The 111,140-nt window shown below is 40.9% G+C and overlaps 16 protein-coding genes and 1 pseudogene across 26 annotated transcripts; 9 read left to right on the top strand and 8 right to left on the bottom strand.

Moving 5' to 3' along the window:
• Positions 1–10,246: 10,246 nt before the first annotated feature.
• Positions 10,247–14,927, top strand: LOC115754739 (protein GRAVITROPIC IN THE LIGHT 1-like). Of its 4 annotated transcripts, XM_030693884.2 has the most exons (4): positions 10,247–10,614; positions 11,285–11,404; positions 12,973–14,383; positions 14,616–14,927. In XM_030693884.2, exon 3 carries the CDS (start codon positions 12,973–12,975, stop codon positions 14,335–14,337), a length of 1,365 nt encoding a protein of 454 aa, XP_030549744.1. In that variant the 5' UTR covers positions 10,247–10,614; positions 11,285–11,404; the 3' UTR covers positions 14,338–14,383; positions 14,616–14,927. The 4 variants fall into 4 exon arrangements, with proteins under 4 accessions (XP_030549744.1, XP_048130035.1, XP_030549745.1 ...); XM_048274078.1 differs by having other exon boundaries at positions 11,285–11,401; positions 12,973–14,927; XM_030693885.2 differs by lacking the exon at positions 10,247–10,614 and adding an exon at positions 10,740–10,917 and having other exon boundaries at positions 12,973–14,927.
• Positions 14,928–27,275: 12,348 nt separating this feature from the next.
• LOC115754795 (putative pentatricopeptide repeat-containing protein At1g53330) lies at positions 27,276–28,994 on the bottom strand. Of its 2 annotated transcripts, XM_048274077.1 has the most exons (2): positions 28,129–28,994; positions 27,276–27,984 (listed from the first exon to the last, which is right to left on the bottom strand). In XM_048274077.1, the coding sequence occupies exons 1-2, from the start codon at positions 28,693–28,695 to the stop codon at positions 27,307–27,309; spliced, it is 1,245 nt and encodes a 414-aa protein (XP_048130034.1). In that variant the 5' UTR covers positions 28,696–28,994; the 3' UTR covers positions 27,276–27,306. The 2 variants fall into 2 exon arrangements, with proteins under 2 accessions (XP_048130034.1, XP_030549830.2); XM_030693970.2 differs by having other exon boundaries at positions 27,276–28,993.
• An 869-nt stretch (positions 28,995–29,863) lies between these two features.
• On the top strand, positions 29,864–32,833 carry LOC115728513 (ras-related protein RABA1b). The gene is made up of 3 exons (XM_048274080.1): positions 29,864–30,275; positions 31,911–32,351; positions 32,657–32,833. Exons 1-2 carry the CDS (start codon positions 30,055–30,057, stop codon positions 32,341–32,343), a joined length of 654 nt encoding a protein of 217 aa, XP_048130037.1. The 5' UTR covers positions 29,864–30,054; the 3' UTR covers positions 32,344–32,351; positions 32,657–32,833.
• Positions 32,800–34,772, bottom strand: LOC115728521 (annotated as a pseudogene).
• A 4,641-nt stretch (positions 34,773–39,413) lies between these two features.
• LOC115728512 (protein DOG1-like 1) lies at positions 39,414–40,660 on the top strand. The gene is made up of 2 exons (XM_030658830.2): positions 39,414–39,948; positions 40,103–40,660. The coding sequence occupies exons 1-2, from the start codon at positions 39,653–39,655 to the stop codon at positions 40,593–40,595; spliced, it is 789 nt and encodes a 262-aa protein (XP_030514690.2). The 5' UTR covers positions 39,414–39,652; the 3' UTR covers positions 40,596–40,660.
• A 3,065-nt stretch (positions 40,661–43,725) lies between these two features.
• On the top strand, positions 43,726–45,466 carry LOC115728510 (protein DOG1-like 4). Its single transcript, XM_030658825.2, has 2 exons — positions 43,726–44,211; positions 44,953–45,466. The coding sequence occupies exons 1-2, from the start codon at positions 43,826–43,828 to the stop codon at positions 45,245–45,247; spliced, it is 681 nt and encodes a 226-aa protein (XP_030514685.2). The 5' UTR covers positions 43,726–43,825; the 3' UTR covers positions 45,248–45,466.
• Positions 45,467–47,017: 1,551 nt separating this feature from the next.
• On the bottom strand, positions 47,018–51,063 carry LOC115737347. Of its 2 annotated transcripts, none has more exons than XM_048274643.1 (7): positions 50,025–51,063; positions 49,557–49,670; positions 49,384–49,479; positions 48,341–48,958; positions 48,197–48,247; positions 47,420–48,040; positions 47,018–47,331 (listed from the first exon to the last, which is right to left on the bottom strand). In XM_048274643.1, exons 1-7 carry the CDS (start codon positions 50,838–50,840, stop codon positions 47,260–47,262), a joined length of 2,388 nt encoding a protein of 795 aa, XP_048130600.1. In that variant the 5' UTR covers positions 50,841–51,063; the 3' UTR covers positions 47,018–47,259. The 2 variants fall into 2 exon arrangements, with proteins under 2 accessions (XP_048130600.1, XP_030525285.2); XM_030669425.2 differs by having other exon boundaries at positions 49,557–49,667; positions 50,025–51,062.
• A 705-nt stretch (positions 51,064–51,768) lies between these two features.
• Positions 51,769–53,865, top strand: LOC115737348 (peptide-N4-(N-acetyl-beta-glucosaminyl)asparagine amidase A). The gene is given in 2 exon segments (XM_030669430.2): positions 51,769–51,841; positions 51,844–53,865. Coding segments are annotated over 2 exon segments (1,833 nt in total). The 5' UTR covers positions 51,769–51,783; the 3' UTR covers positions 53,619–53,865.
• A 3,730-nt stretch (positions 53,866–57,595) lies between these two features.
• LOC115728511 (protein LIGHT-DEPENDENT SHORT HYPOCOTYLS 7-like) lies at positions 57,596–59,349 on the bottom strand. Its single transcript, XM_030658828.2, has 2 exons — positions 58,632–59,349; positions 57,596–57,861 (listed from the first exon to the last, which is right to left on the bottom strand). Exon 1 carries the CDS (start codon positions 59,202–59,204, stop codon positions 58,656–58,658), a length of 549 nt encoding a protein of 182 aa, XP_030514688.1. The 5' UTR covers positions 59,205–59,349; the 3' UTR covers positions 57,596–57,861; positions 58,632–58,655.
• A 4,813-nt stretch (positions 59,350–64,162) lies between these two features.
• On the top strand, positions 64,163–64,971 carry LOC115737454 (olee1-like protein). The gene is made up of 2 exons (XM_030669569.2): positions 64,163–64,390; positions 64,484–64,971. Exons 1-2 carry the CDS (start codon positions 64,228–64,230, stop codon positions 64,822–64,824), a joined length of 504 nt encoding a protein of 167 aa, XP_030525429.1. The 5' UTR covers positions 64,163–64,227; the 3' UTR covers positions 64,825–64,971.
• A 3,122-nt stretch (positions 64,972–68,093) lies between these two features.
• Positions 68,094–91,210, bottom strand: LOC115728520 (ubiquitin-conjugating enzyme E2 35-like). Of its 2 annotated transcripts, XM_030658841.2 has the most exons (9): positions 91,167–91,210; positions 71,699–71,779; positions 71,152–71,179; positions 70,762–70,848; positions 70,121–70,179; positions 69,207–69,248; positions 69,051–69,124; positions 68,631–68,728; positions 68,094–68,386 (listed from the first exon to the last, which is right to left on the bottom strand). In XM_030658841.2, the coding sequence occupies exons 2-9, from the start codon at positions 71,732–71,734 to the stop codon at positions 68,349–68,351; spliced, it is 462 nt and encodes a 153-aa protein (XP_030514701.1). In that variant the 5' UTR covers positions 71,735–71,779; positions 91,167–91,210; the 3' UTR covers positions 68,094–68,348. The 2 variants fall into 2 exon arrangements, with proteins under 2 accessions (XP_030514701.1, XP_030514700.1); XM_030658840.2 differs by lacking the exon at positions 91,167–91,210 and having other exon boundaries at positions 71,699–71,868.
• On the bottom strand, positions 72,894–76,560 carry LOC115737363 (probable beta-1,3-galactosyltransferase 14). The gene is made up of 7 exons (XM_030669446.2): positions 75,983–76,560; positions 75,536–75,688; positions 75,374–75,456; positions 75,179–75,278; positions 74,508–74,621; positions 73,355–73,497; positions 72,894–73,123 (listed from the first exon to the last, which is right to left on the bottom strand). The coding sequence occupies exons 1-7, from the start codon at positions 76,327–76,329 to the stop codon at positions 73,035–73,037; spliced, it is 1,029 nt and encodes a 342-aa protein (XP_030525306.1). The 5' UTR covers positions 76,330–76,560; the 3' UTR covers positions 72,894–73,034.
• LOC115728518 (cold-responsive protein kinase 1-like) lies at positions 79,163–82,257 on the top strand. The gene is made up of 7 exons (XM_030658837.2): positions 79,163–79,308; positions 79,862–80,046; positions 80,317–80,432; positions 80,562–80,772; positions 80,843–81,080; positions 81,496–81,646; positions 81,758–82,257. Exons 2-7 carry the CDS (start codon positions 79,974–79,976, stop codon positions 82,151–82,153), a joined length of 1,185 nt encoding a protein of 394 aa, XP_030514697.1. The 5' UTR covers positions 79,163–79,308; positions 79,862–79,973; the 3' UTR covers positions 82,154–82,257.
• Positions 82,380–85,107, bottom strand: LOC115737357 (ABC transporter G family member 10). The gene has a single exon (XM_030669440.2). The coding sequence runs from the start codon at positions 84,680–84,682 to the stop codon at positions 82,862–82,864; it is 1,821 nt and encodes a 606-aa protein (XP_030525300.2). The 5' UTR covers positions 84,683–85,107; the 3' UTR covers positions 82,380–82,861.
• Positions 87,002–91,342, bottom strand: LOC115728517 (inner centromere protein). 4 transcript variants are annotated; one of them, XR_007197342.1, is made up of 8 exons: positions 91,205–91,342; positions 90,225–90,628; positions 90,096–90,148; positions 89,746–89,783; positions 88,368–88,803; positions 87,906–88,125; positions 87,253–87,396; positions 87,002–87,189 (listed from the first exon to the last, which is right to left on the bottom strand). XR_007197342.1 is itself a non-coding variant. In XM_048273827.1 (7 exons), the coding sequence occupies exons 1-7, from the start codon at positions 91,333–91,335 to the stop codon at positions 87,338–87,340; spliced, it is 1,341 nt and encodes a 446-aa protein (XP_048129784.1). In that variant the 5' UTR covers positions 91,336–91,342; the 3' UTR covers positions 87,002–87,337. The 4 variants fall into 4 exon arrangements, 1 of the variants encoding a protein (XP_048129784.1); XR_004013855.2 differs by having other exon boundaries at positions 87,002–87,396; positions 87,668–88,125; XR_004013856.2 differs by having other exon boundaries at positions 87,002–87,396; positions 87,826–88,125.
• Positions 91,343–97,844: 6,502 nt separating this feature from the next.
• Positions 97,845–103,101, top strand: LOC115737356 (TMV resistance protein N-like). The gene is made up of 5 exons (XM_030669439.2): positions 97,845–98,431; positions 99,256–100,336; positions 100,504–100,779; positions 100,872–101,786; positions 101,885–103,101. The coding sequence occupies exons 1-5, from the start codon at positions 97,932–97,934 to the stop codon at positions 102,317–102,319; spliced, it is 3,207 nt and encodes a 1,068-aa protein (XP_030525299.2). The 5' UTR covers positions 97,845–97,931; the 3' UTR covers positions 102,320–103,101.
• A 1,043-nt stretch (positions 103,102–104,144) lies between these two features.
• On the top strand, positions 104,145–108,547 carry LOC115737358 (UBP1-associated protein 2C). 2 transcript variants are annotated; one of them, XM_030669441.2, is made up of 2 exons: positions 104,145–105,572; positions 105,750–105,916. In XM_030669441.2, the coding sequence occupies exons 1-2, from the start codon at positions 104,270–104,272 to the stop codon at positions 105,848–105,850; spliced, it is 1,404 nt and encodes a 467-aa protein (XP_030525301.1). In that variant the 5' UTR covers positions 104,145–104,269; the 3' UTR covers positions 105,851–105,916. The 2 variants fall into 2 exon arrangements, with proteins under 2 accessions (XP_030525301.1, XP_030525302.1); XM_030669442.2 differs by lacking the exon at positions 105,750–105,916 and adding an exon at positions 108,168–108,547 and having other exon boundaries at positions 104,147–105,551.
• The last annotated feature ends 2,593 nt before the right edge of the window (positions 108,548–111,140 follow it).

Here is a 111,140-nt window from a genome sequence, read left to right as displayed (position 1 = left end):
CGTGACATTTTTTATTATTTTATCTCTCCTATTTGGCGCCGACGTGGCTAAAACCAGAAAAATAAGTCCAAAACGACATCTTTTTATCCAAAATTGATTTTTAATATAAATGTTAATTCAATTAAATAATTTTGTGAAAAAGAGAAGCAAAACCGTAGTCTTACGGGTCCGTATGGTAACATTCCATAAAAAGTGCTTTTATTCCCAAAGTGTTTTGGGAACATTTTGGGAATAAAAACGTGTATGGTAAAAAATTGTTCCAAAAGTGTTTCGAAAACACTTTTGAGAAACAAAAACACTTTTGGAACAAAAATGAAAAAAAAAAAATTTGTTTTTGGGTTTTGGAACACTTTTAAGAACAACTCGAGGGCGAGCTTGTGCAAGCCACCACCGCCCACCATCGTCGGCAAGGAGTTGGAGCGGCCGCCATCGCAGGTCATCGCCCGCCACCTCTACCCCAGCTGCTGGCCGCCACCTGCAGATCTTTCCTTTTGGTGAAAAAAGTATTTTTTTTTTGTACTTACCAAACCCGTTCGTGTTCTTGAAAATCGTAGCCGGGAACAAAAGCACAAAAAAATTTTTGTTCCAAATATGTTCTTAGGAACAAAAACATTACCATATATAGCCTTAGTTTATTGAAAACCAGCCATCCCTCACCCCCACCATCGCCTCCCTTGTTGCATTTGCCTTTTTTTCAAAATTTAGCTTATTTTTTAATTAATTTAATTAATATTTATATTTAAAAAAATAAAATTTTAATATAAACGACATCGTTTTGGACTTATCTTTATTGTTTCATATCGGCGCTACGTATGGGAGAGAAAGTAATAAAAAATGTTACGTTAGTCGAATTGGACAGAGTTAGCAAAAGGACTCGATTACACCAGTTGATAAATTTTATAATTAATTGCACTTTTTGAAAGTTTTAGGACTCAAATAATAAATTTTAAGATTTCTAGTGTATATTTTAGTTTTTTTCTACGCACAATAATATCTTATTGCATAGTCTAGGTTCACGGTTCTTCATGGGGTCTTGGTCTAAAAACTTATATTATATAGGGTGGGCCCCGTTTTTCCCATCATCAACCCGCTAATCGGAGACCGGTCCCACAACGCCTTTTTTGAGGGGTACTTATAAAACTGTTTTTTAATAATGAGGAAAAAAGTAGGAGGAAATCATTAAATTCTTTTGATCAAGAATAGACATAATAGTAATCTGCTTTTAGAAAGAACGGATATATTACTATTTCTTTCTTTTGAAATTTTTGGGAGGGGGGGCTCGTACGGTCAATTATCATTTTTTTTTCTTTCTCCAAAGAGACTTTTGTGCCAACCTATATTCTCAATCTCCCATCTATTATGCCCTTGTTTTTCTTCTACTTTGATCGTTCGTTTGGCATTTAGCATGCTGCTTTACTTCCGCCATATAATATGTCTCGATTACACCCCGTCAAATGGGTGGATCGGAACGAAAATAGTCCGATCAGAATGACATATTAAACCCCGTTTCTACCCGTTTCCGGACATTAAAAATCTAATGGTCGATATCCGACTCGACACATACCAAAAAAATATTTATATGTTTAACTCGATTTGGGACGACTCAGCAAGGAGTGAGCAAGGCCAAGATCGAGCATAGGCGAGAGAGTGGAGAAAAACTCATAGAAGTGGTTTTTTTTTTTTTTGACATGAAATCGGTCGATTCTAAGTAATTTGTAAACCCATTCAACATCCATATTAAATTATGACTCATAGAATTAAGTTTACATTCATTTATTGAATATAACTAACTCATGTAACAATCTAACTCATTAAATATGTGTGGAGAAGTAGATCTTTGACCGATAGATCTAAGTCTCAATCAATGACTTTTCTTTCTTTTCTTTTTTTTTTTTTTTGTTAAAAAGACTATCTCGATCTTAAGAATTTATTCCACCAACCCCGAGGAAGGGTTTAAATCGCTGAGATCTTGAAAAGTTGAATGATTGAAGGATGATTTGACTAAAGTATAATGGGGAATATGATGAAGCCTCTTTCACGTTTGTCCATGCAATTAATCTTCTTCTCCTTCTTTTTTTTTTCTTTCTTTTCTATGATAAAATTGTTTGGAAAGGTCTCTTCCCGCGTCAATTCTTATTATGTTTGAAAGATACACCGATGACCCGATACAAGCGTTTGGATTAAGCTCGACTTGGTGGATTGGATAACTCTTGACCTATTCAGAGTTCGAGAACGTAACGTGGTTCACAAAATCGAAGTGTGGGCCTGAAATTGAATATCGCGAAATAAGCTCCATTCTCGTTATTTCTTTTTTTTTTTCCGAATAATAGTGGAGCTCTAGTTTAATTTTTCTTATTTTGTATATGATTGTTTATCGATTAATTTCAGCTATTGGTTAGTGAAATTTTTTTTTTTTTTTGTCGGGGGTTGAGATTTGTAGAAGCGTAATGAAGGGGTGGTATTATTGGAATAGAATATTTATTCATGATGGGAAAAAGCTCACTTGAAGTGCTTAAATTTATACATCTCGAGCTTTTTCTTCTTTTTCGGTGAAATATTTCTTTTTTTTTTTTTTGGGCCAAGTTTAGTGAAATATTAAATCAGCAAAATTTGTCCAAAAAGCTGTATAGCCGTAAATCTTTTAATTTGGCCAATTTAATTATAAATTCTTTTGAAGAAATGCCAAATTAGTCGTCCCGACTAATTTTGACAGAAATTGCTAAAATGGACGCCGGTTGGCCGACATTCATGTCCACAATTTTGGGTCAAAATTTATTGAAATCCTATATTGACTAATCGTAAAAAAGTTTCCGGACTATACTGACATAAACAAAAGGTTTAAGATTAAATTGGCTGTCGGACAGTGGCCCGAACGAAAGAAATCCTAATTATTAACGTTAAATGGAAAAATGATAATCAAATTTGGAACATAACATACATATATATATATATATATATATATATATATATATATATATATGGCCACAAACGTTGACGCTTTCTGGATTCCATTTACATGCATACGCATACGCCAGGAAAAACACATGGGGGAACAGAGACGTTGCGACTTTACAGAGAAAAAACAAAGAGAGGAGAGAATGGAAAATAGTGAAAGCGACTGCAGACTGCTGATTTGGAAATTTAAAGCCGAAAGGATAGAAAGAAAAAAACACAGTATAACCCGTCAAGTTCTTGGCCCACAAAAAAAACAGAGAGAGGGGAGGGGGAGGGGGAGAGAGACGATCAAGTTCGACTTTTTCTCGTGTTTTATACTAAGACAAGGCATTTTTCTTAGGAGCGCGCAAGACAAACTTGGCTCGATTCCTTGATTGGCTCTCCTGTCGTTTTTCTTTGCCTAGATTTTTCCCATGATGGACGAGGTCCGAAGCAGAGAGATGGAGACCGTAGTTACTTTTGCGAAGACCAAGGCCACAATTTATTTTCATTTTTCTTCTTTTTGGAGTATATAAATGGATTCACGTCGGTATCGAACGCGTCACGTAGCGATTTTCACTCAATATTGATCGGATTGATTGAAGTGACATAAATATAAAAAGTTTAATACTAAAAAAATTCTAAATAAAGATCCAAAGTGCTCTTATTTTTTCAAATAAATGTCCGAAATGAACTTTGTTTTAAATAAGAGCTTGAAGTGGTATAACAAGTTCAAATAAGGGCTTGAAGTGGCCATGGAGTTTCAAAAAAGGGTCCGGCCTAAAGTGTATTTACGTCATTTTTCCTTTTTGATTTTTTTGTTTCTTTTTTGTTTTTTCAAAATTCAAAAAAAGACTAGCATGTTCATCATCTTCCTCGCAGGCCCAGAATAATCAAGGACTAACTCACAATCGGACCAAGGTTCATCATCTTCTTCAACATACGCGCATCTTCACTCAACTTCCCGCCACAAGCCACACTAGACCAGAAACATCGCAGGAACAAATATAGACCGAACGAGCTTGGTCCAAACAACGACGGCGACTAGGGTACTTCGGCTTATCTGGTTCAGAGAGCTCACCCACTGCCAGGTGGATGAAGCTGGACCATTAACCAGTTGAACAAGGTCGAGAGGGTTGGGCTTGCTAGCCCTCACCACTCGTCAGCGGGGTCGGCGGTGCAACTGGCCTTCACCGATGCCCCCACAGGCTATGGGGTGCGGCCAATCCTCCTGCCTGTCTATGTTTTTTTTTTTTTTTACTTTACAATTCTTACAAATAGAAAAAGAAATACAAATAAAAAAGGCAGAAAAAATAAAGGAAATGTCAAAAATACCCTTGAGATCAGGCCATTTTTTAAGATTTTATGGTTACTTCGGACCCTTATTTGAAAAAATAATGACACTTCAGACTATTATTTAAAACAAAGTTTATTTCAAGCCCTTATTTAAAAAAATGAAGGCACTTTAGGCCCTTATTTGAAAATTTTCCTTTATATGGCAACAAATTTATAACTTTTTTGATAATTTTTCCCGAGATGAATGTGGTTGGTTGCATGGGAGATATGAACTCGGGATATGTTTAGTCATTTGAATTTTTAGTCATGATGGATTTGGATATGATTGGACAAAAAATCTAATGATTTAATTATATCATATATATTGTTTAGTGAATTACGAATTTAAAATCGAATAAAAGGAGGCAAGGCGTGGCTGAAATCAACTTTATTTCTCCGAAACATTAGAATGGTTTAGAAATTATTCAATGACGAGTTTTGATGAGTGAGTTATTATTCAGCAAAATTTTTGCCATCTGAATTTGAGCACAACTTCGACGAAGCGGACCTCGTAGAATCTCGTTGTCTTGTCGAGTGAGTAAACAAGTGCTAAACAATCTAATTATTCTACGTCCTTTTCACAAGTTGAGAATAGACTCATGCAAGTTGTTCAAGAGAGCTACTTCGGAAGTTGCCGATCAACCTTGAATTCTTCATAACATGTCAATACCTCTTTCAAATGTTGAAAATGTTCAAGGAGTTAAAGAATGAATGACGCAATCTCATATCACGTAACAATCAATTAAAAAATAAGATCGTAAAAATACCCGGCTTTGTGACAGGAGACCCCAGCCTGATGTCATTGAAGAGGCAACCACACTTAACGGTCGCCACCGTCGAAGAGGCGACCCCCCACCAAAGAGATAGCTTAGCGCGGCAAAGAGGCGGCCCAACTCGGAGGAGAGGCGGTGGTTGTGGGAAAAAACAAGTTATTTTCATGTCTACTCTCTCTTGATCAATTCTATCTTGGTCTATCACAATCCCTTTCTTAGGATTTTTTTATCTTGGCTAAATCCCCTTATATCCCGTCATGAATATCTAGCTGACACGGTATAAGATAAAAGTATATCATATCTTGACTTATATTCTGATGATAATTTTGGCCAGAAACCAGCTAATCTTGAAAGCACTGTCTATTTTTTTTTTTTTTGGGTCAAAAGCACTGTCTATTCACGAGGCCAATAAAATGCTGGCATTGCAAGGGCACACCAACATACCTCGGACGTCCCGACATTTAGTTCACCTAATTATCGACTTCCGACAAAAAAAAAAAACTACATAATTAAGCATAGTATGTCCTGCCATATTAATTATTAAATTAATGATTCGACCGGGTAGTTGTCTTCCAAAATGTTCTGATGGTCGCTAGGAGCGGCACCGTGGCGGAAGCTTGCCAAACATCTACCGAAGTACCTGACAAAAATCATCCCATTAAGTACAAGCCAACCACCCTTGATTTCGACGGTGATCGGAGGTTGAGGCTCCTTAAATAATGTTCCAACAACGCATTCTTTGTCTTTATCACCTTCGTAACGATGTCCCTCCTGCCGGCCCGGAGCATGATCTTGTTCGATAACTCTTGAGGACGAAGGACAAGAGGCTATGATCTTTCTTTATCCTAAACATCCACAATTTGCACTTGGAGATGATAGTTGGCTTTTGATTATTATGATTCAACTTCTCCATGTCTGAAATTGGGTGAGCTGGGTCGACTCGGATTCGATTTTTCCTAAAGGATCGAAGGATGACCACGTTTGTTTCGTGAAAAAAAAAAAACGAGTGATTCGAAAAATATTTTTTTAATTGATCGTTTATATCGTTTGAAATAATCAATCCGTGAAAAAAAAATCATTTTCATGGTCGGTGAAAATGTTTTTAGTTCAATCCATTAAGTAATATAAGTGATCGTTTTTTAAAAAAACATTTTTCAAACCATTCAATTTCTCACGAAACCAATGAAGCCAAATTTCGAGACCTTTTTTCTTGGTAAGATACTCGGAATTCAAATCATTCTCCATTTTCGTGTTGTTCTCTCTTTTTCTCACGTTGTGCTTTCGGACTTTCAGACAATTCAATTCCAGACTAATCCCGTCGAGTCACACTCATCCTTCTAGATTGAACATAATAGTAGTATCATGTTAGAGGACCTAACAAATGACTCTAGCGAAGTTTCCTTTGTTCTAAGTCGATCTCTGGTCAAGCTTCTTGACCAACGGTTCGTTTTGCCATCAACGAGAAATTCCGTCACCTTAGTAAGCTTAAGTCTTAACAAACTCCCGGTCCCTCCGGACTAATTCGATTCACTTATCTTATGCCGCCGCTTGTTTATGAATTTTTTCATAGGTTTTGTATTCGCGTAATTTCGCCTCGCTTGTCAATTTATGTTTTTTAATTGAAATTTCAACAACATTAAATAGGTACGACCATAATAGTGTTACTAGCATTCCTTCTAGTTTTTCTAGTATCCCTTCTAGATTGATTTTGATAGTTTCGTACATTAAATTCCGTCGAAAAGAATGTTCAAACTTCAAAGTCAAAATAGGTGAACTCCGTATTCGATGCTCAAAAGTCCCGTCTTCCCATTTTTCCTCCACGAAAATTTTGCCGAACTATTTGACAATTTCTTTTTCTTTTTCTTTTTTTGCCGAACTATGTTTCTGTTTGTATTTTGGAGTCAAAACCTGAAAAGTCATCGATAGATAAGTGTCGTATTCTCTTTTTCCAAGAGTTCGAGTGTATTTGGCGAGACTTCTATTTATGTCGTGGCATTTAGATTTGGCTTTTGTATATATTTAAAACATTTCGAGCCATGCAGATATTCACATGCAAAATTATTTGAACATTTTTATATTTTGTTAATTTTTTTTTATCTTGATAAATGTCTGGGTAAAAATCGTAAATTACATTTCTAATCGAAAATAGATAATCACTGTGTATTTGGTTTAAAAAAGCCAACTCAAAATCCTCACTTCATCGAGGGAGAGATAACTTATTGAAACTTCTGTGCCGCTGCTCGCCCTGAAGTTGCCTCCAATGTCTATAAAAAAAAAAGTAGGAAAAATTTCACAAAAGGATTTAAATGACCTCATTTTTTCAAATAAGGATTCGAATTTTACATTGTTTAAAATAGCGGCGTGGTCATATCAATCTTAAATAAGGACATGAAAATGGCCACGACAGTTTCAAATAAGGGATTGATATCGACCGGCTAAATATTCTCGCTGAGCACTTTCGTCCAAAGACAATTTTAATTTTAATTTATTAATTTTTTTTTTACTTTTTACTATCTTTTATCTCATTTCTTTTCTTTTTCCTTTGTTGCGGTCGGCGAGGGCCTAATGATCCTTGCCCGGATGAGGGTGGGTTTCGTCGGATTAGCCGAGGGTAACCCCGGCTCATCCCTCTCCGGGCATTGCCAATGGTCGGCGGGGTGGGTTTCGCTAGATCAGCATAGGGCAACCTTGGCTTAGCCCTCTCCGGGCATTGCCTGTGGTCGGCCGACCGCCTTCGAAAAGAAATGAAAAGAAAAATACATAAAAAGGAAAAAAAGAAAGAAAAAAGAAAAAAAGAAAAAGAAAAAGGAAAAATGTATAGGACGAAAATGCAAACCAGCTTGAAGATCAAGTCCTTCTTCGAGACTGATATAGCCACTTCAGGCATTTATTTAAAAAAAAAGAGCACTTCAAGCACTTGTTTTATTGACAAAAAAAAAAGCCCTCATTTTACAATTTCCCCCAAAAAAAAAAACCATTACTTCTACCTTAGAATAGTCAAATCAAAAAATTACTTTTGAGTTTAGAATTCTGAAATATTCGATTTGTTTTGCTAATAACCCAAAATGTCTCGTTACAAAGTTAAGCTCAAAGGCAACAAAATGAACATATTTTGTTCATTTTTATAATTAAAAAAAAAAACCGAAACTATAAAGCTGAAATTCGAATAGATTATGGGACTAATAAATGGTCAGGATCGCACAAAACGGGCCCAAAGGTCCAGATCTGGCAAGCATTTGGCTTTTAATTGGAGTCTAGATCGGGTAATTGAGGGATGGTGTTTCATTCATGCAAATGCGCGTTGTCGTGATGACGAGCAAGAACCCATGCCTCAACTACAATAAACAACAAAAGGGATTTACACCGACCATCGGAATCGAGGAGCGTTGGGCTCCATGGACTTTCTCCTTTTAGGATTGATTGTTTATCGTTTATGTGATTTAATCCTAAATCTTTGCGCGGAATTTCCATATAGTCTTGCCGATCAACTTTTATTGCAAATTGCTAATATGAGTGGGGTGCCGCGTAGGGCGATCGATGATGATGGGACCGTCAAGTTAGCAATTTCCGACAAAACTTAGCTGAAACGGCTATATTGAAATTTTGCGAAAAGATTTATGGCTATATTGGATAATTTCTCCATAATTGTTGAATTTGATTGCTTTACTTCCATCAAGTTCAAAAAATCTATATTTAATAAAAAATCAGTGTCGTGCTTTGTATTAACGATGATAATTAATTGCACATACCCATCAACCGTTTATTCTATTACCAAGTGAAGGTCATTTGCCATATCAAATCTGATATTATTAATTGCTATTCATTGCGTCTATTCATTACATTACCCTATTGGAAAGCAAACTCAAAGCTATTTCACCTTCAAAATTTAACCCACAAACTTCCAATCACGTCCATGATTGTCATGAGACGAGTGGTAACCACGTACTGAAAATGAATGTAAGTTATCTAGATTGAAAATGTAATCACGAAAACGCGCTGGTAAATGAAAGCCACCTCAACCGGATTGGAGTAACCAATAATGTCGAATTAGGCCGCCCCTTTATTGTTTAAGTGCATTTTTCGGTGACCATTACTTTCGAAGCAAATGGTCAATCCCATATTTATAAACGGAACCACAAAAATTATGCAAATTGATAACAGGGTTTTTAACTTTGAGAAATCATTACAATATAATTTACTAAAATAACACAATAATACGCATTACACTTTCAATTAACAGTTTCCTAAGAACTTATAGTCAAAATGCTCACCCTCTCTCTCAGCGGTTAAAAGACTAATTTGTCCAAAATAGTTACCCGACTCCAAATGACGAGTTACGATGTCGGTTTAGGGAATTCTATTGAATTAGCTTTTTTCCTTAAATTTACATCTATACTTAATACAAATTTAAAAAATTAAAGTTCGTACAACTAGTTAAGTGATCAAATCGTCCGTCAGGAAAAAAAGTCAAATAATATCCATGCATCGTCTGTATCTAATAGGTCGCGATTTTTTTAATTATAAGGCGCATACGACTTATTTTATTTAAAAATAATCGATTGCATCGCTTGTATAATTGTTTATGAAAATATTATGATAGAAATATGTTTTTATCATTACAAATAACGTAACTCATCATTTTTCGAAAAAATATTTTTTAAAATCATGTATTATTTATTTTCGACGAGATACGATTCATGAGTCGAATCATAGAAATTTCCGGGTAAGTAGAGACTGAAGAAACGTGTTGGGGCACGCTATCTCACCTCATGCCAGCTGGACCCATATTAACCGTCCGATGATCATCATCAAGGGTCTCAGTTACTACACACAATGCCCTCCCTCACGCGTCACGCCCATCGTGGACCGTTCATTTCCCCGCCATTTCCCAGTCCGTACCTGCGAAACACGATGAAAGATCTGCCAAATAAACACATCAGATCTTCCCCCCGTTTCCAATATTACCCCCACCGGCTACTCGTATTTACCAAAATCTCCAAATCCCAACGGCTAAATAAAGCAGTCCGCCCTCGGGGGGTAATATCGGAATATCGAAGTCTCAGACAGCGACCCCACCTTGGGCTTTTAATTCCCAATGACTGTGATGTCGGACAATGTCCTCAGTCTGTCCTTTATGGTCTTTTCACTCTCACTCTCTCTCTCTCTCTCTCTCTAGTCTTCGAGCTTGTTTTTCCCCTTCCTCGAGCGTTGAATTGAGCTCTCGCTCTCTCTGTCCGTCTCTGTCTCTGTCTCTGTCTCTCATTTTAAGGCTCTGGCTTTTATCGCTTCCAGAAAATGGAAAACCTCATTTAATATTTGTCTCCACTTCCGAAAGGCCAGTTTCCAATGGGGCTGAAGAACGGTCAAGTGGGGTTGTATATCGGCAAAGATCAGCTCATTAAAGTCTCCGATGCTCCTAGAAAGAGAGAGATTTGAAACGCCGGTCAAAGAGAGATCTTTACTTCTCTCCCTTCTTCCCTCAGATAGCTACTGTAGCTAATCGATTTCCTGGTTTCCCAACAGCATAGAGCTTTCCAAGCTCGGACCCGGTCAAGTAAACTTTGTTTGAAAGGTATGTTCACGCCTGGAGACTCGCTATTGCACCCACCCCCCCTCAAGTCTCTCCCTTTTTTTCTTGGGGAATTTTCAATTATTGGGTTTTTTTTTTCTCAAATGGTCATCGTCAGAAAATGGGAGGCTCACGGTCTGACACGAGCATGCTATTTTATTCGCGGCGGCTATTATGAAAACGTGTGGGGGTGTTCATCATTTTCGTGCTGTTGTTCTTCTTCTTCTGTTTACATTCTCTTCTTTAAAAGAGACTGCCCGGTACGGGTTTTTAGGGGGGTTTTGGCGATTTTTGAGCTCTAGCGAGGTGATGTTCGTTGCCTTTTGATTTTTCTTTTCCTGGGTTGCTTCTGCCTGCGGTTCTTGGTTTTTCTGGTGAACGAAGGAGCCCTGTGGTTTCGTTTCCACTTTAACTTTTTTGGTTGTTCCCCGTCTTCCCCTTTTCCCATTTTCTCCTTCTTAATTTCATTTTCTTTGAGCTCCGCCAACTATTTCTCTCTTTCCCATTTCTTCCTCATGCTTTCTGGTGTCTTTTTCTATTTTTAACTTTGGGCTTTCGGCTACCTGCCTCCTTAGCACTTGCTTTTACTCTGTTTCGCGGTTCTTCATGATTTTTCCTCTGGATTAAATTTCTTTTCTGTTTTTGGTTTTGATGCTTCTGGGTTCGGTTGCAGGGCTTGAGGCTTCTATTGGTGGATGTTACGATGTTACATCAATTTAGTTATTGAAGTTGACGTTACAATGAAGTCGGGTTGAGATACAAAGAGAGCTCCAAATTTCTGCAGCTACTTGAGGTAGGGTAACATGTCTTCATTGGAGGCCTGAACATTCTTATTCGGAACTAATTTTTTAAGTACCTACCGAAGACAGCATTGAATCTATGAGGTTTTGAGTTAGTTGAGACTGTTGCGTCTGCCTAGCGTGGTGAGGCACTTGCCGTCGCGGTCTGAAATCCTGAATTTGGTCTTCATAACTGCAATCCATTGACGAAACCACTTAGTTTTAGACGAGAAAAAATTCACTTTCCATAGGTGATGTTAGAATATTGTCTATGTGTGGCTCCAGTCTATTCACCGATTATCAAATGAAATTCTTCGCAATTATTGATGCGCATTAAACAGTATTTGGCTAACACTGGCCATAGAAAAACAACTTTCCACTAGCTGGGGACGGATTAAAAAAAAACTGCTTTTCATTGTAGTTTTGACTTCATTTGGTCATGGATAGTCATTTTGAAAGTTTTGGGAGAGTTGATGATGGTCCCTTTTTTGTTTTCTATTGCTTCGCTTTCTAAGAGAAATTGCGTTGAGGTATGGAATGTAGAGCTGTAACCGGAAATTTGGTTGAAAAGTTGCTCCGTGATATTTTGCTTTGTGGTGTGGTCACTTAGCATGACCTGACTAATTGTGGGCCTTTGTGATCGTGGTCTGGATAAGTTGCCTGCCTTTTCATACATGTGATGAGAACTGCTGGATTCTCAAATGAGACAGAGCAATGAGTCCTCTACCACACAAAATTGCCTCCTTTAGAAATTCATTCGGGAACCACTCATGCGGTTTTATGAACTGTAGAACGTTGAATGTTCCTTTAAGATGAACGAGATTTCACTACGGTGGGTCCTGGTTATTTTAGTGCCAAATAGGCACTAGTTGAACTGAATGGTTGTATACAGTGAGGCTAAACTGAGGTGTAATAGCACTTCTGCCCATGTATAATTGTTTCAATGCAAAGAAAATAGGCTTTTGTTTATTTTGACTATCGAATGGGTTAATTTAGGAGCTAGATGTAAATAGTAGGAAGCCAGTGCATTTGTGAGACATACTAGTTTTGTCATGGGAGCTTTAGAAATCAACAATTTTATCAATATTTGTCCCATCAAGGTGCTCGCAAGCAACTGAGGTTTTTATGAGAGAATTATACTTAGCCTTCAGAAGATTTTCTTTGTTAATAATTGGTATGTGAGGAATATACGTTGTGCTTTTCATGGTCACTAGTTGAAAAGTTTTATCTCTAGTGCAAGTTTGGAGCCTGTCTTAGATCTACAGCGCTCAGGCTTTCCACCAACTCCTAAGTATCCTTTCTTCCTTCTTTTTTTCCCCCTTTTCCAAATCTACTCGTTTCTCTTTCAAGAGGAGATTTGACACCATCAAAGGAAGGGTATCATGTAGTGAAACACAAAGAAATCTTGTCCTCCATTAATGGCCTCAATATAAGTGTAAAATCCTCTACTTTTTTCTCTTTCTTCGGCAAATTCATCATCACCTCTCTTTTGCTTTTTGCTCTTATATGCTTAGAGAGACTGATGTATTTTGTTCACAATCACAATCATCATCCTTATTTGCTGCGCTTTTCCCTCTTTCAGATGGATTCCGTTAAGAGATCTTCGAGCGCTCCGTCAAAAAGTAGGTTGGCACGTACATTATCGAAAGTTCTTCATATTCGTGTTGCTACTGGGATTGCCCCGGATGATGAAATTAAGAAGCCTAAGCCTCAGAAGGTGGTCAAGGATAATCAGTTGAAGGATGATCCCAGCAATGGATCTATGTTTGAGGATGAGGAAGATGAAACTCAGGACAGAGAGGCTTTAGAGGCTCTTCTTGCTAAGATATTTGCCAGTATTTCATCTGTCAAAGCGGCGTATGCCAAATTACAGTTTGCTCAGTCCCCTTACGATGCTGAGGGGATTCAGTCTGCCGACCAAATGATTGTTTCCGAGTTGAAGAACTTGTCTGAGTTGAAGCAATGTTATGTGAAGAGACAGTTTGATATTTCGCCAGAAACCACAATGCTTCTGGCTGAAATCCAGGAGCAGAAGTTTCTTTTGAAAACATACGAAATAATGTGCAAGAAGATGGAATTTCAGCAAAAAGTCAAGGACTCTGAACTTGCATCTCTTAAACAGAAGCTGGAGGAGTTAAACAACAGAAACAGAATGACGGAGAAGAGGTTAAATCAGAGTGGCCCCTTGTCTGTTCTGGATAATCTTCACCTCTCTGGCCTGAGTCCAAATCATTTCGTTACTGTACTTCGCCATACTGTGAAGTCCATTCGGAGCTTCGTAAGGTTGCTCATCGACGAGATGAAATCTGCCGACTGGGATGTCGAAGCAGCGGCTAGCGCAATAGAACCAGGAGTTGTTTACTGGAGACCGGATCACAAGTGTTTTGCATTCGAATCCTTTGTTTGCCGGGAAATGTTCGATGGTTTCCAATTCCCCTACTTTTCCATCACCGAGTCCTTACCCGAGAGGAGAAGGTGGCAGCAGGTCTTTTTCGAGAGGTTTGTGGAGTTGAAGTCCTCGAAGGCGAAGGATTACTTGTCCCAGAAGCCGAGATCGACCTTTGCGAAATTCTGCCGGGTCAAGTACCTGCGAATCATCCACCCCAGAATGGAATCGGCTTTCTTTGGCAACACAAGTCACAGGAACCTCGTGAGCGCGGGCGAGTTCCCGGAGACCACATTCTTTGCGATGTTTGCGGAGATGGCGAAGCGGGTGTGGCTCCTTCACTGCCTGGCCTTCTCGTTCCAGCCGGAGGGCACCATCTTTCAGGTGAGCAAAGGGTCGAGGTTCTCCGAAGTGTACATGGAGACGATTGCCGAGGAAGAAGCGCTCAACACCGCGGAATACGATCCGAGGGTGGCGTTCACAGTAGTCCCCGGGTTCAAGATCGGTAAAACAGTGATACAGTGCCAGGTTTATCTATTGAACTCCAACGAGTCAAGGTGAAATCTTGATCATGGACCCATCTGGATCATGTAGCCCTATGTATTATGATAATGTTCCATAATTGTCAGATCTTCGCGGCCCCCCCCAAAAAAGACAAAAGAAAAACATCAGAGATTGAGCTGGAAGCCATAAGACTCTTTTGATTTTTTCCTTTACTTACTCCCATTTAGGAGTACGAGAAAGAAAAAATCAAACGGGTCTCTGGCTCTCTTCGTCCTCCTCTCTGGTTTGTGGTTGCTGGTGGCAGGGCATTTTGTCCCTTTGCCTTTTGGCCCTTTTTCTGGGAGAAAGGAAAAGCGCGTGGACCGTCGTCTCGGATGCTGTAGCAAAGAATCTTTTTCTTTTGAATCCTTGCAATGTTTAGATTTTGACCGGACGTTCGTGTTCCATGTTCATGTCCCCCTCCACCAAAATTTTGTTAATATTAATTTAAGCATCAATCAGATATGGATGGTCCCGGGATGTTTTTAAGGGGGTACAGCTTTGATTTCTCCCATGTTTGTCCATCATGTTGCCTGTATAAAAAGAAGTATATAGCGGTTGGACTGTTCTCTTACTGTTCATTGGAAAATTATTGCGTGTGCTTTTGCGATTTATGTGCTGGTGCAGGTTGTCTCCAAGCTTCTCCCTCATGTCATTTCAGGGCACATGATATTTGTCGCGCAGGCTTTGTCGGTAGGGACGATGATTATACTAAATCGGGATTTCCTGGGTAGTTAGATTGAACGATCACGTACGTGCGGAAGCTGGAAGAAATAAGAGATTAGCCACAGCCCACATGGATGAACACATGGGCGAAGTAGGGTCACATAGAAGGTGACCAGAGAGGCGAACATACGATTCCTTTCGTTTCCGGGTCCACCAGATTGGAAGGTTATACGTGGACTGTTTAGAATGAAACCATAACGATCACACGACATCATTTTAATGATAGATAAGTGCCTCGAAGTCTTAAAATTTGTTACAAAATATAATTGAGTCTTAAGACTTTTAAATAATGCCATTAAGTTCTAAAATTTATCGAAAAGTGCGATTCAGCTTTAAAACTTATCGAATTGATAAAATCAACTCATTTTGTTTATTGTATGTTTTGAAAATTTTAAAATTTAATTGCACATTTTGAAAGTTTTAAAATTGGCACTTTTCTAACTAGTTTTATGAGTTAATTCCATTTTTTAAAAGTTTTAAAATTCAATTATGCATTTATGATAAATTTTAAGACTTTTAATGTTTTTATTCCTTTTAATTGATTGGTTAGTCCTCCTCTTGGCCATCTACAAGTCAAAGGGTCAAAAGACTCAACACCCTCTTCAGGGAAGTCTGATCGATGATGGACCGTGATTCGTGATGAAGGCTCGATTCTTTGGTGGGTTTGATGCCGAGCCCATCGTCCTCCCTCTCTACACCGCGAACAATGTTTGACTCTTCCTTAAGGGTGTAAAAAAAAAAAAACAAAGATTTGAAGGGATAGATCAATATGCCTGGTGCTACTAGGGGTGAGCACCGGTCCGGCTTCAATTCGAGAATCAGACCAAATCAAACCGATCAGTTACCGCTGATAATCGATGGCCCCTATTGAAGTTGTTGTTGCCACATCGATTGTGCATGGGTCCCATATGCTCTTTTTATTCATGTGATCTTCCTCCATTCATCAATTTAAGCTTTTAAAATAGTCGGCAGTAGTCGCATGAAATTCAACATGATATCGCCGCTAATAATCCGACTTGCACCCGAGAGGTCTTATTACAAAAAAGAGCAAAAAATATTTTCATCTTTCACAAAAATATTTGAACATAAATTATTATGTTAAAAACACCTTTGATTATTAATTATTTCAAGATATACAAAATTACCGATACAAAATCACCACTTGCAAAAGTATGTTCCGGCAATAATAATTATCACTAGTATTAGTTTTCAACAATTATTTCATACCGGGTCCTTTCCAATTAAACACCACGACCAATTTTTTGCGAAACTTTTTTGCTTTGACAAAAATTAGATAGTTTATCACCACGGCCCAGACTACTTTATATTGGTCTATTTTTCCATGTGCCATGATCTCTACATAAAATACTTTCTAAATGTAGTACTCGTACGACCAAAATAAAAACAAAACCTGTAGACTCAATTTCACAAGATCTTATGTACATGATCGACACTTTCTACTGAGTCGATGGTGCGAACTAACGTTATGAATGATATTTTTGCATGGGGTATAGCGATGGACATCTCTATTTGTGATATGAGCGACGTATGTAAGAATTAAAAAAAGGAAGTTGCTAGACCGACAGTCTGATAGAATAGCTAGTTGTTTTTTACCACATAACCTCTTTATTAATGAATGCTTTATGCAAAATACGCGATGATAGTGTGTGAATCTATGATTGAGATTATATCGTTTATGACAGTATGAACCATCCACGCCATTGAGAGTATGAAAGAAGAACCAACAATATAAGTGCTTGGACTATACATAAATAGTGTCCAACATTTACTTTCTTCAACTGTATGGCAAATTTTCAATACATGGTGTTCCCAACCTGGCTTTTGGTCTCTTAGGATCACCTAAATAATTGCCAGAAACAATTTTATTCGGTACACAGTTCGTGCAAAAGTTCGATTTTTCGATGGACTATGTATTCGCGTGGCTGCACCGTATGCGCTTAGTTGCCGACTCCTGGACTCGGAACCGACTGGATCAGAGCCCGCTTGGATTTCAAGGACAGGCATTCACGGTTCTCGACGAAACTAGACGGCGGCGGCGTGGAGGCTTTCGCTTCCAGGCCATGTGGCCGATCCATTGACTTGTCCGTGCCGACCAAAAGCTTTCTCGCTTCGGAAGAAGCCAATGCATGGCTGGTGGTAATGAGCACCGCCATGATAAGGATGAAGGCAAATGCAACTTTCGAACTCGCAGCCATGTCTGAGATTCCTGCTAAAGAAGGAAAGGTACCTCGTTGTTTTCCGAATGTAACTCAAGTGGTAGCAAGGAAAGCCTTAGCCTGAGCTATTTATATACATGGGCAAGCACAAAAAATGGATGGAGAGAGAGAGAGAGAGAGAGAGAGAGAGAGAGAGTCGTGAGGGTCAAGTTAGGATGGTTTCAACTTTCAAGTATCAAACCATGTTTGAAGAATCTGTGAGTTTCTGCAACTGTGCAGGAAACGTGCTTTCCTAGGTCTTCTGCACTATGCATTAAGTTAGGTACACACAAGATAGACTCAAAAAGGCTTGACACTTGCTGCAGATACTGCTCTCTGGAAGCATATATCTGCCGGGAGGAGGAGAATCTGTCCAGCATCTTTGCTGTAAAAATCACGCGAAGTAGGCCACAGTGACTGAATGGGAAACTCGCTGCTCAAAGTTGGTGAGATTGCATGCAGAAGCACCCCCTCGTGGGCGTTCGTCTTGGCGCCGATCGAGAATCTACTCTTTGAAGAGAGCCCCACAAGAACGAATGAAAGAAAGAAAAAAACTTGATGGAACAGGTTGCATCCAATGTACTGTTTTTGACTATCCTTGACATACAAACTGTTGCGCGGAACCAGCGATCGAACAATAAATAGATAGAATAAGAAAATAAATTGAACACCGGATATACGTGGTTCGGTCGTAGAGACCTACGTCCATGAGAGAGCAGCAACGAATTCCACTATAGATCAAACGATACACGGAGATTACAAACCACACTCAAGTCACTTAAACACTCTCAGTATTTTCTAGCCCCAATTACATCCAACAACGCATATAGTATTTGGCCCTCAATTCTTAGTGAAATAATTTCTTAATCTTGCAAAGGAATTTAACACAAATTCTTACTACAAGAATTTCTCAACTAGAACACACAAGTTATTGATGTAATTCTACAAATAAAAGACTCACGGAGAAAATCACTGACAAGCACTCTATAATCGGCGCTTCAAGGCCTCCTGAAAACCCACGATCTCAATGAATATATATGGATGCGAAGTCCACCGACTGAAAGTCTACTTCTCACATTGAATAGACCAACGTCACTTTGGATTTCAACAGGAAAGAAATCCAAAACAAATCTTAGGCATCTTATCCACTTCCAAAGAGATCCAAAATATCTCTTATTCAAAAGTCCATGTTGAACTTTTCAAAATTAAGAATCCACGTTATGTATCTTGGATATCCACTAAAATTAGGTCACTCCAGTCAACAGAGTCCATGGTCAACTTTTTTTTTTTTTTTTCCTTTTTACATCTAACAATTGCCAAAGAAAGATTACATGCTCGTGCCATCTTTCTTTGCTCAATACTTGAAGGTTCACGTAAATAACAATTCATCTTATGTCAATTTCGTTTGTCGGTTCAAACTCGAGACATATTATAACACAAACAGTTTTGTTAGAATATTTACATATTAAATCACGCATTCATTTAACAGTTTGAACTTTTAGAACCGTCAGTAGCAATTCCATGTAGTCTCTCGTGGTGTTAGAGTACAAGGTCTTGAGTTCAGCGTTCCCACAAAATCTCATGAATTTAACGCACAAAGAAAATAATTACTGATAATCGATACAGTGATGTTGGATTAGTTTGCAAATGGCAAGAAATACTTGTAGTTTCTTCACGCGATTAGCAAGTTTCCTGGAGGGCAAGTAGCTTTCTGATTATTCGTGACTAACTGCTCCTCATCTTGTGAACTTCCATCGTGTGATTAGTAGCTTTTCATATGGAAAAGTAAGTTGAATGATTCATGTAAACACACTAAATAACTTTTCACCATGAGATCTGGACCAGGGTTGCGTTGCTTGCTGTCGGCGGGGCCGCGATGACCTTGGACGAGGCGGCCCTTGCCCGGATCTTGCGAGGGCCACGACCCTCATCCGGGCTAGTGAGGGCCAGCCAACCCTCGCCAATGGCCGTTGAGGGCTAGTGAGGGTGTCCGGCAACCCTTGCTGGCCAAAGCTAAGTTTAAGAAAAAAAAAAAGGAAAACATATTATTTAAAAAATAAATTATTGAAAAATATTGACGTTAGCATTGACAGTTGTACGTGGCATCACCGGAGTCCACGTCGGCGATTTCCTGTCATAATTGGGCGGATGGAGTGAATTGGTACCAATGTAAAAAAAGTTTAGGACTAAATTGGTTCAATTGAAAGGTTTATGACTGAATTGGTATCGATATAATAAATTTATGGTTTTTTGATACTTTTCCTATATCTTGCTAGTAACAAATGAATTTTAAGTCTGGTTAATGACTTTTTATGCCTAAAGTAAGTAACTACACATCGACGTACATTTATTCTTAGTTGTGTACCCAGGTGATCTGGAAAATTTCATACCTAGCCAAGCAAGTATAAAATACATCAATAATTAGTCTCAACTTTTTCAGCAAAATTATGAACCTTCCATGTCGAAGAAAGTGTGTGCATATTGAAAAACTAGTAAGTGTTTTTCATGTATTCAGTAACTTTCCAATTTTTTACCATGATTACAATAAATTTCAAATGGTGCAAAGGCGGTACTCTTTTCGGTCTCTCGGTTTTCGGTTTGCGTGGGGCGCTCAAATGTACTAAAGCTTTTATAATTTTCCACTCTCGATAGGTTTGGCACACATGCGTAACTTGCTCGAACGATCTTTCTGTGATGCACGCGCCTAGTGTTAGAGAAAATCACCTGAAGGTGACGAGATCGTCTCAACGAAACAGGAGATCCATCATTCTTAATTATACATTGCATAATCAAATTACATTGTTAATGTAAGGTTCAATATGGAATGTTTGGAATAAGACCTGCGGAATCGCAGCTCTCTCGTTCACAAGGACAAGGTGTGATAATCAGCATGCACTGTGCTTATTATTATTGCATTCTAAGATAGCTTTTACACACAGCCGGTATTTGCTTGTAACCGGCAAGACCATCAACGACTTCGAAAGTATGAAGCACCGATTTTCGGTGTCCATATAGTAAGGATCACACACTATACTTATTTAGACTCGCGCAATTCGATGACCATACGACTATAAATTTTCAATCCACTTATTAGAATGACACAACGCGTCGTTCAGAGATGACCGACTCCCGGGCTTGGTACGGATTCTTCCAGAACACGGTCGCGCTTGTCGAGACAAACCACATGACCTCGACCATTGGCAGGAAGTTTTGGTAGGGCACCCGAAACCAAACTCTCCTCAAAATAGGGGACTTGATCGTCTCTGGCCTCCATGCCTGACGACAGTAGCTTTCTCGCTTCAAAGCACGGGGAGTGGCTTATCAGGACACCAAAGGTGACGACCATTATCAGCAAGCTAAAGTGGACGCGAGCCATGATCGATGCGTGAAACAAGATGTGAAGAGAAGATAACCAATGGGTATAGAAAGAGATAAGGTATGTGTGTGTGTGTGTGTGTGTGTGTTCTTGCATGGAGGAACTTCTCTTTATATAGAGTGCAGTTCATGAAGCTTGAAAACATGGGGCAGACGTCAACAGATTTTTCTTTTTCCTTGCTAAATCGAAAAGCTGGTTTGAATAGAGTCGGCTCATTGGGCGTGCGTAAGCGGTGTGACTGCGACTTTTATCTTGAAAAGATAAGAGTTGTAGCTTGAGCCGCCACTTCCTTAAACTTGACTCCCTACTCTCTTCATCTGATATTTCAAGATTCGGTGCAAACACAACAAATAATTCTTGATGTCTGAATTTGCTTCCCATGCGTGAATTGGATGGGTCCATCAATTCTCATATCGTGACGGATTGGTCCGCATGATGTATATCGTATACAATATTCATATGATGATAGGTTGGGCACATTTAAAGATTGAAACTTGAGCCTAGACCTATCAAATGAGTGAGTCATGTCATAAATAGTCCACAAATTGGCTCGTATATCCTTTTGTGACTCATTTATTGCAATGTAAATTTCTTGACCCATACCGTATACGACCCATGTTGTTAAAACACTTTCATATTTAATATAATTTAGGAGAACTTGTTTCTTATAATTTTTTTTTAAAATTATATTGTTAAAACAATGTGGACAATTTTTATAAAGTAAAAAAAAACCTAAAATATTTTGTTTTTATTTTTTTTACTTTTATTTTTTTTCTTTTATGTCTAGCAAGGGCTGCGACCCTTGCCCGGGTTAGCAAGTGTCGGTTAGCCCTCACTTGTGATCTTCGAGAGGGTCGGCCGACAACCCTTGCTGGATTTCGTAGAAAAAAGAAAATAAAATAAAGGATTAAAAAAATCTAAAAATGACATGCTTATTATGACTCATTTAAGATAGTTAGGTAATCCATTTATGACTCATTAATTTATTAAGTAAACTATAATGATCCACTTAGGATCTGTTTGGTAACGATTCTGATTATTTGATTCTATTCCTTGAAATAAGAAAGGATTAGAAATATGTTTGGTAATATAAATAATTTTGATTCTGATTCTGTTTTTGGGAACAATTTTGGAGCAAAAAAAAAAAAAATAAAAAAGTTGATTATGAAAAAAAAAGCACTTTTAATAATCACATAAAATGACAAAGTCTCAGTTCTTTTAAAAAGATTAAGTCCACATAGGTCTCCATGTGAACTTTTGAACTTAAAAAATTTACTAACAACTAATTTTTTTAAAATATATTATTAAATTAAATTTAAAAATAAGCTTAAAATTTAATGAACAAATTTTTTTTAAAAAAACTGGGGCAAATTAAAAAATATAAAAAATTCAAAAAATTTTAAAAAGCTGGGAAAATAATTTTTTAAAAAAAGTTAAAATTTTTTAAAAAATAAAAAATTTTAAAAATTTTTTAAAATTTTTTTAAAAAAAGATGAAAATTTTTAAAAAAAGAATTTCGCCACATGGTTATTCCCGAAAACAGAAATTTTTCGTAGTTACTAAACGCGTTTTAATTCTTTAAAAATTATCTAGGGAACATAATAAGAAAATATGATTTTAATTAGAGTCACTTTTTTGGATCAGACTTATTGCAAAATAGGCCCTTAAGTTTGCTTTTAAAACTTAAGGCAAGTCATTGATGATCGTCACCATTAAATATGGGTTAAAATATGGGTTCTAAACCCATTTTGTCACATTTTGTTGAGCCCATAAACCACTTACTCAGAAGTTGAACCAAATACGCATTCTTGCAAGTGACATTTTTGCATTTTTAGGATGCACAGAACTTTTACATAGAAACATATAATTGGTATATATGTTTATATGACGAGCTTGACTATGTGACAAAGAGGCACACGTTCACATGCCCACATCATGTGCTTCACTTATCTGTCATTTCCCTTTTCATCTTGACGTGTTTGCCGACAGTTAAGATTACTTGGTGGAATTGGTTCGAACTTAGGCAAGTTCACTTTTGTCATGCAATATTATCACGGAACTTTGAGCAAATCTTGTCGACTGTTTGAGGAATCTCCATTTTACTGTGCAACGCCTACTTCAAGACTTCATAAGTCGCCTTGTTTTCTCCTCTAAGTCAGCCATTAAGTTGTGCGAAAAGCACTTTCGTAGTCAAACGCAAGCATTGTTTTTCTTCTGTTTTTCCTTTCTTCAAGATACAAAACTTGTCGAATCACTGTTAATCGACTGTGTCGAAAACGTGCATGGCTTGAAATAGTTTGCCTTCCACGCGACTAGAGACGTGAAAGTTTGATGCGTCGTTCAGCTCCATAACCGCCGTTTAAGACACGTATAGTACCGTATGTAAACAAGATCACCATATCCATCGGTGCCGGAGCCTGGATCAGAATCTAAAATTCCACGAAATTCAGCAGAATGATCACTTGGGGGATGGAGGGTTCTCTTCCATTCTTGCTTCCTTTTTTTTCTTTTATGTTAAGCTCTTCTTGATGATGATGATGATGGTGCTGACGACCACCATGGCCTGGTAGTGATGGAGCTGTGGGTCTATTTGGAGTTAGGGTTTGGAACACCGATTCGACACTTGGTGAAATGCTCAAAATGAAGATGGTTGTTGGATTTTAAGATTTTACTCGAGATTTGTTTTCCAACACGCAAGTAATGATATATAAAAGTGGGCATGATTTCTTGCTTTAACTTCGTTTTCCTTCTTTCTGTATAAGTGAACCTAATGCATGTACTAAAATGAATATAGACTCTCAAGTCCGGTGGGACCCATACGTGACTCACTATTGCTTCAATTTAATTGTTCTTCAGAATCCGAGCGAGAATAATGGCAATGTGTTGATGGAGATTTAGTAAGATTGCTTTATATATAAGAGTGTTTAATTACAGCCATGCTGCTGACAAAATCATAATAAAAAAAATGAACCCATAATACATATTAATTGGGGAAAAAAACCAAAAAAGTCTTCAATTTATTGCGTTAGTGCCAATTTAGTCCTAAACCCACCTTCCACAGTATCCGCAATTTTAGCTGAAAATTGCTGACATGGACGCGAGCCATCCTATGTGGCATTGCCGGCGCTGATGTGGATAATTTTTTATTTTTTTTAATTTTTCTGAATTCTCTAATATTTTTTTTTTTCCTCTTTCCTTCCTTTTTTTTCCCCAACTGTGGATCATCGAACCTGCCTTCTGTCTTTACTATGAACTTCGAGGAATAATCTTGAATAACATTTGTTCTGTGTCATCTATTTTTGTCTACGAGTCTTCTCAAATTTTTTGGCGATTCAAAAGTTTTCAACCAATGTGTTACGACCTTTTGTTAAACATGGCATTCTGTCTTAAAGTACTCAGAAAAACGTAGAAAAAAAAAAAAACTGTCTTAACAGTAAACTCGATCCCATACACTCATGCTTGAGCTTAATGAGTTTAGTGGTAATACCAACTTCCATTTTGATCGTTTTCGCATCTTTTAAGCGGTCCAGTTGCGATCACCTTTGCGAGCTAAAGTTTTAATTTTTGTTGCTCGCAGAAATTCAAAACCTCCTGAAAGCCACATTATTTCTTTTCCGAAATGATCGTGATCATCTCCATTTGGCCATAACATGATATATTAGTTCAACAGTATGAACGACATACACTATGCTTATTTCATCTTAAGACAGCTTTAAAGAACAATGGATTATGCCCGCAACACACTAGTTCGCTTGATGTCTAAGAAATGAAGTATCTATACTCCAACCTCCATTGCAAACCTTGGATTACACTTGGAAACAGAAATGGTACATATAAGTTCCATTCCATTTATTCTATTTATACATTTATTTATTGGAGCGGCTCGATACAGACGTATCCCTTAGTGACCCACTCCTGGACTGGGAACCGATTCCTTGAGCAGACGGACCCTTCCGACACTAGCATCATAACCTCGACGACCATCGGTAAAACCCTTTGAAAGGGCACTCGAAACCGGACTCTCCACTGAAGAAGGGAGTTGTCCATCGTCCTCTATGCCCATCTGCGGTAGCTTTCTAGCTTCAAAACATGGAGAGTTGCAGATGACACCGAACACGACAGTTATCATCAGGAAAACAAAGAGGTATCGAGCCATGTGCGTGAAGAGATAAGCTCTTGGGACAGATAGGTGCGAGTGTTGGGGCTGGATCTAGTGAGTCAGGCAGTGTTGTTTCTTTCATGGAGGCAAGACTGAGGCTGTTTATATAGAGTCGATGGAATGCAGATCAAATGGTGGCGTGAGGGTCAAGTCATTTCTCTCACTCAAGAAGTCAACTGTTTCGAATTTGTTGAACGGAAGTGGTTTTCATTTGGATTCACCATGCGTGCAAGTGTTCGGCACGAAATCGCCTCGTGGTAGTCGAGTTAGGTAAGAGATGTAATCCGGGAGCCGTCGTATTGTTTTTCTTCAAGCGAATCTAATGGACGGCGCACCTCTTCTTCATTTCAACAGTTCAATTGGGTGAACATCCACAGATGATTCTTTTGCTGGATTTGCTTTTCATTTCCCATTCTTAAGGCCAAGTTTGGCAACGCGAGCCTTTAACTAAGTGGGATATCGAAGTGATCAAATGAAATAAGTGATTAGATCCCACGTCAGTTTCTATCTTTTCGACCCTCGTGGTTGGTGCTTGTAACTGAGCATGATACTGAAGCGATTAAAGAAACAAGTGAACCGAGTCCGTTGTCATTCTCTATTCTTTCAACCCTAGGGTTGGCGTAGTTGGTTATAACATCACAAGATTTTCAACTCAGAAAGTGAAAGTTACCTATTCAAATCTCTCCATCTACGTGCAATGCAAACTACTCTGAATCGAAGCAACCAGCATGCATGAATAACGAACTTGGATTTAGTCGGTTCAAGAAATCATTGGATAAACTAAAATATGCAGCTCACGTACTCGACAGAGCTAAAAGACTATGATGTCGATATGAAGATCTATTAGTCTAAAGAGAACGAGAGACGAAAAATCTTCCCCACCCTCGTGGATTCAGTGCATTGGCCGAGGAAGTAAACATGCGAGATTCTTCCTCGTCCGGAGTTCAATGCCTCACGGTACAATGATAATTACAGCTCTTCACGACTTCTACCTTGAGCAGTCCTCGCACGGATGCAACTTTTCTGAATTTTAGAACGAGGGTGGAACCCACCGCAAGATAAAACACAAATGCCCTCCTTTTATCTGCAAAGTGATTGATTCGTATTCGATGCAATACTATTCGTGTATCGCTACAAAGTTATATTCGAGATTAAGGTTCTGATAATCCATTGATATTCGTGGCTTTCTATTGTGATAGCTTCCTTGGTAAAGCACGGTCAGATTGAGCACATAGTCTTAAAGGTTTACCAGGTGAAGAAATGACTCAGATGAATACCAGGCTATTAACAAGGTAGAGCTTGACAAGCTATTAGATATAAAGGCTGTGTACTACTGCTTAAAATGATGATCACTAAGATCAAATCAGACTTACAGTATCTCCAATAAAAAACAGTCACATTTCCTTCTTCAACTGAGATGATCTCAATGTTTTTCTGCATTGAGTCTTCATAAGCCATTAGATAACCAGTAAAGCACCTTCATTGGAACCAGCTGAGTGTCATACTTCATCATCAGGTTAGACCAGCAATAGATCTAGTTAGTCTGCTTGCGCTTCTGCAATTGTGGCCTTCTGAGAGCTCCCAAGGTAGGACTCATCAATCTACTGCATCTCATTTGATGTAGATTTCATGTATGCTGGTGATCTGGCGAGCAAAGCACTCGAATACGAAACATTTGGGATCCGGTCTCCGGTAAACAACTCCTGGTTCTATTGCACTTGCCGCGGCATCGACATTGTAGTCAGCATATTTCATCTCGTCACTCAACAACCCTAGGAAGCTCTGGATGGACTTCACAGTAAGGCAAAGTACAGCAACGAAATGGTGAGAACTCAGGCCAGAGAGGTGAAGAGACTATCCAGGACATATAATGGGCCGCTCGGATTTAACCTCTTTTCTGTCAATCTGTTTTAGTTGTTTAACTTGTCCAGGTTCTGTATAAGAGATGCAATTTCAGAGTCATTGAGTTTCTGCTGAAATTCCATCTTTTTGCCCATTTCTTCGTACGCCTTCAAAAGAGACTTCTGCTTCTGGATTTCAGCCAGACGCGCTGTGGTTTTCGGCGAATATCAAATTGTCTCTTCGCAAAAATTGCTTCAAATCAGACAACTTCATCAACTCGAAGCAATCATTTGATCGGCAGACTGAATCCCATCAGCATAATAAGGGGACTGAGCAAACTGTAACTAGTTGGTGAATATCAAATTTTGCGTAGTAGAGGACTCATTGCTCTGTATCATTTGAGAACCTATCGGCACTATCACTTGTATGAAAAGCAACTCTTCCAGAACCACGATTGTCCGAGGCCCACCATTAGTCAGGTAATGCTAAGTGACCAAACCACAAAGCAAAATATCAGGGAGCAACTTATGGAAGGGCAGGCCATAAACCTTAAGCAGTTCCTAATTAGAAGCATCTGGTGATGCAAGGTGAATACCGCTGACTTAATCGGGTGAGTTAAGAGGTTTTGCGCATAATGTGATAGAAGAATTAATTGCAATATTTCCAGATTATGGAGTTATTAGATGATCTACAAGCTTGACACTGGAAAACTCATTATTCTTACAAGCAAGCGAAATCATTCTTGTCCAATAATCAGCCTTAACAGCCTTTCCTTTCCTAAGACTATTCGAAACTGTTAGCAACAATTCATGATTCCCTTCCTGGCATAAAAGATCCACCAATTTATAAATACTTGCATCATGAGGGGTGTATCCTTTAAATACCATTTCATCCAACAAAAATGCTGCTTCCTTAAGTTGCATCTTCTCGCACAGACCACTGAAGAGTATCCGATGGGACACGACATCCGGAGTGCACCCACGTCTCGGCATGTCCTCAAATAGATCAGCTGCTTCATCCAGTTTCCCCTCCTTGCGTAATTCGCCCATGATCACATTATAGCTCGTTACATCAGGTTTGCACCCATTCTCTGCCATCGCATGCAGAAGTCTGTAAGCTTTATCAAAGTCCTTCTTCTTACAGGACCCACTGATTAGCACATTATACGTCACGGTGTCCGGCTTACACCCATTTTCTCGCATCTCCTCCAAAAGTTTAGAAACTTCACCCGTCATCCCAACTTCAAAAAGAGCATGAATCAAGGTCGAATATATTGCAGCATCTACCTTGATTCTCTCTCTCAGCATCTCCTCTTTAAGCCCAAACGCCATGTTCACATCACCAACCTTGCAAGTCCCCTTGATCAAGGACGCATAGAGACGTGCATCAGGCCGAATCCCATGGACTCTAACCATATCATCTTTCAACTTAAAAGCCTCCTCTAACATAGAATTCAAACACAACCCGTTAATCAACGTGAGGAAAGTCACCTCGTCGGGTCGGATCCCCCTCTGGGGCATTTCGTCAAGCACCTCCCGCGCATCCTCCAACCTCCCACTCCCGCAGAGAGCTTTGATCAAAATATTACAAGTGCACGCATCTGGGCTCGCGGAATCCCTAAACTCGTTCAAAACCTCATCCATCCTGTCATATTCCCGGCACTTCAAGAGCGCGTGCAACACGGAATTCAAAGACTTCACACTCCTGCGGCACCGAAAAGTGGGGATGGAGCGGTAAGTCCGCAGAGCGCGATCGAAGAGTCGCACGCGCGCATAAAAGGAGATGACTTGGCAGAAGAGGGCCTCGGGGACGGAGAAGCGGGTCTCTCGCCCGAGCTGGGCGAGGACCTGCTCCATTTCGTCGAACATCTTGGCGCGTCCGAGTTTCGTGACGATGAGGTCGTAGGAGAGGAGCGAGTAGCGAAAGGGCTTGGTTTCGGGGCTCGGGTTGAGGGATTTGAAGAGCTGGAGAGCGAGGGAAGGGTCCTTCTCGCTGCGCAACAGGGAAGAGAGCCTGAAGGGAGATACGCGCTTCGCGCTCCGACCAAGCATTGCCATGCGAACTTTGAGAGCGAGTTCGTGTTCACCTGCTCTTCGCGAAAAGCATCAGAGCAGGAAATGGGTTAGCGTGGTGTCTGACCGGTGGAGCGACAACCATGCCCAAGCACAGGTCAATGGCCCATCGCGCCGGCGAGAGGAGGAGCTCAGTCGCAAGATTCTCACTCTCCGCCCGTTCAGCGTAGGGATCATCTATGGACCGGCCGGTTCATTTTTATTCGGTGCTAATTTTATGAACATGTATTATTATAAATTAGACATTCCGATTATTTCTTTAATCCTTGCCCCTGGGTCTGGTTTTGTTCCAAAGTCGAGGTCTGACATAAAATTCTTAGTTTCAAGAATATCTTAAAATTTTTTTAAAAATGGTTTTGCAGTGTTGTAATTGTCCATTTACTCGAGTTAAATACTTTCAAATTCAATTATTGAAAATGATAGATTTGGATTGAAATGGCCTACCAAATGAACTTAACGTGGGTTAAGCTCATTTGCACTTAGAAGTGCAATCAATGCATGGAGATATTTCTGAACGGCCAGATGAGATGAGATGCATTTGTTTTTTTCACTCATATGTTTGTCGAATTTTGCATTATCTATTGAAATTCATTTCTCATCATACCCTTTTATATTTATGCATCTTGCAATCACGATAATTCGTCCAAAGCCGTTCCTCCAATGAAAAATCGAATTATGCGTAGGGTGGGCAAAATATATCGATACCGACAAATCATCCATTCAATTTACCGGCATAATTAAACAAATGAAATTATGTCGATAAGACTTAAACGAATAAGGTTAAATTCTTGGACAAAACATCACGGTATAAATCGTAAAGATTGACGGGGATTTTGGTGTCATAAACTTACGACTTTTATAGTGTCAAAATCATAACGACACATTATTTATACAGAACATCTACCTTTTTTTTTTTTTCAAAATGTAGAAGTCCTAACGTATAAAGCCGTATATAAGCTTTATTGTTATTATTATTTTGATTATGAGAATATTGAAGGAGAAGTGAGATTTAAGAGTGTGTTTCGCTTTTGTCAATGAAGTCGAACCAAGCAAATCATGATCATTCGTGGGTCCACCACCTTAATAAAAATGTACGGATGAGATTGAAGCAGATGAGAAGGCGCACAAACTAATCTCTCTCTCTCTCCTCATGCGTTTTCTCTGAAACTATCATTTTGTGGCGCTTTCTTAATTCGAAAATGCGCCTCATTCCCACTTGCCTTCTTCACCCAGCGAAAAAGTTCACTCCTTTCGCTTGCAGATCTCGCACTCCTCACTCACTCACTAACTCTCTCTCTCTCTCTCTAGAGAAAGAAATTAAAGAAACAAGCCGAGCAGAGAGCAATGGCGGGTTACAGAGCCGAAGACGACTACGACTACCTGTACAAGGTGGTGTTGATTGGAGACTCTGGGGTGGGCAAGTCCAACCTGCTCTCCCGCTTCACCAAGAACGAGTTCAACCTCGAGTCCAAGTCCACCATTGGCGTCGAGTTCGCCACGCGTACTCTCAACGTCGACGGCAAGGTCATCAAAGCTCAGATTTGGGACACTGCTGGTCAAGAAAGGTCACCCTTTTTTCAAATTTCATTCCTCTTTTCCTTTTTTTTTTTTTGTTTGTGTGGGGGGGGGGGGGGGGGGAATTCTTGGCCTCTTTAGCTCTGTTCTGTCTCGGATTTGGATTTCTGTAAATTTTCTTGCGAGTGCTATGTTACGGTTAGATTTCCACGCTGCGCCTGTTTTTAAAGAGTATTGTCGATGCGTCTTGGCAAAACCCTGTTGAGGTTACGTTTTTGCGGGGGACATAAGTTTTAGGCTTTGTTCTTCTTCTTCTTCTTCTTCTTCTTCTTCAGGGTTTCGCGAAACTCTAGATGATGACTACTGGCTTCATTTGCTTGCTCCTTTCTATCCTTACTTTTTCTTCTTCTTTTTGGGAATTACATGGAAGCCTTTCAGGGTCGTCAAGGCTCCATTCTGTGGGTTCTCTATACTGATTCTTGCGTTTTACTTCTGCTTTGCATATGCTTGTGAAGTGGGAATGCATCGTTCTTGATTCTCTGTATGGGTTTTTTTGTTTTGAAAAAATTACTCTATGACCGTGTACTGAGGACATATATGTGAAAGTTCATTCGGTTCAAGGACATACCAGGTAAAGGTAAATTCAGATAACTTATCCTAAAATGGCTAGTTGGGACCGCAGATTCTAAATGCACTTGTAAGCCTCTTAAATATTTTGGAGAAAGAGTTCACTTTCTCCTAAACTTTGCTGGCTGCTGATCATTTACATCGTTATTAGTGCTATAATTTTCTTTCCTCAACAGTTCATTCATTGCATTGCGATGAATGGGTAATGTTTGCTCAAGCTCATTTTTTCTCTGCCCTGCTGTGAAGTTCATAGCTGCCTGGAAGCAATTGTTTCTCAACTCATTGTGATTTAGTTCAAATATCTGATGTATGCTAGATGACGTCGTGGGAAGCATGTTGAGAAATGCTGTAGATAGCATGTTTGGTACTATTGCTGGCTCATATGAGCATCTGCAGCTTTTTCAGATAAACGTGCATTATCTAGTGGCCATGCTTGCTCCTACTAGAAGAAATCAAAGTTTCGCAGAGCTTAAGACATCAATGTACTTCATGAACTAACTATATTGTTATTATTATCAGCTACTACTGTAACCTAAAGTTACCAAACTGAGTCACCTCAAGTGAGGTGATGATACAATAATGTGCTTTTTTGGATGTTGGTACAGTCCCCCTATTCTGTGAGGTTCTAGGAGTTCTATGATACTCTATTTAAAGTTTATTTCTTAATGCGGCCGGCAAATTGTTTCATTATGGCAAAGACCAGAAGAATGTATAGTTGTCTTCACTGTCATCCTTTGTGAGACCTCTTCACGTGGATCTCATTAGTAGGTACCTCAAGCTAAAGAAGGGAAAAGATGACGATGATTTCTCATGTAAACGTTGCTGCTCCATTGGAATGAATCTTAAGATGGCTGGTGTACTAATAAATATGTTTCAAGATCTTCTGATCTCGTCTATCTTTATATTAGACAATTGTTAGTCATCACTTACATGAGATATAACATTACACCATATGTTTGGGCAAAAAGTTTGCTTTGTTGCAATTTCTTTTATGTGCTCCCCTTTTTCTGGAAGTTCTGGTGATGTTTTTATACACATTAGGAAATTTGACATTGCAGGTACCGTGCCATCACTAGTGCTTACTATCGTGGAGCTGTAGGTGCACTCCTTGTGTATGATGTCACTCGCCATGCAACATTTGAAAATGTAGATAGATGGCTGAAGGAGTTAAGGAACCACACAGATCCAAGCATTGTGGTGATGCTTGTTGGGAACAAATCCGACCTTCGCCATCTTATAGCAGTAACAACAGAAGATGGGAAATCCTATGCTGAGAGGGAATCGCTGTACTTCATGGAAACCTCTGCATTAGAGGCAACAAATGTAGAGAATGCCTTTGCAGAAGTTCTAACGCAGATCTATCGTACCACTAGTAAGAAGACAGTGGAAGGAGATGATGGATCTGGTGCTGCATTCCCTTCTGAAGGAGAAAAGATAAATATCAAGGATGATGTCTCTGCCTTGAAGAAAGTTGGCTGTTGCTCGGCTTAAGGTTGGAGGTGATTGTTGCTTGCATAGATGATACTTTGATTTCGGTTGTATAACATTTTTCATGCCCAAAAGCTGCAGAAAAGTTAGCTAGAAGAAACTTATGAGACGCTGAAGTTGCGCAGCAAAAGCTTAGGACATCATGTCTTTGGCATGGTGGTAGGGTAGCTGCATAAGTTAGTAATTTCTCTGTTCTGATTCATGCAAAGCCATTATTTGGGGAGTTTCCATCTTTCTGAGAAAGATTTGTTGCTTGATATATGTACTCTTTCATACTATTATTACAGTAATGGTAGCCATGAGACTGCATCTCCAGGTTTCCAATGAAACTTTTGGATTTCTTTCACCATACTGACACACAGCTCACTGCAACGATGCCCAGACAGTGATGAGCTTATTTTCTGGTTCAGCCATTGTATTAGGTATACTACACAAAGATAGGACTGCTGAGGCAGGAGCTTATTTTCTTGTTGAGAAGGGACATCCATTTTTAGCGGCTTTTAATGTCTCCGCGGGTTCCTCTTCTCTTTCATGGGCATCAGGGTTAGAGATTGGCTTGCCCTTCAGGAGGCCCCCAAAGAGTTCTGCTGGATCATAGTAAATTTGAACAACTTCGGCCCTCATAGATTCATCAACCTGCGAATAATTTCACTTGTTACTGGAAACGAAATCGTGAGATTAAATAGTTTTTTTAGTTTTCTCCGTTGCTCTGTTTCTAGAATGCTAAACAGGAATGGACAGTGGACTCATAATTCCGATGGCATAGAACTCGACCATCTCTCCAGTGGGAGCATGCTCTTTGAAAGGACCCTCAAAATAACCCCAGTGCCTGAACTTGTAGGCAATCACCTTAGGAGGTCCGGAGTAAACGGTAATCACTTCCCATGCAAATCCCCTTGGGAACGCTAGTCTGAACGCCTCATGGGACGATTCGAAACTCTCTTTATCTGCTTTGTAATATTGAAATTCCTCCGGTCGTGATTTCTACAGAAGGGCATTGTAGCTACCTAGCCTGAGTGTCTCTTCTCCCGACAATCCCTCTCTGCCTGCTCTATTGCGAGAATCGAATCTGAATCGTCCGACAAATGTTACCAAATATCCTGCTGCAATAGAAGAGAAAAAAAAAAAAATGAAGTCATGGATTTTGGCTTGACGTTTCTTTGCCCCTCTTACCATTCATGAAGAGCTTGAACTTTTCTGGGTTGATGGTCTTGAAGTCTTGCAGCCTGGTCTTGTGAGACATCTCCATTTCCCATGACTTCACTGCATTTTGAACAGCTTCTTCTATTGATCCCTGCGGCCATTCCTGCAAATAATATCACGAACTGTTTACCATCACACGAGAGAGAGAGAGAGAGAGAGAGAGAGAGAGAGAGAGAGAGAGTGTGTGTGTGTTATTCTTAAACAAAACCTTGGTCCGTCCTTCCTCGAAGAGCTTGTTAACAGCATAAAAAACGGGAGGTCCCCTGTGTCTCCACCGAGTATTTCCTGTCTCTTGATTCAAAATCGGTCGAACACTTGCCGGCCGTGACTTTTACATCCTCCACCTGCTTAGCTAAACTCTCGACCTCTTCACTAGCCATAGCTCTTGAAATTGATGCCGGTATACAGACTCGACTTTGAGTAGAAGACGGAGCATGAGCAATGGAATGCTTTCTCTGCAATGCCCGATGCCATGAGTAGCTAAGAAGAGGGGAAAAGAAAACCCAAGATGAAGAGCGATGGCCGAGTCTGTCCAGCGCCGTTCATGCCAAAAGTTCTGCGAGTGATGATTTCAGACGGGGCTCGTCTTCTTCATCCAAGAAGTCGCCACACGAGCAAATACGATGCATGCAAAGACGAGCCGGGGAGGGAGATAAGTCAAGTGGCGTTCACGGGTCTTGCTTTGCTGGAGTTAAGAACAAAGTCGACCCTATCAAACTTTACCATCATTGAATTGTAAAATATACCAGAGAAGAAGATAATTTTCAATTTAGAAACCAGGCGATATGAATTTCTAACATAGAAGTTGGTCTCATCCCTCTAATGCCTTTATTTACTTCGTTTAATATGATCTATGTTCTTGTGATACATGTTCAATTAGTCATGAGCTGTATAATGTTCGATATTGTTGGGAAAATTATCAAAAAAGTTATAGACCTATTACAATTATACCAATTCAGCCATAAACTTTTTTCTTTTGCTTATTCAATCCTAAATTTTTTTTTTATTTTTTTCCTTTTTTTTTCTTCCCTATCCATATTCTTCCCTTGGCTAACCACCGGCCAGAGGTGACGGTCGGCGAGGTCCACGTCGCTCTCGCCAAGGCGGTCGAGACCTTGCCTAGTGACGGTGAGGTCAAGCCTCACCATGGCTAGGCAAGGCTCGATCTCACCCGGCCACGACGAGGTCGAGTCTCGCTCGGCCCTTGGCGAGGTGGACTTCGTGTCCATTGCCGGGACATCGGTAATTTTGGAAGCCGCTCGTGGTGGGCATTGTCAAGAGAAAATTAGCATTGCAGAGTTTAGAAAGCCGCTCGTTGGCCAGAGGTAGAAGATGAAGAGCAAAAAAAAAAAAAAAACAAAATAAAAAAAAAAAATAAAAACTTAAAAAATATTAAAAATATTAGGTCTCCCAACGGCCGGCATCCACGTCATTGCCAGCTGGTCAAATTTAATCGGATAGAATGAATTGACACAATTGCAAAAGGTTTAACATTGAATCGACAAAAGAAAAAAGTTTATAGTTGAATTGACACAATTGCAATATGTTTATGACTTTTTTGATAATTTTTCTCAAAATTTTCCTTCCATTCATACAATCCGGTGACTAAGTTGAACACATATCAAATGTTCAATAACTACATAGAACAAATTAAAAGTTTAGGGACAACATTTGATATTGGACTAAAGTTCGTGGATCACATTAAATAAATTTGAAGTTCAGAGGTCATATTGGATATTGGGCCAAAGTAAATGACTATTTATGTCATTTACCCTTTATTTAACTTAACATCTAGAACAAAAAAAAAAAAAAAAAATTTAACATTTAGGAAAAGGAAAACTAAATCAAAGACTTTACCCAAAAAAAAAAAAAAAAGAAGCTAAATCAAAGAAGTTCAGAAGAAATAAATTTACCATCTCACTGCATTTTAACAGCTATTTTACACTACATTCACAGCACAACTAATATAAATGCAAAGAAGCCACGCTCTGTTCTTTCAAGTCCAAGGGCTCGCCAAAGTCGCCATCTTCCGGAAGCGTTTGCTCTTCTGAGGGGAGACATAGATGACCGGAGAAGAGATTTCGGGGCCCGCCGGGCCGAAGGCCCTTCGTCTCCTGTACTTCGTCGGCGCCGGATGTGAGTCAATCCCTTGCGCTCCCTCCCCATTATGACTGTTTTGAGTTCGATTTCTGCGTTTACGGGATAATTGCTGCTCATTGGGATCCTCTGACTTTGATTACTGGTATGATTCAGTCATTTGCACTGCCGCGATCAACAAATGGCGTGAGCTGGAGAGGAAGTCCCTTCAACAGCAGCAAAATGGGTCGAAGGATCAATCGCCCCATGACCCTGCCAATGCTGTGCCCAAACCCATTGATTGACTGATTCTTCGGGTTCTTTTCTGGGATCACAAGTGTTTGCTTTGTCTCCCCATGTGATTATGCTAATTTGGTTTGGCTGTAATTCTTGTTCTTTTTGGGTTCGTGTTCTGGAGTTTGGACTTGGGTTTTTTCATTAGATTCAGCTGGAAGAACAGCATAGAATTGAGCTTGTGGAGGAGACTCTGATTTTCGCTGGCCTATGCGATAACTATTGTTGTTTGATATTGTTACTTGAGAGTTGAGACGGAAATGTGAAACCATACAATAATACCCCCTACTTCCATCTAGTGTTTATTGAGGATCGACACGAAGATAGCTTAATATGCTGCACCTATGGTGCTTGTTTGGCAGTTGTTTCCACTCACCAGAGCTCCTTGGACTCGGTGCTTGATTTGTTGATTGGTCTTCTTTGGCCTGGGAAACAGCCAACAGGATCTGTGGCATTAGATAAGCAAGTCTTGACCTTATAATCTCACTACCGATCATCTATTCGGTGACTGTGCATGCTCAATGTCGATGATCTAAGTCCTTTCATTTGCCGTTTCACCCAGCCAGTTGATACTCTGGGGCAAGTGCCCATAACTAGTATACCTCCTTCTTCAACTTTGTTTAACTTTAGCACACACACCTCTTTGCTAGCTTTTGAAGCTAGTTCCTCCTGTTAAATTGCCCATAACAATGGCCATCGTTCTCTTTAGCAAGCAACTTCACTTTAGACTTGGCATTTTTTGTCCCATTAAAATGAAATACTCCCCATTAGACTTATAGAAAGATGATTTAAAGAATCATGAGCATGTGAGTAGTGGGTGCTTCAGAATTGCAAACCAAATAATCGACTCTTGACTTTTGTCTTGAAAGAGAAGTTGTTTGTCACTTACGATACAAAGAGCGTAAGCTGAGCCTGAAAATGCCATGTATGAGGAAAAAGTTGAAAGAGAAGCTGTGTTTTACAAGCAGCGATTGCTCTAGTTCTCCTACAACAGAAATGTTAGACATCTATTCTCTTTGTATGTTCTGACTTCTTATAGTCCAAGAAACATGTCAGGCATAACTATTACTGTTCTTTAATCGTTTATCAACATTTGCTTCCGTGTCCCAGGAGGCTGTTTTTTGTGCTAATTTTTTTAAGTAAACATCAAAGTTATTGCTCATATGATCGAGAAAAATGTACTGTGGTTGTTCGGGGTACAGGATGTGACTATAGCTTGCAGCAAGTCCGTTTAATTATTCATCTTGTTCAGTCTGATTGCTGCTTGACCTGAACCTTAGTCTTCTCATCGTCTTACTAGTTGGGATGACCGGCATTAATAAAGAGCAACTTAGCATGCTGCTTTTTGTCGACGAATGAAAACTTGAAGGTAGAGATTCTCGTGTAATTAGTGAGCGCTTTTAGCACGGAAAAATATCGAGTATAAGCTGAAAGCATGTGAACTAGTTGAGGAGCTCAATCTTCATAATAGTTGCACGTTTTTGTCACAAGTGCCCTGTTTGCTGTTATTACCAATTCAGTATCTTTGTTCATAACCAAATTTTCACGCGTATTTCGTGGAAAGTCTGCATAAACATGTTTCCGAGGAGATATATAGCCATATAGAAATCAAGCATGCTGATCATACCCTGCAACTGATCTTTTAGTCTAAGCCCTCTTGCCTTTCTGTGGATTGTGCCAGGAATAGGCTGACCGCTGAAAGGAAGTGCACCGGCAATTCTAAGCCTTGAGATTGGGAGCCAAACTCTAGAGTGCGAGTGAACAATTGCCAGATGAAAAGTAGTGATGGGTAAGCTGCTGGAGTAAGTTGTCATGTAAACTTTGGCAACAGAATTCAACAATTGATCTTTCGGCAATATGCGGTATCTTTGATTTGTCTTCTGAACATAATTGGTTCATGCGGTAGCAGGGCTGCGCAAATAGGCTACATTTTTTATTTTAATTTTGCAAAAAAGAACAGTATCTTAGCTTCTCCACTGTCGATATGCGGCTCGTTGGGGGACAATGCTTTGGTTCCAAAATCAATACCTCCTAGTAAAAGGGAACGGATCAACAAAACCCCCCTTCGATCGATTTGCTATTGATATCCATTCCCTTCTTTGACATTTTCGCGGGACATAATCATGTTATAGCAAGCATTCTTCGAGGAATTACCTCTGATACAACCGAAGTGCATGCCTCCTTCTGAGTACACCGAGGTAATCTTTGTATTTACGGCGGGCAAGAATCGTGACCCCACCAGGGAGTGTGCATTTACTTACTCCGTGTGACTTTCAGCTGAGCAGACGCTACAATTATGAAACCATGAGCTCTGGGCTTTTCTTGTGGCTCAATGTATAGAGACCGCTGTGACTTTCAGCGCCACATTTGATCAAACTTTCTATCACTGATTCTCATGGGATCTCTCAACAAGCTCTGCAGAGTTGTTCACTATTCAGTATTCATAGGTAGGACTCAGAATAAAAGAGCGCAAATCTTTGAACTTTAATAGGCCTTTAGACAAGATTCAATCACAACAATCCGTTCGTGTAGGCTTTCTTTTAGTAGGCACGATTGACTTAAATCAAGGAAAATTTTAAAAAAAAATTATAAATTTATTATAATTGTATCAATTCAGTTTGTGTTAATTCAGTCCATCCGGCCAATTTTGGCAGGCTTGAGTTGATATGAGCGATTTTTAAAAATATTTAATATTTTTTTCAAATTAATTATGCATTTATTTTTTCTTTATTTTTTTCCTCATTCTTCCTCCCCCCCCCCCCCCCAAAAAAAAAAAGAAGAAAAAAAAAAAAAAAAAAAATTTGAAGGAATATTATATTTTTATTAAAAATTGTCATGTCGATTGGATTGATTGAATTGATATAAATGCAAAATGTGTATGACTCAATTAGCAAAAAAAAAAAAAAAAAGATTTAGGATTGAATTGTTACAATTATAATTAATTTAGGACTTTGTTGATAATTTTTCCCTTAAATTAGGTATTCCGGATTTTGGCAAGTATTCACAATAATCGTGAATTTTCTTTTCGCATGAATTGGATCTTATAATACTTGCCTGCTTCAGCGCTGTGTCCCTACTTGCAATCAAGTAATTAAATAATCTGGGAGCTATCAAAGTTGGAAATGCCGAACTCACTGCCAAAAGTATTGACAGCTCGCTTGTGATTATCATCAGACTCATTTACCTAAACCGAACCTTCAATCTTTTGCATGTTCACAAAAAAAAAAAAAAAAAAATTGATATTCAAATTCTGAAAGAAATTTTGCAATTCAAGACGAGACGAGAAATGAAATGGGGAATGGGGGAAGATGTTTAAAAAAAAAAACGGATGTTAAAAGGGGGAAGATGTTTCAATATAAATCATGTATTGTGATTGATTACTTTTTACATGGATGTTCAAGACGAGAGGAGAAACTTGTGAATTTAAATAAATGAAATGTTGGGTTTGGCGTTACCGATTCATTTGATTTTGGGTTAAGAGGAGATATCTCAACGACCGTAGGATGTATCCAATTCCGAGGTGGACCAGCACACCATCGTCCTCACCGGACAGCACGTGCGAAAGCATGACCTAAAAATATCGAATGCCGTCCTTTGTCGTTTTGCTGAATTCAGTCCGCGTTTTCGGCCTTTTGTCTGCGTTGGAACTGCAAACCCAAGTGGCACGCACTTCAACAAATTCCCATTCATTCCGCAACCTCTCATCCCCATTCCCTCTGTCCTCCCTTCCCCCCCTCTAATGGACTCTCAGTCCACCGCCACCGCCACGGCCACCGCCATGCAGGACCGCTTCGGGTGCTGCTTCCGCAACTGGATGGCGCAACAACACCGCGACCTCGACGAGCTCCTGCGGGCGGTCTCCACTGACTCGGGCGACGCCGAGAAGCTCAAGTGCCTCGCCGGAAAGAACATCCAGCACTTCCGGGACTACCTCGAGGCCCGATCGCAGCTCGCCCAGCACGACGCGCCTTCCTTCTTCTGCCCGTCCTGGCGCACCTCCTTCGAGAACTCCTTCCTCTGGATCGGCGGTTGCAGGTGGGATTCCCTCGTTTTCCCTAAATGCACGATGATCGCGGTTATCTGTTCCGTTCCCATCGGTTTTGGTCCCCGTTCTTGCAACGAAGACTTGCTTGACATGTCGAGCGATTTCGATCGAGAAAGGCGAAATTAAGCAGTCATGGTCTCGCAGGCCGACTATGGCTATCAGGCTGGTGTACTCCATCTCCGGATCGGACCTCGAAGCTCGGCTCGCTGGCGGAGGGACAGGAGGCGATGACAACAGCAACAGCAGCAGCATCAATCTCGGCGAGGTATCGGCGTCCCAGCTGAGATCGATCAACGAATTGCACATCAAGACGGTGAGGATGGAGGAGAAGCTTTCGAGCCGGATGGCCAGCATGCAGGAGGAGATCGCCGACGATCCGCTGGCACTGATAGCGAAGTGGAGCGGGAGAGCCGGGGAGGAGAGCGAGTCGGTGGAGAGGGTGATGAAGGGCCACGAGCTGTCGCTGGCGCGGGTGCTGACGGAGGCGGACGAGCTGAGGTTGGAGACGCTGAGGGAGCTGGTGGAGGGGATCCTGACGCCGCTGCAGGCGGTGGAGTTGCTGGTGGAAATGACGAAGCTTCACCTCTCAATCCACGAGTGGGGGAAACGGAGGGACTCCGTTCTCGGGAAGGTCTGAGGCGAATCAATCCGTTGTGGGTTTTTTCATCCCGCTGTTCCTCAAGCCGCATGCACGGGCACGTAGGATTGTACATGATGTAATAACATAAGTCATGCATGCATCGGCTTGGCCTCTCCTTTCTGTATTTTACGCAGTTAAGAAAGTTTGGTTTACATTTTCGATCGTCGGATTTGAGAGAGGACTCGCGGCCAATCTACATGGAACACTTCGTTGTCGACGATCCAAATTAGTTTAGTGCACGCACCACGCTTATGTGACATATTTACGTTTTTATTATATATGTACATATAGACTTAATTTATTAGCGGGCCTTGACTTTTCTAATTTGGCGGTGTTTATAAATTATAGGTAATCTATGGTGCGGGGTTTTTTTTTTTTGTCCTAAATCATTAGGGCCCGATCGAGTATAGCTATGAATTCATTTGTTTCACGAAAATTTTTTTCTTAAAAATGACTTTTTTGCGTCATTTGAAATATTTAACTAATAATTTTGTTCTCGTTATTGATAATAATTTATTTTCAAGGCTCCGTTTGTTTCGTGGAAAATGAGTGATTTGAAAAATATATTCCTAGAAACGATCGCATGTTTCATTTAGAATATTTAGTCAATGAAAAATATTTTCATTGCCGACAACAAATTGTGTCAAAACATTTCTGTGGATGATGAAAATATGTTTCGCTTATTAATTTTAGTAAGAGATATCCATGATCATTTTTTGGAAAATAGTTTTCAAATCACATATTTTTCGCGAAATAAACGGATCCTAAATATTTTGGTTGATGATGGACAATTTTTTTTTATTTCATTCACTCTTTTCTTTTTGTTGGAAAAACAATGAAAGTGGCGAAACTCAAATGTTACACCAGAACTCGCTTGACGAAACTTGATTCGACCTAATCTCTTATCAATAAAGGAATTAAACCTCTCGGTGGCTTATTCAAAATCGAGGTGTCATTAACATTACGTGAGTGAATAACCTAATTTGCTAACTAGTCAGCACATGAGTGCTTTTTTTTTTTCTGAAAATATTATAAGCGGTTATTTTTAGGTAAAAACGTTCCGAATCATTCATTTTTTCGTGAAACAAACAAAGCTTAATTATATATCAGCATGCATCTCGACACGGTTTTTTCTACTCGCAAAGTATTGCGTCCTCAAGGTGCGCGTATGCTCACAGAGCCCAATGAAATCCATCCGATCCAACGGTGCGCTCGAATTGGGAGTTTGCATTCACTTAGAACATGCGATGAATGCTCTTGGACATTACACTAGTACTCTATTTTAAACTAGAATATTACCCGCTCGTTGCCGCAGTCGACAAAAATGTATATCGACCAAATGTTATCATAATTGTCAATTAAAGATAAACATATAGTTAAAAACTATGTGTTTATATTGATCTTGAAGTTCGTTAGAGTTAGAGCCTTAGGGGGATAAACTCGTGTGTGGTTTATGCTCACGACACAAGTGTACAAATGGAATAATGGACGGACTTATGCCTCACCCCACTCTTTCGGAGTTGCGATGAAATATCTAATTTTTGGATGTCTTTAAGTAATTACATTATTTTGACTTTCAAATTGAAATCATGGATCATATTTGCTCAAGTAAAGAAAAGTTCTAGATCCGTCCCCGGTGACTCATCTGGGTGCACCTTATTAAGTCCAAGAAATGAGCAAGGCGTTTCACAGATTTTGTGCAACCGAACCTAACATGGATTTTTTGTCCTAAAATAAAATCTAGGGGAAATTCTGAGTAAGTGCCCGAAGTACCTCAATTTTCTCAAATAAGAACATGAAATGAATCTTGTTTCAAATAAGGGCATAAAATGTGCTCTTTGTTTCAAAGAAAGGTATGACCAAGGGCATTTTTGTTATTTATTTTTTTCTTTTCTTTTTCCATTGCTTTTTCCCCTTCATTTTTGCCAATGGCAAGACACCGAAATAGAGAAGTAGAATGGTTATTATGCGCGTCCTGGAACCGCCCGGGTGAGGGACAGCCTCAACCCTACCCGGGCGAGGCCGGATGGTTGACCACCGACAAATATGAAGGAAACAAACAAGAAAAAAAGAAACAAAAAAGAAAAGTAAAAAAAATTAATGACAAAAATACCCTTGGTCAGACTCTTCTTTGAAACAAAGAGGGTACTTCAAACTCTTATTTGAAATTGATTTCAATCTTAGATCCAAGAACTAGCAAGGGCATTGCCTTTAATACTCGATGATGTAGACGTTGAGCGTCCTATGTGGCATTTTGCCAATTGAGTCCATTCAACCAATTTTAGTTGATGTGGACGTTGGGAGTCTTATGTGGCAAAATCAACGTTGACGTGAATAATTTGTTTATAATTTTTTGTAATTCTTTAGTTTTATGTTATTATTTTTTTCTTTTTTGTCCTATCAAATCCAATGAGAGCTAGCTGACCTCGCCGGTCCTCACGTGTGGTAGGATAGCCCTCGCCGGACTTGACAGAAATTAAAAAAGGAAAAGGAAGAAAGAAATTGAGAATAAATACAAAATTAAAATTACAAAAAAATCAATTTATTTAAAAATATTTAAAATAAATTGTCCACGCTAGTGCCAACCACACACCACCGGGGTTCAAATCGACGACTTGGGGTTAAAATTAGTCGAACGGACTCGATTGACAAAGGTCAAAAGGTTAAAGATTCAATTGTCAAAATTGAAAGACTTAAATTTTTTGTTTGGGTTAGAGAAAGGCTTAAAATTGAATTGGTCAAAATGCACTAGATTTAATATATATTTTTTTTTTTGCACAATTTTCCCCACCCAAAGCTGTGGAACGGAGTCGACAGATCTTGTATATTTCGGAATGGTTCGAGGGCCTTTCAAAACAACTTACTCGCGACCGCTCGTGCTCCTCCCTTCACCGTTCAACCCGCTTGAAAAGCGCAAAAGCCTGCCCCCGAGCCAATACACAAAACGACAAAAATCAAGATCAGACCCCGGACCCCGCATTGAATCCCGGCGACATCTTTTTCTTTTTCGAGTCTAAATCCCCATCGACATTTATAACGAACCCCACCTCATATTTTTCCACGTACACCAGACTCGCATGCCAAGTGTTAACCCTACACGGTGCAGCAGGTGACCCTCCCCCTGCGCACAAACATGCATTGCCCTCGCACAACCAGACACATAAACCCTCCTCTCTCCTCTGCCCCCCACCCTCTCTCTTCATGAAAGTGTTCCGACAGAGAGAAGGATGAGCAGCGGCTTCGACCGGTTCTACGGCGTCTGGCTGGAGCAGCTCCGCCAGCAGGTGGACCAGCTCGCCGCCGCGCCCAAGCCCCCGACCACTGCCGACCACCACCAGCAGCTCCACCACCTGGTGACCAAGTTCATGAACCACTACGCTGACTACTACCGGACGAAAGCCCTCGCGGCGGACCGCGACGTCCTCGCCGTCCTCGCCGCCCCTTGGATCACCGCCCTCGAGCGGTCGCTCCACTGGATCGGCGGGTGGCGGCCCACCACGGTGTTCCACCTGGTCTACACCGAGTCGAGCATTCTGTTCGAGGCCCGCATCATCGACATCCTCCGCGGGTTCAGGACGGGCGACTTGGGGGATCTGTCTCCGAGCCAGTTCAGGCGAGCTTAGTTATTTAATTTCTCTCTGCCCCTCTACGGCTAGGATTTGAATTTCTCCGGTCCTAACTTAGGACATCATGCGGGCTTTTTGTCAAAATTATTATGCGAAATTTAGGTAGAATTACTTCCTTCGGACCTATTGAGTCACCTTAGGAACTAACTACATTCAAAGTGATTTACTAAAAGGCAATGTGCTTTGATTCAACGTCTTTCCTAATTCTGCAGGCCTTATAGTTTCTTACTGGTGCTAGCCTAGGCTTGGAATATATTTGCTAATTGCAAGCTATAAGTTACCTGCATGTGCATTTACAAATGGTTTGTGATTTTTGACAATATTCTTAGGAAGTATCTAGGGTTGTATAGGAATGAATACGTTTCTATTACCATAAAATGCAATCGGGTTGGATCTAAGAAAGTCTAATTGAATCTACACTCCTTTAAAGGTATGCGATCTAATGGATATACATGCTCTAAAGTTCCCGACACCATCTACTAGTAATTGTCAAATCCGCCAGTTTCTATCTACGCATGTTATCAAATTCGTCAGGTAGGATCTGACCAAACGGAACGGACGACCGTATTATGACATTCTTAATTGATAGAAGTCCTAGATTTCTGTGTAACGGAACGAATCTTATGTACGACATTCTGAACCGGTCGACACATAGATACAGTATTCTTAAATGATGGATGCACTAGATTGATGATCAGGATGGCTAAACATGTGAAATGTCTTGATAGGGGAGTGAGTGAGCTGCAATGCGACACGGTGAGGGAAGAGAACGTGATAACGGAGGAGATGTCGGAGTGGCAAGACGGCGTGAGCGACCTGATGGCGGCAAGCTTGGACCTGGAGGGGAAGATAGGGAAGCTGGGGGAGATCGTGAAGAAGGCGGACGAACTGCGGCTGAAGACAGTGAGGCGAGTGGTGGAGCTGCTGACGCCGCAGCAGGCCGTGGAGTTCTTGATCTCCGCATCCGAGCTCCAGTTCGGGATCCGCGGCTGGGGCTTGAGTCTCAGTAACTGTCCTCGCTAAAACTTAAACAGGAAAAACGAATGAACCGGGGAGTTTATGGACCACTAGTAGTAGCATCGAATTTGGATGGTCATCTCTTTTGCATGGTTGATTGAATCGAGTGGATGTTTCTTGCTGGTGCTCTGTTGTCTAAATGAGCAGAGGCTGTGGATCCAGCCAAATAACTTTCGAACTGTATTATTGTCCTCCATATGAACATGACTTCGGGGGTTGCCTCATTCATTCGAGTCAGCTTTCCATGGGAGTTAGTTTCGTTTCGTCTCTCAAACCGGAATGCTGTCCGACTTGGCGTCATCTGAATTGCTACGGTCGAAGCAAAGGGATGGCTTTGCCGAAGGAAAACGGCAAAAACAGAGCCGAAAACAGGGGAATAGAACAGAAAAAGGTGGTGGCTTCTGCTTAGGTTACGATTGGGGTTGACGTGTTGGGATGGTTACGACGAAGCGACATGCATGGTGACACTTGTGCGTGTTTCGCAGCTGCAGCCGACAGAACAGAATGCAATGCATGACGACACTTTTTGCTGGTTTTTTTTTTTCTCCCACAGGTCTTGAGATGCACAACCCCACCAGTCTCCCTTCAAAGCAGTTCGTCCCCTGTTTAATGTGTCCTCTAAAAACCTAACCCTCCCCTCCAGGTTTTGCGCCCTGATAGAATCGCGCCCCTGGAATTTAACGGAATATTTCATGAGAAGAAAGCAGAGTAGTTGTTTGTCGTGATACTCTGTTTTCTCTGACCCGGCCCGCGTAGTTGCTAGCTCAAGCCCATCACTTTCAAGAAGAGGATTCATAATTATTATCGTGTTCTGAATCTCGGACCCAGTCCGCCTCGACCACTCATACATTGAGCTGCAATTCGACGGATCTCAACCCAAAAGTAGGAGTCCGCCTTTCGAGAGACATCAACAGTTTTTAGGCCCATCTTTATCTGGTGCTCATGCCCGGGGTCCTCTTGTGCACCATTTTCTCTTCCTCTTTCCACTTTGGTTTTTATTTCTTCCCCACTCAGATTCGACTCTCCCATTTCTCTTTATTTTTTACGAGTTCACGATCTGTCTCTTATGACGTTCTCATGGCGATGGTAAATCTTTAAAGGCACTACCGGAATGAAGGGAAAAATGAAGGAGAGAAAAGGAGTGCAAAATGGAAAACACCACCACTCGCCTTTTGTTCTCGTTTTCAATTTGTCCATATGTTTGCACAGTGGGTTCGTTTCAGAATTAGGAGAAGCAAAGAAACTGGAAACAGCTTCAGATTCAGAAGTTGAAGATGAACAGGAATCAATCACTTGGCCTTGTCTAATCCTGTGCACAGTGCATCACGCCCGAATTGGGTCTGATCGATTTGGCGAAACCTGGACATGGACATGGTGGTGTGAGTTACATGTTGGAGGCTAGTGAACTAATGACAAGGAAAAGTGATTCCAGTGGTAATGACCGAGTTTTTTTTATCTCAAGCACAGGAAGAGCTGCCATTACAAGGTTGCAGGGATAAGACTTCCAAGTTTAGCATCCAAATTGCACGGTGTGCCATGCAAGTTGGATGATAAACCATCGAGATCTTAACAGTCACTGTCAGGGTCTTTGAGTTCTCAGGGAAGTCTCCGACTCTTGAGCAAAGTGTAACGGGGAAAATCATTCGTGCAGGTCTACTTTCCACTTCCCAAATTGTAACTTAGTCATCTAAATTTGGCCGGACCACAGATGTAAGTTGGTATTTTCATAGCTTAATCATGCAAATGTCAGAGAAGATGATATCCACAAAGCCAAGATTGACATCCAAAGATGAATGAAATTAAGGGCCTCCACGTTTCAGTGATCCTTCTTTAAGAGCATCCCTATCACATATCTGGTGCAAATCTTTCTTTTTTCAGCCAATCCTGATACAGAAGACCTTGAGATAACAAAAGAGAAACAAACAAATCGATAATATGTTGTTCAAGCCATTAACTACTGACTATTCACAGTAACACCTAACTAATTGCCTTTCAAGTTTGTGCTGGTTGCTAACCTCTCAAAGCATCTGGGCACCAACATCTTGACAGGCGGTAGCATTGTCTTTTGGAGGTGTGTTGGCACCATTGCCCTGCGATAATAAATCAAATCACTGGACTTTCAAGTATCCTAAAGAAGCAAGACAAGGAAAGCCAAAAACAGAGTTACGAAAAATTTACCAGCATATCAGCTGGTTGAACTGAAGAGTGATTGAGAGCTTCCAGATTATTCACAATGGATGGGAATTTGTTAATATCCCAACAAAGAAGGTTGCATATCGCTCTTCCATAAGCCCTGTGAGCCCTCCTCTTCGTCTTGGCTATTGTGGTGGCATGCTGAAGTAGCCCAGTGCACCCCTTGAACCTCTTCCAAGGCTTTTTTCCAACCCCAGCACAAACTAAACAACTGAAATCGCCGTCTGTATATTTACTATTGTAATAACTCCTCAGTTCAGCATTCTCTGTGAACAGCATAGAAAAGAATTTAACAATTTCACATTCCCCGTCGTCATCCCCATGCAACACATCTTCATCATCATCGCCTTCATCTTCTTCTTCATCATCAGCCTCCTCATCACCGTCAATATCTGAACCAGACGTGCAACTGAAAAAAGCTTGGCAAACATCAAGGACCTTTTGATGCCAAGTTTCGGGTTCTCCTTTTTCCTCAGCCAAAACCGAGTGATTCGCAGAATTTGATGGAGACTTAAAAGGAGGCCACTCAGATGCTGCCATGCCGGCACAGTCTACAGGGCTTTCACAGGGCCATTTGATGCTGGACATTGGTGACGATACAGAATCCTGCACAACACAGTATTTAATACTTAAGATCATGATGAAGATCTTGACTGTAATAGGAATTTCTCAGAGGAAGAACAGACAGGAGAATATCCGTTCATATAATAGAAAAAAGGGATATAGATATGGGCATCTCATGATACTAACATTTGTTTGTACATCAGCATCTGGACAATTTATGGACATCAAAATTTTCTCCGTACTGCCACCCTGTAATGTTAAAATTAAGCAGATTAGAGAACTGCATCAAGCATCTCAAAGAAATAAGACAGGCAAAGCACCCAGACTGAGACAAATGCGTACCTGCATATCACCTGACTGAACTAAACAGTGACCAAGAGCTTCTGAAGTAGTCTTAATTGGTGGAAAACAGTTGATATCCCAATTGAGAACCTTGCATATAGCCCTTGCATAGGCCTTGTGAGCCAGATTCTTTATCTTCCATATAGTGGTGCAGTGCTGAAGAAGCCCATTACACCCCTTGAACCTCTTCCACGGCTTCTTTCCAACACCAGCGCAAACCAAACAACAGAAATCACCATCTCCATATTTACTCTCATAATAACTCTTTAATTCAGCATTCTCCATAAACAGCTTCATAAAGAACTTAATGACTTCACATTCCCCATCAACGTCTCCATCCAAGGGATCATCATCATCATCATCATTTTCTTCTTCATCATCTTCATCATCAGCCTCCTCATCACTATCACTTTCTGAACCAGACCTGCATTGGAAAAAAGCATGGCAAGCTTGGAAAACTTTCTGATGCCACATCTCGGATCCCCCTTTCGCCTCAGTCAAAACTGAGCAACTTGATAAAGATTTAAAGGTACGCCATCCCGATGCTGCTGTGGAAGAACTGTCAACAAGGTTTCCACAGGGCCATTCAACACTGGAGGTTGGCAACGGTACAGAATCCTACACAAGATGGTTATCATATATTTCAAGGATATGGCCATAAACTTGTTCTGATAGGAGTTCACCCTAAAAAAGAGGAAGTAGAAAATTACCTAACAGAAGTATAGTAGCCTTATCATATTTTGCTCAAAGTACTTGTAGATAATATAAAAGCATCTCGAGGAGAAAAGTAGCTAATTGTCGCATCATTAGTTTGCTCTTCCAGAGCTTGAGTTGTAAATTTTTGTAGCAACCTAAAGCAGAAATTGCCACATATTTTCATCTCACCATTGTGGTTCTTTTTGTTGCTCAATGAAAAATGCAAGTCACATTTCGATTGTTATATACATTTTTAATAAGTAATGCAGGTAAATAGATTTCAGTATACAGCAATGTCATTGCCCCAAATAATATCTAAATTCTTAGTCTTGTCACAGTCATCTTACAGAGCACTGTAGCAGTTTCTCTTCATCAGCTCTGGCATCTATGTTTCCCCTGTTTAGATTTTTTATGCCCATGGTATCATCTTCTTTGGCAGCAGTCTGCAAATTCAACAAAATTCTTCAATACACCTCACTTAAAGTGAGCAAGTCATGTGAGAGGACTTCCATAGACAAACCTTCTCCCGTACCAGGCCATCTGCCTTCCCTTCTCCATTGGTCCCTGGTACTGAAATTTCCTTTTCACAATTTTCAATAGACTTTGTAGCAGCATCTTCTTCACAAACTGTCTGCTATCCATAACAAAGGACACATCAGCAAATATACCATCAGAGTAATATCAACAATAAGCAGCCTCAAGGAACATTAGGTTCATTAACATTCTCAAAGTGAGTAACCATTATGTGTAACCTTCGACCAAAAAAAAAAAATCATCAACTCATTGACATTCTGAATTAGATCATTGCTTGTTTTCTGCCCAAATTGACCATTTTCGGTCCCTCCCACGAGCTTCATTGACCGCATCTTCCTTATTTACACCAGCATATTCCTTAATCTCATTCTCACCCTACGTATATCACAGATACTCTAACAACATAGCTCCCAAACAACCAAAAGACAAAAAAACACAAGAATTAGCCCGATACCTGCAATAAACTTGGACCAGCCAAAGAGCGACTCAGCGGCTCGCCCTTGGCGACAATAAGAGGCAATCTCTCAACGTCCCAACCCATGACTCTACAAATGACCAAGCCAAAAGCCCTATGAGCCCGCCTCTTCTTCGTATTGGATATGCTAATCGAATGCTGCAAAACCCCAACACAGTTCTTAAACTTCCTCCTACTCATCTTACCCCCTTGCGCGCCACACACAACGCACCAAAAGTCCCCACTCTCGTGATTCCTCTCGTAGTACTCCCTGAGCTCTCTATCTTTCACAAACACGTCCAATATACACTTGTACTCCTCACTCTCCTCTAACCTGCCATTGTCGCCCTCCTCACGATCATCCTCCTTTTCATCTCCATCGTCGTCGTCGTCCTTCTCCTCCTCCTCGTCGCCATCGGAATCGCCGACTTTCGCAAACAATCCGCGGCATCTCTCGAGAGCCCTCTGCTGCATTGCCTGCCCAGCGATCTTGGCTTGCTCCTCCGCGGAGGCGGGCCGGGACGTTTGGCCGGAACCGGGCTCCTTCTGCTTCATGGCGGGCCACGCGGGAGAGGGCTGAGTGATGGGTTCTTCCTTGCATGGCCATTCTTTCTCTGGGTCCTTCGGTTCTTCGCTGTTCTTGTGCTTCTTGTGCCCCTTCCTCTTGGCGGCGGCCGGGTTCTGTTTCTTGAAAGGCGCGGGGTTTGAAACGGGGATGGCTCGTGAAGAAGAGTGGTGGGAGGCAGGAGGGCCTTGGTGCCACAGAGAGTGGAGGTATACAACCTCGTCTCTCAGTCTCTGCTCGAAGGGATCCATCGTCGGAGGAGACGAAAGATGTGATTTTTATTTTCCCCTGAGGTTGGTGAAAGGTTTTTCCAAGGCAAACCCCTTACCCCTCGTCTGGTTGGGAATCGGGTGCATCGCAACTGGAAAATGGGCAAAATCCGTAAAAGCATCGACAATGATAATTGAATGACTGAACGGTAGATGATCAACTCTGGAAATTAAGCTAAAGATGCAAGTAGCAGTATTGTTGGGCGTGAGCATCCCTTCTTCAGTTCTTTGTACAAGTTACTGTATCCCTACTGAAAATTAGGAACCCCTCTTCCTTCTTTCTTTCTGAATGATGTTTTTTTCCATAGATTGATAAGCGAGGGTGTGCGCTTGCCGTGGTTCATGAACATAGTTTCCGTTTCCTCGATAAGGAATTAAGTGCGTTTATTTCGTGAAAAAAATGAGATAGTTACATATATCATTTAAAAAATTAATTTTTATTTTTATCATTAATAATAATTTATATCTCGTTATTTGAAATTTTCATAAGGTATAAATAATTATTTTTTTTTTTAAAAATTTTGAAAAAAATTTTTTTTTAATTTTTTTTTTTTTAGAAAAAAGCGCGCCGTGCATTTGGTGTTATTCGCGTGACTTCACGTGAGTTCACAAGAGGGAAATGAAATTTTTGGGACAAATTTGCCCTTGCCCAACATTGGCTTGATTAGGGAGAGGTAATTTAATAGAAAGTAAAAATTCTGCCGTTTTTAGAATCTTTGCGGATCCCCATTCGCCAGATTTATTTCCTTTCCTCTATTGGTAAACTTTCTTCGATTTCATCACCTTCCACTCCCCTCCATGCGCTTTGATTTATTTCTTTTAAATTCCATTACTTCTACAACGCGTCGATATCTACTCCAACCAGACGAAGACTCCAAGACAACTATCAACATTTGAAGCAAAAGCAAACCCTCAACCACCATACATGGCTTCCTCTCCGCTCTTTCTCCTCCTCCTCCTCCTCCTCCTCCTCCTCTCTTCTCTCTCTCCACCGCGAACGTCCACCAGATCAAGCTCCTCCGATCATCCCTCATCTCTGAACCCGAACTTGACACCAACTCCACCGAGTCACCCACTCGCTACTTTGAAGTCACCAAGCCCATCAAGCTCCCCAACACCAAACCTTGCTCGTACCTCATTTTGCAGCACGACTTCGCGTACACATATGGCAAGCCCCCAGTTCTCGCCGACTACACCCCTCCATCGACTTGTTATTCGCAGAGATTCTCAAAGATCGTGCTCGAATGGAGTGCCACTTGCAAAGGCAGGCAATATGACCGAATTTTCGGGGTTTGGCTTGGTGGGGTTGAGCTTCTCAGGAGCTGCACTGCCGAGCCGAGAGCTACGGGAATTTTTTGGAGTGTCAAGAAGGACATCACTAGGTACTATTCGTTGCTCATGAAGAACGGTACTCTTGCCGTTTTTCTTGGCAATGTTGTGAGTAGGACCTATACAGGGGTTTACCATGTCAAGATAAAGTTTCATTTTTACCCTGCTGATGATGACCATTTGGTAGGGGATGTGGGAAATTCGGGGAATTCGGTACCTGGGTATGGCTCGAATGCGGATTTGATCTTGCCCATTTCGAGAAACTTGCCTTTGAATGATGGGTTGTGGTTTGAAATCGAGAATGCTACTGATATTGAGACGAAGGAGTTTAGTGTTCCCCTGAATGTTTACAGGGCAGTGCTGGAGGTTTATGTGTCTTTTCATGAGGATGATGAGTTTTGGTATGGGAATCTCCCCAATGAGTATATCGAGGCCAATAATCTTACTGGGGCGGATGGGAATGGTCCTTTTAGGGAGGTTCTCGTGAGTCTCGACGGTGCGGTAGTCGGTGCGGTTTGGCCTTTCACGGTGGTGTACACGGGAGGGATCAATCCTCTTTTATGGAGACCCATCACTGGCATTGGGTCGTTTGATCTCCCTACATATGACATTGAGATTACACCCTTTCTAGCCAAGATATTAGATGGAAAGCTCCATGAATTTGGCTTCAGTGTCACGAACGCTTTGAATGTGTGGTACATTGACGCGAATCTGCATCTTTGGCTGGATGATAAGAGCACGAAAACTGCAGGGAAGCTCTTGACTTACAATTGCATGCCTCTAGTTGTTTCTTCGGTATTGGATTTTAAGGGCTTTGATGGGAAGTTTTTGACTGGGGTCAGCCGGTCCATATCGTCCAGTGGATGGGTGAAGTCATCTTATGGGAAAATCATGACCACTTGGAAGCAAGAATTTAATTACAGTAACGTGATGGTCATGGGGAATGACGGGAACCTGCAAATTATTGATCAGCTGATCCATTTCAATGACAGCGTTGATGCCAAGAGCCCGTCCTCCACCCTTGCATCCGTCCGAGTGGACAGAAATTTCCCGTTCTATTTATATTCCAACTCTGTTGATGAAGGACATGACACTTCCTTATCTGTTGCGAATCTTACGTTTGCTTTTAATGAGAAAAGGCTTAAGAATTCTGGCTTCAAGCTCTCAAGTGGTTCACTGAGCAATGTGCAGAGTGGGCAGGGTTACATGACTGTGAAGAATAACCTGGTAGTCAGCGGGTTAGGCAGTACTCAGCAAGTATACAAGTATGATGGCACCGATCTCTGTTACTTCAGAAATGTGAGTAGCTCAAATTACACAATTCTTCATGATGACATTTTCAAAAAATGTAAGAAAGGAGCAGAGTCTCTTTATGCATCCAGAATCAACAAATGGTGGCCTTCTCACACTCGAAAGATTTATCTGATCTAACCACACGGGGATGCTTTAAAACCTCTTGTCATCTCGGCTTTCAGCTTCTTTATATGCCCAAAATAAAGACCATTGAAAAATCAGTATATATATTGTCAAGCACTTTTGTGGGTATTCTTTGGAGCTCTCGTCAACATTCCAAGCTTTTGTTTTCTTTTCCTTAATAGAATAACTGTATGGAGTAGTTTCATTTCTGTGGCCCCGGCATTGCCGTATAGTATTCAGCCCGAAACCGATTTCAAACGTCGAAGTTGATCAGTAATCATGCTCTTCCCATGTCGTGAAATTCGCAACTGAGCAGGTATGATGATCTTTTTAGCTCAAATATGCAATTTCCTCGCCAATCTGCCTAGATGGAATTATATTTGGTTTTATCCGGTGTACGTCGATGCCTCATTTTTCTTTTGTCGAAACGATGCCTCCTTTATTCATCTAAATGCTTGTTAAAGAATCGAAGCAAGCGAGAAGCAGAAAAATAAGTATGCTTATGAAAAACAAGATGATGAAATCATACGATGGTGCTTGAAATTTGTGTTATGTCTATCTGATTTGAGGCAAAAACTGGTATCATGACTATATATTCTTCATTTTGTTTGTTCTCTGAATGTTCTTCATCAAGCAAATAACACGTCAACTGAAAGTAATTCTTTGAGAGCTATATTATGAACATGTAGGTTCTGCGCATTTTAAGTCTCTGCACGGTGGCATGTGCTGAAAATAGAAAGTTTTTAGATTCCAAAGGGAAATTCTGAACAATTCTGTGCAGAACGTGTTATTTTCTCCTTGTTAATGTCATTTTGATTGCGCAGCATCGAAGCTATGGTACAAACGTGTAGTTGAATCCTGCACTTTCTGTTCCGCACACTGAAAGTTTGTAGTTCATTGCCTTCGGATATAGGACTTCTTGGTACTCAGCAACCATATCTCCAAAATCAGTGCGTCTTTTACTTGCCGCAATTATAAAAGAAACATGTGAAACAATTTTCTGCTTTCCAATTGTCTTAATTGAATGACCAATCGGTGTTTGAATACCTTCTGGTTAGGAAATCTGAATCGCGCAGGAGCATCGATGCTTCGGTGTTGCATAAAGTATGTATGCCATTCATCGGTCATCTATTTCTCTTTATTTTGTTCAGTAAATAATCTTCTGGGTTGAGGATCTCAGATTCGTCTGTTCTCACCGAAGAAGAGAGAACTATGGCCAGTCATTGGGCTGATATAGAAAATGGACTGAGATGTATAACAACTCTTAGAATTTTCGGAGATGTCGACGGTGTGGCTTTGGTGGCAAAAGAGTGCACTGGTGCAGGTGCGGACTGAGCGGGACTGGCGAGGAGGCCGGTGGGTTTTTATGGATTCTCCTAAACATCGAAGTTTTCGCACTTGCCACGATTCTAATGTTCTCTCAGCTTAGTTGTGTTCGCAAGTAATATATCTGTCTGAGTCGCCTTCTCAATTCACAGCTTACTGGGAATCGAAGCGGATCTTTACAAATTAGATGCTTCCTCGTTCTTGCTGTATTTCAACCATTAGATGCACGAGACGGTTGACGCACTATGGTTGAGCACTTTTAAGTTCTAAATTTAATGGCTGTAATGCATTATTAGGCTTGCTTAGGATTCTTAGTTAAGAAAAAAGCACGTGCTTTTGAAACTCTCGAGTCCCTCCAATCATAGCATTACATTCCAGGATGGGATATGGAAATAAGATTCGTCCTAAATATTGAGATTACATTAATTAGATGTGTCAAAACCGAATTGGAAAACTGAATTGAACTGAAAATTTTGTGCATTTCATTTCGATTCGGTTTTTGGTTCAGTAACCATTCTTTTTTTTTTTTTTAGTTCGATTATCTCGGCTCGGCTAATCAAATCACACTGAAAATCTTCTGGGGTTGAGGGCCGGCAGGCCTCTAAAAAGAAAAGCAAAAATGAAGATAAAAATCGGAAAAGAAAAAGTGAAAATGAAATCGAAATGGATTTTTGATTCAGTTCATATTCAGTTATGGGAAGATTCGGTTTAGTTCAAAATTATATCCTAACGATTAGTTCGGTTTGATTTCTTCGAAAAACAAAACCGAATTGGTCCAGTGACACCCCTAAATTATTAATCCCATCCAAGTGAAGACAATCTTAGTGGAAAGAACTGACATAAATCTTATCTTAGGGTGATGTTTTCCTTATTCGGCGAAAAATAAACTAGAAAAGGGAATAAAGATTTACAGTTCCTTTTCTTTGGACCCACAGGAATCAAGCGTTTTCTCCCAAGATTGCCATCCACGTTGACTTCGTTTCCAAATGAGGCCTAGACTAAGCCTACTGCAGTCTAGTAGATAGTCTTACCGATCGTTGCCCAAACTTTCAGTGATGTTCACAAATTACATATTTAGCACTAAATAAATAATATTACTAACAAATTCCGGTAACTTCTTAATTTTATTTTCACTAATTACACTTGTCAACACTTTCAATCTGGGCTTAAGTATTCACGACTTATTTTTCAATTTTATCAAACAAGTTCGATGTTCATCCAAACACTAAAGAAAGAAAATTTAATGCATGCACATGCATATGCATGGAAAATGATCCAAAAGTCCTAAACATAATGTATGGCGGTCTATTCAGTCATAAACCTTTTGATTGTGTCAATTTAATCTTAAATTTTTTGACGATTTGCTAATTTTGTCGTAAACTTTTCAATTGTGCCAATTTAATCATAAACATTTTGATGATTTGCCATTTTTTTTATTTGCCAATTTAGTCTTAAATATTTCGACAATTTTTCAATCCTTCGGCCAATTATCCAAATAATAGGTTTATGACTGAATTGACAGATTTTCAAAAAGGTTTAGGACTAAATTAACACAATTAAGAGGTTTAGGACTAAATTGGCAAATCGTCCAAATGTTTAGGACTGAATTGACACAATTGAAATATTTAGGACTGATTGACAGATGTACAATAGGTTTAGAACTATTTGAACAACTATCCCCACATATGTATTTCATATTTCCGGAATGCGAACATAGTCAGAGTTGTCTTCTGCTGCTCTCAAAACTTAAGATTTTCCTCTTTGGTTTGAACATCAATAACCATTCCTCATTCAACGTAGATTGCATTAGTATTATCACCCTTTAATGTGCTATATCATTACTCGAAACCGTTCAAAGGACAGGACTGTGAGTCTTCTTTTAGTCAAAGACAGTCGATCGAAGCCAACAAATTCAAACGGAAGCAATGGACTGAGAGATGTGTATAATGTAGGTGTGAGATTTTAAAGGTTTTTAGTTTGGGTGCCGCTTGGGAAAATACTTATCCGTAAACAATTGTTGTTGGTCTAATGGCTCCAGTTCTCTCAAGGGTCATTTGTATGTTGAATCGAAGAGAAGTTAAAAATCTCATGAATCTGAGATAATTAAGGGTCGAAGCTCATTCTTTTCGTCAGATGTAATCAAGAACTAAACACGCTCAATCTCCAATGCCACCTCACCTCATGAGGGGTTTATCAGATGGACATTTCGGAACCAAAGACATTAGTGGAAGATTAGCTGTGAAAAGGTTCTCCCTAAGCCCTAAGGAACATTTGTGGGAGGACTACATATATAGCTTTATTTGATGCAAAACAGATTGCAATCCATTTAAAAGCTCTCATTAGGTCAAAATGGACATGTTGTCTGAAAAGACTCAAAGAATCCAAGATCCGATTGCATGATGAAATTGTGGGGTACAACGTAATTAAGTGGGGAACATCTGGGATAGTCCAAACCATGTCTATTTTGGTTAGTTGTCTTATCATCTTCTGGGAAATTAAGGTAATTTTCTGGGACGAAGAATCTGATCAAAAGATTCTGAATGATCAACCATTAATGCAATGAATTGTACATCAATTATACGTATGCATATGTATACACACACACACACATATATATATAGGGGATTTTGTTTTGTCAAATAACAAACATACTAGAGAGATGGAGACATAAAAAACTTTTGCTAGGAAATGTCAAAACAGGCAGATTAACCATGAAAAGAGACGGAGAAATGTAAATTCATTCCAATTGTTGCCCTTGGCACTCGCATTCAAACATAGGCGATAAACTAAGAAGTACATATCATGGAACATGTTCTCGATTAAGAAGAAATGTCAACATACTAAAAATAGCAAACGGATAGAATTTGATGCGAGAGACCCTTCCTTTCATAAAGGGAAATATGCACGGCAAGCTACTTCGATTCGCCTTCCCCTGCAATAGAGAAATCAAAGTACCAAAGTTTATCGGAAAAGATGTGTAGAATGGAGCTACATGTGATTAGTATACCCCAATCCTGATTGATACAACTCAAAATAATACGGTGATATAGTTTAAACAGGTCAATGGGTAGCCTCCTCTAAAATGCCTAGATTATGCTTATCCGCCTTATGCAAACCAAAGAGAATGATAGCAATGATGACAAGAAGAACCATAACAACAGCAAATTAAAATGAGATTTCATTTATGGACTAGAGATCTAAAGTTGCTGCTAGATGATGCTGTGCTCATCCTGGGCAACTGGCAAGCAAAAGATAGTCTGGAATCTCTAACCATCAGCTGGGACTCGATGGCGAGCTAATAGAAGCGCAAACCAGACTTTGCAGACCTCGTGCGCAGAGATAGAGAGACTAGGTGATGTGGTATCTCATGTCTTTACTCCTAGAAGCAATTAAATAAACAGAATAGTGCTTAGAAGTGTCGTAATGTCCTTCTTCTCAAGCCTAATACTAGGCAGATTAGGGTTTTAAAGAACCTAGCTACTTGCTAGGGTTTCTTCAAATGGAGATCAGTGCTCTCAAGCTTAAGTTGTCAGTAACTTCTCAAGCCAAAAATTTGGCTTCTCAAAAATCAGTGACATCACACTCCTACTCGTCGCTGCAGCGTTATACCTAAATCATTTCGATGGGAAACAAGTTCATGCTACAGCAAGTTTCGCTTTCAATGGTTACACGTTTGATCAATTAGGGAAATAGAGACTTTACCACACTCAAGCAGAAGCAAGATCTTCAAGATTCACCGATAGGGATGTTATTGTAGGCATCATTTTTGGCCTTCGTTGCACTTCTTCTCCTGCTCTTCTTCTTATAAGGGATTCCTCGTGCCTTAGCTTGAGAGTCCTTAACTTCGCGAAGGTAAATCCGGATCGAGCCGCCAGCGAACGGGTTTGCTTCCGGTAAACCGCCGTTCTCTTCATAAGCAGCTCTCAGCCTTCCGATGAGTGCATCAAGGCTTCCCCAAGCTTGTCTCAGGGGACACGCGCAAGGGCCCGGCGGCTCGGGCTGCCCGAAATAGATGCAGCCGTGCAAGTGAACTTTAGTCTTCCCAAACTGGTCAAGGTAGCGAAGGAACTCAAGAACATGGTTTGAATTGAATTGTGAGATCGGGATGGGGGGTCTTTGATTGCTTAAGTACTGTCCAAAGGTATTCCAATCTCTCCTTTTCTGCAACTCATAACGACTCGGCGGAAGCCCCCTTTGCTGGTGGTGTTGATCATCTGGGGAAGCAGTAGATCTCGACGATCCTTCAGCCATGCCTTTCCCCTTTTCGATTGACATGTAGTGCTCTAGGGTTTTCTTACTTTCTTGGAAGTTTTCGGTAGTAGGTATAACACGAATCAGTTTATCCCTACTTGCTATTCAAGAGAACAAAGAAAGGTGGAGGAGGAGGGAAGATGGGAGAGGAGGTTAAAGAAATGGAGAGAAAAATGTTCACATCAATGAGCAAGATGAGGAGACATGCTATGGTCCCCATGAAAGTGCTTTAGCTCTTTTTTCTTCCTCATCCATGTTATTTTCTCACTTTAATTAATGTCTAATGCATTATTAACAATCAGAGCATTACCGTGTAGTCTTGTACACTTCTGTTTCTGTCTCCCCGTCAATCATTGTTATGTACTGTTTACAGATGTATCTTCTAGAGCAACCTTTTCTTTTAACTTTTAACTTCTATATTATGGATATCACGGATCTTGCGCTTTTGATTTATATGAAAATTCGAAATAGGCGAAATCTTTCGAATTATATAATAAATTATGGACATGCAAAATCGTATATAACATTTTCAGATGTTTTCAAAATTTAGGTTTTTTGTTTTTTTTATTTACTCATTTTAGAGGGAGTTAAAATCGGAAGTGTAAATCAGATGTCTAGCTGACAAGTGCAGGCAAACAAGCAAGTTTGATTTTGTCACCATGCCAAACAACGAGCTTTGTTTGTCATGAAACATGCATATACTTCTTCACTTTCCTTTCTTGTATATGCACCGACGCACAAATGTATGGGAGCTACGACTATGAACACTTTAAGTGGCAAATCATTTCCACATGTAGTTGACTCCGGTACAAGTAGATACGTATTATACTCATAGCAAGCGCAAATACAGGTATTATGAGCAGCCCGGATGTAATATGTGCTCCAATTGAAAGTCAAAAAGACCTACTCAAAAGGTAAAATGTTAATTACGGTTAGATGAGCTTGGATCAATTGTCCAAAAAGACTAAGCGTGATCTGAATTAGGATTTTTATTTCTGAAACCCCAGTTAGATAAACTAAATTTCCCTTTGCGATGTATAATCATTTCTCCCAAAATTGAAGATATACGAAAATTAAAGCGTAACTTAGGAGTTAACTAGGGTTTTGAGATGGCTATTGTCCCTGATTGTGTGTAGTTCTAACTTGACATGGCTATTGGGTTTCTACTCCTTCGGTCGTTGATGCGCATCAATGGAGGATGGTGTCTTTGCATTGTTTCTCTCTAACATGAAACAAATGAAGATGACGATAGCATTCGAGGGTGGTTTTCTAGTAATAAGAGGACGATTCCCATCTTAGCTTCCCCCATTCTCCTTTAAGCTTTCACCACACGAATAGGAGAATGTTTTACGGATTAAAAAGCTCATTAGAGTCCGACCAAAAAAAAAAGGTTAATTAGAGAGTTGGGGTGATATTCTTTCCCTATGTAAATCATCTAATAGTACTGCAGAAATCTTGCAAAATCTCTCACAAAAAGCAGGTAATCCCCCCCGCCTTTTGCGGCCCTTAACTTTCTTTATGTCACATCCATTCTTTCTCATATTCCGCATCTGTCACGTCTCATTTTAACTTATACGTACAGTTCTTATATTCGTACTTATTCACCAAATTTGTATAGTCGTCTCATACGAGACGAGTCATATTAACATTGATAAATGAGATTAACTAGTGGCACTTCATGAAACAATATTATCCTCTTTGTTGGTGAGGTAAGTTGGCTTCTTTAGTCTAGCCCATTAAAGTGAATGACACATTAGTATAAAATCTGATGGGTTTAATTGGTAAATCGAATCATCAAACACAAACCCCCTCCATAATCCCCCTTCGCACACACAAAGATAATTAAGCATCCAATTCTCATTTTGTCACGCAATACCATACTAGTTAAATTATTTGTCGCCAAAATTGAAGCGTGATATAGTTAGGCATCTAATTTTTGCAACTTGCAGTGAGTTTGATCAACAGATAATTATGCATAATGCATCAATAATGCAACGTGCTTTAGATAGCTTTCCAATCAAACAAAATTGAGAATGACAGAACTCGTGATATAGATGCCTCTGAAAGTCAAAACTTTACCCTATGATTGTGACTGATATATCCAGACTAGAAATGATGTTGCACACTAGTTAGGTCATTCTCATTAATTAATCCTCGATTAAATCTGCAAAATATCCAGCGAGAGCGCGATTGTTATAATGCACTTATCAAGAAAACGAGGTTGATTAGACGCTCATATTTCATAATTGAAGAATCCGCGTTTAATTTTATCGGAATAAAGGGACCGATCTCATATTTTCATATGAGAAAAAAATCAATTTTTTTTCTTTTCTATTTGAATTTGAAATGGGAAGGTCCGAAGGTTGCAAATATGAGAAAATTAAGAAAAAATATTTCTCAAGGTCTAAAGAGAATTATTCTTGTCCTCTAATTTGGCGATGAAATAGCCCTCCTACCAACAAACCAGATTGATTATTTCCCAGTGAAATGCTACAATTAAGCTAACAAAAACTGTTTCCTATCTTTTTGGGGTTGGAAAAGTCAGATTCTTGAAGATTTGTCACTTTTCCACGCATACCAATGATGTTATTTTACGGAATGGTAAAGATAAATTAACACAAAACGCCATTGGCGACTCGGATCGATGAATGGTTTTTTACTTTCCATTTCTTTTTCTCTACCTTATGGACATGACATAACAGTAGAATTAGCAGTCGCAACATCATATCATTTTCTAATGTTACCGCAAGTCGACAAGTGGCAGTGAAAAGCCATTGCGACTGCTGTGTGTTCTGCAACCTTTTTTTTTTTTTTTGTGGCCGAACTTGCTCCAGTGAAAGAAGGAAAAAAGAAGAAGGAAAGCTCGACACAGAGGACTCAATCAAAACATGGTACAATTTGCCCATTTGGGATTCTTTTGAAAGAAATAGGGTTTAATCCAACTCGGTAATAAACTCCAAGATCTTAGAGATGACTTCTGAGAAAAGTCTACGGTGATTCAAGCCTATTTAATGTCCCTTGACTAATGTTTATAATTCGGTTTGATTCTTTCTGAAAAGAAAAATTTGTGTATATAAGAGAGAGAGAGAGATTATCGTACTAGGTCAGTCTTATTTCTTTTATTCCCTATAAGTGGAAATTTGCCAACATTAAAATATTATAATAATAATAATTTATTGACTAGGGTTTGCTTTAGAATAAAAATGACAAAATTAAGAAATCTTGGCCGGTTCTTCGGTCATGTTCTTTATGTGGAACAACAAACGAGACTGGTTCTCCAAAACCACCAAGAACTGATTGATTCAGGACGGTCTGATCCAGTTTCAAGGTTGGACTGGGAGTTATGCACAATCCTAATCGTAGCAATGATTATTGAAAGAAATTTAAAGGGCCTAATCTCAAGAAAAAAAAAAATCAATGTTAGGTCCAGCCCTAATTCTTTTAAGAAATTTTATACGAAAAGTTGAGGGCCATAATTTCATTCTACGGACGAACTTCACATTCTAACAGAGTTTGACTCCTTTTGGATCAAATATTTGATCTCATGATTTTTAAGCTTCCAAATCATCTAATCCATCTTAATCGTGTTCATTTTGATTTTGTTCGTATTTGGGAAAGTTTAGAGCACAAGTTGAGGGTCATAGAATATCCCAATTGTTTTTTTCGTAAAAAAGTTTACCAAGTTTAACTTTAGTCTTAAATCTGCCCTCATTAGCTCTCCCTCAAAAAATCACCGTAAGTCGTCCCTAATTTCTCTGTTTTTCGTATAAAAGAACGGTTTGGTTTAATAATTTCCCACATCATCTTGCTAACGCGGAAATGTCACATCAAACAACTAATGATGGTTTTGAACAAAGGATTAACGGGACTAGATTTGAGATTAGCTTGTGACTTTTTTAGACAAAAAAAAAAAAGTTCCGGGCAAATTTGAGACTAGAGTTAAAGTCGGTGATTTATTTTCAGACAAAAAAAAATATCCGGGGCGGGTTTCTTTTATACAAAAAAAAAAAAGTTCAGATGCAGAATTAAGCCTTCACCTAAAGTTTGGGATATAACAGGGAATTAAGCCAACTTAAAAGTGAACCTAAGACGGCCCCATTGATGGTAAGGACTAAGCTTACCATTATGACGATATCCAAGAGAGATTTTGGGGTCGGGTACGACTCTATAATATAAAATTACATAAAGCGATTCATCCTGCGAATTATTGTTGTTTTGAAAGCTTTATTGCTGTCGTCTTTATTGTGGCCAACCTTACCAAAGCAATGTCTAATTTTTGCCATTAGTCATAGTTTACATTGCAAAGCACTTTACTCCTCCAATGCTTTGCTCTCTTTTCTTCTGTCAAACCTCCATTTATGCTGAAAGAGAAATTCGATACGTCCTCCATTTCATTCATTGCGTTTTGAATTAATCTCGTAACTTTTTTTTAACTTCTAATATGCTATGCATTGTGTTGCTAATTGTCACTCGATTTTTTTTTTTTAAAGGGTCAAAGCTGAATAGAAAAATTACCGTCTAAAATATACCATCCCTATTTTATCACCTATGAGGCAATGAAAATTATGTTGCCCTATGAATTCAAAGTGAAATCTCAGCAGTTTTATGATCTTAATAAATTACAGTCTAAAATATACCGTTCCTATTTTATTCGATCGTTACCGAATTACCAACTTTGGTAGCGACTTACCGGCTTTTCTCTACACACGTTACGACGCGTCCGTTCGCGAAAATCTTCCGGCTCTTCTAAATCCACACGAGTAGAGAGCGAGTTTTTGCACCTATTTGGTTGGTGGCTATTGTCCTTTGACCAAATTTAGAGGTAACAAGGCTGTTACATGATCCTAAAAGAAAGGTGGCGGCATTTGTCACCTTGAATAGAGAGCGGGTTTTGCTCCTCTTCTTCCCTTAATTCAAGCTCCAACGCAAGATTGACGCCCTCCCTCTCCCTCCTGGACTTGTATAAAAAGCTTTTTCCCCCCATCGATCAACGCAAGCCTTCTCTAGCATCTCAAGAAGCCAATCGACAAAGGAGACCATACCAATAATGGCGAGAACTTTCGAGGCCGCCGCTCTCGTCGCCACCGCCCTCTGCCTCTCCTCCCTCCTCGGCTTCGCCTATGGCCAAGAGCAGTTCTCCGTCATCGGCAAGGTCTACTGCGACACCTGCCGCGTCGACTTCGAAACCAAAGCCAGCTACGGTCTAGCAGGTAACTGTTACAAACGTTGATGCATGTTATCCTCGTCGTCGGACAAGCCTGAAAACTTAATGTCTGACGAGAGCTATGTCGGTTTTGTCGCAGATTCCAAGGTCCGCTTGGAATGCCACAACCGTACCTCCGGGGTCCTCACTCTGTCGGCCGAGGCGGTCACCGACAAGAGCGGCGAGTACAAGCTAGTCATCGATGGGGACCACGAGGAGGAGATTTGCGAGCTGCAATTGGTCGAGAGCAGCGACCCCGAGTGCAGCTCGCTCTTGGAAGGTGCCGTACACAACGCTAGAGTGGCTCTCACCAATAAGAACGGCGTCGCCCAGGCGGTCCGCTACGCCAACCCGCTCGCCTTCACCAAGAAGGAGTCCCTGCCCAACTGCAAGCAAGTCCTCATCGACATGGGTGTCTTCCCTCTAGACCTGGGGTATTAGACGAGGATGAGGGACCAAATTGTGGGCGTGGCGGGCCACTTTTTGCCAATATTCTAAATTAACTGAAAGTTGGGGGGTAGAATTCCAATTTTCAATTTCTTGGCAATACTGAGGCCATGACATTGTATGCGACGTCCATGAATTTATAACCAAGAAAAAAAAAAAAGTTTTTCCCGTTAACCTCTCTACTTCTATATATATGCAAATGCCTTGTTATTGCTTCATGGACCAAGCTTCATAAGCTTTCAAATCTAAAGCCAGACAGAACAATGACATCGATCGCGACGACGATCTGTCAAGGGTGGCAAAGGCCCTGACGGGGTAGATGTCGGTGAGGCCACTGATGGTTTTGAACTGGATCTTCCTGGTGGGCGGGTCGTCGACCACGATCTTGCCGCAAGGGGTCCAGCTCATGAGGTTCTTGGCCTTCACCCGCTTGAGCTTCCTGATCCTCTTCCTCTGTAGGTAGCCGGACATCTCGGCGTCGTAACTGACCAGCCTCCCTATCTTCTTGAACGTGAGCTCGATCCGCTTCTCTTCGTGGATCCACATGTACCCGGTCCTCTCTAACCCACCTCGATCAATTCCTCGAAAGGCAGAAGCCCGACCGGGAGTTCATTCTGTTCGTAGAGGGAGAGTATCCACTGGAGAGCTTCTTGGCCCTTCTTGATGGTTGCTCCTTCTCTCTCCGCCATGGCCCTTCAGGGATGTGTCTGTCCCGAGCTCTGCGAGCTATATCTACTGGTAAGGATTTTAGAAGCTATCGGAAGATTTACAAGGTGCGACTTAGCTTAACCCCGCTGCTGAATACTGGCCAAAAGGAAAAAAGAATGGTTGGGGGAATAAGAACAACTATGAAAGTTCGTGGTCCTCAGAAGCATCAGTACATTGGAATGATCATTAGGTCAATGTTCTGTTTTTTTTTTTAATAGCCGTCAAAAGTTCTCCTGGTGCAACTGATCATGTGTGGAACAAATCAGTGACATGAAATCCTCGTCGGAAACAAGCGGCAGATTGCATATTGTAGTAGGGCGAAGAAGAGGTAATATTGGGAACTAGTAAGGAGGCGATTGAAGATCGAGATTCGATTCCTGTCCGCCGTGGGGATACCTGTACTACTGCAGTTTGACATTGGCTTTGATAAGTACATTACTAATGGCTTTAAACACCCGGTTTGCCGCGCTAACCCCAGACACGACATCTGATGCTACAAGAAAGCTCTGAATTTGTTTCGATCAGGAAGTGATTATGGGCGAAAGCCGATTTGTAAGGGCATTTTAAAGATCAACTGGTCTGGTGCCCGTCGAGATAACTCGCATCGAACACATGCTCATCTTTTTACCCAAATGGAGGTTTAATGCATCAAACGGGGAGTAATTTCAGGTACAAGCCCTGGACAACAACGCTGTTGGAGAGTCTGAGACGGACCTACTACTTTACTGGAAGCTGAAAATATACACATCAAGGAGAAAAATACATCTAATGTTATCTTCCTAATGGATGATGACTACCTCCTATTCAGTCCAATCCACCGGTAAGGTACTTAGAGAAGAAAGATAAAGCTGCAATTATCCAGCATGAGGAACAGGGAACACAGTTATCCACACCGTTAATTCTCCGTGTGGATATGCAAGAACATCCAACATCAAACGGGCATAGCATTTCTTCTCATTTCTGTCTGAAGTCGAGAGGGGAAGAGATTTTTCTTTTTCTTTTCCTTTTTCTTTTAGTCAGAAAAGACGTAATTCATTGGCTAACTCAAGTTGTTCGAATACAAAAGACTTGATTCAGAAACAAGTAAGGCCATGGGGCTTCAGGTGAGCTAGAAAGCCGATTTTGAGCTAGGGATGTGTTCCTTCGGTCACACAGAGATGATCATTTCGATTGGAAGAAGTTTTTCCTCCAAGTCATCAAGCGCCACTAGCATACATCTGAGTCCATTCCTTCGCTGCAGGGTCAAATTAAAAAGAGGGCACATCACATATAAGGGATCAGACCATAAAAATTTGACTTTTGGCATTCCACTGAACTATGATAAGCCATTACTTACCGAGCATAATAAGAGAAAAGATAGCATTACCTGAGACAGATTGCTGAACTAGAGTCTCCAGCCAACTGTGGCGACACGATATGGCATTTTGCCTGAGGCCGATCAGAACATCGCCAACCCACGCTCTCCTTCGCCAAGGAGGAGTCTCTAGCCAACCGCACACAAGTCCCCCTTGAGAAAGGAGTCCTGTATCAAGGCCCGACAAAATTCTTGTACAAGGATGGGCCGTGCGCCACACGACCGACCGACTGGCCATGCCACGATTCCTGCCACGAATCAGCCCATGGTCGGGCACAAGGATCGACCAGGGATGATCCAACATGGCCGGGCATTAACCAAGACGGCCAAGCATGTGAATCAATGCATGAGGCAGTGCATGAACCAGCACACGAATCGGCACATGAACTGGCACATGAACCAGCGCACGTACAGTATGAATCAGCAGATGATCCGCAAGATGCAGCAAACGACCCAGCGCATGGCCAGCACAGCCAGGCGAGTGACCGGACAGACGAACAGACTCGATCCTTGGATGATTTTGGGCAGCCGAAGGGCCATCCAAGGGCTGTTCACGTAATGATTCGGCCACGGGGCAGATGAAAGGCCTCACAAGGGACTTGTCGGAGAAAAAGTTCCACTAAAAAATTGCGATATTCAGAAGCATCGGTACATCAGAATGATCATCCTTTTATAATTCTATTCCTTACAGCCGTTAAAGCTCTCGTAATGCTATCGAACATGTGCGGACATCAGTGACACGACATCCCCCATCGGAAGGACACTGTAGATCGGATGTCGTGGGATGTCGTATGTGTCTGAAGAACGTTGCCCGTTGAAAGTAATATTGTGCAGCTTGGGCCACTATCCGGAGATGCAACATTCAATTCTCCATGAACACACTACGGTAATTTTATTTTTCTTTCTAATTGGGAAGTTACTATAGCGTGAAATCCACGTTTTACAGCCATTTGATATCAACCGGTCTGGTGCCCATTGAGACCAATCCTTTGTTTTTCCCCAACTCACGGGCATCACACGCATGCTCATCTTGTACCCGAAGAGAGGCTTTGTGCATCCAATTCAAAATTATTCAAGGTACAAGCCCTGGACAACAAAGCTGTTCAAAAGCCCGAGACGGCACTACCCCTACTAGAACCTGAAAATATTCACATCAAGATTTCCTTTTCAGAAAGGAAAAGGACGTCTATGTGGGTCTTCAAAAAGGATGACTACCTGATATGCAGTCTAATCCACTGATAAGGTACTTAAAGAGAAAGATCCAGCAGCAATTATCCAGCATAAGGAACAGGGAACACGATATGTAACACGGTATATTCCCTGTATAAATATACAAGAATATCCAACATCCAATGGTCATAGCATTTCTTCCCATTTTCCATCCCAAGTCCACAGTGGGTAAAGATTGCACTAGGTGAAAATCATTTCAATTTGGGGAAGTTTATCTTCCACATCATCACTCGCCACTAGCATACAATCTGGTCCATTCCTTCGCTGCAGGGTCAAATTAAAGAGGGCACATCAAATAACAGGGATAGAGCAGGAAATTAAATTTTGGCCGTCCACTGGACTACAGTAGATGATTAAGAAGAGAAAAAGATGAGACCAGCAAAACGCATTAAATGTGTCCCGTGGATCTCAAGCTTTAAAACGAAAAATCTTAAATCATTGTAAGTACCACAAGATCAGAAGAACCAATTACTGAGACCCAGCAAAACCACAAAAGACATAGCATTACCTGTTTCGACAGCTTCGGCCTCATTCGTCTTCCAATGCTTAGCAATATTCTCAGACAGCGGATCATCGGGGTTTGGAGCACTCAAAAGAGCTTGAATGCTGCAGAACAGTACATCAGAAAATGCTTCCATCGGCTATTGTACGAAAAATCCAACATCAACATGCCAAACCTCAAATTCCCAAAACATTAAACTTACCATTTTGCACAACAAACTCAAACAAATGCTGTTGCATTAGCCTCCATAATAAAAGCACAAGATAAAGGGAGTGATGCTGTGAGCCAGCAAAACTAAGATCTACATCTTTAAGAATTTGGTGGAACTTTTGTGTCCCTTAGCTAATTAGATTATTAGAGTGCTAATGCAGCCTCTTCAGTCCCTTTCCAGAAGTCTCTATATGCAAAGGGAAATCATTAGAATACCTAAGAAGTACAGTACGAATCTGTAGTGCAGGACTCCACTTGTCTTTCAGGATGTCGAGGCATATCCTACCAAGCTGATTGGAAGAAAACTCACATTAAGAATCAGATGAATATTCCAACCCCCAAAAAAAAAGGAAAAAGAAATTAAAATAGTACCTTGTCAATGTTGGGGTGATATATTTTTGTGAGAAACCTAACCTGTTGCACAAGTAATGATTAGAAGCTAAACCCCACAAGTCACCACTCTTTTCTGATAAAGCAGTTGAAAAACTCAGGACAATAAAAACTTCTACAGTACTTAAGGGAGACCCAGGAGTCAGCAACACAGGTAATGTCCAACTTCATCCTAGAGTTATCTAAGCAACCATATGCATATGTTCACACAACCCATCAAATCAATCAAAATAGCAAACGGATGAATCGTAAAAAGAGTTACTCAGACAAGTAACAAGCAGACTGGACAGAAGCCACCCAGCAGTCAAAATGAAGAGGAAACCAATATGACCTACTGCAGTAAGCCAATCATTTATTCTTTTTCCCGCCACCTGAGGCAAATCCTACTCCACTTTAAACATGGTTCACTGCAGACAACTAAAGCTGCCCAAAAATCAACACCCCCATGGGAACCATCTAAGGACGATCTGAACGATTCATCAATAATTTACTGTGATTGCCAATTTTTCTAGATAGCCGAAGTCATTGAAGAGTCAACACAAAGTTCCAACAGAAATGCAAAGGCTCTAGAAACAAGAGGAAAGCCATTAACCCACCATGAACCCAAGAAGAAACAAATAAAAGAGTTTGAAACAATTGCAAAAAGAAAGATGGATCACCGTCCTATCCATCTAACCTTTTTGGTAAGCGAGTTACTGTCATTAAACTAGCATGTAGCTTTTACTGTCAACACCAAGCATAAATTGATTATGTAGCTTTCACAAACAATATACAGAGCACTTGCAATCCAGCACCTCTACGTGATTGAGATTCTGCACTGAAAAGAACCAAGCAGCAGATTGACAATAAAAGTTACTAAATATTGGAAGAAAAGACTGTGCTTAACTGTGAACTACCTTAGGAGCAGCCATAGGATATTCTTCAGGCAAAAACAACTCTAGTTTGAAAACTCCTCCTGCAATAAGATTGCAAAAAGACAAGCAAACAAGTTAACTAAGAGATTATTATGACAGTAACGAACTTTTCTAAGCTGTAGTCAGGAGATTCGAATTTTACATGGAGGTATACAGAGAACTATCGTAGAAAGCTAGATTGAAGGAAAACATGCACTGCCGAAATGGATTAAACAAATATGCGCAGATGCAACATTAACTTGATCCTTTTTCCTGCTTAAGGGGGGGACAAAAAACCCAACCTCCCTAGGACGAAATGATGACCACAGACTCCACTAATGAGAGATTATTTCCAATGTAACAAAAGTCAGAAATAGATCCTTTGCATCATGCAGATGCACCAATGTGTGTGAAACTAAGCATCTGCTCTCTCTCAGATTTTAGTGAGCAAATCAATCCGTCAATAGCACAAATACAACCAACACCAGCTCTCCCTACTTCTTATACACAAACAAGAAAAAAGAAAAAGAAAAAATTGCGCAGCTGAATAACCATATGCACACAGGTGAGTTCAACTCATTAAATACAGAAAACTGTATGCATCACTGGAAGGTGTGCCTAGTTACATCAGGTTAACTTAATACCTTCATAAGGAGATTGTGTAGGGCCAAGGATCATCACGTTAAAGTACCGCATATTGTCCTCTGAAGGAGAAGCACTAATGCCAGGAGCTGAACCACAGATCTCAGAAATTAGTTTCTTAAACAATATATCTATAGATTCGACTGAATTACGGAACTCCTAATGTCTCTAATAGAAGAATAAAGAGGAGGAGCATAAAATTAACGCCCAAGAGGGGGAGTCTCTTCCAATGGAGAAAGATAGGAAAATTGTGACATAAAACACAAACACGAAAACAAAACAGATCTAAGCACAACATGACACTTCTTAAGATTTCAAGACAGATGAGACTATTAGACGAAGGTCAGGACAGCCAAATGAAGAAGCAGACTGTCTGATGAGTAGGAGCTTACCAGGTTCGCTGAGGAGACGCTGAGTTTCCTGTTCGTTCGCAACAATTTCAAAATGATCAACGGAGTGATGCAGCAAAAAAGGAAAAAGAGAGAAGAACAACAAAATTGTGTTAGAGCTCAACTTACTAGCAGACCCAAAAAATGGTCCGATTATCCAACACCACGTTACTTTTCCTACTCTAGACATGAATTGATCGTAGCACAAGCAAATTCCGAAGACCGAATTCGAAATCGGCGCGCAACGGAGACGGAGTCTAGAACCGATCGAGTTAAAACCCTAACACACACTCCGCGAGCACAAGCAACAACGAATCGCGACGCCAACCTATCGAGCTAAATTGGACATCGACAGCAACAGGCTATCAAAGCAGACAAGACTTCGCTTCGACGAAGCGCAAACGAAGACGATACGCAGGTCGTGAAGTCTGTTTCTCTAGTCCAAGCTCTCGAAATGGGGAAATTAAAATACAGGTTAATTTCACACAGCGATCAGATGGGAGGCTGGGGAAGGAACTGAAAAGCGAGAGATCGGAAGAGGATGGAGCACCTTTATGATCCTCCGGGGGAGATTACTGCTCGCCATTGCAGAGGGAGGTCGATGGCAGACCACGCAACGCGAGAGCGAGAGCTAGAGGGAGAGAGAGATGAGTAATTAGCGTCGACACGCGACGGTTCAACCCCGCGGATATTTAAGCGGCATTTTCCGATTTTCGTGCAACTTTGCTTGCAGAGTACTCGACAGGTTTTTCCTTTTTTCTTCTTTTTAAGCTCAAGGTCTAGACTCTAGGGCAACATTAGAAATGAAGGAAACTCTTATAATTAATGATTTAAAGCCAGTTATGGAGCTCAATTATCGATCCTCGGGTCAACTAATCATTTGCCGTTCGGTAAACAATTGAGGCAAAAACAAACTTGATATCTTTTTTTCTTTTTTCTGTTGTTGCTGTGGTGTTTCCGACGTCGTTTCGTTAGCTTAGTAAAGAGTTGAAAGATCGTCAATTTTACGTCCGTAGAAAGTTTGCTACGTTTCATCCGTATGCATGTACAAAAAGGTTAGGGAGGTGCAAAAGACTTGCCTAGCGATAGATTTCATCCTTTCGATTAGTGGAGCCAAAGAGTATGGACATCATAGATCATAAGTGAGTTAAAATCATTGAAAAGAACAGAACCAGCCTGGTATGGACCTCCATTTGCCAGTACCCATTCATCTCTTTACTTAGACTTTAAACAGAGTACTAATCATGGAACTGGGCCTGCTAGACCTGTATTCAACAGAAAGCCTCTGCTTATTTCATCACCAGAAGAGAGAGCTTGAACTGATGGAAGCAGTGCTTTGTCGATGAAAGAATCATCGGACCCGAGTGTAGCGCCTCGCGAATATTGTTCAAGTCGAACGAACGGAACATCGCACTGGTGCAGACAAGCTAATCTTGCCAAAGCACACATAACCACCACTAATCCTCTTACTTCAAATTTCTCTTATCCATAATCCATCAAGCTCTTGTTGGAAAGATACATAATTCAAAGAGAACTCAGTCTAATTACTCAGCCTGCCAGAGGAACTTGGAGAGAGCTCCCACAGGGAGCAGTTTTGGACCCGCCCTTCACTTGGAGACATTTCTGTATAGGAAATAATGCTTTGTATTCGAATGTGTGTAATGAAGAATACAATTAATTGTATAAGTTCCACCAATGGTCTAGAAGAATGGTAGAAAGAAGAGTGAGAAGGTAACAAGTACTGCCTGTCTAGTATCAATGTATCTGTTCGACTTTCTACACAAGTTAAAGGGAAAAAAGGAGATGAATTTAATGAGGATCCACAAATTACATGACATGTGGAGTCCAACGACACTTATTCACAAACGAGCGGCCGAAGAACCTGGCTATTCATCATCAGACGGCATAGTAGGGCTTCTTGAGCAGCTTTCCTTTTGATGAAGTTCCACCAACCGCTTTTCTGGATCACAGAGCCCTGAATGACATTTAAAACGGACTGTTAGGTATACCTCTTGAAGATGTATTCCCAAATGCCTTATTTACGCATCCACTTCCCCCTACAGTCGAAAGAACTTAGCATAACCCACAGCTCGTATGCTCTGGACCCAATATCAATATATAGAGTCGGTTGATGAGTTTCACTTAAACAGAAATAAGCTACCAGGTTGGATCTCAATTGAGATTACTGTTTGTAAGAGCTGCTCACCTGAACACTTTGGAATATCCCAAACAGCAATAAAGGATGGAGTGCAATCTGATTCACAAAGCATTTGATTGTTCTCATGATGTACATTCATGGCAAGCATCCATGACCCAATTGTAACATCCTCATTGCTGAACATCCGGAAACTGGAATAATAAAGAAGACATATATGAAATACAAAGGTAGTAGTTTCGCAAAAGAGAATAGTATCACACTGCTGACAATTGTGGATAACATAAGTAGTGATGCAGGGGGCCTTCAAAAGAAATGCAACATGCCAAGAAGCAATTTTTGACATACGGAAACATGATCACAGGTATCAGGGCTTTGCTTTTTTAACATTCTTCCTGCATAACAAAATAAAGTTGCACAAGCATTTCACCCTTGTGGGAGTTTTACTTCCCATACCTTTGCACTAACCTCACTAATGGGCAAAACTGTCCCAAGATCTATTTCTCTATTGATAAACCAAAAATTTATTTTCTCATGCTTACCCTGTTAAGCTTTTACAAGAATCTATTTTACTAAGGAAACATCATGCAAAGCTCAGTAATAACAATATAACAAACTAAGCCTCATTCTACTAAGTGTGTTCGGCTATGTGAATCCTTTCAGATCACCGTCCTCAATTCTTTATCAAGTCTTCTGTTGGATCTAAAATCTCCATCCGTATCTTTTCTCATCATCTTCTTCATTGTCTCCTTAAATTTTTCTATACCGGCTTTAACCTGAGTCTCCATTTAATGATTGCATCTTCTCACTAGAGCATTGAAGACCTTCATTAGACAGAGTATTACAAGCACAGATTAAATAGACCTTTTTTTCTGAAAGCGTAAATGGGGCAGGTCTTTGTTTTTTGGGATTTAAGAATTTGTAGGGGAAATTTAAGCTAGGCAAGCTCTACCCTAACAATTACTACTGATGCAGTGCCAACTACAGATAACCATGCAAACAAATAATTCTGCATGCTTACTAGGATTTATATAATGCATATGTGATGGATCAATCTCATGTTGCTTAGGGGCAACAAAGGACGGAGATTCACAGTGCAATCAACAAGTCGCTGAAAAATATATATTGAACAATGCCTTCCAATGGTGAGAATAGTAAACGTATGTAATCGAACAATATATATCGAGTCGACTCGGGATCTTGCCTATTGTTTCGAAGAGCAACCAAGCCTGCAACAACATCAGCTGAAAGAGCATATAACGGACCATACGCATGGAGGAAGTACTCGCTGCCAAGCAAATAGTGCAACGGCTCATACCTGCATCAGTCAAATACCAAATAAAATGCTGGAGAAAGGGGGAGACGGAAGAAATTTATCATGAAGAAACTCACGCTAACTATATAAATGCACCTACAAACTGCATGGCCTCAGAAATCTTCAACGTTTCTGTTCCTTTTCTATACCAAAAAAAAAAAAAACCTAATGCTGTCCAAGATAAAAATCAACCTAAAAGTCCTATTCAGTATGCGTTATGGCAATCTACAGAATTTCTATCTGTGCTAAAATGGCATATTTACACTAAATCTCTCTTTCAATGACTCGATGACAAACATCAGAATGCTGTCATCTCCCTTTTCATTAACATGATAGGAAGCATAAAACTGAAAAAAACTACACCATGCATGAACAAGACAATTGTGACCTCGCTAAAAATGGGGCATTGACACTATAAATCTCTTGTCAATTGATCATTCAACCATAAGCATCAGATAGCTATCATCTCTCTTTTCATCAAGACAATAGGAAGCAAAAATGGGAAACTACGCCGTGCACAGTTAAGAAAATTGTCAAGTGATCATATAGGTAAGACTAACCATTTAAGCTTTGGGTTGGTGAAAACTTGCCCCTTTTTCATGCACCCAATGTAAGATTGGGTATGACTCCGTTCCTTTGCCAAGAGCAATGAAAGCCGATCTGATGATTTTTCAAGAAAAAAATAATATTGTAGGGTCATTGAAAAATATCAATGATAAAAAAACAGTCACCGAGTCTGCCATAAGCTTCAATACCAGGTCTTAGATATATGTCATCGTCTGCTTTGACATAAAACTCGGAATCATAAAGTGCATATGCAGCTTTGAAGAAAGCTAGCCTGCAATTACAAACAGACAATGAACTTCAGCAAATCCATTGTGGAGATTAAAAAGCAAATCCATAACCTCCCCACTAACGTTTTATAAGGAAGCATACTGTATTCCTCTTCAATGTCCAGTAACAAAAAGTCGTCATACTCTGCCACTTCCCTCCTAAGCTCCGACATCTTCGACTGATCTTTAGTTTTGCCAATCACAAACCTGAATGCCAAACCAGTGGCTTCCTCCAACCTGCAATCAATCTTACCCTCAATCTACGCATTCCGCCAGTGCTTCTCAGAACCTCCATTTGAGGTCAAAGGAAAATCAGAAACTACCGACTCTGAAATGATTTAAAACACATTACCAGCAAACTACCCGTCTTCTACGGTTAAATGCACCAGCCATTCTACCTAAGTAGGTTATTTCGAATCAAAGATCTATCACTATTTTTAGCAAATGAACTTGAATTGGCATGATCTCATCCTATATGGTTCCAAAATGAGACTGGACATGGTTTGTAAAGTTCTCAGAGCAAATCGGTACCGTTGGAGCCCTTGCCGCCCGGACGGCATCCAAGTCTGGCGCAGGGATCTCCGGCGACCGGCCGATCCGAAACCGGTCTGAATCCCCACAAAGCCCATGACTTTATGACGGTTAGCACTTCGAACTCCATCTCCAGCAGAATTTGAGCCGTCCCCGCTGCCCTCTTTCTCCCAAACGACTCGAACCGATCGCGGCTCGCGGACGGAGCACTTGCCCGGCCTGAGGATGGCGATGAGGCCGAACACGAATCCGGATAGCCCGATCAGGAGGCAACAGCCCAAGATCAGGACCGTAGATCTGCGCGGCAAAGGACGGCTCTGGTGGAAGAACTTGGGAGATGAGGGCATGGCGAGAGCCCTGGGAAGAGGCCTATTTCATTGAAGCGGAAGGAGTCGCGGCTGAAGTGTCGATCTCAGCGAGCAGAGACGAGAAGAGCTGTTATGGCGCCGACCGAGAGGCGTCGCCTCGAGCTTAGCTCCTCGCGGAGGATGAAAGTGGAGGAGTAACGGCCGATCTTTGACTCCGACGGGAGAGAAAGCTAATTTGCAGCTGCATGAAGGAAGCAAGAGGAAGAAGGGCAAGCTCTCTCTCTCTCTCTCTCTCCCTCTCTTATTTTTTATTTTTATTTTTTTTGCTAATTTGTGATTTTTTTTGGGTCGGAAAATAGAATGTATTTATTGGCTGATTTTTTTTGTTGGGCATTTAATTTCCTCCTTTTGCTCTTACCTTTTAAAATCTGATTTTTGTATTAAATTCATCACTTGCCATCATAACCACATTTGTCGATTAATCCATTTCCTACATATAACGATTACCTCATTACCGCACCATCGCATCAGCCACCGTTGATCGCCACGTCCACCTACATTGCCGCCACGGACCACTCTGCACCTTCAGACTTGAATTCCTCCGCCACGAACGAACTTAATTCACATCGGTGCCAAGACACCACAATTCATAAGCCAAAGGATCTGTATCGATTTCACGTGCGCGCATAGCAGCTCTTCTTTTTTTTTTTGGTCCATGGGGTTCGTGTACTGGTCTTGTCGACGGGCCAGGCCGGGCCGGGCCGTATCCAACACTCGTCTGGGTCGAAGCCGCACGAGTTTTTCTTCTTTGGGCCACGAAAAAGCATGTCACAGAGTGACTGGCGGGCCTAGAGAACACCAAGGGACGGGCGATTCCCATCTCTGTCCGACGAGAAAGGGTCAGGGCCGATTGCAGCCGCGGTGGGATTACGATCTCGAAAGCAAATACACGCACCCGAATAAATTGCTCTTCCGTCGCGCGACGTAGTGGTCCCATAAAAAATCGATAGGAATTGGCAAAATGGTGGGGGCGTTGATTAGGAAAGAATTAAACGCTGCTCGTGTCCCACCGGCTTGGAGGGTGCCGTCAAGGACGAAGACGACGGAGTCGCAGTCGGACCGTCGTCGCAGAAACATCAAGCCAAATGATTTGGAGTTTTTCTTTAGATTTGTCCAGGAATTAATTAATTGGGCGAGAATATTTCGTACGTGGGACACGCTCTGTATATTGCTGGTCAAGAATGAGATCTTCTGTGATTACGCGTTTGGTTAAAAGAAGGGACATGTTCATTAGAAGTTCCAAAATTTGTCCCCAAAAAAAAAAAAAATGAAATCGAATCATAAACTTGTCAAATTGGGGCAATTGAGTCCTTCCATTAAATACGTTCAATTTGACTAACGAAAAATATCGACGTGATTTTTCTTTTTAAATATTTTCTCACCCATGTTCGATAATATGTGGATGGACCTGAACATGTCATTAAACTATTTCGTCTAAACTTTGGGAAGTAAAAATTTCATGAGTATTTCCCGAGAGGAAAGGAAGAAAAACATTTTTTCTCAACTTAAGAGAGTGGCGATGGAAAATATGGACTCCACGTTAACTTCAATGGGCTACTGTCGAGTATGGAGATATAGAAGTCTTCCGCGCCTAAGATGAATTATCGGAGTTTTGGCTCATGCGATGTCGACCTGCATTTCGCGCGGCATCTGTAAACGATTTATTGACGACGTGTCCCGATCACAGATGCGTCACACGGTTAGTTCGGAGAAGATGGTAAAGGACAGGAATTTATAGAACGCGTCGTGTCGGAATGTGAACATGTCCCCGGGTGTCGCTGTCTCTCTCTCTGTCTCTCTGTCTCTCTGTCTCTGGCGTGCCTGACTGGAAAGCTGATGTCGCTCGGACCCAAAAAAGTAGTGGTGTTGAACTTGGCCTTCGAATCTTTTTGCCCATTCTTCTTTGGGTGCTGTGGTTTCTCACCCTTTGATTTTTTACACGATCTGGAAATATCTTAAAGACTTTTTTTATTTTTTCCGGTCGGGGATAATCTCATGACTTCAAATTATTGATTTTTTCGAATAATGTAATGGGTTGTGAAAGCTGACCTTCCGACTCTTTGGCCCTTCTGTACCAACTCATATGAAAAAAAAGAAAAAGTCAGCTCTTGAACTTTCTTTTCCGCCCCCAAAGAATTGTTAAAAGCTGAAGAAAAGTCGTGGAAGACATGCACACGTGAAGATACGGGGTCTTACATTTCCTAGGGGCTTAGTTATTTTTTATTATCACAAAAAAAAAAAAAAAAGGTGACGTAGAATTGAAGAAAATTATGGGCACGATATAGATGTTACGTCAAACCCAAACCTCAATTCTTTCGGGGAAAACGAATGATCTAGATAAAATTTTCTTAAACACGATCACTCGCGTCGCTTATAAAAAAAAATAAAAAAAATGGATGAACGAACAATATTATAATTGCCCTACATGAATTGTAAAAACGAATGGATCGACGAAAAATTAATATAATCGCCTACGAATACATTTAGATATGAAATGTTTTAAGTAATAAAAACATATCTCGTCGACCTAAGCAACACAAAGGATCATTTTTTTTTCTTTTACGATAGTATCTTTCAAATGTTTCAGTTTTTTCGTGAAACAAGCAAGTGGTTCGGGACAAAAACCTTTTTGACCATCGTTCTAGGACGAAATAACTGTCGCTCTTAAAGTATCCTTTTGGCCAAGCGAGGAGAAACTCGCGTTCACATTGATATTAATAATTGTGATGTAAGAAGACGGGTCGTCTTGTAGCGGGGACGTGGTCAGGATTGTTTACGTTGAATACGGTACAGCTGCAAGCTTTGACGAACCTCCAACTCCTAAAATAATAGTAGTCCAGTCGGCTTCCTCCGAAACATCCTGAATATTTCCAACACGTCTGTCCTCTCTCTCTCCCTCTCTCCCTCTCTATCCAGAAATCTTTAGCCGTCGTAATTGAGGAGGATAGAGCGGCTAAGGTTTGATTCTTCTTTCTCTTGGCAACTTGCTCGTGCTCCAGTAGAGTTTGCTTCGTAGCTTCTGAGATTTCTCGCACAAGGGTAGTTCCCATTGTTTGAATCTTCTTGTCTGCGTTCGGTTTTAGCTTGGCTTCTGCAGTAACGAGGAGAGCGCCGGAATTGAGCCTAATCCTTGTTTGTTTGTGAGTTAGAGAAACTGAACACGGTATCTGAGCTTGTTGGTTTCCTTTCCGCTGCTCCGTTATTGTTCATCGTTCTTCAAAATTCATGTTCAGCTCCTGCTTGTTAACATTCTTTAGGGATGAAATGATATGTGAAACCGTAGACTGGAGGGTTGGGGATGAGTTAGAATTCATCCTGAAGGAACTGTCATGATGGGCAATTCGTCTTTCTGTTTTGATGAGTTGCGATTGATGAATGGTAATGATGAGGGATTAAGGGCAGATCAGATGCTGGGGAATTGATTTTTGCATTAACAGAGTCGTGAAATCTTCACTGTTCGCTGTATTAGGCTAATGTACGAGTGTTGGTTTTGTTTTCACCTTTTTATCAGGTTTCGGTGTGGAAGACTCATCTTAATGCGCGGCCGGTCTGACAATAGTCCGTGAAGATCTCAGCATAACTTTTCGGTGGAGATACCGATTTGCATCGGACAAGCCGGTCCAATGCGCTGTTTTCCTTCATTATTCAAGTGCAACAGAGCTTCCCCATTGAAACTAAGTGGAGAGGTCGATGAGGGTATGGCTTTCCCCTTTTTATAGCTGATGCCACAATTATTCCCACAGTATGTTATGAATTCGTGGAATGAAAATGAAAAAGGAAAATCCTTTCTGTTGGATTTCGTCTGTGTGATGCAGTGAGGTCTAATCTTGGTTAGATTCATTCCTTTCCAAACAGGCTTGTCAGATCTTAGAACTATTATCCTGCAGCATCAGTTGGTTACTTTATGCATTCTGTGAACCTTCGAATTCTTGAGAAAGCTTCTGATTGATTCTCTCATATGTACAGAGGTTTCAGGAATACAGAATACAACGTTGTACAAGTATAAAGACTTGGTCAAAGCAACCGCAGATTTCAGTCGATCCAACAAAATCGGTCATGGGGGTTTTGGTTCTGTCTACAAGGTAGTGGAGCCATATTTTGGTGTCTTTTTCAATAGTCGTGCTTCTTTTTTTCTTTTTCTTTTTTTCAATTTCATGGATGAGTAACAATAATTGAGCAACAATCGGAAATTTCTCGACTTGTGTGAACAGGGTGTACTTGACGATGGCACCTTGGTCGCTGTGAAGGTGTTGTCGGCTGAGTCGAGTCAAGGAGTGCGGGAGTTCTTGACAGAGATAAACATGATTGCAAATATAGAGCATCCTAACCTAGTTAAGTTACATGGTTGCTGTGTGGAAGGAGAGCATAGGATCCTGGTATACGGTTATCTCGAGAATAATAGCCTCGCGCAAACACTTCTTGGTGAGTTTACTTCTGCATATTTACTTCTGCCATTAGCCGAGATGGTGTGAGATTTTTCTCTCCTTTATAGGCGGTTCCAACAGTAGCATCCAATTTCAATGGCCTACACGACGTAAGATTTGCATAGGCGTGGCGACGGGGCTAGCATTCCTCCACGAGGAAGTCCAACCACCGATTATCCACAGAGATATAAAAGCGAGCAATATCCTGCTAGATCGTCAGCTGGAGCCGATAATTTCAGATTTTGGTCTTGCTAAACTTTTCCCGAGCAACATGACTCATATCAGCACCCGTGTTGCTGGAACAGTGTAAGTCACAAACTTCTCAATTACTCCTGTCGATATATGGTCGAACCTTTCAAAAAATTTAGTAAATAATTTGCCCCAGTTTAGAACTGCCGCTTCATCTGCTGAATAAGCGTTGAAATTCTGCTATGTCACTCGAGTTTATTCTTTGTTGGTTTGACCTGAATTTGTTGGTGAGATTGCACTGGAGATGTTCTGTTATGTAGTAAATCTGGGTATTTGGGCCCAAGGAAAGTAGTTTAAGAAACTCAATCAAGCTTCTGGATATATGTTTTCAAATCATGACTGAACACATTAAAACCAGTTAAATATTTGATGCTCTTCAACATTTGATCCTGATTTCTTTCTCTTTCTGCAACTACTCCTGTTTTTGTCGAAATCTTAGTTGTTGGTCAATAACATGGTTCTGCCTATGTAGGGGTTATCTGGCACCAGAGTATGCAATGCGAGGTCAGTTGACCAATAAAGCAGATATATACAGTTTCGGCGTACTGCTTTTGGAAATTGTTAGTGGGAGATTTAACACAAACAAGAAATTACCGGCTGAAGAACGATATCTTCTTGAAAGGGTAACGTCTCATCCTGTAGATTCCTATACCTGGAAGCTTATTTATGTCTCTCAATCATGAGGAATCCCCCTTTTGTTAATCGAGCATTACTGCATGTACACTGTGATATAGGCATGGAAGCTGCACGAGAAAGGGGAGCTAATGAGCTTAGTGGACACATCTCTGGACGGGGAAGAGGAACATCATAGGGAAGAGGCATGCCTATTCATGAAGATCGGTTTTCTCTGCGCACAAGGTATACCACGGCTTCGACCATCCATGTCGACTGTCGTGAAGATGCTAATGGGCTTAGCTGAGGTTAAAGACAGTGAGATATCGAGACCTGGGTCACTTTCAGAATTCATGAGTCTAATTCCTGAGGAAGGGTTGAAAGGTCACTCGAAGGATTCATCTTCCACTGCATCTGGGGAGTCGAGCGGGCCAGACAAATCATCTTTGTGGTCGAAAGACATGCCCGGCTCATGTGCTACGATGACCTTCAATTCTATTTATGATAGGAGCATTTGAACTGCAATGTAGGTTTTGCACGTACATGGAGAATAGATATTTGAGAAACTTTGCTGTAGTATTGAGGTTCCTTGTGCATAGTATTCTGGCTTGGTTAGGTATTCGAGTTGCCTTTTCTTTTTCGGGACTCCTGCGCTTCTTTCTTGAACAGGCTTTGGATGTGAGCACAGTCCAACGAGCTATAATTATCTAACTTCAGAAAAGAGCAGTCGAGCTTCAATGTCGAAGAAGAGAAAGTGTTGGAAACAGTATTATTCCTGATCTTCAAGTATGGGATGTGGACAATATGGACAGTCTATGCATCTTTAATAGAATTGAGGTGACAGTCAGCTCACATGTCATAGGTTTTCACTCAAAGATTTGTATCGCGACCTTAGAAGATATAGTCAAAAGATCATCGATAGGGTTCTTTCTGTGTGGTGTGCTAAGATCTCAGAGTGAAATTGTACAGGATATGAAGTATTTAGCCATACTTCGATCATCCCATCCCAAATTTTAGCGAGTTCTTTGCATGCTCAGCTGCGTGCTTGTGCCAACTTACTGCAGTGCGCGATCGAAGATGAATAATTTGCCTGAAGAATAACTCATGTCAAGTTTATGCACTAATTTGAATGGTACAAGGCAAGCTTCTGCTTATGTCAACAATTTGATAAGTTTAGGAATCGTAACAAGAAAGAATAGACAGAAAACAATCTCTTCTTAATACAGCTAGTTTCTTGTCCTACAGCATCTGTACCATAAGATGAGAAGACAGAGGACTCTGTAGCCGACGATGAAGCCACACATCACAGCTATGTTGGTCCACTTCTCTGATTGCTCTAATCCTTGCTGTCTCAAGAACCCGCTTCCATATAAGCTGCACTCTCCATTCTCAAACTCTAAGCACATGTTTCTCCCTTCAGGACCTCCATATTCATTCAGTATGAAACACTCAAATGGGTACTTGAACAAGCTCATGTAATGCATGAAAATCCAGTATTGGGGGATCTTCTCCTTCGATATGAAATAACCGGAGAAGAGGAAGAAAGATCCCATCAGTCCGGCGATGATCGACGTCCCCATGATGAAATTCGGCACGAGAGCGCTGAAACAAGCTACAAAGGAATTGGACATCAAGAGGACCAGCCAAACCACGAGCGAGAAGTAGAAAAATGCATCCGTGCTTCTCCGAAACCCGACCAGCCAGTAAACTGGGATCGAGTAGAGGAAACACACCATCAAAAGAAAGGGAAGGAAGACAACGATATTCGCGACAACGTAGGAGGATACCCTGTAGGCTCCTCTTGAAGTCTCCCTCATCAGGATTCTTCTTTCTTGCAGGTAAATGGGCAGGCCTTCTGTCGTTGAAGAGAGCAAGAAGGTTAGGCTGAAGGCAAAAAACCCGAGCCGAGTTTGCAGAGCAAGTTCTCCTGGATTGTCTCCGACGTTAAGGAAAATGGTGCCGAGCACGAACCCAGCCACAAGGGCCTGTATCACCCTTGTGGCGAAGAGCTGCTTCGTCCTGAAAATGTTTCTGCAAAATCTTTGCTCCAGTATTAGAATCTCTCTGAACCAAGAGTTCGGATATGAGAACAGCTCCTCTTTTCCTGCCTCGTTTTCATTACCGTCTTTAGCGTTTCCTTGGTGAAAATGCGGGTTGTTGTGAGCTTCTACACCCAAGTATTCTATACCATCAATGGCATATTCAAGCACATTGACATGGCACGGCATGCCCAAACCAGCGAACCTAAGCTTCTCTTCCAGAAGAGACAGAGGACCATTATGGATAACAAATCCCCCCGAAAGCAAAACAACTCGATCTAACAGCTCAAGGATTCGATACCCAGGTTGGTGGATGGTTAATATGATTGTCTTACCTTGGTGAAGTGCCATGAACTTGAGCTTCTTCACAACGTGAAGAGCTGAGGCTGAATCCAGTCCTGACGTTGGTTCATCGATCAAGATCACTGCCGGGTCATGGACTAGTTCCACCCCAATCGACACCCTGCGCTTTTCCCCTCCCGAGATCCCTCTGTTCGATGACTTACTACCTATTCTCGTTCCTGCAACATGATCCAAGCCAAGCTCCTTCATTAGTGCTCTCACTCTAGCGACAGCCTCTTTCCTGCCTCCGTGAAGCCTGAGACGCGCGCTATACATGAGCGTTTCCTCAACAGTCAGCGAAGGAAACAGCTCATCATCTTGAGGAACGTAACCAGATAACCTCTGGAAGCTCTTGGGATCGATTGGCTGTTCGTTAACGAGAACTTCCCCAGACACTTGGCCCCAGGAGATTTTCCCGGCTAGGACTTCAAGCAAGGTGGTTTTGCCAGCTCCGCTGGGTCCAGCAATGGCAGTGATCTCCGCAGGCCTTGCCTCGCAGTTCACATCCTTCAAAATGAACTTTGCGCTCGAGTTTCGACCCTTGTCGCGAAAGAGCCAAGAGAACTCATCGAACTTGGCGCACAGTTTGTAGGACAAGCTCTTTGTCTCCAACTTGTATGAAACTGTCGAGCCACCGGAATCCGGCGCCGTCAACGGCAATTCCATCGAGATAGTTGAAAGACTGGGGGAGAGGGGAGTAGCAAAAGAGAAAGGAACCTTAGGGAAATTTGATGAAGTGGGATAACGTAAGAGGGATGAATAGAAGAAGATGAGCTAACACGACCAAACCGGATGTTATCCGGCACACGTTAAGCCAAATAGGGGCTTGGCATGCAAAAAATAAAAGGGGGCATGCAGCTTGACTTCGAGCGTGTACTATAATTTCTAGTCGAAATAGGGGACCCCGCCTTGGTGGGTCGGAAGGTGGTGGAGAGTCTTGAGTGCATTGGAAGAAGAAAAGGCAGACAAACTCAGGCGTGTCTTTTCGGGTGAACAAAACGATTGACTATTGTAGTGTTGGCGTTAGTTGTCGAGCTGTCTCCCCTGTCATGACAAGCTACGAAGGGTTGGAAGACACCTACGTTTGAGAGGCATGCCCCGGATTGAAGTACTTGTGATGAATGATGACGTGAGGCACGTTGACCCGGGACGGGGCCCGGTGCATCATGTCCGGTCACTGAGACAATGATGGGCCCATGCACCACACCGGGAGGTCGGTAGAAAAAACTAGTAACTGTTCACAGAAAGAGGATGGATAACCCCCATAGTATAAAGATATGCAGTGAGGGGTCCTAAAATCGGACGATCCATTGATCTCAATGAAGCCCAATCTCACCAAGGAAAAAAGAACTACGTGTCCCTGCAAGGATAGGGTTCACATGGGCCAATGGCTAATGGGATCACAGGAGGTTAGTCACCTTAGGGTGTTCTTAATAACACTTTTGAAAATAAATTTCTGCTCCAAATCCATTTAATAATAGAGCTTTTGAAATAGAAATCCATTTAATTATGTAACATTACATTTATACTTATGAAGCAAATTTCTACATCCGAAGTTATGTTTGAGCTAGTTCTAGAAGTCAAAAAAAGTTACTTCTCTTTCGAAAGTAGAAATCTCTCAATATTAATATCTTTCTCGCTTCAACCTCTTTTTATTTTCAATCCCCCTCTCTCTCCTAACCACGCCTTCGTCGTTGCCGCCCATTGCCGACCTTCGCCGACCGCTACTACCCCCCGCCCAATACCGCCAATTGCCACCCAATGCTGACCTCCACCTACCGTACCACCCTCAAGACTATCGTCCATGAGGGAAATTATCAAAAATTCCTAAATCTTTTGACAACTTGCCAATTCAGTCATAAACCTTCCAATTATACCAATTCGACCATAAATCTTTTGATAATTTGCCAATTAAATCCTAAATATTTTTATTGTGTCAATTTAGTCCTAAATATTTGAAAATTGTGCTAATTTAGTCCTAAATCGTTTGAACTTTTTTCATTTTATTTCTAAATTATTATTTGATTAATTAGTCAAAAAGACTAAATTGACAATTCGTTAAAAGGTTTAAAACTAGTTTGACAAATCATTAAAAGGTTTAGGACCGAATTAACACAATTAAAAGGTTTATAACTAAATTGACAAGTTATCAAAAAGTTTATGACTAAATCGACAAGTTATCAAAAGGTTTAGAACTGAATTTGCATAGTTGAAAGGTTCAAGACTAAATTGGCACAAGTGCAATAGGTTTAGGACTTTTTAGACAATTTTCCCTCTCCCGCCCCGGCCCCCGCCCCGCCCCCGCCACCGACCACCAACACCGCCCGTCGCCTGCCCCGAGCACCACCCATCGTAGAGTCATCGTCTCCAATTGCCGAAGTAAAAATTAAATATTAATTATTTACTTTTAAAAATTAAATGATATTTTTAAAGTCATATTGTGTTAATAACGTTTTAGAAGTAAAATTTTTTAATTGTTATGAAAAGAAATTTTTTGATTAGAAATCAAATTCTGAAAAAGAAGTAGAAAAATCAACTTCTGAGTAGAAATAAAAAATATTAATTTCTGATCAAAAATTAAGGGTTGCCGTCGTACAAAGATCAACTCGTCAAACGAACAGTCCGCACGAGGCTTGGTTACAAACGTCACTGCACGTGTCACGATGCTGATTGTGCAGAGCCAATACCGCGGAGGCGGAAGCGCCCGCTCAGAGAATTCTCATTTGCTTCCAGAATTATACTTCTACTTTATGACTCCCTCTTTTAAAGTCAAGAACACCAAATCCAAGCCCTACTTATCAATACTTGAATATCCAAATAGAGTGAGTACCCCGAAATTCGCAATAAAAAAAATCACGAGGGGAAAAGGAAAGCCACCTTAAATAGGCCAATTGCAAATTTTTCCCATAATTGTAGTGCCACACTGCATTTTCAAAAACATTTTGTTAATTAAAGCCAGTCCATCTATAACGTTTATCTACGGAATTGAAAAAATTAATGTGGATTATAGAGACTCGCATCGACAAGTTTCTTTGTCCTGAATTGCTTGCGCTTTCTGACATCTAATTTATAAGTGCCATAAGCACAAACAAGTTTTGAATGAATTCTGAAGGACATTCGGCTTCACTAGCCGGTTCTTCTTCCAGCTCCGCAGCCAAGGGTCCTGCAACTCACTGCAAGCACAGTGGAGAGGACACACGGATGCATGGGGGGAGAGAGAGATGCGAGACAATTCCCTAGCGCGCATAATATATGACAAACACCAGGAACGGAGCCAAGCAACCATATGTGTCAGGGTAATTAAAGAAGGTCGCCTTTTGTTTACTGAGGTGACCTCCAAATAGCAATGATGTCGAACATATCCAACATCTCTGTGTCACCTGAGTGAAAAATTCAAACCAAATTAGTGACAAAATGTAAAAGTACTTGAAAACCCAAAGGCAACTTCCTCTTTTGAATAAGTGAACGATGTAATCAATTCGTTCCAAGATCCAAAATTACAACTGATAAGAAAGACACTAAATGCTAACCGCAAGTAATGGCATCTAGCCTAGCTTGCGACTTCCCAAGGAACATAGGCATGGTAAAAGGATCAGAACAATTGCAATTAAGAGAGACCCAATCAGCTGAGGCATGAGAAAGTTCGTTTACATCTTGATTCTCAGGTCAACCAATCAAGTTTCCAGCTCAAGTGTCAGCTGGTAAAATCAGCAACAACAATTAATGACACTTGGCACAAAGGGATTGCATTATGCAGCATAATATATAGCTGGAATGGGCAGATTCTTCATCATTAAGAAAATGATCACCTTTGCTTTCACAATAACATGTTTCAGTAAGACAAGACACAGCAACTTTGCATGCATAGCTCAGAGACTTCATTTCTCACTGGATGAATGAACAGAAGATGGCATGAGAAGAGCCTCTAAGTTGTGAACTTTGCTTTGATTTTTGGCCGCTTGTATCTGATCAGCCAGTGAAGGTTTCCTTTGTGCCTTTTCTCTCATGATATGATCTAAATCCAGTTTCTCCCAAGCTGGAATATGAGAAAGAACTGCATCCACTTGACCAGTGACTTGGACAACTTTTAAGGATCTCTTTCGGTTAATCTAGATAAAACATAAAAATGAAATCAGCCTAATAAAGTTTTGAGGAGGAACAAAAAGATTGGTATGTCTGAAAGGAAATATCTGTCAAAGAAAAGCATAGGACCAATAGACACATCAATGTTGAGATTAAACTGCAGAGCTACAAAAGTTATGGTTGCAGCTGAAGTAAAGAGATAAATCCAGACGTCCAAAGCATCAAATGCAGGATGATTCTCTTAGTCAAGACAATAAACTGCACTTACCTTCAGCAAACTCTTCTTAAGCTTCATCCCCTGATCGACTGCTAAGTCATTTTTCTTCTTCTTTGCTCTACTGCATGATACTCTTTTCGTCTTTCCTCGTTCTTTTGCTTTTTCCTCCCTTTCTTTTCTCTTCTGAGCAAGCCTAGCCATCTTTTCTGCTTTTGCCTCTGCTGCTTCTTTATGAGCCCTCATCTTTGCCATACTTTTAGCTCTTTCCTTTTCAGCAAGCCGATGAAGATGTTGGAAATCGATTTCATGCTTTAATTTGTCATAGCTATCCCAGTCCAGTTCTCTCTGATCACTCCATCCTGTCTTAGCTGCCTCTGCTATGTTATCTGCCCATGATGAGAAGAATTTCTCTTTCAATCTTCTACGCTTCAAACGCTCTTTCCAAATGTACCGAAGTGAAGAGCCAATCTTTGCTTTGATCAAATCACTGTAAAATAATTAGATCAATCCTGAGCTGATTTTCCCCACAGAGAGTTAATAAGGACCCTTAGACATTTAAAAATAAGAACAAGGTCCTTCAGTCGAAGTAATATTATCATTCGTGCAAACTACTTTTTTGCCACAGGCAAAAGGAATGACAGATGGCAAAACTTAAATCCAATTTCAGCTAGTTACTATAACTTCCGCGTTAAAACTGCCACAATCTTTCTTTGAAGCCCTCCCCTTCTTTTACTTTCTTCCAGCCTAATATGTGCAAGAATGTTTGGCAGCTTAAAACATGTTTGAGGTGTTGGAGATGCCAGCTATCCGTTGCTCATACTTTTGACAAGCTAAGATAGCAAGTTCCAGAATTGCAAAGCAACCATCTTCCTAAACAACCAGGGGAACAGATACAAGTGAAAGCATTTGAGGAAAGAAATCCTTAGAGATTCTCCTCTTTGAAAAAATATATCTATGTGACTGATGTATCATAGATTTGCAGATCACAATAACAATCGATGTCAAGTGATTCTGATTATTCATCAGATACGCTGGCAATTTGAACAAAATGATTTTATTTCCCGGAAGTTATTCTCAATTTCTCACATTTGGCCAGCATGAACTTTCTAGGGGTAACAAAGGCTACACTCTACACTAAGATTTGTCAGTGAGATGATTCAATTACTGCAGAACATCATCTTCTCCAAATACTGGAATATGGATCTACTCACAAATCTCCTTCTATAACTTACAAAAGCAAGCCAATTTCATTTTTAAGTTCAAATGAATAAGCGTTCAGTTGAGTCCATGTACTCCACTCTCAGCATCTTGGTCTGTGAAATGACTTATAAAGAGCGCACTCACTAGCTTTTCTGGTCAAGTGAAATTTGCTTCGTTTAGAGAGGTGGATCATCTCATAGACTGTTCAAGCACAGAAGGCACAAATTACCTGTGAGTACGGGGATGTTCAGACATCTTCTGCCTGATCTGGAAATATCAATTGGAAAAGAGTTAGACGAAAAGCAAGTAATTCTGGCAGAAATAAGTCCTGTGAGGTTTCAATATTAACAAAAAAGGTGAATTAAAAAGGGATAATTAGGTGCATAGATGCTTGCCTCCAGCAACAGAGCACGTGCAGCTCTATAACAAAGTCTACAAGAATGTATAGTAGTAAAGCAGGAGTCACTATGTGAAATTACTCCAATCATCTTTCTGTTAGTCAAACTGAGAAATTGATTGCCGGAAAATTCCAACAATGCTGAGAAAACATACACCCGAATTGATCTTACATGACTTCACCTTGGGATCTCTCAATGCTTCAATTGTTCTCTGCTTGATTCGCATTCGAGTCTCTGCACAATGTAAGAGATACTAAACTCCAAATAATCCATTATATGAAGGTTTGTAATTTCTAAGGAAGAGATTTACCTTCACTATGTCTTATCCCAACATTCCATGGCACTTTCCCTTTGTTGGCTTCTCCAATTTTTCTCCTTCTCTCACTTTCCTTATAGCTCTTGTCATTAAAACATCCTGAGGAGACGATCTCGCTATTTAGTTTTCCTTCCTCGCAGTTATTATCAGGAGCACCTGCCGTGACTTCTGACCAGCCACATTCCCGCGATCCAGATGTCTCTACCGGATCAACCCTCTTCTTTGATGATCTGAGGGGGTCAAGCATGGTGGTGGAAGAGATCATCGCAAAGGGAGGTGAATTGCTCCGCTTTGGACAAATGAATTGCACGAATTTGACGTCCGCAACATGCCCAAAAAGTGGGCACAGAAGTTTGTTCGGATCACAGATGAGGGCTGGGCATGGAACTGCCAATTTTCTGTAGGTTTCACAAAGCCACATTAAAACAGCAGGAACCGATTACCAGGTAAAAGGGAAGAAAAGTTTAGTCTACAGCAAATAAAACCAAAACACCAAATCGCATAGTATTAACTCTATCTAGAAAACCTAAAGCCCCATCCATCAACGAGATTTTCATTTTTCTTCGGTGTTGGAACAAGCGAAGATTCTCTGGCAGACGAAGCCATCGCAACGATCAATCAAACTCAGCTACAAATGCGATGCTAACCAACACTGACGAGCACCGGATCTAAGAATAGACCATGAGATTTTCGAACGAAGCAAAACATAGCCGCAAAAGCGAGCTTGATAAGCGAAATGCAGCTCGGTTCGATGTTCTCCGAGCGTGCCTCGATGCATACGCCCACATCGAGGAAATACTCAATTCGATCAACTCGGCACCCAAATTAGATCGGCAGAGAGGTATCCACACTCGCTCGACGGAATGGCGACAGCTTATACTCCAGCTCCAAAGTCTACTCTCTTTGAATCAAAATTCTACCGAGACGAGGCAGCACGGAGAGAGAGAGAGAGGGAGAGAGAGAGAGAGGCTTACGAGTGGAGAAGCGGCATTGTGCAGAGTAGAGAGTTCAGGCGAGGTTGATATGATGCGAGTTCGGAGACAAAGCGCTGAGAAATGAGAATGGCTTCCTCCGTCACGCAGAATGATGTCCCAGATAAGAGCATAGCGGGAAAGGGCGCTTTGCTTTATTGAGGAGTCCGACCCGTTTGGACATGACGACATCTTCCGGGTTACGGTTCTAATTGGAGCCCCGAGAATAGATCTTCATCTTTTTTTTTTTTTAAACTTTTTTTGAAAGAATAGATCTTCACTTGAAATTCATTATTATCCCATTTCATTTTGACCAATGTTTTTTTTTTGCCCCTTCTCATGATTTTCTTATATCAGCTCTATTGTTAATCACGTCATTGAAAATGCTCGTTGTACATTGCTCACGGTTTTTTCATGTAAATATCCATGTAGCTCATGTGATGTCAAGTGATGCATTATCGTCGTTAGGGAGCTCAGGATGTGTTTGGCAATGATTTTGATCAATGATTCTATTCTTTTGACAAATTTTAGGGAGTCATAATGCATTTAATACTTGCACAAAATTTCTGTTTCCAAAACAAAAATACATTTCGTAATCGCACGAAATTTATGTTCCCGAAAATAATTTTTCTTCACAACTTTTTCATTTAAGTCAAATAATCACGTCTTATCATTGTAAAGTTAGCCAATATAGCATCACCGATAAAATAGCTACATGTCATGCATAGTTCATAATTAATCTATTTATTCCATGAAGTATAGATACATATAAAAGATCTTTAAGAAAGAACATAAGCTCAATAGTCATTTTGTACCTAAATTTTTCCAACGAATTTAAAATTAAATTAGCTTTTGAAAAAAGTTTGAATAACCCCTAGACTACTCCGTGATGGTGCTGATCGTGTAGAGACGGATTAAACATAAGCTCAATGGTACCGCTCTACAAAGTTTGCACTTAAATTGCTTGCTACGATAAACATAATAAATGTTGCAAAGTATTTAAAAAACAATATTACAAAAGTCGGAAATACAAAGTCGTGGAATTGAACGATGACGGTCGGGTCGAATATGATCTGACCCATTTACAAATCAAATGACCCGTATAAACCCGACCCGTATTACTTAAACACTTTAATATTTAACAAAATTATGGAATATTTTTTTCTTATAATTTGTTAAGAAAAATAATATTACTAAAACACTTTAATACAGTACAAATATAGTGAAATTTTTTAATTTTTTTATATATTCTTAATTTTTTTTAGAAAAGTTTTTTCTATTTTAATTTTATTTTCTATTTTTTCTCCCTTTTCTCCAATGACCGGTGGCGGCTGCTTAAGGCGGTGGTGGAGCTAGTTGGTCGAGCATCCTTCCCGAAAACTTCGTTCTTTTTTTGGGGTCGAGGAAATAGAGTGAGAGTCTTTGTTGAACCTATTAAGAAGTGATTCAAAGTTGAGTTCCTTCTTTTTAGGAGGCGCTTAGCTAGTTCTAGTCAATAATAAATCGGTTTGTTAGCTGATTTTTAGGAGCCATATCCGGCTAGTTGCTGGTTTTATGCTATGTGATTTCTATTTATTGCTGTTTTGTATTCTCAAAAAAGTGAGCTGCATAAAAGTCCTCCACTTTCATAATCTCCTCTATTTTACGTGTAGTTTCTGTCTAGTGAGGTTGATTTGTATTAAGTGACCTTCTTATTGATCTAACAAGGTGGTATCAGAGCCAGGTTGAAGGTCTCTACCGCAAATCAACATGGCAACAAGTGGATCCAACTCGTAGCAATCGATGATACCCATTTTCAAGGGTGAAAACTATGAGTTTTGGAGTATTAAGATGAAGACTCTCTTTAGGTCTCAAGACCTATGGGAGATTGTGGAAGATGGTGTGCCAGAGAATGAAGAAGAGGGTAGAACGCGGGAGTTGAAAAAAAGAGATGCCAAAGCTCTTTTTTTTATCCAATAGGGGCTACATGAAACTGTCTTCTCTAGAGTTTCAGCTGCAAAAACAGCAAAAGAAGCATGGGAGGCTTTGAGAAATGAGTTTCAAGGGACAACCAAGGTTAAGGCGGTGAAACCGCAAACCTTGAGGAGAAATTTTGAGACGTTACAGATGAATGGTGGAGAGTCCATTCAAGATTTCTTTTCAAGAGGCATGACAATGGTAAATCAAATGAGATCGAATGGAGAAGAGATCTCGGATGAAACCATTGTTTGCAAAATACTCAAAAGCTTGACAACAAGATTTGATCACGTAGTGGCGGCAATTGAGGAATCAAAAGACTTAACAACCATGTTTGTTGATACCTTGATGGGTTCTCTTCTTGCTCATGAAGATAGAATCAACAGAGCTGGAGAGAGAATTGATGAAAGGGCATTCCAAGCTAACCGCAATTCAGGAGGAAATTGGAGAGGATCAGGAAGCTCGGGGAGAGGAAACGGAAGAAGTGGGACGCGGCGCAGAGGTAGAGGCAGAAACACACAACAAGAAATGAGAAGATGTTTCAATTGTAACAAAGTGGGACATCTTGCAAAAGATTGAAAGGCAAAAGGTTAACCAGCAGAATTTGCTGATCTTCGAGGAACAAGAAGAAGAGGAAGAAGAGTGTTATCTGTTTATGGCACATGAGGAGACAACGCAGAACAAGAGGTCCATTTGGTTTGTGGACAGTGGCTGCTCCAATCATATGACCGGAGTGAAAGAGCTATTCAAGGACTTGGATGAGTCTCAAAAACGAATGATTAGTCTTGGGAACAACTACAAAATTCAGGTGGAAGGAAAAGGCACAATACTTATCAAGACACATCAGGGAAGAAGCAAGTTGATCGGGGATGTCTTGTATGCACCTCAATTGGCACACAACTTGTTGAGTGTAGGCCAATTGCTGAAGTCAGGATTTATAGTTCTCTTTGACAACAACGCTTGCACCATCAAAGACAAAGAGGGAGGACAATTGGTGGCTCGAGTAGCCATGACAGAAAATCTTATGTTTCCTTTTGAGGTTATAGCAAGAGATGAGCTTAATATGGTAGCAATCAGCTCCTCGTAGCTATGGCACATGAGATATGGCCACCTCAATTATAGGAGTATGAAGGAGCCATCAATAGATGAAATGGTTAGTGGAATGCCAACGATAGGTGACAAATACAAGCAGTGCGAGGAATGTATTTTTGCAAAACACAACAGGAAGTCCTTTTCGAAAGAAGAAGCCCGGAGAGCCACCGACACGTTGGAGTTGGTGCACATGGATCTTTGTGGACCAATGAGTACAACCTAATTGGGAGGAAGTAAGTATTTCATGTTGTTGATTAATGATTTCAGTAGAATGAGTTGGGTTTTCTGCCTCAAAGTTAAGTCCGAAGCATTTGAAACATTTAAGAAGTTTAAAGCTTTTGTTGAGAAGCAAAGTGGGAAAAATATCAAAGGGGTAAGATTAGATAGGGGAGGTGAATTTCTTTCCACGTAATTCAATCATTTGTGAAGAAGTAGGCATAAAAAGGCAACTTACAGCACCTTATACACCGTAACAAAATGGTGTGGTGGAGAGGAAAAATAGAACAATGGTGGAGATAGCCAAGGCCTTGCTGAAATCGAGAGACATGCCTAATCTCTTTGGGGCAGAGGCGGTTCACGTTGTCGTCTACATTCTCAACGCATCCCCAACCAAGGCAGTGACAAAGAAGACCCCATTTGAAATGTGGTATGGCTTTAAACCTACCGTTAGTCATTTGAGAATTTTGGATGTGTGGCATATGCTATGAAAAATCAGCAAGATAGAAAGAAGTTGGATGACAAATCGAAAAAGTGTGTGTTCATTGGGTATTGTACATAAAGTAAAGCATATCGATTGTACAATCATGTAACTGGAAAAGTGTTCATTAGAAGAAATGTAAAGTTCAATAAGGAGGAAGGGTGGAATTGGAAAGGAAAGGAGAAGAAGGAGGTGATACAACCGAAAGATGAAGAAGGTACTGAAGATGAGGAGCATGAAACTCAATCGGAAAGTGGACCTGCACATAGCAGCGCACGTGCAGGTGGATCTTCAACAAGCTCGGATACAACGAGTTCAGATGAAACACCACCAAGGAGGATGACCACAAGAAGCTCAAGATGAATCCAAGAAGCAACAACTTCTAGTTCAAAAGAGACACCTCCACGAAAGGTGCGCTCCTTGGGAGAAATCTTTGAGTCTTGCACATTTGCTCTCTTTACAGATGATCCGGGCTCTTATGAAGATGCGGTTGGTATAAAAGAATGGGAAGATGCAATGAAGGAAGAGTTAGAAGCTATTGAGAGGAATCACACATGGGAACTTACAAATTTGCCACAAGGAAAACAAGCAATTGGATTAAAGTGGATTTTTAAGACAAAGTTTCATGCGGATGGGAGAATTCATAAGCACAAGGCAAGGTTGGTGGCCAAAGGGTACTCATAGATCCCAGGTGTAGATGCAGAGGAAACGTTTTCACCTATAGCCAAATTTGAAACAAGAAGATTAGTCCCGGCATTAGCAACTCATATGAGATGGAAGGTGCATCGCTTTAATGTCAAATCTGCCTTTCTTAATGGTGAGTTAATGGAAGAGGTATTTGTCACGTAACCCGAAGGATTTGTTGTGAAGGAAAAGAAGGACAAAGTGTACAAGCTTCACAAGGCTCTATATGGTTTAGAACAGGCACCAAGAGCATGGTACTTGAAAATCCATGAATATTTCATGGAGTGTGGCTTTGTGGGAAGTTGTAGCGAACCAACGCCGTATGTGAAGAGAAATGGAGCCGCAGATCCGTTGGTGGTGTGTATTTATGTGGATGATATGGTATATTGTGGGTCAAATGCCATTGCAATTTCAGACTTTAAGCAAGCAATGAAAAGTAGATTTGAGATGACGGATCTTGGCCGTCTTCATTATTTTTTGGGAATTGAAGTTCAGCAAATGGAAGGTGGCATATTCATAACCCAGAGAAAGTATGCGAAAGATATGCTCAATAAATTCAACACGAGTAACCGCAAATGGTCTATAACCCCTATGAATATGAACGAGAAATTGTAGATGGAGGATGGTTCACCAGGCAACGATGGAAGCATGTTTAGGAGTCTTGTAGGAGGGCTTATGTATATGACTCGTACTAGGCCGGATATAGCCTTTCATGTAGGTGTTGTATCAAGGTTCATGCATAATCCTTCACAACATCACCTAGGAGCAAGAAAGAGGATTCTTAAGTATGTTGTTGGCACCACCGATCTTGGAATTTTATGCAAGCAAGGGTCCGAGTTGAAGTTGTTGGGGGTATACGGATAGTGATTGGGCTAAGTGCGTTGAAGATAGAAGAAGCACATCCGGTTATTGCTTCACCTTGGGCTCGGGAGTAGTAGCATGGAGTTCTAAGAAGCAAACAACAGTTGCCTTGTCCACTTGTGAAGCCGAATATATAGTTGGAGCAGGAGCAGCTTGTGAGGCAATTTGGTTGAGGAAGGTCTTGAGTGAGCTGGGTCAGAAACAAGTAGAGGCCACCGTTATAAAGTGTGATAGTGCTTCAGCCATGGCTTTGAGTCGAAATCCAGCCTTCCATGGTCGATCCAAGCACATAGAGATTAAGCATCATTTTTTAAGGGAGCTGGTAGCTAGAGATGAAGTTAAGCTGGATTTTTGTGGGACGAAACAGCAGGTAGCTGATGTGTTAACTAAAGTTTTATCACATGGGAGGTTTGAAGATCTTAGAAGTCAACCGGGCTTAACCAACTTTGAATCAAGGGGGATGTTAAACCAACTTTGAATCAAGGGGGGATATTAAGAAGTGATTCAAAGTTGAGTTCCTTGTTTTTAGGAGGCGATTAGCTAGTTCTAGTCAACAATAAATCGGTTTGTTAGCTGATTTTTAGGAGCCATATCCGGCTTAGTTGCTAGTTTTACGCTATGTGATTTCTATTTATTGCTGTTTTGTATTCTCAAAAAAGTGAGCTGAATAAAAGTGCTCCACTTTCATAATCTCCTCTATTTTACGCGTAGTTGCTGTCTAGTGAGGTTGATTTGTATTAAGTGACCTTCTTATTGATCCAACAGAACCTTCTCACTTTGATGCTTGCCCTGGCCTATGAGGGTGACAACTGTCCTTGCCTAAGGTCGGTAGAGGAAATAAAAGAAAAGGAAAAACATGTAATAAAGGAAAGGTAAAAAAAAAAACAAATAAAAATGATTGAACAAATAATTAAATGTTATTAAAAAAAATTCGAGTCGGTGCAGGTAGTGCCACGAAGAGCAATCGACGTCCACGTCAACGACTTCCGATCAATAGGATTGAATCGGTAAAAAATGAAAAGATTTAAGCCTGAATCGATAAACTTAAAAGGGCTAAAAATTGAATTGATAAAAATGTAAAAAAATTTAGGATTCTTTTTATAATTTTCCTAAGACTAGGGAGATTTCCAAAATTGCTCGGAGTCACAGTCACAGCCGAGACTCGTGCTCTGACCGGAGTATCTCTATTGCGGGTCTAGGCAAGACCGTCCCATTTAATAATATTTTTCCATTGCATGCTTCCTTTCCCCGTCAAAAAGAGCGCCAAGAACGATGAATCCGATTTCCTTTTTTCTCGAGGAAGACCCTCGTCGCTTCCTCTCAATTCCTCTCCCTCTCATTCTTCCACTTCCTCGCTCGGTTTATCTTCTAGAGCGGAACATCGTCCACCGAGCTTCAACACAGGTCGATTGCAGAGGGCGACCTGAACAACTAATCGCCATGAGTGCTCGCAGCTTCAATGGGCACTGTTATTCAACCCCTAGGCGGTACAGCTACGACGTCTTCCTCAGCTTCAGGGGTGAAGACACGCGCCACACTTTCATCGGCCATCTCCGCCACGCCCTGCGCCAGAAGGGAGTCCACGTCTTCGTCGACGACGACAGCCTCGGGAAGGGAGGCGAGATCTCGCCCGCTCTCGAGCGAGCGATCGAGGAGTCTAGGGTCTCCGTTGTCGTGCTCTCGGAGAACTATGCCGGTTCCACCTGGTGCTTGAACGAGCTTGTGAAGATCATCCAGTGTAGCAGTCGCGACGAGAAGATGATCGAGCCGGTGTTCTACGGCGTGGATCCTTCGGAGGTGAGGAACCAGAAAGGCGCCATCGGCGCGGCGTTTGAGAAGCACGAGCGCAGATTCGGCGAGAACGTCGGGGTGGTGGAGAAGTGGAGGGAGGCGATGACGAGCGTCGGTAACCTTTCCGGGTGGACATTGAAGACGAATGAGTAATTCAATCCCGACTCTTTTTTTTTTTTAGTGTAGGAATTATTCACTAGGCGATTTGAGATCGATTAGATCAAGATGTGTATCGGAAACGATTGGCTCCATCGACCAGGACGAATGCTTTCGCATATAACGTTATTCACTTTAGAAATGGTAACTGATAGATGGTTCCTTTTTAGACAGTCTCTTATTTGGTCACTTTCCCCAAAGTTTTCCTTGGAAAATTCTACTGACTATATGACTTTCACTCTATAATTTTTCACTTGTCTGGTGATTTTCTACTACATGAATTTAAATGGTCTTGGGATGACTTGGCTCCAAATGGGAGGAATAATTCCTCAATACAAGTAATCAAGTGGCGACACCGGTTGCTCTGCGTTATGTACTGCCTCCGAGCCTCTTTCATACTCCATGTGGGAGTTGGTCATGTTGTAAACATTTCGCTTGAGAACTTAACTTTGGATAATTTTTGACGAACTAAGATTGGAAAATTTGGGACAGCTAGTATTTGAAATGTACTTATTTACCACTTGCATATGAAAGCCTTCATAGTCGTTTGAATCATGGTAGTGTCAATAATTACGATTCTTTTGTGCTTCTACTTTCCATCTTTACTTTTTCGTTCAGAGTTTTGCAGTTTACTCTACTTTCTGAATTTTCTTACGTGCTTGTTTTAGTAAGAAGTATGCTTAAACTACTATCTGTGTCTGTTCCAACCAAAAGATTTTTGACAAATAACCAAGTAGCATAATGACAGACAATTATATGCTGGAGTAAGATGATATATTCCATAATAAAATTCAACTCACTTTGATGGCTTTGGCAGGTGTGAATCGACATTGATTCAGTCACTTGTCAAAGATGTATTGGGTAAGCTGCATCGCAAATCTTTTCATGTTGCCGACTATCCAGTTAGTTTGCAACATCATGTCGATCTGGTTCATTCAACGTTAAGGGGGAACAGTGTGGTGGGGCTCTGTGGGATAGGTGGAGTAGGTAAGACGACTGTTGCTAAAGCCGTTTATAACCTTATTGCCAATCAATTTGAAGGCAGTTGCTTCCTCACCAATGTTGGAGAAAATTCCAAGCTGTGGGGCCTAACTCGATTACAAGAAGATCTTCTTCATGAAACACTGAGGGGTGTCAACTTGAAGATTCACAATGTTGATCAAGGAATTCACACTATAAGGGATAGGCTTAGCCAAAAAAAGGTCCTTGTCATAGTTGATAATGTGGATCACTTGGATCAACTGAGAAAACTAGTGGGTGGACCCAACTGGTTCGGTCCAGGAAGTAAAATCATCGTCACAACTAGAGATGAGCATTTATTAGTAGCTCACAATGTTCCTTGGACACATAAGATCAATTGTTTACATGATCAGGATGCTCTTCAGCTCTTCTGTTGGAATGCTTTTAAGGAAATCCATCCTCGAATTGGTTATGAGAACCTCTCGTATATGTTGATAAATTATGCTAAGGGACTGCCGTTGGCCCTCATAGTACTAGGTTCTCTTTTGCGAGGTAGAAACATATCTGAATGGAAGAGCACACTGGATAAATTGAAAAGAATTCCCAATGAAGAGATCTTCAACATACTTAAAACTAGTTTTGATGGATTAGAGGAACACGAGAAGGCCATTTTCCTTGACATTGCTTGTTTCTTACGGGGGAAGAGTAAAGACTACATCATGGGAATTTTAGGTGCGTGTGGATTCGATTCGGTGATTGGGATACAGATTCTTATAGAGAGGTCTCTTGTTAGTATTGAGTATGGTGCGATACAGATGCATGATTTGCTTCAGCTGATGGGATGGGAAATTGTTCGCCAAGAGTCTATTAGGGAGCCTGGACAACGCAGTAGGTTGTGGTCAACTGATGATGTGCTCTATCTTCTGAGTAACAGCTTGGTGGGTTCCTATGTATGATATAGCGTGATACATATATTTTCTGGTGAAATTGATGGTTCCAGTTTTCTTCTTAGGTTTAGCACAGGCCTTGCTACTTAGAAAGTGATTTCTTTTGGGTCTGGGTGTCACAAGTCTGATGGCTGAGTGAATTTAACTTTGCTTGTCAGGGGACAAATGCAGTTGAAGGCATAGTTATAGATTTACCTGGACCTGAAGAGGTGCACTTGGGTGACAATGCCTTTGCAAATATGACGAGTCTTAGACTGCTTGTAATGCATGGTGCACACTTTTCTGGTGCTCCTCTTCGACTTCCTTCTGGGTTAAGGTGGATTGAGTTGCCTGGATGTTCTATTCCGTCACTTGAATTTAATTTTGGCCTGAAGAAACTTAAGGAAGTTAATCTGAGGGGCAGCAACTTCGAAAGGCTGGGAGTGGGATTCCAGGTACAAATAGCCTTTGCTTTCACATAATGATTTTTTTCTTTTTTCTATCAATCAAGCAATGTCAGTCACTCACTTTTCTCCTTTTTTGGCAGCATTTGAAGCATCTGAAATCCATAAATTTTGCAGATTGTGGACGATTACTTGAAATCCCTGATTTTTCGACTGTGGAAAATCTCGAAATATTAATTCTTAGTGGCTGTAATGCCCTAACTAAAGTTCATGAGTCGGTTGGATTTCTTCCAAAGCTCGTCACTTTGGACCTACATTCTTGCTCTAACCTCAGCAGTTTTCCTTCCATCATCAAATTAAAATCTCTTAAGACTTTTGTCTTAAGCGGGTGTACCAAGCTAAAATCATTTCCTCGTGTCGATGAAAACATGCCATGTCTGTCTGATCTTTGCCTGCAAAAGTCCGGTATAGAAGAGCTGCCTTCATCTCTTGAACGTCTGGTCAATCTTGAAGCCATATTCTTGGATGGATGCAAAAACCTTACCTGTCTTCCACCAAGCATGTATAAGTTGCATTGCCTTCGCCTGCTTTATATGAGTAATTGCTCAAAACTTGGTAAATTTCCCGAGCTTGTTGAAGATGTAGACTCAATATGTTTACCTTATTGCTGCTCTTCGTGGAGGTCTGCAAACCTCATGGAGCTTGTTCTCAGAAATTGCAATTTAAGAGATGTACATAACCTATTGGCTCCACAAAGCTTCACTACATTGAGAGGCTTAGATCTTTCTGAGAACCCTTTTGTTTGCCTTCCTGCGAGCATCGGGAGACTCTTTCAGTTGGACTGGCTTTGCTTAGAGCATTGTGGACAACTTCAAGAAATTTCGCAGTTGCCACCAAACATCAAGTATCTGTCTGTAAGTGGATGCAAGTCTCTGAGAAAGTTTTTGTGGTTGTCAAGAGTTTCTGTATCTGACATGAGGCAGTTACCATTCCTTGAATTGATCGACTTCTCCAATTGCCATAACATGACTTGGTTTGCTGACGGACCCTCAGCTGAGGTAGTCTCTCTCTCTCTCTCTCTCTCTCTCTCTCTCTCTCTCTCTCATGTGCACGTGAAGTGAGAATGGTGCATTTACAGATTCGAGTTGGTTTGCAGGGCGTGAGGGCAACCTCGGTTGACATATATTTTCCAGGAAGTGAAATTCCTAAGTGGTTTAGCCATCGAAGTTTGGAGGGTACAATATGTTTCCAAGTGCCGTGGGATAGGTTTTGGAATTGCAAGTCCTTCACGCTTGCTGTCCTCTTTGGATTAGAGGAAAGTCTCACCCAAGAATGCGGGACGACGGATGGTACCATAGACTATAATTACTCTATCACTGTCAATGGTCGATGCATTATGGATGGCCGATATGAAATGCAGTGCGTTGACTCAGATCACTTGTGGCTCTTTTATGGTTCGCAAGATTTGCTTTGGTCCCATCGGGTGGTTGAGTATCAGCTGCATGGTTCAGTGTGCTTGATGTTTTCAGTCGTAGTTAACAGAGCGCCCTCCAATGTAATGTTGAAGAGTTGTGGGGTACATCTAACTTAACATGACGAAAATCAAGCAGCATGTTTGGCCTTCACCGGACACGTCTGCTGATAAAATGGTGAGACAGTCCATGGAATTATTTAGAGCAAGAAGTCATCTTGATGATGACAAGGGAAGTGATTTGGGGAATAAAGCGAAAGTGCATCTCTGAAAGCCCCTCCCTCTCTCCGCTCTATTCGTGGTTTCTAAGTCCATCGGTTTGTCCTGATGCTGCAGCTACCACACAGTCTGCTCCTTCTTTTGTCCCCCTGATGTAGGTGGAGCTTAATCCTTCTCAACTACGTATTATTTGAGTGAAACCGAAGATGGTAGACCCATCATCTTTCCTAGTGTCGTTCCTAGTATTGAATCTTTTTGTTGATCAACTCTTCAGCATTTTTAAGTCATGTTGTGCAATCGAAGTGCGAACATTCCAAGGTTAGGAAAGTGAAGTTCCAATCATGCTAGAGCTCTCAAGTACTGCCGTTGATAGTAGAATATCCAGCTTGCTGACTACAAGTGAAGTAGAACGCTGATTTCCGGCAGCCTCGCCCCGGTTGCAGATTCTTGCCATGTGAGTCTGTGGCCATGACCTTGAATTTCAGTCCGATGGAGACCATGATGCATCGGTTTGATAGTCTGTATGTGTGACTGCGAGTGCTTCCTGCTCTTCATGTGTGCACACAAAAGGGCAGGATCACACGAACGAGTCGTCCTTAGTTGGGCTTGAATATAATCCTACGAAAAGTTTGCTTCATTTGGACAAGTGACTCAGTCTCCAAGATCCCAACTTCAAATCTTGAGCATAACTCTCATTCTTAGAATGGTTTAGGCATAAAAATTTAGTAGAAGCGTAGGCCTTTTATGAAAATCTCATAGTTAATATATATATATATATATATATGTTTTTGGTCTGTATGATAGTTAATATTAGGGATGACATTACCCTCCATTTAAAGACTTTACAGGAAAGTTACACAAGCTGGAAAGTTAGGGAAGGCAACTTACAACGCACGTCAAAACTCAGTAGGTAAAATTACAATTCACTTTTATTGGTGGACAGATCTATTTTTTTTTTTAAAGAGTTAAATAGTCACGTGACAAGCACAGCTGTCATTTTTTTCTTTTTTGCTGGGTCAAAAGCTGTGATTGAGAAATGGCTGGAAATAGGCACTGTTTGATTCAGCATTTGGCCAATGAATTTTGAGAAAATGCAAATATTTTTTAGTTAAAGACCTTTTTCAAAATGCAAGTAGTATTTGGTAAAGTGTATTTTAAAAACATATTTGGAAAGTAACTTTGACGTAAATGTTGTTTGGTGAAAAATGAACTTTGTACAATATTTTTTTCTTTTGAAAAAAAGGCGGCGACGACGACCGGCGACCACGGCCGGCGGACGGGTAGCGACCCATGGCGGCGGCGACGGCCAATGGGCGATGGCGGTGGGCGGCGGTGGCAAGCGAAAGTGACAAAATTAAAATAATAAAAAAACTAGTTGTATTTCGCAAAGTTTTTTAGCCCAAATTACCTCTAAAGGTATTTTGAGCTAAAGGACTTTGAAGAGCATTTGAAATGCAATTACATCTTTCCAAAGTGAGTCAAAAAATGAGTCAAATACTATTTGTATTTGGCCAAGGAATTTTAGAGGTCCATGCTGAATCAAATAGGACCATAAACGCTAGCGGGGACAACTGACTTTACGATTTCAGTGACATATTGCATAAATTGAAAAGTCAGGGGGCAATCTACAATAATTGCCAAAATTTGGGGGCAAATGTAATTCACGGTAGGGGATGCAAGGTTTTCCCAAACAAGGCCTCCTGAAACTTGTTGGTATCCACCCGATACAGCAAAACTTGTGAGACAGCCGAGCATCTCCGATTCTCGGTGGTAGCCTTAGGGTTTGCCCCCCATATTCCCCTCTCCCTCTCTCCCTCTCTACATCCCATCTTCTATCAGTAGAACACTGCGATGGATCTCGCAAAGAAGCGGAAGATGGATGACAACGGCGTGGCGTTGTCGGACTCCTCCGATCCCAACCTTGCTCTCACCCGCGACGAGGGCCGCAGGATGCTCGAGAGCTTCTCCAAGGACCAGCTCCTCGACATCCTCCAGGAGGCCCTGCTCCGCCACCCCGACGTCCTCTCCGCCGCCCGCTCCGTCGCCGACGGCGACCCCTCTCGCCGCAAGCTCTTCATCCGCGGCCTCGGCTGGGACACCACCCACGACAGCCTCCGCGCGCTCTTCTCCGCCTATGGGGAGCTCGAGGAAGCCGTCGTCATTCTCGACAAGGTCACGGGGAAAAGCAAAGGTTATGGCTTCGTCACTTTCAAGCACGTGGACGGCGCTCTGGGAGCCCTGCGTGAGCCGAGCAAGAGGATCGATGGACGCGTCACGGTCACGCAGCTCGCGGCAGCTGGTAATTCGGGTGCCAGCACGGGCAATTCGGCCGATGTCTCAGACCGGAAGATCTATGTGGCAAACGTGCCGATAGATATGCCTGCGGATAAGCTGTTATCTCACTTCCTGATGTATGGTGAAATCGAAGAAGGGCCGCTAGGGTTCGATAAGCAGACTGGGAAATCTAGAGGGTTTGCTCTCTTTGTTTATAAGACAGCCGAGGGAGCTCAGGCGGCTTTGGCCGAGCCAGTGAAGAACATTGAGGGGAGGCAACTAAATTGCAAGCTCGCAATTGATGGGAAGAGGAAGCCGGGCCCAGCTGGTAATGTTGGACATGGTAATGGCCATGCTGATGCAGTGGGGATGAGCGGCCCAGGTTCAATGCCAGGGTCGGTTCCTGGACAATATGGTGGACCTGGGGGAATGGGGTCATACGGTGGGTTTCAGGGTCCGCCTGGATTGGTACATTTGAGTTCGGGCGGGCCTGGGATGTCAGCGGTGGGCAGTCAGGTGCCTCCCACTTTAGGTGGTGCTGGCGGATACGGTGGTGGGATGGTTGCTCAATATGGTGGTTATGGGGGACCAGGAGCAACTGGATATGGCAGTGCTTTAGGTGCTGTTGGGACTGGTCTTGGTGGTGCAGGTGGTGGTGTAGGCGGCACAAGCAGTGGATTAGGCACTGCTGGTGGCTCATCTTTGTACAGGCCTTCCGGAGGGTATCCAGAAAGTGGACAGTATGGCTTATCGTCTGGGTCGGCATATCCGAGCCAGCAGCATCAGCCAACAGGGACTTCTCCAGCGCCAAGGGTTCCACCAGGAGGAATGTATCCGAATGTGCCTTCCTATTACTCAGGTAATCTCATTTACGATTATTGGCGGGTCTAGTTTTCTATTTTCCTTTTCATGTCAGTGTGTTATCTTATACCTGGTTAGATATAATTGCTTGACTTCCTTATTTGCTGGGGGCCTTGTCACTTTTTTTGTTTAACTTGTTTGTGGGTGGACACTTTGCGATGAGTTCTTATGCTAGTGCTTTGAACGATGGTATGAAATGCTTTATTACTTGGCTACGTGATTCACACGGTCTTTCTTTTCCACCTTCTGCTTTATTTCCTTTGTGCGTGTGCTCTATCTGTGATGTCATGTGCCTAATCTTTTTTTTTTTTGGGGGGGGGGGGACGTGCATTTATCAGAAATGTCAGTAAAGGATGTTAATGTCAGTAAAGGATGTTAAAGTGATCAAGTTTTTGATTTGGTTGTTCTTGAGTCTGATTGTTCTTCTACTGCGTTTCCATGATGTTTCACTTCTTCTGCTGCATTTTTCTGATTGTTTGGTTTAATCATTTCTCACTCTGTGTTTAGATGCTTGTGGCAGTTGTTGCTTGTGGTTGTAGCTGGTTGGATGAGTTTTGGTTGCCGGTTGCTGAAGTTATTGATTTCTTACACAAGTGCCTAGATGATTAGGTTATCATTTCTCAGTCTGTTATCTTGGTAGATGACAAATTACGGTGTGTGATTGTATCTCAGGGAGGAGTTGTTTGACTGGATTCGGCTTGATAGTTAGGATGGCTTCACTTGCAGCCATTGCATGAATTCTTGTGTCTAAGGAAGTTTAGTTTGCTTCTTGTTTTATCTTTTTTCATTTACAGCTATAGGTAGAGGATGTTTGGTTTTGAATGTGAGTTTAACACCTTATTGCCTAACTAGGCAACCTAGCGAAACTATTAATTCGTTCATTGACATTACAGAGTAGGGTCATTACATCGTAAATGTGCATGTTGTAAGGTTCTTCTTTGCAAGTTGTGGTCTTGCTAATGATAAAGATTTACATGATGCAAGGATGCTTTTCCAAACTGTTTCAGCTTTCTGCATGTTTTGGGGGCTGAATATGCTTTCCCTTGCGCTAGATCTAAAGTTGCCGTTTGGTTGGGTTAAAGGATGATGTTAAAGCACTGTGATATTTTATTAAGGCGCTTCAATCTTTTATGATGCTCTTTGTATTTCAGTTAACAGTGGAATGTAGAAACCCAGTCGGTATTCTAATTCCTCATCCTCATATTTGTCCTTACGAGGGGTTTGTGTCCAAATATTAGGAATGAAACATTGATATAGTTCTAAAAACTAAGGAAAGCCCCAAAGAACAAGAATTTTTTTTTTTTTATGATGAGATGATATAAAACTATTCACAATGAAAAGCACCATGTCGTAGTTTCCCTCTGGCTTCCACTTCCGGCTGTCTTAATACCATCCATAGGTTGGCCTATGGCTAAACCTTTACCAATTCTTGGTTCAAAGAAGCAAGCCCGGCAACTAAACCAACAGCCACAGTGGAAGTGGATACATCAGTTGATTCTTCACACAGAAAAAAATAAAATAAAATGAGAGAAAAATATAAGTTCTGGGTCTATTTCAATTTGGTTATGTGATCTGAATGCTCATTAACGACAGAGTACTCATCATTAGCCATATTTTATATTGTCCGGAATAGTCAGCCTTATTCAACTCATGCAAGTCTGCTGCTTCTGCCTCTTGTACAGATTTTCCTTGCTATTGCTCTAGTAGGCTTTTGCTTCATTGACTTTGTTTCTTTTCAAGTTGACTGGATTTATGGGCTTTAATAGATTAGATGAAGTCTAATGGTATGCATTAACCTTGTAGTGTTCTGTATTAAGAGTAGATTTTCTCAATCTACGATGAAGCTGTCAAACTAGAAAGTTTGCTGTCAAGGTTATGGCTCTAGAGAAAATATTTGGTGTTTTATACTTTTCTGTTTTGTCATGAGCATTTCAATAAGCAGATGTGCTTTGCATGTCCAGAGTAACTAATTGCTTCTCTTTGTGGGTCCCTTTTTATTTTCATGCCGGCTGACTTTGTTTGTTTACTTAGATAGGGTAAGTGGTTGCATACTTGTTGGTAGTTTGTTGCTTTTACACATGCATTCTTTTGGAATTTTTATAAGTAGAATATTTTAACCTTTATAAGCATCTTTGAATTGCTTCATGCTGGACTTTGCAAAGGTTATTGTGTTAACAATGTCTTTTTAGAAGAATTTTGGAAGGATCTGGATTACTTTGATCTTACAAAAGACTTGATATTTAATAAGATAGAGTACAGTGGCATAAAAGATTATAACCCCAATTAGCAGGATAAGGGGATAAGGTTTAATCACTTGCGGCGGCTGCATATGTTTGGTTCTATTCTAAGACTTGTGTTTTCTGGCATCTGTTCTCTTTAGTTAATCAGTTTGTTTCATTTCCACAGTGGAAAATTTAGATATCACGTTACTTGTATGTCAGAGAATACCAATCTTCTTCTCTTGTAAACTATATTTGGGACGACTGCCTTGCCATTATATCTTTAACTGTTGGCGTTGACATTGATGCATTTTTGCTCTAGCTTTATGTGTTTGCATGAAAGTTGTGTTTGATTCTGTTGAATGATGTGACACGTGACTGGATGTTTGATTCAGGTGTGTAACAGCTTGTTGGACGCAGATGCTTTAATCATTCTGGTGATTGCGTGAATGAGGACAATATATTCTCTGGTTGATGAGTGATTACCTGTGCTTTAGCAGCCGCTTGCTTCATCTGCTCCTTTATGCTGTGGATTATTGTGGTTGTCCTGGTTGAAGTTAATTTTAGCTATGGTTAATTTATTTAGTGAAGTCGGTACTTGTGCTTTGGGATCTTGCAGTGTGGAGGGTTGTTTCTGATGCTTATAGCATCTATTTGCCTTTCCAATGCTAGTTCTGAACTTTTTGACAACTGTGATGGCACCCTTGTATTCGCTGCCTCTTTTTGGTGCTTTACAATGATTTCGCATATTTCCGATAAGATATCTTGCTTCTATAACTGTTGGGCATAGTGACTATGTTAGCCAACCATTACTATCGCATGTGGATAGAAAGCCATCATGGATACCTCCATCTACCATCTTAAGTTGGACTCTGATTGATGGAGGTCTCACATTACTTTGTGGTATTTTAGAACAAGTGATCATTTATATGTCTTCATGGCCCCTATCTACTTTTCTAAATAATATTTTGCATGCTTGGAAGCATCGCCGACCTTTTGAGCATTCAGGGACCAAGGGGACGGGGGACCACCAATTTATATCTGTTTTTGAAGCGAAAGTGTGAATAATTTTTTAATAAGCTTAAAAATTTAGTTTGAACCCTGCCCAAAAAGACGTACACACGCAAAAAAAATAAAATAAAATAAGTTAAAAATTATGGGTCCAAAATTGGTGTGAATGTGAGATCAGCAACATCTGAGTATAAAAAAAGCAACTTAATATTGCTGTATAATGCTTTTGGCCAGGCCAGTCATAGTCTATGAGTACTGTTGTACTTGTGGACGGTGTATCCATGAACCTCTTGTATAATGTTCTTCACAATGCTCCCCGAGTGTGATTCTTGGCAAAACTTTGAGAATGCCTAGTTGTTATATGTGTTCATTGCTTTGTTTTGCTTTAGACTGCTGCTGGAAAAATATATTGTGGCCAAGCCTACCTTGTATTGCGGTACCTTGCAGTTATTACTTGCTGACTATGGCTCACATTGTAACTTAGAATTCTCGCTTGTCAAATAGTGAGTTGTAATCCTTCTATGGCCAACGTTCATCATGGTACTTAAGTTTAGAAAAGGGACTTAGTCTCTTAACACTTTGGTGACATCCACTGCCATTGCTTTATTATCTGAGTATGGATGGGGGGTTGACAACCTCACATTAATGATTTTCTCTAGCTGCCTGCTAGATTGGGGCTGCTTTCTCATCTATCATCTTTCGTACTGACTAGGTCATTCCGTGTTCTTGTATTAAGTAGGTTATTCTGTGCATTTGTCTGAATTCATCCAGTTTCTTTTTTTATATATACTCAAGACTACTGTAACTTTGGATCCTGATAGGCAGTTTATTTGTCTGAGTCCTGCTTATCAAACCATTTGTGTGTCCTTTCAGCATTTCTTTTGCAAAAGTGCTTGTATATGGCACTAATTTCCTGTCCTGCAGCACCTCGGCCTTGGTGCTTCACATAAAGGAGTCAAAAACTTAGGTAGTTGTCATTGGGTTTAGGTAATCCATTTGTCTGTGAATCTTCCCTCATATTTAGCTGTTAGGATAGGCTGTTCTAGAGTCCTCGATTTCCAAAGGATGGGATATATTGAGGGAAGTGCCTTTAGTCAATGACTTAATTCGAAGGTAACGACCTTTGCCAAGGGTATAAGGCAAATCCCTAGTGCTGAATAATTCCCTTTTATCTGTCGTGATCTTGCCAATGTCCTTGTACAGTTTGCGTAAGAAATTTGATTCTTCTGTAGCATGTAACCCAGTAGTGGTATTGCAACACAAGGGGCTAGGTTATCGAATGTCCATTGCTACATTAATTTGCTAACAGTTTTGGCTTGTGACAAGTTATTGGGTTTTGGTTTTATGCCTTTATCCTTTTCTGGAGGGCATGGTGTGACAGGATTTGTAGCCGGAGGCTGATGCTACATGAATCACATGAGAGAGAGAGAGAGAGAGAGAGAGAGATGTCTAGGAAAAGCTTTCGAATTTTCTCATGTCTCTGGAGACACCTGTCTAGGGAAGTTTGGAAATGTATTGCTGGGCGGTGTATGCTTCTGTGCATAATGCTATTGTAAAAGGCGTGTCCTTAGATGTGACTTACATGATGGGATTGGTAATCTCCTTGCATGTATAACGGGATTTCCCTAGGAATGAATGACCAACTCGTTTTTTTTCATCGGCAATGAACGCTACTTGTGCAAACTTAAACCTACCGGAATTTACTGCTTAAACTAGGTTCGTGTTAACAAATGGTATGGGTTTTATCAGCAATGATCAGAAAAGAGTTCAATCTATTATTTTCCCGCTCTCGCTGTTCCCGAGTGGATTTTGAAACCGAAGAAATGGGGAAAAGAGCTCTGCTCTGACGATTGCAATAGTGGGTTGCGAGATTGGAATATCCTCTGTTGAATGGGTGGAATATTCTTCTTGGATTTTTGTTTGGTGTGGGGCCGTAATTGGTAGTAGCCCAGAACCGGCGACGGCGGTTGTAAGATTTCGGGGACGGAAGGGAGGCAAACGCAGAGTTTTTTTTTTGGGCTCAATCGATGTATAACACCCCTTTTTCATGAATGACCCTAGTCGCCCACTCATTTGGTTTGGAATGACAATTGTCGAACAGCTATTTAATTTCGGGCTAATAACCTAGATAATCTCCAATTTTAAGTTCAATCTTATTTCTATCTGCAACTTTTTTTTATTTAATCTTAAATCTGTTGACGTGTTTAGAAGTTGTTGCTACTTTTTTCTGAGGATGTTTTTTAGATTAAAAAAAAACTCAGATCGAAATCGAGGTTTTATAAAGAATTAGACCTTTCATTTTTCGCCTTGGTCACAGGCCTTGCACACATGAATGAACTGCTCTCCTCAGATTAGCG

The sequence above is a fragment of the Rhodamnia argentea genome, chromosome 2 (assembly GCF_020921035.1).
Source record: "Rhodamnia argentea isolate NSW1041297 chromosome 2, ASM2092103v1, whole genome shotgun sequence".
Taxonomy (NCBI): Eukaryota; Viridiplantae; Streptophyta; class Magnoliopsida; order Myrtales; family Myrtaceae; genus Rhodamnia; species Rhodamnia argentea.
The sequence above is the reverse complement of the archived record's forward strand: the minus strand, read 5'-3'. Positions and strand labels throughout refer to the sequence as shown.

What these genes read in the sequence shown, in the direction of transcription:
- LOC115737358 (XM_030669441.2), top strand. Translation starts at nt 104,270, where the DNA reads ATGGATCTCGCAAAGAAGCGGAAGATGGATGACAACGGCGTGGCGTTG. An exon ending in TAATCTCATTTACGATTATT is followed by an intron (nt 105,573 to 105,749) that starts GGCGGGTCTAGT and finishes CGATGGTATGAA; the next exon opens with ATGCTTTATTACTTGGCTAC.
- LOC115754739 (XM_048274078.1), top strand. Translation starts at nt 12,973, where the DNA reads ATGGATTCCGTTAAGAGATCTTCGAGCGCTCCGTCAAAAAGTAGGTTG.
- LOC115754795 (XM_030693970.2), bottom strand. Translation starts at nt 28,695, where the DNA reads ATGGCAATGCTTGGTCGGAGCGCGAAGCGCGTATCTCCCTTCAGGCTC.
- LOC115728520 (XM_030658841.2), bottom strand. Translation starts at nt 71,734, where the DNA reads ATGGCGAGCAGTAATCTCCCCCGGAGGATCATAAAG. An exon ending in GCGTCTCCTCAGCGAACCTG is followed by an intron (nt 70,849 to 71,151) that starts GTAAGCTCCTAC and finishes TCTGTGGTTCAG; the next exon opens with CTCCTGGCATTAGTGCTTCT. An exon ending in GGCCGAAGCTGTCGAAACAG is followed by an intron (nt 68,387 to 68,630) that starts GTAATGCTATGT and finishes TTGACCCTGCAG; the next exon opens with CGAAGGAATGGACCAGATTG.
- LOC115728512 (XM_030658830.2), top strand. Translation starts at nt 39,653, where the DNA reads ATGGACTCTCAGTCCACCGCCACCGCCACGGCCACCGCCATGCAGGAC. An exon ending in CTCTGGATCGGCGGTTGCAG is followed by an intron (nt 39,949 to 40,102) that starts GTGGGATTCCCT and finishes ATGGTCTCGCAG; the next exon opens with GCCGACTATGGCTATCAGGC.
- LOC115728517 (XM_048273827.1), bottom strand. Translation starts at nt 91,335, where the DNA reads ATGCTCTTATCTGGGACATCATTCTGCGTGACGGAGGAAGCCATTCTC. An exon ending in ACAATGCCGCTTCTCCACTC is followed by an intron (nt 90,629 to 91,204) that starts GTAAGCCTCTCT and finishes TGAAACCTACAG; the next exon opens with AAAATTGGCAGTTCCATGCC. An exon ending in AAGCATTGAGAGATCCCAAG is followed by an intron (nt 89,784 to 90,095) that starts GTGAAGTCATGT and finishes TGATATTTCCAG; the next exon opens with ATCAGGCAGAAGATGTCTGA.
- LOC115737454 (XM_030669569.2), top strand. Translation starts at nt 64,228, where the DNA reads ATGGCGAGAACTTTCGAGGCCGCCGCTCTCGTCGCCACCGCCCTCTGC. An exon ending in AGCCAGCTACGGTCTAGCAG is followed by an intron (nt 64,391 to 64,483) that starts GTAACTGTTACA and finishes GTTTTGTCGCAG; the next exon opens with ATTCCAAGGTCCGCTTGGAA.
- LOC115728518 (XM_030658837.2), top strand. Translation starts at nt 79,974, where the DNA reads ATGCGCTGTTTTCCTTCATTATTCAAGTGCAACAGAGCTTCCCCATTG. An exon ending in AAGTGGAGAGGTCGATGAGG is followed by an intron (nt 80,047 to 80,316) that starts GTATGGCTTTCC and finishes TCATATGTACAG; the next exon opens with AGGTTTCAGGAATACAGAAT. An exon ending in AACGATATCTTCTTGAAAGG is followed by an intron (nt 81,647 to 81,757) that starts GTAACGTCTCAT and finishes ACTGTGATATAG; the next exon opens with GCATGGAAGCTGCACGAGAA.
- LOC115737357 (XM_030669440.2), bottom strand. Translation starts at nt 84,682, where the DNA reads ATGGAATTGCCGTTGACGGCGCCGGATTCCGGTGGCTCGACAGTTTCA.
- LOC115728513 (XM_048274080.1), top strand. Translation starts at nt 30,055, where the DNA reads ATGGCGGGTTACAGAGCCGAAGACGACTACGACTACCTGTACAAGGTG. An exon ending in GACACTGCTGGTCAAGAAAG is followed by an intron (nt 30,276 to 31,910) that starts GTCACCCTTTTT and finishes TTGACATTGCAG; the next exon opens with GTACCGTGCCATCACTAGTG.
- LOC115728511 (XM_030658828.2), bottom strand. Translation starts at nt 59,204, where the DNA reads ATGTCAATCGAAAAGGGGAAAGGCATGGCTGAAGGATCGTCGAGATCT.
- LOC115737356 (XM_030669439.2), top strand. Translation starts at nt 97,932, where the DNA reads ATGAGTGCTCGCAGCTTCAATGGGCACTGTTATTCAACCCCTAGGCGG. An exon ending in ATCTTCTGAGTAACAGCTTG is followed by an intron (nt 100,337 to 100,503) that starts GTGGGTTCCTAT and finishes TTTGCTTGTCAG; the next exon opens with GGGACAAATGCAGTTGAAGG. An exon ending in GGCTGGGAGTGGGATTCCAG is followed by an intron (nt 100,780 to 100,871) that starts GTACAAATAGCC and finishes CTTTTTTGGCAG; the next exon opens with CATTTGAAGCATCTGAAATC.
- LOC115737347 (XM_048274643.1), bottom strand. Translation starts at nt 50,840, where the DNA reads ATGGATCCCTTCGAGCAGAGACTGAGAGACGAGGTTGTATACCTCCAC. An exon ending in ATGGCCTGGTACGGGAGAAG is followed by an intron (nt 49,480 to 49,556) that starts GTTTGTCTATGG and finishes TTGAATTTGCAG; the next exon opens with ACTGCTGCCAAAGAAGATGA. An exon ending in AGAAACTGCTACAGTGCTCT is followed by an intron (nt 48,959 to 49,383) that starts GTAAGATGACTG and finishes CATCTTGTGTAG; the next exon opens with GATTCTGTACCGTTGCCAAC.
- LOC115728510 (XM_030658825.2), top strand. Translation starts at nt 43,826, where the DNA reads ATGAGCAGCGGCTTCGACCGGTTCTACGGCGTCTGGCTGGAGCAGCTC. An exon ending in CTGTCTCCGAGCCAGTTCAG is followed by an intron (nt 44,212 to 44,952) that starts GCGAGCTTAGTT and finishes ATGTCTTGATAG; the next exon opens with GGGAGTGAGTGAGCTGCAAT.
- LOC115737363 (XM_030669446.2), bottom strand. Translation starts at nt 76,329, where the DNA reads ATGCCCTCATCTCCCAAGTTCTTCCACCAGAGCCGTCCTTTGCCGCGC. An exon ending in ACCAACCCAAAGCTTAAATG is followed by an intron (nt 74,622 to 75,178) that starts GTTAGTCTTACC and finishes TGACTGATGCAG; the next exon opens with GTATGAGCCGTTGCACTATT. An exon ending in GGATATTCCAAAGTGTTCAG is followed by an intron (nt 73,124 to 73,354) that starts GTGAGCAGCTCT and finishes AATGTCATTCAG; the next exon opens with GGCTCTGTGATCCAGAAAAG.